This window comes from Echeneis naucrates, chromosome 10, assembly GCF_900963305.1.
Source record: "Echeneis naucrates chromosome 10, fEcheNa1.1, whole genome shotgun sequence".
In the NCBI taxonomy this organism is placed as follows: domain Eukaryota; kingdom Metazoa; phylum Chordata; class Actinopteri; order Carangiformes; family Echeneidae; genus Echeneis; species Echeneis naucrates.
The window spans coordinates 707,373-836,669 of record NC_042520.1 but is presented as its reverse complement, the minus strand read 5'-3'; the positions used below and the strand labels follow the sequence as shown (position 1 = coordinate 836,669).

At 45.5% G+C, this 129,297-nt stretch overlaps 6 protein-coding genes and 1 non-coding gene across 22 annotated transcripts in view; 3 read left to right on the top strand and 4 right to left on the bottom strand.

The window, feature by feature from the left end:
* Positions 1-28: 28 nt before the first annotated feature.
* LOC115050247 (ras GTPase-activating protein-binding protein 1) lies at positions 29-5,916 on the bottom strand. Its single transcript, XM_075353374.1, is given in 18 exon segments — positions 29-361; positions 363-402; positions 487-509; positions 511-602; positions 698-734; positions 736-815; positions 940-1,057; positions 1,137-1,241; positions 1,326-1,382; positions 1,384-1,445; positions 1,448-1,541; positions 1,544-1,574; positions 1,660-1,753; positions 2,121-2,211; positions 2,296-2,469; positions 2,941-3,022; positions 3,118-3,234; positions 5,793-5,916. Coding segments are annotated over 17 exon segments (1,494 nt in total). The 5' UTR covers positions 3,213-3,234; positions 5,793-5,916; the 3' UTR covers positions 29-142.
* A 2,229-nt stretch (positions 5,917-8,145) lies between these two features.
* On the bottom strand, positions 8,146-20,175 carry sparc (secreted protein, acidic, cysteine-rich (osteonectin)). 5 transcript variants are annotated; one of them, XM_029513078.1, is made up of 10 exons: positions 20,082-20,175; positions 15,027-15,092; positions 14,567-14,620; positions 12,066-12,150; positions 10,791-10,912; positions 10,487-10,607; positions 9,411-9,544; positions 9,143-9,291; positions 8,875-9,023; positions 8,146-8,751 (listed from the first exon to the last, which is right to left on the bottom strand). In XM_029513078.1, the coding sequence occupies exons 2-10, from the start codon at positions 15,081-15,083 to the stop codon at positions 8,723-8,725; spliced, it is 900 nt and encodes a 299-aa protein (XP_029368938.1). In that variant the 5' UTR covers positions 15,084-15,092; positions 20,082-20,175; the 3' UTR covers positions 8,146-8,722. The 5 variants fall into 5 exon arrangements, with proteins under 5 accessions (XP_029368938.1, XP_029368937.1, XP_029368939.1 ...); XM_029513077.1 differs by having other exon boundaries at positions 12,066-12,153; positions 20,082-20,174; XM_029513079.1 differs by lacking the exon at positions 20,082-20,175 and having other exon boundaries at positions 12,066-12,153; positions 14,576-14,620.
* Positions 20,176-28,438: 8,263 nt separating this feature from the next.
* Positions 28,439-28,511, bottom strand: trnav-uac (transfer RNA valine (anticodon UAC)). Its single transcript has one exon. It is a non-coding gene; the product is annotated as a tRNA-Val (tRNA).
* A 1,177-nt stretch (positions 28,512-29,688) lies between these two features.
* Positions 29,689-45,312, top strand: dgkq (diacylglycerol kinase theta). The gene is made up of 22 exons (XM_029513066.1): positions 29,689-29,914; positions 33,079-33,158; positions 34,279-34,378; positions 34,740-34,825; positions 34,970-35,095; positions 35,250-35,403; positions 36,242-36,310; positions 36,386-36,486; positions 36,977-37,197; positions 37,282-37,372; positions 37,444-37,495; positions 37,635-37,696; positions 37,787-37,937; positions 38,060-38,098; positions 38,201-38,316; positions 38,394-38,545; positions 38,736-38,884; positions 38,962-39,140; positions 39,229-39,329; positions 39,546-39,804; positions 39,888-40,040; positions 40,399-45,312. Exons 1-22 carry the CDS (start codon positions 29,689-29,691, stop codon positions 40,498-40,500), a joined length of 2,769 nt encoding a protein of 922 aa, XP_029368926.1. The 3' UTR covers positions 40,501-45,312.
* Positions 45,313-47,133: 1,821 nt separating this feature from the next.
* On the top strand, positions 47,134-67,329 carry nfkb1 (nuclear factor of kappa light polypeptide gene enhancer in B-cells 1). 2 transcript variants are annotated; one of them, XM_029513064.1, is made up of 24 exons: positions 47,135-47,663; positions 49,195-49,235; positions 49,779-49,854; positions 52,202-52,242; positions 53,308-53,406; positions 57,766-57,917; positions 58,455-58,618; positions 58,714-58,872; positions 62,457-62,561; positions 62,928-63,019; positions 63,094-63,232; positions 63,380-63,517; positions 63,605-63,763; positions 63,855-64,013; positions 64,088-64,214; positions 64,302-64,416; positions 64,533-64,734; positions 64,824-64,993; positions 65,090-65,192; positions 65,278-65,402; positions 65,588-65,657; positions 65,784-65,947; positions 66,498-66,624; positions 66,708-67,329. In XM_029513064.1, exons 2-24 carry the CDS (start codon positions 49,200-49,202, stop codon positions 66,800-66,802), a joined length of 2,817 nt encoding a protein of 938 aa, XP_029368924.1. In that variant the 5' UTR covers positions 47,135-47,663; positions 49,195-49,199; the 3' UTR covers positions 66,803-67,329. The 2 variants fall into 2 exon arrangements, with proteins under 2 accessions (XP_029368925.1, XP_029368924.1); XM_029513065.1 differs by lacking the exons at positions 65,784-65,947; positions 66,498-66,624; positions 66,708-67,329 and having other exon boundaries at positions 47,134-47,663; positions 65,521-65,657.
* A 251-nt stretch (positions 67,330-67,580) lies between these two features.
* On the bottom strand, positions 67,581-74,396 carry LOC115050254 (ubiquitin-conjugating enzyme E2 2-like). Of its 3 annotated transcripts, XM_029513085.1 has the most exons (9): positions 74,033-74,396; positions 71,469-71,534; positions 70,279-70,342; positions 70,152-70,183; positions 69,918-69,995; positions 69,400-69,505; positions 69,003-69,096; positions 68,653-68,703; positions 67,581-68,160 (listed from the first exon to the last, which is right to left on the bottom strand). In XM_029513085.1, coding segments are annotated over exons 3-8 (360 nt in total). In that variant the 5' UTR covers positions 70,280-70,342; positions 71,469-71,534; positions 74,033-74,396; the 3' UTR covers positions 67,581-68,160; positions 68,653-68,654. The 3 variants fall into 3 exon arrangements, with proteins under 3 accessions (XP_029368945.1, XP_029368943.1, XP_029368944.1); XM_029513083.1 differs by lacking the exon at positions 71,469-71,534 and having other exon boundaries at positions 74,033-74,395; XM_029513084.1 differs by lacking the exons at positions 68,653-68,703; positions 71,469-71,534 and having other exon boundaries at positions 74,033-74,386.
* An 11,331-nt stretch (positions 74,397-85,727) lies between these two features.
* LOC115050246 (transcription factor COE3) overlaps positions 85,728-129,297 on the top strand; it is a 98,908-nt gene continuing 55,338 nt past the window's right edge. For 8 of the 9 annotated variants that reach the window (XM_029513067.1, XM_029513069.1, XM_029513073.1 and 5 more), the window contains exons 1-6: positions 85,728-86,256; positions 97,573-97,729; positions 99,945-100,008; positions 101,766-101,821; positions 106,650-106,723; positions 111,267-111,335. In XM_029513067.1, the coding sequence (XP_029368927.1) occupies positions 86,123-86,256; positions 97,573-97,729; positions 99,945-100,008; positions 101,766-101,821; positions 106,650-106,723; positions 111,267-111,335 (554 nt within the window). In that variant the 5' untranslated portion in view covers positions 85,728-86,122. The remainder of the gene's footprint in view (positions 86,257-97,572; positions 97,730-99,944; positions 100,009-101,765; positions 101,822-106,649; positions 106,724-111,266; positions 111,336-129,297) is intronic. The other variant, XM_029513074.1, reaches the window with a different exon arrangement.

Genomic DNA, 129,297 nt, shown 5'->3' with positions numbered 1-129,297 from the left:
GATTATTTGCTCCTGACGGGGTTTTATATATACATTGTTGGTTGGTTTTCTTTTTTCTAATGTGGTTCCTGCTGCAGTGAAATCAAAGATTGCTCTCGTTGCTGCAGACAGTAATCTAACTCAGGTTTGGAGCAGCACGTCCTCACTGGCGCTGGGGCAGAGTAGCGCCCATCGCTGGCCCGGCGCCGGCCGCCCAGAAACCGAAGCTGGGTTTCTGTGCCATGCCTCCTCGGTTGGGGGGGGGGCCTCGGGGGCATCCGCCACCATCCCACTCGCTCCTGGGGGCCGCCGGGGGCCGCCGGGACCCCGGGGGCCTCACGTCCCGCCTGTCGCCCTCCCTGGCCGACCGGGTCTTCTTCTCCGTCCACGTTCAGACGGACGTCTCCTCTGAACTTGATGGGGCTGAGAAGATGAGAACAGAAAACCATCCAGTGCAGCTGAACCTCAACAACGTAACCTGATAAAACACCACAGAGGAAGAGTGACCTCACCCTGTTGCTGAGGATCTTCTTGTACAGGATCAGAGTCGTCAAACACCACAAAGCCAAAGTTGGGCAGCTTCCCTCCGCTGTTGATCCTCAGCTCCAGGACTGTACCCTACTCTGTGAGGGGGGGGTTATATTCATGTTTTAAAAACAATCAGTTTGGAAATGTTTATGATTAATAAAGTTTATGGTCGATATTAAATCCAGCTCACGTTCAAAGAACTCCTTCAGCTCGGTCTTGTCCACGTCAGTGGGGGACGTTGCCCACGAACAGCTGGTGGGCAGTACGGGTATCGATCGCCCTGCGCCCTCATGACTCGCCCTGCTCGCCTTTCTCGCACTGAAACGCAAACAGCCTGGTCTCTGTCTGTATTCCACTATAATCAGCTGCTTCTGAATGGTGTGGAACATTCAGAAAAGAGCTTGAGAGTTCTTGATCTGTTGGTCTGCGTACCTGGTCTGGGCCCTCTGTGGACCGGCGGAGGACCTCCGGGCCTCTGTTCCCTCGGTCTCTGGTCTCTCTGTGGTCTCTGTGTTGCTGTCTGGGACTCGGACTTCACCTCTGCTCTGGGCTGAAACAAACAACGCTCTTATAAGGCATCATGATGTGGACTGTGAGGAGGTCTGATGTGAGCAGGATCTGAAACGTACTGGTGCTGTGGGGGCGGCTTTGACGACATGTGGAGAGATTCCTGAGACGGGACGGCCCCCGCTGGGGGGGAGGTTCTTACTGGTGACGGACGCCCAGGAGAATGGCTGCAGGAAGAGAGGAGGACGAGTGTTCAAGGACCAGTTTTCATGCAGATCTCACACTCAGGCCCCATCCGGGATCACACCTACCCTGTTTTTCTTCTGGGCGGCTGGGGCGGGCTCGGCTGGAACAGAGGCTGGTTCTGTAGGTCGGTGGGGCGGGGGTGGGGCTTTGTCTGTCCTGGTCTTCGGCTGTGTGCGTCTCTGTTGCGTCTCCAGCATCGTCTCTGACTTCAGTTCTGCAACTGCAGGCTCCACCTCCTTCTCCACCTCGGGCTCCGGCTCAGGACTCACAGCCGCCGCCTCCCCTCCTCGTCACCAGGAACAGCCGGCTCGGAGCTACGAGGGAGGAAAGCAGGACAGTTAGAGTCGGTCTGGCGTCTCTGGGGAGGCAGACTGTGTGCGTTTGAGTCCTGATGTGTACCAGGCTGCTGGGTCGTAGAAGGGAGCAGACTCCTCCGGGGCAACGTCAGGGGAGGGGACCCTCTCCTCGATTTCCTCCACCTCGTCCTCAGACTCTGATGTCACATAAACGAGTTTCGTGAATATCACGTCTGTTTCCCAACAGTCCCAGCACGACGAGCCCCACAAAACCAGATCTGACTATCAACATCCAACCTGATTAAAATGGCCCCAATTTAAGTTCACACTGATGATGTCAGACTGCTCAGAGGAGTTAGAGCGTCTCATCACATTATTTCTCCAGCACCAGAGAAAAACCTGTACATCTGAGGATCTTTATCTGTTGTTCAGAGGGGGAACTTTAAACAGTAAAAGCAAAAAATCCAACAGAGTAAAGAAGCTAAACGCCAGAATCTGAAGGCAGCAGGAAAACGGGGAGAGAACATAATTTAGATTGAAAAAGAAAGATGGAAGCTTTCTCACCCTCTGGAGGCTCAGAGTCAGAGTCGCCAAACACTTCGTCCTGGTAACGGAACACGTCGTTGTGGACATAGAATTTGTTTGCTACGGTGCCCTGGAGGGGAGACAAAACGACTTGTAGTGGAAACAAAGAAATGATCATCATCATCCTCACGTTTGACCAATGAAGACCACAAACCTCCGGCGCCAGAACAAAGGTCTGCATGAACTTCCTCATGGGTTGCATGTTGTTGGACAGCTCACCCATCACCTGAACCACCACGCCCTCATTCAGGGTGGCATGGGCGTCCACGTGCCTGATCTTGGTGTGACAATCACGGAAACTCAAAGCCATCACTCTCTTATGGATTTCCTGATAAAAAGACGAGGGGGGGGGGGTGTTAGGAAATGAGCCTGGATCCGAGGAGAGAAACATTTTCACTTCCTGACGATCCCTTTGCATCAATTTGAGGTTTTCTGCATATTCAGATTCTATAATGAACTGTTTGTGTGATTATTATTGCAGTCACGTCCTCCACTACCCGGAGGTTTATTACCTGACATGAACAAAAATACCAGATAATCAGAGCCACATGAAGGCTTTTCTATTTTTCATCACTTTGTGTTTTTCATTTTTAAAAATGTCATGTCTGTAATGAGGATAGTAGCACAGAAAATGAAAAAAAAAAAAAAAAACAAACATTCATCCTAAGGTGTCCAAGAAATTCATTTTTGTCTTTTTAAAGTTCTTCAGAGCAGAGAGCAAACATCCCCAGCTTTGATTCTGTTTCCTCTGTCTGTTAAAGTCTTATTTCTTCAGTTATCGGGCATGAACCAGACTTACAGATTGTCCATAAACAGCCTCCACCGGTTTGCCGTTGCTGTCCAGGCCGCCGTGAACGTAGGACGAGTTCTTCCCATAAAACCTGAGTAGACAGTGAGGCTTCATTTGTTGGACACACCCCACACATCATTACAACTGAATACACAATCACTGATGGGTGACGAGCGACGGCCGTACCTGTGCAGGTAGTCGGGGGCCTGGTTCAGGAGTGTGTAATACTGTCGGACAAACTCTCGCCCGACCAGCTGGGCACTTGGCTTCTCCATCACCATTTCTTTGGTCAACTGGAAATCTCTGCAGAAACAACCAAAGGAAACTGATGACTGAGGGATCTGTCAGCAGTTAGTGTTGGATTTTAGGGAGCAAAAAGGAGGGCCCAGATCCAGACATTCATCAGGACGTCTGTCTTTCCCTCCATAACGTTCAATATTGGGTTAATATTACACATCAGGACAGCATACAGACTCCTCTCCAACGTCATAATGTCCATACAGACGGGCTTTAGCTTTATTGTCACCTGTATTCAAGTAATTAAGAATGAATAAAGTTTAATATCATTTGTAGATTTTCCCCCCTAAAACAGAAATGTATTTTATATTGATGTTCATAAATAAATGCTAAATTCAAACTACAACAGGAAGAGAACATCACTGCATTCATACATCAGGTGGCGGATTACATGATGCTATAACAGTCATAACCGAGGAGCAGCTGCCTTTGTGCGTCTTTGTCGTCATGCGTGTCACTCCCTCCCACCACCTCCGACTGCAGACCCATGTGAGGTCAGCATTTAAATCCAGTTAGCTGAAAACACAACTTCCAAACTCACAGCACACTACCAAGAACACTACCACAAGATCCAGCTCCTGTTTCATTACAGCCTCATTCTGAAAATCTGTTTTTTTGCCTGGTCCCGTGTTGAAGAGCCGACAGCATGAAATGTTTGATCTACAAAACGGACTCGTTTCTAATGAATGTTAATTGCCCCCCATCTGGGTGCACCGACATGAAAGCCCCCGCTCTGGGCGCAGAAAACAACTCCAGGCATTTGCTGTTTGTGTTCACAGCAGATGAAATGTGAAATTGTACATCACTGGACTCAAATGTCACTCCAACAACAACTCCTCAGCATCCTTTCCTCTTTTTACATCATTTCATGGCTGGGGGGCAGATGGGCAAACCATCCAGCATTTTAGCATTAAAGCATTAAAGTTTCATCATATTATCTACAAGTTTTATTCCAGAAATGGAGGCAACTGATATCTGACTACTGGTGATCTTGAGAGGTCTTTCAGATCTGTATTGTGTTTTTCTAGTTTATAATCACATTTAAAATGCAATTTTTTTGGTGATTAAAGATATCATTTTGTAAATACGGACATGTAGCAGCATTTTTAGAGCAGTGAGCCTGAACACTAGTTCCTGCTGTGATGGTATTTACTCCATGTTAAGAATCATGATTAGTAAATATAGATCAGACAGCAGAATAAATCACATCGCACAGAGGACTTGGGGGCTTTAAGACGACCTTTGTCCATCAGTCAAACCTACGGCAGACTAAACATTTGTGTAATTCTCTGAAAGGCACTGCAGCTAAAAAAACGGCACGGTTCTTAGAAACACCACTGAGTTTCGTGCTTTAGTCATTAAAGGTACAAGCTGCTCTACTGAAATCTGTACGGCTTTATCCGTGTTGCCTTCGTCCTCAGCTGTGATGGAGAGCTGTGGTCCGTCTTCCCATCAGATATCAGTCACCAAGAAGCGTGCACACACTGATCTGCTGGAGCAAACGAGGACACGGGAGAAGAATGTGGTTTCTGCTGCAGTGGACGCTCCTCCATGTGAGAGCAGTTCCACAACAGCAGAAGGTCTGAGCATGCTCAGACAGACACACATTCTTCACCACTTCCTGTACGTTTCAGCACTGAAATTAATGGATCGTCTCATGTTGGTTATCACCAAATGTGAGTTCATCATCAGGACTGATGTGGTCTCCAGTGATCAGAGAGCAGCTCTGACAGCCGGTAACGGACCGCCTGCCCCACCTGCTGTTCCGGATCAGCCCGGATCGGCCCACATCAGGCCGGTTTCGGGCCTCAGAGATCCGGGTCTGGGCTGATAAAGGACGGATGTGCAGGCAGCATGGCAGGCGGACAAAGGCCACGCTGCCGCCGGCCGGCCTGCGGGCTCCGGGGAGGCCGGGGGGGCTTCCAGATATAACCTGGGCTCAAATGGCAGCCGGGCTGGACCCCCACGGACAGCTGGGCCACCTCTCGGCCCCAAACTGGGACAGATCCAGAACTCCGAGGCTGCGTCCACAAACACGTGTCCCGGCCGGTGCCCCGCAGCTTCCCCCGGTCCTCCGGCCGAAACGAAGCCGTTAGTCTTCACTAACTTATAAAAAGACGACCGGGGAGAGAGAGGGGTCTACCGGGGAGGGCTGCTAAAACAAAGGGGGCTTCAGGAGGGGGGGGCACGACTGAATGAGCTGGAAGAGGGGTACACGGCGGCGCCGGCTATTTCCCGGAGAGCTAATGCGAAACAAGGCAGCACTGAGGTCGGTGTAAATCGGACCTTTCAGCCCAGAAACATCGCCTCCACCCCCCGGAGCTCGTTCTAAATCGAATCTAATTTAATGTAATTTAATTCACACCACCAACGTCCCGGAAATCCGGCAGACACCGGCCGATGACCGCGTTGCTGCCGGCAGGAGCTAACAGCGCTAACGGCTAACCGCCGGGACGTAGACGGAGCCGCCAGGAGCTACCCGGTTAATCCACCGAGCGCCGTAAATGACGGATTAAAAGTCTCCGTTGCAAAATGGCGGTAGCCGCCCGGACGGAGGAACCTACCGGCGGGTCGGTGAGCTGAAAGCGGGACGGCTGGCTCGGATCTTCGGCTCTTCGGGTCTCCTCGACGGCCTCAGAGCAGAGCGGCACAACGTGCGGACTGCCCGGGTACCGGTTTCAGCCCGAGCCCCCGACCCCGGACCCCGCCCCCTGCACGGTGAACAGCCAATCACATCCCAGCCCCGTCTGTCGTCCTCCAATGGTCTGACTCTACTGCGGGTGCTCCTGCCTCTCAGCCAATCCCGAGGCGCGCAGCCTCAACGGGACAACCAATGGCGTCACAGAGAAACGCGGAGATGCATTCGTTTCAACCACATGGCGTCTGCCGTCTTTTCCGGTGCGGTGCACCGGAAGCTCCTCCCCGCCAGGGGGCGACAAAACTGCACTGAACTGATTTATGGCGCAACCCAAACCGTGTTGCTGCTGTTCGACAGCTGATGAAAACGGTGTGAGCAGCTTGTTGAAACACATCCGCTGATAAATATCAGCATTGTGCATTTGTCTTCAGCATATTCATTCGTTTTGTTCAGTTATTGTCTTTGTCTGGCGTCTCCTGCACTTTATTTTGGAAAATTCAATACAAAATGTTGAAGTAACAGTAAAAATAATGTTTAAATTTAAGCACAGATTGAAGGCTGATTCAAAGCGTCACTATCAGGAGGTTCGAGGTGCAAACCTACGAGTTTCCTTTTTAATGCTTCTGGCTTGAACACCATGTACATGTAAAAACCTGCCACTCAGCACTGAAGGGCCTTGATGCTTCATTCTATCTGCTGACCTCCAGGCTGATGGAGCTGATGGAGCTGACTGCTGGTGTGAAGTTCAGTTTCTTCCCGTCTAGTAATTAACACAAAAACCACCCTATAAAAAACAGAGGTGGGACCTTAAGAGCCCCTCTGGATTAAATAAACCACGACACCTTTGTGCTTTAATGTTGAATATTCAATTTCATTAAATCACCTCAAATCATCAGATAGACTGCAACTGTGAGGCATTCAGGGCCTGTAAGAGGAGTGGAGGCTGGGAACCTTTTTCTCTCATTGCCTGATTTAATATTGGAAAATTTTCCAATTTAAGAAAGTATATTAATTTGTGAAACTTTCTGGTTTATTGTGGTGCTTCTTAGACGGAAATTAACGTCAGACCTACACCCTCCCATTCTTCACCTTCTTCTCTTCTTCTCTCAGCCACAGTGTCAGAGGGAGGAGGATGGAACCAGAGTTGGGAGCTCCCGGCTCAGAGGAAGGAGGGCTTTGTGAACGAGCCTGCAGCCTGGATGAGCCGGTGGGGATGGTAACAAGGTGCTCCGGTACTCCCGTCTCCCAGGGGACCATGAAGCAGCTGAGCTGACAGCCAAGTCTGATAAGCTCACACTATTCAGACATTGTGCAAATTACATTTTCAATTTCTAATAACTTTATATTTATATTTAAAGCATTTAAATTCTTCACTGTTTGACCATTAAGAATCTTTGTACCAATTGAATGTGGAGGATTTCCAGTTAGAAATCGACTTCAGGCCACAAAGGTCGTGGAATTCTGACTCAATCCCAAATCATCTGTTCACTATGTAATAACCCCCCAGTCCTACTTCGTTCATCCCTTTGTGTTTTTCAGTTTTAAAAAACTCTCCTCCTATTCAGATTCATCTGATTATGTCTGATCAGTTCAGACTGAATGTTTCCTTCTTCTCCAAAGAAAAGTTCCTCTCATGTATTTGTCTGATCAGGAGATCTGCTCAGTAATGATGAAACATCAGCTCCAAATATCTGACTGTCTTTATTCTGTCAACACAATAAACTCAGGACTGATCCAGAGACTCTGATTTGCTGTGACATCACCCACCGGAGCCAATGGGAGCGTCCGACAGAGAGACGTGACTGCAGACTTCTGACAAATAAGCACTTTGTTCTGCATTTGTTAGGATGGCTTGAGTTCCATTTTTCCTAAACGTGTTGAATTTCTGAGTTTGAGATTTTTTTTAAAGAGTTCTGCTCGTCAGATTTGGTTGAACCTCAAAGTTCTTGGAATAAATGAGAAAAAGACCAAACCTGAGGCGGAGGAAGAAAAAGCTGATCTTATTAAGTGAGGCCTGAGCAGAATTACTGCTGCACAAAGACCACATTCAGACTCACAGACGACGCAACAACTGAAATCTAACACTCAAATCTGCTCTGATCATCTCAGGACAAACCGCTCAGCAAACAAACGCAGATATGAACGCATGCAGGAGATTTCCACATCTTTTCATAGTTTTTTATTCATGGAAAGAGTTCGCTCGTGCTCTCAGTGTCAGTAGAAACATGTTCATCGTCAGAAAAACTCTCAGCCTGCGAGATTTTCCCCTCATTTCAACATCCAGACAAAATTATAATCCTCTTTATTGCTTGAAAATATCAGTACACACCTGTCCTGGTGCATGGAAAATAAAAACGGGTTAAAGCAGTAGTCAAAAGATCAAAACAAACAAAAAAAACAACACGACAAAAAGTAAAACTGAGCCCACCACCAAGAAGAGTGCAAAAACTAAACAGCTGTTTCGGAGAAAGCAAGCCGAGGGAGCATTTATTTAGAAAGTTTATTTTTGACTTTACAGTTTGTCTCCTCCAGATATTGATTTCAAATTGATCCAATCAAACCCTGAACAGATGGTAGCATCTATAGAATATTGTCAACAACATACATTTACATCAGAGGTCTTTAGTTTCCTTTACTGGGAGAACACCGTGTTAGTACAGACTGTGCACATCTCTCTTTTATAATCTTTTTTTTAGTGGTATAGGTAGAAAGGTCATTATTAAAAAACAAAACAAAACAAAAACAAATAAAAAAGAATTTGCAATTAGCACCGTTACTGTGATTTTTTTTTTAACTTAGCGATCAGCACCTCGTCCTGTTAGCAGTGACTCGGAGTTGTCATCATGCTGCTGAGTCTTAGATGATGAGGTCTTTGTCCACATCCTCTGCAAACACAAAGACACACAACATTCATTGTATTGTCATCATGTTATTTACAGCAGCACAATAATCAAAACAATGTGTAGCATCACTTCCTGCTTTGGTTTGGCGATGTCACTGATACTCACGCTCCTTGATGCCGAAGCAGGCGGCCCACTCTTCCAGGACGATGTATTTGTCATTGTCAGCGTCGCACTTCTCAAAGAAGCGGGTGGTGCAATGCTCCATGGGAATGAGGGGGGCGCGGAGAGGAGCCAACTCAGTGTGGGTCAGGTACCTGGTGGGACGCACAACACAGCACAATCACACACTGTCCAGCCCCCCTCACAGATCATCATCCATCATCTTCCTCTCCCGTTTCCTGTGAAGGAGTTTGGACTTTTTTTTCAGACCTACCCGTCGGCGGGATGCTGGTCGAGCTGTCCGAACTGCCAGTGGACGGGGAAGACGTACATGTTGTAGTTCTTCTCGAAGTCGTGAGCCAGCAGGTCCAGAGAGTGTTCGCCAGCCTGGAGCCTCTTCTCGTTCTCGTAGATCTTCTTCACCTGCAGATCGAACAGACCGTTTAAAGTCACCTTTAAGATTTGTGCCCAAGAATCAGCCTGAAGGAGCTTCTTCTTCTGCAGCTGTTCTTATTCTATGAAACGTCTCCTGAACGACTGACCCTGAGCTTCTGTTTCTCCGTCAGCAGGTTGTTGTCCTGGTCGCGCTCGTACAGAGTCACCAGGACGTTCTTCAGCCAGTCCCTCATACGCAGGGGGAACTCATTCAGCTCGTTGTCCAGACAGTCCTCGATGACTGGAGAGAGATCATCAGCAGAAGAGTTACCGTTTTATAAGGTTTGTGATTTCATCCCTGTTCTTTAAAGCACAAGGCTGAACTTCAGCACTGACTTCACTTTACAGTCTCAGAGACCAGGTCCAAAATTTAAAAGAGCTTTCCAGTCAGATCAATAACTAACATCACACACTCATCTGTGTGGTGTCCTCCCCTCAGATCACCTGGATCTCCACTTGAACCCTCAGATCCTGGACCACGTGCTCACATGACTCAGGCCTGTGTGATGTTGCCATGCTCAGTTAGAACAGAAGAAGAAATACAGCCTGCGTGTCTGGACCGATCCTCCTATCCATCAACTGAACTCAGACCAGCTCAGCTTATTGTCCAGCTAAGTCCCAGATCCGCCTGATCCCTCAGACAGAACGCAGATGAACCGAGGAGGAAGAAAAACACCACATTCCAGCTGAGATGATGGAATCAGTTCAGTGACTCATCTCCCTCATAGTTCAGATCTACAGCTGGAGGATCAGATCGACGGAAACAAACAGGAAGTTTTTACTGTCGTCTGATTTAATGTTGAGCTCAGACACAACTGATCCGAAAAGTGAACTCAGTGCTGGAGAGCATGCATTGTCTAAAAATAGGTCAGACTGCATTGAAGTCTGTATTTAAGGAAATGTCCCTCCTCCTCCCTTATATTGAAGTCTATGGGAAAATGTCCAACTGACAAATCACAAATTGGAGGCGTCAGAACAGCAGCTCACAAAATAAAGAAACTACATCATAATAGATCGTTAGAGACTTTGGAGCAGTTTTTCTTCATGAAAAATAATTTTTTTTGTGTGAGAGCCTCTGAGGCCAGCACTCCGCTGGAACTGGTGACAGTTTCAGTAAGTAATTCAGGACTCAAGACGACTCAGAGCCTCAGAGACAGACACACAGGAAAATGCGAGCGCTCACATTTGCAGGGTCCGATGTAGTCCAGGTGCAGCTTGTGGCCCTTCTTGGTTCCCTCCAGGGTGCACTTGGTGGCAAAGAAGTGGCAGGAGGTGTCGTAGGTCTTGTTGTCAGTGCCACAAACCTGAGAAGGAAGAAACAGACTGAGTATTAATGGTTAATATGAATGAGTGGATAACCTGCTGTGCTGATTAACAAACAAGGATGAATAAATACACACAGGAGGTTTAACTGAATGAGATATGTTTAAAGTTTAATGTTTAATGAGCTCATGTGTGAGGACAGCGCTGGTCTGACTTGGACTCACATGCTCGAACTCTCCCTCGGCGGCGGGGCAGGTGGAGGGGTCCTGGCAGACACACATGGGGGTGTTGCTCTCATCGACCTCACACACTTTGCCCTTCTTGCAGTGGTGGTTCAGGCAGGGATCTGAGAGGAAACAGAGTCAGTGAGGGAAGCAGTGACTCCAGCGGATCGGTCCAGACACAAACACCTTCCAGTCCTCTGCTGCACATTTAGACATGAAAGGTTTAACAGGGAAATGACGGCATGACTGGGTGAACAGGAAAACTGTCGTGTGAATTCAGCCTCTGTGAGCTGCACACACACTGAACACGAAACAGAAGGTCCAGAATTAATATTTATGAAAAAACATTTAAAAAACACAACCACATCAAACCTGCAGCTTCTTATATGGCAGCCAGAAAATATCTGTGTCTGATCATAGACATGAATGTGTTGTACTCATTAATGTTCCAGATTTATCCATTTGTTCACCTCAGGATAAAATTCTCTGATAAAATATTTCTTTATTTCTTTCCCTTTTTGGGATTCCTATTAGGGTTCATTCTCTCTGTATCTGTATACGCTTTATATAATTTGTTTGCAGTTATTATTTTTAACAGTCTGTACATTTTATCGTCTCCTGTTTTAGACCTTGACTTGAAGGAGAGCTTGTGTCTGTTGCACCATCAGCACATTGGACTGGAGCTAATGGGCAGAACTCAGGCAGAACAAAGTGTCTGCTCCAGTTCGTACAGTTTGTACAGTCTCTGCAGCAGTGTGTTTTCCTGTTGGCACTGAGCTGCCTCTTAAAGCCACAGAGAACCTGTAATTACAGCTGTCTGAGGATTGATGCAGCTCTGCACGAGACGCAGCTAATGCACGCCATCGCACACACAGTGGACACACTTCTCATGAGTTTCTAGGGTTTGATCAACTTTTAATTCCTTAAATATTGGAAATCAAAGTACAGTTCACAAGAACACAGTAACCACCTTTGCTAAGTTTTATCTTTTACTTTCATGTGCAGATGAAGCAAAAAAGCTTTCACATTGACTGGCAAACGTTTTAAATCTAATGGTCTGCTCCAAAATTAACGTTTTCACCACAGCATTAAAGCAGGATGTGAAACTAAAGGATTAAATATACCGGTGGCACAATGTGGTGACCATTAAATGCTGGGTGGAAGACTTTTAGCTGTAATCCAGGTTTGGCTCCGACTAGTTCTGGTTAAGTTTCCAGATTGATGTAAAAATCACCATAAACGAAAAGACCAAAACATTTGTGTTTGTGAACTCACTCTCAGCAACATCGTCGTCGATAACCTCGATGGCCTCATCAAACTCTCCGACCTCAACCTGCACTGGGTTTGCCCCAACCTCAGGCTCCTGGGGAACATCAGAGGTCAAAGGTCAGACTGTGAGCAGCTACAAGATACAAGGTAAGGAAACACACTGATTTCTATCTGATTAGATAAAGCTCTTCTGAATTTGTGTGAGTGGTGAATGATTTTCGTGCAACTTTGTCTACTTCTGCTCGAGGTCCACTGAGACCAAACCACTTAAATATCTCTGGTTTTCCTTGTTGAGACGTCACCACTAAAGATGGTTCCTCCCTGAGCAGCAAGACCATAATATCCAACAACAACAAGCTGGGTCCACATGCGGTGAGGCCACTAAAAACGTAATGGATTCCTGACGGGCTGGCGAGCTGAGTGAGTGGCTAAAATTAACAGCTGTGGGATCTCTGGTCCCGCTGGACCACTGGAGCAGGAAATGATTAAATGAAAAAAAAAAAAAAAAAAGACATTCACAGACTAATTCCACAGGCCCTGTACCAGGATATTTATGTAGCTTGGTGTTGTTTGTAGTTGGTTTATGGGGGATATTGTACTGTGTTAAAAATATTTGTAATTATTATTTTAGCTTTTCTCTGCAAGACAAAATCATTGAGAGAAATTGATTTAATGGGTGTTTTTTTGAGCGTGTTTGTTGGGAAGGTTTATTGGAAGGCTTCAGACATTTCTAATGGATTTCAGAGGAATCTAGGCAGATTTAATTCATTACTGGTCTAACCCAAATCTGGGATTTCCACCGCTGACAGATCTAACTGTGAGAGAACCTTTGAGGCAGCCACGAAAAGGAATACTGTAGATTTTATGCATCACATACACATTTAATGTTTTGTGCATAGTGGAAATCAAACAACTGAAATCTAAAGGGCTGACTTTGTCTAATGTATTCACATTGTCCTGCTAGTTTTACTAAAGTCAGATAAATGTAGTGGAGTAAAAAATTGGGGTGGGACTCTCTGGTTCCCTTGTGATTCAATTCAATTACGATTCAGGGCTCTGATTCCATGATGAAACAATTATGGACCCATCAAAGTTTTAAATGTATTTTAAATCCCCTTCACCAACCTGCCAAGGAACTACAAACTGAAACTAGCTTTGGTCTTAATCCATCATGTCCATCATACCAACATTCATTAAAGTGCTGTCCCTTCTTTCACACTGTGACTATTTGCTAAAATAATAAATAAAATAAAGAGTAAAAAAATCCTTTGGAATGGAAATATAAAGAATAAGTACCCAAAAACTGCATATAAATACAAAACTAACATGTTTAAATCAGCTAAAAGAAGTACTGATCCTTCAGTGTACTTTGAGTTTCACATTGTTCACTGGCCCAGCAGGTATTTAGAAGCTAATGTGAGAATAAACAAACAACCCAGACCCACAAAAGACTGTCAGTGATAAAGAAAAACTTCTTTCTGTCAACCTTTAGTCCCCCGCTGTTCTTTTAATTTGGTAATCAAACGGAAGTGAAAGGCCGCCATTAGCTAGCCAGCGGTTAGCCGCGCTGTAGGCTAATCTTAGGAGCTGGCAAGCGTCCAGCCGTTGCTACTTGATACGGCTAAATGCAGAAACTCGGACGGTGAAAGTTGTAATTGCCGGGCCATACAGCTGAATTCAGTCACAGTTAATTCGTGACACACCTGAGCAGAAATGCCGGGCAGGTGCCGGATGAAAGCAGCTAGCAGAGACGTTGGGCTAGCGTTAAAGCTAACAGATGGTACTGTCCACGGCGGGGGTGTCTGAATGTGTACACAAGACTTTACTTCTTCTACCCGGCACCAACACACGAAACATCAAGTGATATTTATTATCTGTGTTAAAAAGGTATATAAACAACCGGACCCCCCTCAAACCGATAATTTCCCCTCCTATGGGCGGTGGCTCCTTTCCCATTACCCCCCGTGTCGTTACTGGAGCGGTCCCGTCCTCACTGTGGAGGCTGAAACAGGAAGCGTCTGTTCGCAGAATGAGAAACACTGAAGCGGTCTGAGCTGTTCAGCTGTGGACGTTCACACACAAATCACTAGAACAAATCCAGCTGAACTTCCTTGGCTGCAGAGTCCAAAACCCACAAAAAGCCCCATCACGGATCAGATCAGGTCTCTGAGCAGCTGCAGCCAAGACCAGAGCACAAGGATTTATTTGGCTCCGGGTTCCCACAGAGACCGCTGGAGCCCCGATGAAAACTGTGCAGAATTTAAGGGATATTGCCATTTCAGTACAACTTGAGTCTTGGGCATGCATTACAATTTGATTGCACAAAAAGCTGTACACCGACAGCTGGGGAGAAGCAAAAAACAAAAATATTCTAGAGAGAGCTCAGAAAAACGGACGCAACCTCTTGAATAAGGTCAGAGGGTAAACTCAGTCTGCAGACAAAGCTCTCTGAAGGGAATCAGTTTTTTGGTGTATTTCACTTAAACAGGGTGAACATCTGGACTGACCTCAACAACTGGCTCCTCAGTCACTGGCTCTTCCACGATGAGCTCGTCCTCAGTCTGGACACACACACACGTTAAACCATTATCACTCTTGCATGTGAACACTTGACTAAAGGAATTCAGAAGCAGATGATCTCACACATATGTGCATCCACCCAATCGCACACTGAAAAAACACGCACAGCTGTCAAACACTCACACACTGCTATGGTGTATTCTCACAGGGGCTTTAGGAACACAAACATTTGGTCCACATAAATTGCCTTGTGAACACACAATTATCATGCACAGACAGACAGACAGACACACACACACACACACACACACACACACACACACACAAAAAGGTGCACATGGTAACACACACAGGAAAGGAAAACATAAAAAAAAAAAAAAGGGAACATGCTCATAATGACAAAAGTGGACCACACAGACAGACAAACAGACACACAGTATAACTTACAGGAGCAGCCATGGCGTGGCCAGCCAGACACAGGAGGAAAACGATCCACACCCTCATCTTCAAAGTCTGTGGAAACAAACAGGTGACCAGGTGAGCGAACCACGGGACGTTGGAAGAACTTCCAGTCAGGATTATCTCGAGTCAGACTCATCATTCAATATCATTACAACACTTGTTTGAAGTCACACAGTCCTGTGAAATAAAGAAAAATGAATAAAAACAGCAACAGAGTGAGACATTGTTCTTTGTCACGAGGAATCAACTTCCTGTATTTTTTTTTACTCAGGCTCTTTTTGTCATTAAAGTTTTTTTATTTATTCATACACACATAAACACACAAACAACAAACACTGATAAAGTCAACAGACAGTATATCCAGCATACAACCATATATACAAAGGCCTCCTGCAAATCAACATTTCCTTTTTTGATACATCCACAATATACATTCAGCACCATGTCTTCAAAATTTTCCTGATGTCCTATCTCCAAAAAAAAAAAAAAAAAAAACACTTTCCAAGGCCCTCCTAAAATGTTTCTCTTTGTTGTTAATTCTAGCCAACATGTAATCAGGCTGTTTTTAATAAAAATGATTAAAGTCCACTATTGAGGTTCACACCTTGGTCTTTGAATGCCAGTCACGATTATCTCTGTGATGGAAATTCACAACAATCAGGATTTTGCAGGATTTGTCGATGAGGTCTAAACAACAGCTGCTCTGGTCTCCATCATGAAGACAACAGGAGCATCTGGGCACAACACGTCCTGCTGCTCCGTCTGCACACAGAAGGACGACCTCCAGCTTCTCAAATAAAACCTCCTGTTATGCTCAGTTTGCTGCATCAAACTGTCTGTGGCTGTTTGTGGTGTCACTGAATAAACTCTCCCAGAAGAACATCTCAGCAGCTTGGAGGGATTTTCTCCCACAGAAAACAGAAGCTGATTGGACACAGAACTGTGACTGACCATTACTTCAGTTTCTAATATGGAAATTTCAGCTTTTATTAGTAAAGGCATTCAACAACTTCCCATTTTACGAAGCCCCCTATCTGTCTGCCTCTGTATTCTAAGTGTCTGAGCTTCCAATGTTGTAGCCTTGATATAAAACTGCATCTCTTCCTTCATCATGTCTCATCTAAAGGGCTAAATAAGGGCTCCTTTGTCTGGTAATGGAGCGTGACACTGCTTGGTCTTCGTCCCTCGCTTTCAATTAGTTATCTCCCCCTTCCACTTCCATGATGTCAGCTGTTTCACCCAAACATCCAGAAAACAGCCGCTATCCCTGTCGACATCAGCAGACACATGGTGCATCAGGGTGCTGTAGGTTCAAGTGTCTGTAAACATCAAAGTTCTGCCGCTTTATGTCATTCTTAGAATTTTTTTATTTTTTTGAGGGGGGGGGGGGGCTGGAAATGCTTCATGCAAGAATGTGGATACAGTATGAGTGCAGCGCTGCAGCAGATCAGCGACGAATAGTGAGATTTACAAAGCAGAGCTGCGCATAGTTTGAATTCCTGCACTTCGGATTAGAGGGCAGCAGGTTCAAACCAACTAAAGGTTGAGAGGGATGTTAAACTTGATCAGCTGACATTTCAGGGCAGCAGAGCTTCACAACAATGAATAAGGTGACGTGTTTAAACACATGCAGAAAAAAGGGCGAAGTTAGCATCCATCCACAGAGAAGTGAAGGGTGTTAACACGCTGTTTGACAAACAGCGTTCTGTCATTGGACGACAATAAAAAAATTTGTTTAGTGTTTAACTTTACGCAGATTGCTGCTTCTTCTTCTTGTCACGCTCAGATGGTTTGACATTTACTTTTCTTGTATGAGATGTAGCGTTCTTTCCCTCCTCAGAACAGGTCGCTGCATGTTTCACCATCAGATAAAAATGCCTCCATTCCCTGCAGCCATGTTTGCTCAAATAGTGATGTTTATTTGTATGAAGAATTTACTGAATCCGTCACACGAGCATCCAACATTTAACATCTCGTGCCTGACACAGAATTTCTTATATCTGTTTTTTTTAAATAATAATCCAGTATTCATTATTTGGTTGTACTGTATTTAAGTGTAAGTCTATGGTGTTTGAGGAGAGACAAACCTTGGGCCTCTGTACATTCGACAGAAGGTGGCAGATTTTATAGGAAGTGAATTATCTGTAAACTGGTGTGAGAATAAACACTCTTGAGGCTCTTGAATAAATCTGGAGAATAAAACTAAACCTCAGCATGAACCTTTGTCATCTTCCAGTTTCCTGCAGACTGAAGCAGGACTTTTACAATGGAGGTCAGTGTTTGTGAAGGTCTGAGGAGTCCTTGGGCTCGGATGTGGAAAAATACAGCGAGTCTGGCAAAGGTGACGCCTCCAAACAACCTGTACACAAGGAAACTTCTCTGTAGCTTTAAAAAAGTTGAGCTAAAAAAAAAAGCAGGGGTGTGGAGGGGGTGGTTTTATACTGACGGGAAATTTAGTGAAAAGAAGCCCTGACACGTGTTTAAGTGGCGCTAGACGTGATCGCAAATGAGAGAAAATAAAAGCCAGGCCTCGTCTCCAGAAAAGGTCGATGTTTGGTTTGGAGGGACACGGCGTCCTCGTTCGAAAAGTTCACTTCACCGTGTTCCTGTTTGGTCAGAGAGAGAGAGATCCGGCGGGAAGGACAAGGCCGGACGGGTGAACTGACGCAACAGCTACACAAATTATTTTATTTGGAAAGCTGCTCTCATAATCAAACAGGGTGGAGGCTAAAAGGGAAAGTTGGGGCTCATGAAGGCGGCCTTTCTCCCTCAGAGATTTAATTTGGGAGGTTAGTTAGGTCAGTGAAGGTAAACTCACTACGGCGGAAAACAACCTGGACTGAGACGTCTGCTCACGTCTTTCTCTGACTGTTTGATTTTTTAGAGAAATTCTCTCTTCTTCTCCTCTGTGACATAACAGACTGGAATAACAACCTGCAGCAAACAGGAAGGACGGACAAACAGCAGAGACATGCAAAGCAAAGAAACAAATATTGAGACACAGCTGCTGAATGAACAGTGATTTCCTGTCTGGACCGAGAATCACCTCATCTGATCCAAAAGTCAATTTTTATGAAAGAATCTAAATGTGTCCAACTAAAACCTTGTTCACCATTTCAAGAACCATGAAAAGACTGAATTCTTCTCTGGGAACTACCAACCAGTTAACCACATCAGTCCATAAGCAAGACCAGGACCAGAATCAGAAACCTGAATTTCCTCTCTCTCATTGTCTGGCTCACCATCCGCCTCTCTTTCCTGATTGATGAGGCATCTTAATAATTGCTGAATAATTTTGTCTTGTTAGTTTGTTGGTTAAATGGACTGATGGGCATTGTCCTGTTGATTTACAGGAAGTTTCAAAATAAAAGCAGGTACCAGGTTTAATCTCTGGCCTAATTCAGACTATTGGTCAAAGTTTGAGTTAGGACTGAACTGTTTGTCTTTTTATATTTCATATGCCCTAATTTCTCCTTTTCTTTGTATTGCTTCTCATCCCATTTCTCTTTGTTTTTAATCCTTAATTGTTTTATCTTGTTTCTTTATTGGTTTCCTCTCACTCTTCGCTGGCATTAAACTCCAGGTTTTTCTTCATGAAAAACCCCAAACAGCAGCACAAACCTTCCTTCCTGTGGGAGATTAAGGCTTTTCTCATAGTTGCCAAGTTGGCCTGATATTTCCCAGAATCCTCAGCTCCTCCTCCTCCTCCTCCTCCTCCCCCCTTGTGGCTCAGACCTGCCACCTCAACAATCAGACTGAGACTCTGAGTCTCCACCTTAGTCTCATGTTGTCTGCAGAGAAACACCTGGACTCAGTTAGACAGGTGAGACCGACAACAAGCACCTGATGGTGTCTGCCTTTTTTACTATGATGAAAATCTTTTAAAGTAAGGGTTATAAAGTTAAAGGTCTCCTCTGTTCTAAATAAACTAATAATGAAACCGCCACTCCACTGCAGATTTAAAGTCAGAGACATCAGAGACTTGAACTTTTTAATGGTTTGGAAAAAAAAGACCAAACTAGGTTTATTTGGGGCATTAAGTTCTCTGTTCTCCTGTTTATTTCACATTAAACCTGCTGCAGGTCCAGCCCAGGTGATGAGGTCTGGATCATCCCAGTTCAGCCCAGAGGGCTGCAGACCTGGATTCATGGAGGAGGAAGGCGTCTCCTCCAGCTCTTTTTTCTTTTTCTCTTTTTCTCTCTCTCTCTCTCTCAGAGTGACGACCTCGACACTTGAAGGCGTCCGATTTAACCCGCTGAGCGTTTTTAAACAGCTGGCCACCAGTCACCATGACAATCCACATTCTTGTACAGGGGAGTAATTGGAGAGGCAGGGGGTCACAAAGGGGATGGAGACGGACAAACATTCCCAGTCCTCTGTCTGTCCCACCCTCCATTACTCTTCCTCTCCTTTCTTTTTCTTTCTCTCCAGAACTCAGAACTTTTACAAAAGTGGAATTATCCAAAAACACAAAGCTGTACTTTCAACCGATTAACCATAACAATAAGTCAAACAGAATCACTTCATTAAATCTATAATGAATCCCCCCTACCCAATAAGAAGCCCAAACCCACAGTGCACCTCCTCCACCATCCTCCCCCCTCCTCCCTCTGTTGCCGATGTGGCACACAATACCTCCACAGAGAATGAGAACTCATAATCAGCCTGTTTACCTGCAGGCAGTGATTTTCCTGGCAGCTGTTTGCAGTAATGACAAAGCATCTTTCAAGCCCTACTCACTGCCTTTAAACCTTTTAGACTGGAGTTTCAGACACATTCATGAGAAAGTTTACGTTGTAAAGCAGTAGGTAATTCACAATAATAGGACTCTTTGATAAGTTTTCCTAAACCTGTAGATTTAGTTTGATTTATTGCAACAAATTGAATAAGTTTTCAGTATTTAAAAAATTTCGTTTCTGCAAAAGTTTGGCTCCATTTTTTTGTGTGTGTAGCTATGTCCTCTTCATAATGAAGTCCAACATCTTCTGTGTTTAAGGTCACATGATAACAGACAAAAAAGCATCAGGAGACTTTTCTTACCGTCAGCTTTGCAGAGCAGGAACACCAGGAGAGAAGTCAGCTGTGTGCAGGCCCGGGACGATCTAACTGCCTCACCACTTCACACAGAAGACATTTCCAGGGGGACGTCCCAGTTAGGACGCACACACCCCCCCCTCTGTCTCCCCCCTTCCAATCTTCCCATTACACCGTGTTCCTGCCCAGGCAGGCGGAGCTTAACGCTAAGTCCCTGCTCCCACAGACCCGGTCTGAACTGGAAGAGACAGCTTGTTTGTTGATGAAGGGCTGAAGAGTCACCACGTGTCCAGAGCTGGACCAACTGCTGATGTTAAACCTAAATGAATCCAAAACCAGTCAATTATAAACACAACAGGATATTAATACCAACTAAAGGAAATATGAAAATATAGTTAATTTATTCCCATTGCACAGAAACAGGAAAGCTGCATTATTATGTTTGATCAAATCAGATGGTGAGGAAGTTGAAGAATCAGAAACATAGATCTTTTATAAACCTTTACGAGCCGCATTGAAGTCTTTTGTGTTTTCTTTGTTCTTCTTTAAAAATGCCCGATATTTTAGAGTCAGCTCAACTTCAGCTGATAAGAAGAACAAACTAAAAACACACACAGAATGTTTCATGGAAACAATACAAAAATGTTAAAGAATTTATTTACCTCATTAAGCCCCAAGTTTAAGATGACGTCACCTCACCTGAACAAGTAAAAGCAACATGATGCTATTAAAGAAGAGGCTGCTCTTCATTTGGCTTCACGAGGGTTTTAGTTGTGTCTATCTTCAGGGTCTTTGATGTTTGCCTCGGAGAGGTCAGAGGTCAAGCTCAGACAGACACAGCAGCAGTCAACCATGGTGTTCCTGCAGTAAAGAGAACACGTCAAATGACAGATCAGCTGAATCTGGTACCTGGGTCGGACACAAACGTGATCTGGACTGTGTCCGTGTGGAGTTTTTATATGTTTGTGCTCTTTATCCAACGTTCAGTCACCTGTCATGTCAGACCACATGATGGAGGATCACAGCACTGAATGACTGATGTCAGGTCAACTCTCTGAGGACTTGGCCTTGATTCAGGAACCAGGACAGTCCTGCTAGACTCTGGACCATGAGCCAGGACTTCACTGAGCTGAAGGAAAGAGATAACAGGGTTGTATAGCTGGATCCATCCTTCTCCTTATAAGAACTAGAAGTCAGCTGACGTACAGCTGAATGTTCAGCGACCAGCAGCTTCACAGGTCCAGACACACCTGAGGCCTCATCACGGAAGTTACCTGGCTATGCTAACGCTAGCCATCAGCTGCCCTCACGACCTGGCTGTGAGTATTCAACGTTTCTCCTGAAATTCTAACAAAAAACACCTCCAGGCCAAAACCTGGCATCTTTCAGATAGCTAACGTTTTTAGCTTAAGCCAATGGAGTTCAACATGGCGATAATTAGCATCGCGGCTACGGGACATCTGACGCAGTTATACAGTTAGCCAATCGGCTAATATTCATTGTTAGCGTAAGATTAGCGATATCGTCCCATTAACATCACATCTAAGAACAGATGGGTCCAAATAAACAGCCAAATTTATCTTCTTTAAATTGAATAAGCTATACAGTCCAGGCACAACTTGACTGCTAACGCTAGCTAACACAGTTCCCCTGCTAGCGTCGTCAGCTAGCCTCAGTAACTCGACAGGCCTTTATCGGTAGTTTCCTCCTGATTCCTGCAGAAGAAGCTCCTGTTGGACTTCAGGTGGACATTTCAAGGAGAACTCAGCTCCTGCTGATCAGACTGATTTAATGTTGGTCCTCCCAAAAACATGGTTGGGCATCCTCACCATCCATATGCAGACCTAAACCGAGACCTGGACCAGGATCTGGGTGGAGGACTGATCAACGAAGACTCCAACTGGTGGGTCCTGGTGGTCCAACAGATCCATCATACACGGGTCTGAGGTTTTCACTTTTAACCTTCAAACCTTCAGCCCTCGAGCTATCACGTGAGGCATCCTTGGCCCACGGTGAAGGTCCAGGCCTGGACCTCATGTGGGCCTGTGGATCCATGATGGAGTGTGTGAGCTGTTGTATTGTCTCAATGTTACTCACAACCATCTGACTTCCTGTCAGTGATTCAGGTCCGCAGGGGAAACTCGGCGCCATCCCACCTGCTGATGGCACACAGACAGAAGCAGCAGAGCTCAGTGTCAGTTCCCACTGAGCTGATGTGAAAAACAGCTGGATGGGAGGGAAAAACGCTGCTATGCAACGTGGCGTTTTCCATTCTGCCTGGAAGCCACAGTCCAGCTGAAGACGAGGAGAAAGGGAGGAAGGCGGTGAGGTCATACCTCATTTATTCTCTCCTTCACCCGCCTGCTTCTCTCCTCAGCTCAGCTCTTTGACCCCGCCCCCTCCTGTAAACGTGGCAGTGTTCTCTGTTTGACTCAACATGTTTTATAGACGATGAAAATCTACAGCTGCAATTATACTGAATTTTTTTTTCAGTTGCTGCTAAATTATCCTTCTGCAGGTTCAACCACGTCCAGATACGACAGTCACACAATCACTGCACTGATCACACACACGTCTCAGCGCCACGTCACATACTCAACCTGAAAAAGCATTTGACTTGAAAAGGGAAAAACCCTCAGCTCATTTCTGAAGCTCTAAATGCTTCCTACACATTTCTCATCTGAAAATGGGTCATTTGTTGAGACAACCACTTTGAAAACTTCACTGATTGCCTAATTGATTTGAGCTGGATGCACAAAACAATTGATTTCTTGGCCAAATGAACGATAATTGTAAATTATGGGATGTTGTTACACTGAGATTCTCTGGCATTACATAATTTAGGATTTATGCAAACCAAATGGACAACTGCTGTGCACCTTAAACCTTCAGTCTGTTTACTGACCTTCTGGGGACGACTCACTGACCGTAAAAGAAGTCAGACTGTATTGAAGTCTATAGGAAAATGTCCTTCCTCCTTCAGCTTGTGGGGAGCTGATGTTCGCCAGCATGTCAATCACACACCTCATGCCTCACCCACCTGTCAGTCAAAGAGGCTACACCCCCAACTTGCCATCACTTTAACCTTAACAGGAAACAGTCGTGTTCTCCAAATTCTCTCAGTTGTCATGAAGGAGGAACTGATCTCCAGAGACCAGAGTAGTCCTAGACTGGAAACATGTGGACATTTAACATTGGAGTCTATGGGAGTGACTCACTGCTGGATCCAGACTCTAGTGGTCTCTAGAGGATTTGCAGATCCTGTAACAGAGAACAAGAGAAGAGAAATTTATGGACTTTAAATTTAAAGTCAGTAATAACTTTTATGATGTTTTTCTTTCAGTTTCAGTTAAAGCTGCTGTGAAGTCTTTTTTTTGGGTTTAATTGTTTCACTGCTCGACAGATCAGAGAAATCAACACTTACACCTTGAATTATTTTCATACGGGCAAAAAAAGGAAAATCCCCTTATACAGACCCATAATTAGTGTCTGTGAGTTTATACTTCAGTATGTGTTGCTGTTATGTGACGAGGAGGAGTGAAGGCAAAACATCCATCAAAGTGAAAAGGCTCCCTGTCCCTCGGTGTACAGTAGCAATCATTTGAAGAGCTGCTGTGACTTTATGGAGGAAATAGTGGTTAAAAAAAGAGCTTTGATGTTTGTTACTGGGTTTAAATACTCAGCCCAAACCTCTGCTGCCTTCATCCTTCATCCTCCTCCTCCTACTCTCTTATTTATGTTCAGCTGAGTCTGAGAAGTGAACTGATACTGACCACATTCACAGAAAAGGGATTCATATTTAGATTAAACAATCTTTAGATGACTCACTTATTCCCAACATACTACAATGTCTAAGTATAAATCCTTTTCATATGTTGGTGGTTTTAATGAATGCTGCTGAAGATATTTTTAATATCTGTTCAGATTTTACTGTGAATATTTCATAGAGGATGTTTACATGATGACAACTTCACCCCCTGTAAACCTCCAAAGGAAGCTGAAGGGACTCATTTGAACAAACAGAATGGAAATAAAAGCGTTTGACACTTTGGGCTGAATGACTGAGACGTGACTGAGTGAGCTGTTTGTGTGGTCCAGGGAAGTCTGCGATTCAGTCAAACCCTGATGGAGGGTTACAAGCTGTAATCAGACTGGATCAGAGTCACCGACGGACTGCCAGGATCACCGTCCAGGTTAAAAGGGTCCCACAAATCCCACGACAGGACATATTTACCAAAGAGCAGATGGACCTGGACTTTGGTTCAGACCAATAGATTCACCAAATCACCAAAAGTTTACTTTTCTTCATAATCAGACTAGCTCTTAAATGGAGTTTGGGTCAGACGTCCTGCAGAGACTTTGTCCAGATGTTCGTCTTCATGTCTCATAATTGATCAGGACACGAATCAGGACTCCTTTAAATACAAAAATCAGTTTCTGCTTCAAATCGTCATAATGTTGATTTTAAAAAACACTGTCACATCCACGGTGAAGCGGCTGTGACTCGGACACACACACACCCTTCAGGGACTGGAGTGCAGTACACAGTTCTTTCAGCTCATAAAAATGAAGGACAGAACTGGTCTAATGCCAGTCACATTGTATTGAAGTCTACAGGAAAATGTCGTTATTCCTCACCTGATTTTCCAGCTCAGTTAACACTATATTGTTTTCAGCTGGTTTTATGTTTATCTGAGATGACAGTTGTTTTCATTAATCAATCGACACATGTAAAGTTTAGTTCTGTAGTTTTGATATTAATTGTGATCTATTTTAACACCTCTTAAAATGAAGTTTTTTCAGATTTGTCTTGTCCTAATGTGGAAGTTTTGTGAGGTTTTCTAATTAGGGCTCTTGTCGTGGTGATGACTGAGCAGGTAGTTAGTGAAAGGATTTTGGCTTTTGCTTCAGGTGTGTTCCTTTTTCCTTGTCACCTAACGGTCCGAACTGTGTGTCATGAGTCCCTGGTGTGTAAGTGCAGTAAATAACTGTGGTTAGGTTACTGTTTGAATTCCAGTCTTTACCGTCTTGGTAGTTATTCCTTTTGCTGGTCACTTTGTCTTTTGAGTCCGACCTCAGACTTGATCTCAGCTTTATACCTCAGAAACCGACTCTGCATTGGCTGCTGCTTCCACTCAGATCCAGCTTCAGGTTCACACTTGCTTTTTGCTTATTCAGCAGAAAACTCTGGATTGCTATCTGAGCTTTCAATCTGTTCAGAAAACACACAGAGGTTTGATGGGAGACAGGTGCCGACAGCTAACGGGCTCCTGAATGTTTGTCGTATTCGGCAGATTCAGAGTTTGTCGTGATGATGCAGCATCAGCCCAGAGCCACAGATGACTACAGGAATTCATCTTCTGTGGTGGTGAAATCAGATAAAACCAGATACATGTTCCTGCTCATGCGACTCTGAGTCTCTGTTCTCATCTTCTCCATCTATTTCCCTCCGTGTCTCTGAACATTTCATGGATCTCTGCAACTTTAACGGGTGAAGGTAAGATCAGTGTTGAGGTCTAGATGAACCCGTATCACATTCCGATCTGATCTGGGTCATGGTCTTCGTTTTTTCAGTTTAGGAACACAAATCAAAACTGGAATCGTCAAAACAAGGCAGCTGTGTGGAGCAATAGCAAATGCCACACAGCTCAGTGTTGTTGCCGACATTCACGTTCCTGCAGAGATGGACTGAAAGAAGTATTGTGTGAGTCTGCTGTTGCCGACCTATTCATTGGCATTTTGGCAAATGATAAATTACAGGCCAAAAGCTTCTAAAGAGCAGTTCACAAACTGATGGGGGACCCTTTAAGACTGATCGGGGACTATAACAGAATCTCCTTCGTGTCTTTATCAACTGACCTTAAACTAAAGGGAAAATGGAAATATTAAAGAGTGACATTTAAGGGAGTTTTCATTCAGAGGTTAGGGTTAGACAGAACATTCCTCAGGTTTTCATTTCCAGATCAAAGCTCAAGGAGACCCATCTTTAAAAACCTGGCCTGGACACCAGGAACTGCTGTGGTCTCATGTTGTCTCATGTCTTTCAATACTCAGCACGTCCCATATCTGTGTTTTATAACCTAATCAAAGATTTAATATTTTTCTCGATGTGGCTCATTTGATGTACCTGTCCAGGTTTTAATTGCCAGGTGCCATTTTTCACCTGCTGAGGATGATGCCTTGTTCAAAGGCCAGCACTGAAGTAAACCAGCTGCTCTGAGAAGAAGAATTAATGGGCCGATGTTTGTGGTGGTGAGAGCGTAACATGAGGAATCCAGGATGTGGGGGGGCCGACCCTGTTATCTGTGGAGTTTGTGTTCGACACAATGAGTCTCTGTTGGTCTGAGTGACTGGTTCAGATGGAGGGGGCCTGCGAGGGACGGCTGCCCTCTACAGCGCCTGATGGCCTGTACTCCCATGACGCCAACAAAAAGTTTATTTCATGGAAGTTTAGTTTTGCTGGGCATTTGTTTATTTATCTGCACCAACAGTAGTCCAGATGTGGAAGTAAGACATATATGCCGGATTTGGGCCGAAGAACCAGGAATAAACTGGAAAACAGGCTGCGGTCGGAGTCCGGGCTCAGTTAATAATGTTGCAGCAAGTCTGCATCACCTCTGGAAATCTCTAACCTAAGCAGTTATTGGTGCACAGTATAAAGATGCTAATATCAACAAAGACAGAGATGTTCAGAGTTCAGAATGTCAACAACCAGGAGCCCAAGGCCTCAATTCTGTAAATAAAACAAGAGCCTCCTCCTACTTGGACCAAAGTTTATTCCCAGGACTGCAAGTCCAGATAGAGAACAACAACAGGAGGCACCATCACTGGTCAAGGCTAGATTACCAGCTGGAGTGAGTGAGAAAAGCCACCATGTTGTATTTTATCAAACATTATCTGCTTGTATTTGTTTCTGTCAAGAGAAAAACCTCAGATGCGTTTGTGTCAGACAGAAATGACTGAGTAGAAACAGCCGCTGGCATCAATCCACATTAAACAGCAACACGACTGGTTGGTCTGTGAGGAAATGAAAGCTGACAAGCTCTGACGACTCTTAAGGCCCCCAGAGGTTAATCCGATTCCTCCGCATGCCTGAAACTGCAGTTTGACCTGGATGTTTGATGCTGTCCATGGCCAGGACCAGGACCAGAGAGGAAGGTTCTCATCATCACCTCAGGTATCTCAGACTGAGCATCCGGACAGTCACTGAACACAGAGAAGTCTTTGTTCCTGAGCAGACGCTCTCTTCTCACTTTGTTTTCATGGCTCCAGTTCACAGCAGACAGGAGATCAGATGCAGTAAAATGACGCTGTTCGTAACTGTGAAAGGTGCAAATGAGCAGAAAATATGTTTGAAAAAAATATGGAAGTGTTTTTAGCTCTGAAGACCAGTGCCCCAAACTTCAAAAGTTTGACTTTGTCTTGTGTCCGTCCTGCTTTGCCTATTTTCATTTGAATTAAAGCAAGTTTGGAGGAGGAGTTTCTTCAGGAGAAGCAGGAAAAAGGAGGGGCCTAATCAGTGACATCAGGGATGGAGTCCAGGTGCTTTAGGTGTCGCAAAGAAACATAGAAATGTGTTTTAAGAAGGAGTTCAGACAGCACAGATCTGGTCAGCCTGAGTTTTTACCAGACAACCTCCTGCAGGTTCAAACCCAGAGAACTGTTCTCGGATGGAACTGGGCCGCTTCAAGCATTGAAGTTTGTCATTTGACTGAAGATTAAACCGATCACCTCTAACTCCTTTTTACTTTGTTTACTGTCGGGGAGATTGTCAGAAAAAAACAGAAGTTGGAGCTGAAAGATCAGGAAAGAAAAGCGGCTGAGATCTGAAGCTACAGCGCCACCTGGTGGCCCATTTTTCCATCATCAGACTAAGCTGGCGGCAGTTCCAGTGGAATCTGGTCATTTTGGATCCTTTCTTTAATAAAAAAACAATTATTCTCCGTTTATTGAGATGTTCATGAAATACAGTGTTGATTATACACTTTGGTTTCAGTTTGATGTTTTTAACGTTGTTTTGCTCGTTTTTCTATGAAGCCAATCTAAAATCACATGATCACTGACAGGTCATTATTACTTTTTCTCTTTACCAGTGAAAATCTGTGATTTGTTTTTGTTGCATTTTTACGTTTTCTCTCCAGAACTGAGTCATTTCTACACAAACAATGTTTTCAGGTGGAATGAATCTTCTGTCATAGAGGGTTGTGGGTTCGATCCTGAGCATGGAGTTGTTGTTCTGTGTTCTGGCCTCGGTTCCCTCCAGGTTCTGCATCACTGGGTTACTCAGTGAGGAAAATTACCCATAAAACCTTTCTTTATTGCCTTCCGGCCACCATAAATCAAACCTTGCGAGTCCAAAGAGCTGGTTCCACTGGGGCTCGAACCCAGGACCTTCTGCGTGTAAAGCAGACGTGATGACCACTACACTATGGAACCACAGTCCACACTGCGGCCCCTCAGTGAGCCAGGCAGGGGACACAGTGTGTGTGTGTGTGTGTGTGTGTGTGTGTGTGTGTGTGTGTGTGTGTGTGTGTGTGTGTGTGTGTGTGTGTGTGTGTGTGTGTGTGTGTGTGTGTGTGTGGGGGGGGGGTGTGTGTGTGTCATGTCTTTATTAATGCTTTTCATTCATTGAAAACAAACAATGGCCCAAATGAAAGAACCCGGAACCTGAATCACTAATTAACGAGGACAGGGCGTTAGCGTTAGCATTAGCTTTGTGTCCCGGCCCAAAGTGGAGAACCTCTGCACCCAAGAACCCGAACTCCAGATGATCTGGACTTCAGCTGAAGGAAAGAAGAAGAAACTCAGCGCAGTGTTAATAAAATGAGGAAAAACAGAACAACAAAGTACCAGAGAAGGAAGGAAGGAGGAAGCAACTGAGGAAACGAGGAAACGAGGGAACGAGGAAACGTGACTCGGATTTGTTTGGCACCGGAGGAGGAGGGCGGGAGCGGGATGGAGCGGAAGAAGGAACCGGAATGAAAGCGGCCGGAGTCACACTTGTCGGTGGAGGCTCACCTCCAGCCCTGACGGCGGCCTCCGGACGGCTCCCCGCCCGCCTTCTGCTGCGTTAGTTCCGGCTGCGGAGCTGGTCGTAAGATCGGCCCCGTTTCACCGACTTCACGCTGCTGCTGTCCGGCATTTCATCGGTTATTCATTCTCTGTTCATCCAGATTTTCCCGGCGGGAACTCCGGGAATCTCGCGGCGGACGGCGGCTCCGTCCCCGGGCAGCGCCGCTGGGCGGCACCGCTGTCTCCGGCCGGCGGGCGGACTCGGAGCTCAGCCACGAAAAGGTTCGAAGGATCCGGACGTCTCGCTTTGGACCTCCTGTGTTTGAGGTGGAGGAGTCACAGTATTTCAGTGGGATATTTAGTAAAACCGGGAGCTCTGTGAGTTCCGCCGGGCGGCACCGCTGGGCGGCACCGCTGGATCCGGCCGGTGGGATGAGTCCTGTTCGGTGGTTAACGTCACATTTAGCACAAAAGTGATCCGGGTCGGATCAGGACGTCGCGGTGGCCGGTGAGCTTCGGCTCAGCAGCGGGGGAGGAATGTTCTGTAGAAGCGCTTCTCCTCAGCAGTGAGCCGGCCCTCAGCGAGTTCGTGTGGGGAGACATGGCCGACTCCGGCCGAGCCAGACCGGCGGACTCGGACGGCCCGGACGGCCGGACCGGCAGCCCGGCGACAGTGAGGAAGAGGACTCAGCAGTCCCCGGGCCTCCGGGCCAGGTACCAGAGCTCAGCACCGGGACACTGCTTCAAGAGAGTCACCCTGACCAAACCCACCTTCTGCCACAGCTGCAGCGACTTCATCTGGGGGCTGATCGGCTTCCTGTGTGAAGGTAAGCTGGGCCTGGGCCTGGGTCTGGGCCTGGGTCTGAGTCTGGGCCTGGGTCTGAGTCTGAGTCTGGGTCTGAGTCTGAGTCTGAGTCTGAGTCTGGGTCTGAGTCTGAGTCTGAGTCTGAGTCTGGGTCTGGGTCTGAGTCTGGGCCTGGGCCTGGGCCTGGGCCTGGGCCTGAGTCTGAGTCTGGGTCTGGGCCTGGGCCTGGGTCTGAGTCTGAGTCTGGGCCTGGGCCTGGGCCTGAGTCTGAGTCTGAGTCTGAGTCTGGGTCTGGGTCTGGGCCTGGGTCTGGGTCTGAGTCTGAGTCTGAGTCTGGGTCTGAGTCTGAGTCTGGGTCTGGGTCTGGGTCTGAGTCTGGGTCTGGGTCTGAGTCTGAGTCTGAGTCTGAGTCTGGGTCTGGGTCTGGGCCTGGGCCTGGGCCTGAGTCTGGGTCTGGGTCTGGGCCTGGGCCTGGGCCTGGGCCTGGGCCTGGGTCTGGGCCTGGGCCTGGGCCTGGGTCTGAGTCTGGGTCTGGAGGGAATCCTGTCAGTGAGCCTGAAACCCGTATCTTGAGTTTGGCTCTGCAGCAGGTGACCTCTCAGGGTGTGTTTGGTTCGGGGACAAGAGGCTCATTGTTTTTTACTGAGCAGCTCTGGCACAGGTAACTGAAGGTTCTTCTCACATGCGGACCTGATCAGACCAGGTCTGGACTGATCTGGTCTGATCAGGTCCTGCAGACCTGGATTCAAACAGATCGGGCTCAGATGATCAAATGTGTTATTGTTGAGATGATCCTGAATTCAGGAGTTTCCTCTCCAGCACAGTCATGAATTCAACAGGCAAACTGACGGACACACACACCAATCTGCCTGGTAACGTGTGTGTGTGTGTGTGTGTTTGTTGAGGTGTCGTGTCTGTTGCACAGTCAAAGCTGCAGTCAAGTCGTGATTTACTTCCTCTGGTTGGCATGGCAACAGGAGACTGGCAGGGATGCTCTCATATTGGAGGAAAGTGTGCGTATGTGTTTGTGAGATGTGACCATCATCATAATCATCCTCACGTGCAGCAGATGCATTAAAAGCCGCGGCAGGAACACAACAATGGCTCAGATGGATTACGTAATGTTGCTTCTTGGATTAACACAAACCTGTGATGTCACCAAAGTTGCAGCATCCGTTTGTGAATATTTCCCACCCTGAAAAGACACCAGGCCTCGTTATTCATCTGTCTCTTAGTCCACAATGGACATGACAGGAGGATTCTGGATTATGTAGTCCACCTGGTGTGTCAGCAGTGTGTGTGTGTGTGTGTGATCACATCTACATCACTTCTAGTCCTGAAGTCCAAGTCCGTAATCGTCCTTCAGTCCATCAGAGCAGGGACGTCCTTCTGTTGTCAGGAAGTCACTGAAGACTGATGTCTTTCAGAGAAAAGCTGCTGATGGACCAGAAACCAGGAGAGCGGCACAATAAATCAGAATATAACATCACAATGTGGCCAAATGCATCAAACAAACCAGTTTTTATTTTAGGTGATTTTATTTTGCATTTTGTTCTTGATTGCTTGCTGTACAGAGACAGGAAGTGACAAGCAGGATGCATTTTGGCCACATGTTGACCACCTGAACAACAAGTCACTCACAGAGTTTCAGTTGTTCACTGTTGTGTGTTCTTATCAGCAAAAGTGTTGTGGTGCTGCACAAACACTCTGATCCAGACTGAAGGAACTCAGCTGTTTGATGTGAAACCATCAAACATAAAATCTTCATTTTTATATCTTATTGACCTTTACAACTGAAACCTCAAAATCGTGCTGACATTTGTGATTATCATTGTATGTCGTGCAGCTCCAGTCTAAACTGTCATTTTATGTGACCACATGAACTCACTTTCATTAGCAATTGCAGTTATTCTATCTTCAGTATAAAAATCAGTACTCTTGCAGCTCTACTGTCCCGTCCCGCTGTGAGATCAGACTGATTTTAGTTTTAATTGTCCTTTCTCCATTTTATTTTCACTAAGAAAAGTGATGAAGATGTGCAGACCGGAGCGTCTCGTTGCAGCTCATGTGAGAGTGTTTGTGATTTCTGTCATATTTTGAATAATTCTGTAACTCCACTTTAAATTAGGGTGTTTGTGGAGGAAGAGGAAACACTCAGTGTGAGGAAACACTCAGCTGCATCAGTGGTTTTCAGTTACTGCCATTATCTGAGGTGTGAATGGTGTGTTTGTGCGCCTGGACAGGAAAAACCTGCCTGATCTGCTTGGCTGTCAGTTTAAGATGATGCTCTGACTGCTTTTCTGCAGCAGACATCCTCCTTCAAGACTCAAGTTGGGTCTTAAATCCTGTTTTATTTATTTGGGGATTTTATTTATTCAAATCTCAACATGCTCATGCAGCATTTTGGACCGTTTTATCTGAATGCTGCGGTTTCCTCCTTTTGTTCTGATCAGCATAAAGACATTCTTGAAATAAATAACAGCAGCAAAAAGACACAAACGACTTCCTTTCTCGAATGACCACTCTGTGTCTGTGTGACCTTGTCCTCCTCCTCCTCCTCTACTCCACTCAGCTTTGTTATAAACTTCCATGAAGTTCAGTTTTTATTCAAATTGCTACTCAGCTGCTGATTCAGCTGTGTAATCCGGCTGTCAGATTTGAGTAATAAACTGTGATCACAGCAAATGACAAACCACAAATACTACATTTATAGTCATACAAAATATTTTCTTCGTAGTGTTAAGGCACTGCATAAACAACAGCCTACTTCAATAAAATGGAGGCTAATTTTGGATGATTTATATTTTAAATCAGCTTTATGTTGTTGACATTTTACTTGTTTTCACATTCACCATCTTAGCTAATGTAACATCTGCAAAAAGACAGTTAGCTGTTTTTATCTTTGACGGACTCTTTGTGTGTCTGGAAAACTTAAATATTTTTATTTATATTGTGTTGTTTTCGTGCTGGTCCATGTTATTGGTTAATGGCACAAATTTTCTTGTATATTTTGAAAAGTGGTGATATATTTATATATATTATATATATATTTTTTATTTTAACTTTAAGTTAGTCTGAAGACAAACTCTGACTGTTATAATAATTAAAACAATAATAAGAATGATGCCTATAAGGAAGAAGAATATGCTGGTGTCTTACTCAGTCGACTCTGTCCTTTCTCCTCAGTGTGTAACCTGATGTGCCACGAAAAATGCCTGAAGACGTTGCGATCTGTCTGTTCCTGCATGATGCCGTCAGCGGTCCGGGTGAGTGACACACAGCTGAAATTCCACTCACAGCTCGACATGGTGTTTATTGATCAGCAAGCACTCTGATCACTGAGCCTGACTAACTGCTGCATCGATCAATAAACCGGCAATAAACAGCAGACAAGCAGAGAGAACTACAGCCAGGAAGCTGCGACCAAATCAGCTTTAGCTGAGGTAGACTGCTGGAGAACCAGGACTCATGGACACAGGAGGGAGAGCTCACACTCTCCTGTGATGAAGTGGTGATTTTACTCTCATTCAGGCCGCAGACTGTAAGTAAAGATGGATGCCATGATGGCGCCCTCCGGGTTCTGGTCCACCAACGCTATCTCGACAGCATCTTTTAAGACTGTAAACTCATCAGGAAAACATTTACTGAGGAGAGGGAGGGACATTTTCCCATAGACTTCATTACAACCTCACTTTTTTATACATCATTCTGTTATGTGTATTTTGCTATTGATGTTTTTTGGGAGACATTCATAAATAAATATGACCAAACATTCGACACCAACTGCACTACAGAGGACAGATGTCATTTGTGTGTGTCCTTGTGTGTGCGCTCCATGTTGCCTTTACATCCTGATGTGTTATGGTGAAATGCAGCTGCAGGCCCCCTGCGTCTAGAGGCCCCCGGGCCCCCAGTCCTCAGCCCCTGATGTTAACATGACGCGTTATGTAAGGTGTCATGCTGTGTCAGTAAAGGTTTGTGTTGTTCTTCATGTTTGAGGTTTAAACTGAAGAGAGCAGAAACGAGTGACAGGAAATCTCCAGCTGCTGCTGTTGTGGTTGAACTGAGACACATTTACAATAGAAGGACACTTTATTCACCCTGTCCCCCTCTCAATTCCTTCCTCTACTCCCTGTGGATCACACCTCTTTGGTTCCTACTTGTTGTTTTTATCAAAGAACAAGAGGAAGTGGTTCTGTTGGGGATCTGTTTTCAGCAGCGGATGTACTGTCACATCTTGCTGCAACATTTAACAAACAGTTTATCTTGCAGTCATGTGATGTGTGTGCACATGGTGTTGGTGTGTGTGTGTGTAGTGATTGTGTTGTTTCGTTGTTAATTTTGTTATAATTTCAGTTGTGTTGACTTGTGTGTTGCCCCCTTCAGGTGCCGGTAGCTCACTGCTTTGGTCCAGCTGGTCAGAAGAAACGCTTCTGCTGCGTCTGCAGGAAACAAACGGAGGGAAACACAGCGCTGCGGTGTGAAGGTCAGACCAGGCCCATCTTAGACCGTCTTAGACTGGTTTGACACTTTAGACCACGTCGACAGTTAGACCAGCACTTTGAGCAGTCAGGCCACTTAGTTCTCGAATATGTGACGTAACAGTGTCCCAGTTCTGAGGCCACATCTTTTAAAGGCGGCCTTTAAAGTACACAACAGGTTGAACATTTTTTTGGTACTTTATTTTGAAGGGCAGTGAGATTTATTTATTTTTTAAATCTATAAATCCAAACAGAAAACTGGCTGAAACTGAATCTGAGTGACCTTTGACCTCACATTCCTGACATGAGCTCTGATTCGGATTACAGGTCACTAATATGCTGTGTGTGTGTGTGTGTGCGTGTTAGTGTGTGAGCTGCATGTCCATGCCGACTGCGCCGCCTTTTGCTGTGCTGACTGTCGCTCTTGTCACCTGGACACAACTCTGGAGCAGGTGAGATCCAGCTGCTCCAGAAACAACTCGTATCATCACTTCATGAATTGTTTGTTTGTGCAGTGTCAGCTGCACAAAGAGCTGAAGTCACTTTTGTGTTCAGTTCCCAATACGACCCAAAGGATGTACTTTCTGTCGCTCCAGGATATGTTTCCCCACCACTGGAGGGAGGGGAACCTGCCGTCAGCCGCCAAGTGTGAAGTGTGCCGGCGCTCCTGCAGCTCATCTGACATCCTGACGGGAATGAGGTGTGAGTGGTGTGGCATCACGGTGAGAGCCAATCAAATCTCAGCTACTTCAGCTTCACTGAAACTTTATCCACCTGGGTGATGCGTTCACTGGCTTGTTCATTACGCCACTGTGAGCAAACTCGGTGTGTTCTATTTAGATCGGTGTGTCCACAGTGTGTGTGTATCATCCACAGAGCCATGCGGCGTGCTACCTCAGCTTGCCACCAGAGTGCATCCTGGGACGTCTGCGCTGCATGCTGCTGCATCCAGCCTGTGTCCAACTCGACTCCAGAAACTTCAGCAAGATGCATTGTTACCGCATCGCAGAGAGCTGCAGCCAAGAACTGGGTACACATACACACACAGTGAAGGACTCCCCACGACTAAAACCTGAACCTTCAAACAGGAACCTGAAGGTCTGAGGACAAAATGTCCTTTTGAAGGTCTATAACTCACAATGGCCCTCACAAAGATAGAAGAACAAGGACTCGCACACACGCACACACACAGCTTCAGACCACATCCCGTCACACGATGCGACTGAGAAACGTTGTTTTCATTTCCTGAAACTGCTTTGAAACAAAACATGACGTAGAAGATGAAGAAAATTTGAGTTTCTGCAGTTTTGAAAAAGATTTGAAATGCCATCTTTCATCCTTTTGTCGCCACAAGAAGTGAATAGAAAAACAGAAACTCAGATACGACCGTGAGCTGCTGCCTCCAGAGTCAGTTATTATTATTGTTGATGTTTTCATGGATGAGTGACTCATTCATTCATTCATGATTCAGATATTACAAAGTAAAAGTCCTTTTAAAACAATAATAATAATTTATCATAACAGTTAAATGTCTCGTAAACAAGAACTATAAAAATAGGTTTTATATCAGATGATCAAACATTCATCTCAATTCTTTAACCAGACTAATGCAGCAGGAGAAGAAGAGTTATGTGGAAAATAGCAACACAAACAACATAAACAATTCAACACAACACAGAATGAACACCTGGTATTTAAAGAGTTAAAGGCCCACTTTTATATGAAGCATCATTTTACTGAGGACAGAGGTCCACTGTTAGACCGTATGGACCTTTAAACCTGCCTTTATTTTTCAGCATGAACGCCTCCAGGCTGCAGCGATCTGACTGACGGACCGTTTCTCTCTGACTGTTTTGTGTCATTCTTAGATAACTCAGATGAAGTTGAGCCGTCTGCTGCTGCCTCTAAAGACGGTCCTCCGGCAGCTCCAGAATCAGGTCAGTTCACCCGCTGATAGGTGTGTGAGCTTGTTTTAACGCAGAACTGGACATTGTGTGTGTGTTGATTGGCAGGTAAACAGCCTCTCAAGGTGTTTGACGGTGATGATGCAGTGAAGCGTAGCTGCTTCCGGCCGGTTTCCATCTTTCGATCCATGAATAATGAAGACGTGGTGGTGAGTTCTTTGTACTGCCGCTTGTCGTCACGTTATCATTATCACTGCTACTTTATATTTTTCTTGTACTTCTATTCCTTGTTTCTTTTCTTGTATTTTTTATACCCGTAGTTGCTACTGTAACAAAGAATTTGCCGTATGTGGGATAAATAAACTACTATCTTACAAATAACACAACATAAACACACCTGGCGACCCCTTCAAAATAAAAGCGCGTCGTTATGATTCTGTAAAAGCAGTTTACACAGAATGACTTAAACTGTCACAGCAGCTAAATGAAAGTTAACAACCAAACTCATCAATCAAACTTTGAATGAAGACAGAAAATATTCTAATTGTAATTGTATTTTAAGACAAAATGACATGAGACAGCTTCAGGTAAAGATAGAAATTACAATTAATAGCATGTGCAGTCTGAAAATATGACAGGAACCTTGACTGATAGTAAGGAGCCTTGGGCTGATGCTGCAGTACCTGTGTGCTCCTGCAGGAGGCGGCGCTCAGGGCTTTCTACCTCCCAGGTGACCCTCAGGACTTCGAGCTGCATGAGGTCGGCAGTCTGCAGCATCTCCACAGCGACGACATCCTGAACCGGAATGGTGGCCAACAGATGGACAACAGGATTTCTCTGAGGGAGGGGGGCGACGCCTGGGTGCTGAGGGCCAAGCCCCGGGACGCTGACATCATCAAGGTGTACGCCGGCTGGCGCGGGTGAGGCATGCTGGGAGGTGGAGGTGGAGGTCCAGGTGATGCTGGTTGTCGTGTTAACCTTCTGACCTGGTGGTGTGTTTTCAGGTCGGGGGCTGCTTCTGTCTGTGTCTCCATCTGTAAGAGCAGCACGGCGGCGTCTGTCCTCACTGAGGTCCTCAGTCAGCTGGGCAGACGGGTAAGAACCAGGAAGAGTGGGAACACATCAGGTGTAGACCAGTGACCTTTAACCCTGTGTGTGTGTTTCAGGGGGACGTGTCCAACTTCAGCCTGATGGAGATCTGCATGAGCAGCAAACAAGGTGAGCACCACAGAAGACCAGCTGGCCAAACTCATCCTCGTCTTCATCCTCCCGCTCATCTTCCTCCTCAGTGTGTCTGTCCTGGTTGTTGTTGTGCTGTGCGAGGTCAAAGGTCATGACCATTCTGTGTGTCCTTCAGTGCAGAGACAGATTCTGACGCCGCAGGAGAAACTTCTGGACAAACTGCAGGAGATCAGGAAGGTGAGGTCACGTGACCACATCTGTTGTGTGTGTGTGTCTGTTGTGTGCCCGTTGTCATCACCTATCCCTCTGCTGTGCGTCCTTTCCCAGCTGTCCTTGCGGCAGATGAACCAGACACGGTTCTACGTGGTGGAGAACAGGAAGCAGATGGTCCAGGTGAGCCTGCTGATTGGAGGACTGCCCCCCCTGCTGACCAAGGAGGACTACGTCCAGCTGGTCCAGAGTCACCTGACCACCAAGAGTGAGTCTGAGTCCAGAACGTTATCAGCTGTAGTGTTTATGTTGATCCAGGTCCTCCATGAAGTAGGATTATCACTTTTATTTAAGTCTTTGGTTCAGCCCCCCCACCCTCTGTCTTTTCAGGTCACCTGGTCACCATCCAGCACTTTTATCCCAGTCAAGGTGAGGCAGTTGTCATGGAAACCCCCTCCATCCATCTGTAATTTTTCAGCTATTTGTTTCAGGCCATAAAGAGGGAGTGTGTGTGTCTGTGTGTGTCTTCAGGGGCGGTGGTGTTGCAGATCTCATGTTTCTCTGAGGCAGAAAGGATCTTCATGTTGGCGAAGGACACGTCCATTGGGGGGAAGACGCTCACGTCCCTCGTCATCCCAGAGATCAAGGTAACACACACAATGCATCATGGGACTTCCTCTGCTTCGTTTCTTCTTCACTGACTGCCGTTGTCACTGTCTCTCAGGTCGACGGTCTGGGAGGAGACGTCCGTCCCCTGCTGGTCTTCGTCAACCAGAAGAGCGGCGGTCTGAAGGGCCGTGAGCTGCTCTACAGCTTCAGGAAGCTCTTGAACCCCCACCAGGTCTTTGACATTTCCAACGGCGGTCCGCTGGCCGGGTGAGAGTGGCGGTCCAATCAGAGCAGAGGATAACTGACGGACATGTTTTGTTCTATCTGGAGATAAGCTGATGTTTTTTTTTGTCTTTGGGTTATTTTGTTTTGTTAAAGAAACAAAAACAAAGATAATTCCGTAATGTCTGTTATAGAACCTTTGGAACATCGAAGTGTTTCTTCTTCTGTGGTGCAGCCTCCACACCTTCAGGCAGGTTCCCAGGTTTCGGGTGCTGGTCTGTGGCGGTGACGGGACGGTGGGCTGGGTGCTGGGAGTCCTGGAGGCCGTCCGGCACAAACTGGTCTGCCGAGAGCCGCCCATCGGGATCGTACCTCTGGGAACAGGTCAGACCTTTGCTGCCAGACTTGTCCCTTCATTCTTAAGACCAGATCCCCTGAAGTCCTCTGGCCTCTCTTGTCAGGTAATGATTTGGCTCGTATCCTGCGCTGGGGGCCGGGCTACAGCAGCGAGGACCCCTACCACATCCTGGTCTCCGTGGACGAAGCAGATGAGGTTCTGATGGACAGATGGACCATCCTGCTGGATGCCCAGGACATGTCTGAGGACGGGAAGGACAACGGTTTCCTGGAGCCGCCTAAGGTCGGGTCCCAGTCCAGCTGGACCAAGTCGTTCTGCACTACAGAAAAGGTCACATAGTCTCACTATGATCCATCTGTTTCCGTCTCAGATCGTTCAGATGAACAACTACTTTGGTTTGGGCATCGACGCCGAAGTCAGTCTGGACTTCCACCTGGCCCGGGAGGACGAACCTGATAAATTCACCAGCAGGTGCCTCACTGTAGTCGACATCAGTATCTTACTGTAGGGTGATGTCAGCTGTCAGACTTTGACTTTAAATTTTGTGAGTTTTTATCTCCTAAGGCAACAAATCAAGTATCCATAAAGGAAGAGTCATACACAGACATCAATAAATACAGACATGAATGAGTAAAATAACTGTAGGAATACAGAATTTGTGGTATTCAGTCTGATATCCCCCCGTAGGTTCCATAACAAAAGGGTGTACGTGAAGGTTGGCCTGCAGAAGATCAGTTACACCAGGAGCCTCCACAAAGAGCTGCAGCTCCAGGTGGACACTCAGAATGTCCCCCTGCCCAACATCGAGGGGCTGATCTTCCTCAACATCCCCAGCTGGGGATCGGGGGCCGACCTCTGGGGGTCCGAGGTCGACGGTCGCTACGGGAAACCGAGCATCGATGATGGTTTGCTGGAGGTGGTCGGGGTCACTGGGGTTGTTCACATGGTGAGACATTTTTGTTTATTTGTTGTACTTCAGTTGCAGGTTGAACTTGATTGGTTTACCGGAGGTTTCCACCGTTGACACAGGGCCAAGTTCAGAGCGGGTTTCGATCTGGGATCCGGATTGCTCAAGGGAACTACATCAGGCTGACCGTAAGTGAACCCATACCTGTCCAGGTGGACGGGGAGCCGTGGATCCAACCGCCAGGACACATCATCATCTCTGCTGCAGGACCGAAGGTATGTTTGGACTCAGGTCTTCACGCCGTCAGGATCATTTAGATCAACGATGGTGGTTTTTTCAGTGGTCCATATGAACTCCTGTTCATTCTGAACATTAGACCCCTCACCTGGATCTGGGTGTAATGTGTTCACCTGCAGCTTGTAATCTGTGTTACAGTCTTTCTTGGCCAGTACGTTATAATACAATAGTTAGGTATACTCTGTAAATCTCTACTTGAACACGTTTTTGTTTTCTTCTGTTTATACCTGTTTGGAGTTTAGTTTGATAAATTCTGTAGTTTGGTTTAATTGGTGTCGACCTGCAGTTTTGCTGTTTTCTCTTAGTTTGGATTATTGTATGTGTTCCCGTCTGAAGGTCCGAATGCTGAGGAAGTCCAAGCAGAAGCAGAGGAAGTCATCGGCTGGCGTGAAGGAGGGACGTTCGGAGAGTCCATCCTCCAGAGACGGAGGAAACTAAGCGACTCCCCTGAACATTTTCATCCTGCTGTTCACCTGCTTCCTGAGAAGCCGTTTGGTTTCTAGCAACCCGCTGGGATTTCTGCCATGATGATGAGCTGCAGGTTGACCTGAAGTCTGAAGGCCCGCCTCCTTCAGTCTGAGTCCAGTGGGAGGAAGACCAGGATCGCCTCATGGTGGTCCCAGCTGGGATCACATCTCCATCCTGCTGATTAGACACTTACCAGTAACACGATTCACAACAACCACAGTTAATATTTAACACCTAAAATTTACCTTTTTTCTTTTACTTTAAATGCAACATACTAAGTATCTAATGCATTAATTATAGAATATCTTTCAAGACTGGGAAAGACATGGTGTTGAATTTTTGACAATTTCCCAGAGTGGATAAGCTTCAGAGTCGAACAAAAAGTATTTAACAGAAGTTACTAAATTTCTATCCAGACTTGACTGTATTTGTACAGGAAGCATCAATGTCACTAGATATGTTGTAAAAAATTTAGTTATGAAGCAACGAGCAGCTAGTGAATCATTATGACCTCGTTGTTGGTCATTTTGTTCTCGGAAAATATGACAAAACCGTGAAGCACTCCTGAAGGGACAGACAGCCATCTTGTTTCTTCTTCTTCTTCTGGTGTGAAATCATTCGGTAGCTTTAGCTTGACAAGAGTAAGATGGTGTTGAACGTGTAAAATCAAACAGGAAAGCGATTCTCTGAAACTGCCGTGACGACGCTGCAGCGTCTGCGTGCAACTGAAAATTCCACGTGTCAAGAGATTTAATTAAAAACTTTCATTTGGAAAGAGTCTGGACTATGAGCTACAAAGCACAGTTTGTATTTTAGCACATTGCTCGTGTTAATACTTGGACTTAAAAAAGCTTTTACTGGCAACAACACTGACTGTGATGAGGATATATAAACGTATGAGATTTGTACATACATGGAGTGTATAGGTATCTCTTGCTGTTAATGCTGGATCACCAAATGAGTTTGGCCTTAAATCCTCACATAGTATTAAAAATATGAACTTGTCCAAAGTAGATTTGTTTGCTCCAGCTCTAGATTTTAGACGTAGACATAAATACATTTTATGTCTATGCAGTGTTGTGACAGTAGAAGACGTCTCCTCTTGACCATCAGAGAAACTGCTGTAGCTTTACACTGCGACTTCAGGATGCTAACACCTTAATGCTTTTCTTGCTGTCTTTCCTGACAGCAGTCTGCTTTTTTTTGTGTTGATGAATCTTAAGTGCATTTTGTAGAATCAGTGATGAAAACGTGTTTGAAGGGATGGCTGTGTCCAGACAAATATTTTCTCACTACCAGAATAAGCTGATATAAAGTAACGTTAAAGGAAATAAAATGTTAAATAAGATCGGCAGCACGGCTCAAAACTAGCCAGAAAAGGAGCAGCAGCCAATTAGCAACTAGCTTTATAGGCTGGTTAATGCTAGCATGCTGGCTAGCGTTCTGAAAGAAAATTTAAATAAAAATTAAATGAAGGAAAAGAGCCGATGAAGTGATTAAATGTCACACTGGAAATTAAATAGAAAACTAGCTACATTACCAAGATAGTAGCCTTGCTAGCAAACCAACTAAGAATTAAAGTTAAAACTCTTTTAATTTTGGATAAAAAAAAAAACCTTGTTCTCTGTGTTGTATCAGTTACTGTCAGCAGCTAAAAAACAAGCATAAGTAAATTAGCATCACTAGCTAGGTCAGATAAAACACAACTATTAAAGGACACAAAGTTAAACTCAGTATCTGCGATCTTTTGTGTGAAAAGTCAAATTTTTGCCCAATGTATTGAATTTAAAGTCACAAAACCTATTTGAATCTTAAATCGATGATATGTTTTGTAGTCTTAATATATTACAATAAGATGATACGAGTTCGGCTGCTTATTTTAAGGAAAATTAATTCTTGAATTTTTGTCAAAAATGACCACAAACCTTTAAATTTGGATGAGTTGCGTGAAAAATTGTTGCTGTGTTTGTTCACGCGTCCAAATTTCTGAGAACTGAGCTGCGATTTCCCTCCTTTTGAACTCCCAAATAACGAGCTTCCTCTCCGATCCGATGACTTCGTCCACATTCCCAGCCTGTAAAGAAGCAGGAGCGACCTGATGCTAAGGATCAGCTCCTGCTGTAGCCACAGCAGCGTTCCTGCTCTAATATTTAGATTTTTGGTGCTTGACTTTAGATCCCTGTTTTCATTCAAAGCTCCAAACTGGAGTTCAGAGATGTTTTATAGGAGGGAGCTCTTTTTTCTGATCAATATTATATCGATCTTTGATGGGAGTGATGGTCTTTGAACGAACGGGGGTCTGATCCATCAGTGGCATTAACTGTTAGTTTGAATTGACTGCATTGAAGCTGAGTAGTTTTTAACAGGTATCGGTTACCATCACTGTGTTTTATTAATCCTGGTTATGATGTGCTGTAGTTCTGCCTCCATGTGAAGCTGCGTTCATTTTCATATTGCTCTCACAGCAGCCAGCCAGTGTCTGCTGCTGAACTGCTAACTGCTGTTCATTTTCCAAATCAGCCTTCATCTACCTTTCATTGCATCCAATAATTTTAGATCACTTCTGTAAAAATCATCAGAGAACTAATCCGTGTTCAGTTGACACACACAAAGTTCGAACAGAAATGAACAACAGTATAAAAATACAACATAAACAATATCAATTTAAATGGAAGGAGCAGATAAAAGTTCAAACGAGTTTTCAGTGTTTTCTTAAAGCCAGTATCAGTTTGATCTGATCCGTGAGGTCACCCTGTTCGGATTTCAGTCCACTAACTGTTGACTGTCTTATTGTCAGGGTTACGGTCATGTCCACAACATTCAGTGCCTCATAGGTAATAAGTCAAACTTGTCTGACTCCTTCTGACTGTTTATCCGTCCGTTCTCATCCTCCATCTTTGATAGTGACGTCCAGAGTCACGTCTCTACGTCGGTCGCTCCTATTGGCTCTGAACATTAAAAAAAAAAAAAAAAAAAATTATGAGAAAAAAAGGTCTGAAAAGAAACAAACAGTTCAGGACATGGACGTGATGGGCTGGCTTATTTATTAATGATTATTTTTTTCTAATTTTCTAATTTCCTGTTTTCCCTGGCTAATTTTCCTCTTATTTTGAAAGGAATGCATCCAAATCTTTTTTTTCCTGCTGAAATGTGTTTGTTTTTATGGGAGACAAACAGTTAACAAACAACAAATGGATGATACTGCAAACGTCTTCAAGATTAATGAAATATAGATTTTTCCTTGAATGATTGATTTATTTTTCTCAGTTTATTTCTTTTTGCGCAGAAGACAGAAACATCTCTTCTCTTCGTTGACAGTTGACTGTGAGGGATTCAGGAAGTTGTAAAAAAATGGGAAGTTAGCTGTGATTTGTAGGATTTTAAAGTTGTGGCAGTTGCAGCAGCTGATAAAATAACGACAGGCCTTTGAAGCAGAGTGTGGTTAAGTTGGATCAGCTGAGTCTTCTCCTGCTGCTAAGGACCACATTCAACAAAGTTTTATTTGTATTTGATGTGTAAACTGGAAGTTAATGTCGTTCACGCTGAGCGCTGATCTTCGTTTTGATGAAATATTAACAGTTTTAAGTGACTTTAGCTCTTCTGCTGTCTGATAGACCTCAGGCCACATGCTGGTCTTTCTTATGGCTCAGTTCTGGCCCACAAACGGAGTCCAGCCAGATATGGGCCAGATATGGGCCGACTGAGGCCGCAGTCTGAGTGCTTTTTATGATGTTTATTCCTTTGTCTTTTCTTCAGATGGAAAGACTTAAGATTTCAGCCATAACTAATAATCACTTTCATTATTGATCATTATAAAGTTTATAGTGATGGATGTCTGTCAGCCGATAATCAGTAATTCATTTGTAATTTAAAAAACACAAAAAACATAAATCTGTTATTTATTTCAAAAAACATAAAAAATAAACTATTTCAAAGTTTTTCCCTTTTTTTTATTAGAAATTAAGAGTTTATTGAGCAGATTACTGGATGAGATTCTGATTGGAAGGAGAATTACACTTTTTCATGATTTTGGAGATAATTTTAAAAAATATTTATTTTATTTTAAATAACTAATAATTTTCTCATCCTGAGAGATTTCTATTAGATTATTATAAATAGTTTGATAACATAAATAATCACTAATCAATCAATCCCATTTGGACATTTTGGTGGTTTTTATCTTGAGTTTCATATTTTGTCATCAATGCCACAAACCACCTTCATGTTCTGTTGAAACGTTTCGGTTTTTTAAATCTCCATCATGTCCATCGTGCCTGTAGCGTCTCTGACTTACCTGTCAGTGTTAAGCCCCGCCCACCAGGTGCAACCACGTGACGTTTTGGTGTAGTGCCTCATCAAAACACTCCGACACCCTCAGTACTCTGTGTGTTCATGTGCTTCCTGCTGGTGCAGTAGTGTATTCACCTGTAATGTGCTAAGCTAACATGCTAAGCTAATGTGCCTCCAGGTGTCATTTCCATGTGTTTTTGTTCAGGTGCAGTTTCAACCTGAGCTTTACTGAATAGATGAAATGTATATTTTTGCAGAAATCAGTTTTTTGTTTTGTTTTTATTTTTAGCTTTCACTGTAAAGTTTTAACTGTAAATTGCACTAATTGTTTTACAAATGCTCTTAGCTGTGACATTCAGGATTATTAATGTAATAACTAAACATATCGTACATATATATATATATATATGTGTGTGTGTGTGTGTGTGTGTGTGTGTGTTTAAATAACGGTTCTTACATGTCACAATAAACTAAAGACCATCTAAGACATGACACTCAGGTTTGTGTGACTTTTTATTTTGTCTTTGTTTCCTAAATTTGTGTTTTGCGTTTCTCAGCCAGCAGTAGCAGCAGGAAGTTCATAAGATCCTAAAGGATCAGGAAGAAACCAGCAGCTGGTCCTTCAGGGTTTCAGGAGGCCAGGTTCTCTCTGGACTGATGAGTCTTCAGGAGATTCTTGCAGAAAAGGGACGTCTCTGATGGACCTCAGCAGCTGGTTCACCACCAGGACCAAAGACCAGAGCAGTCTGGGCTGAGATGGTAGTGACAGACCACATTCAGGGATCATAGATGAAGATGATCCAGACCAAGACAACTCTGAAGGAGGATTTGAGAGTGACATGCGGTCTGCTGGACTCTGCACCACCAAAGGAAGACCTGCCAGAAGAAGTTTAAAGATGGAGAGACCCAAGACCTGCACCAGGAGCTGGATGGAGGACTGAGTCAGATCAGACCCGACTCCCTTAATGTTGTTCATAGCAAAGAGACGTAAATGTTGAGAATGCACCTCATGCTGATCCTGACTTTGACCCTAACTGCCTCTTGCAGACCTGCAGAAACTCTCCACAACTGGATCCCGATCCAGATCCTAATCCTGCAGAGATGAGAGATCAGCATCAGTTCCTTTTAGTTGAGTGATGGAGAGAAGAAGGTGGACCAGACTCCATCCTGGAAACCAGATCTGGGGCTGGGAGAGGACAGTAAGTCTGGTCTGGATCCAGACTCCCCTGGACCCTCACGGGATCAGCAGGTCACAATCCACAACGACAGTTGTTCTGGTGGACCTGAGTTTCAGAGGTCTGGGCCCACCTCAGGGTTTGAGGACCTGTGGTGTCCCGTGTAGGACCAGTAGGGGGCAGAAGATCTCCTGCTGGAGAGGAGGTGCCCCTCTGCCCCCCCCCCCCCCCCCCCCCCCCAAAAGACAGACGTGAGCTTTATTATCATGAAGAAAGATTAAATCGTTTTAACCAAAGTTTTATTTAAGGAAATATAAAATACTGACCCTCATTGTGCTTATGAGAAAAGGAAGACAGACTCATTAAATAATTAAAGATTTTAATCAACAGATCAGTTCAATATTCATTCATTTTTATTTAAATATCACAAAATGGCAAAAAAAGAAACAGAATTTTAAAAAATGGCATTACAAATAAAAAAGTAGTGAAAAGAGGAAAAATGAAAATATTTATAGACAGTGAAAGAAAACATTAAGCATCGACAAAATTGATTGTGATTTGTTAATTTTTTGCAGCTCATATAAAAAATGACTTTGGAGCTGAGTCGTGCCATTTCAAAAAAAAAAAAAAAGAAAAAAAAAAGAGGGACAGTCTTGATTATAAATATTGTTATTACGTCAGGATGGTGAGATAAATATAATTTCTCGCAATTTATAGTTTTTCACTTTGAATATTTACTATTTAATTGAAATGCGAATCTTTTTTAGAAGTTTGACTTTGTGAATTCTATTAGAAACGTTTATTTCACAGTTTATAACACTCAAATGTAACTGGCCTGTTTATGTCATCATTAGATCTTTTAAACCATTTTCATTTATCACTGAATTATTTTTACTGTTTAATTGAATGTTTAGAACTTTTTGGATTTGACCGTACTGCTTTTTTTTTGCTTTTTTTTGTCTTGAACTTTTAATTTTTCAAAAGAATACTGACCTTTTTGTCATATTTTGACTGGTCGTTAATATTTTCCCGTCTCACCTGCTTCTGTTTCTGGCACCGCCCGGCTTCCGTACGTTCACCTCTTGTTTTGAGCGCTTCGGAGAGAGCCTTCGGGTTTCGTCTCTCCTCGGCTACATTCGGCTCCTCTCGGCTGGATTCGGACGTCAGGGGGAAATTCCAGCAGGGAAGGAAATGAGAGTTGTGAGAGCCGAAGCTGCCTTCTGATCCGGACTCAGCCCGCTTTCTGACCGGACTACGTTCCGGACTCAGCCCGCTCTCTGACCGGACTCCGTTCCGGACTCAGCCCGCTCTCTGACCGGACTCAGTTCCGGACTGAACCCGCTCTCTGACAGGACTCAGTTCCGGACTCAGCCCGCTCTCTGACCGGACTCAGTTCCAGACTCAGCCCGCTTTCTGATCCGGACTCAGCCCCCTCTCTGACCGGACTCAGCTCCGGACTCAACCCGCTCTCTGATCCGGACTCAGCCCCCTCTCTGACGGGATTAAATCCATTTTCCTGACTCGGATTAGATTCATTCTGTCTTTCGGGACGCGCTCTTTTCGCGTCATGACGCACTCCGGTTAAACTCTGATGGACCTGCTGGTTCCGCTCGGACATGGACTGAGGAGCTGAAGCGAACCGGACTCTTCACCTGACGAGCTACCCAGGTGAGACCCCCTCTCCTCCCCGAACACCTGGAGCGGACGGCTCACTTCCTTGTTAGCCAGGTGACGGAGTCGCACCGAAGTCCGTTTCATAAACGGGAACTTACGGTTTTATCTCGCTCAGCAAATGTTTGTAAAATCTGACGTTAGCGGTGATGGAGCGTTTTAAATCGGAGGACGCTGCTGATTAATTCGGCTGAGGAACTCCAGCATTTGGGCCGGACCGTAGTCGGCGCTCCGCCGGCCGCTCTGAGCGGACCAACCGGAGGAAAGGCTCAAACTTTTATCCGTGATTATCTTTCAGGAGGGTTTTATTTCCGCTGGGCGCCATCAGACTCTGAAATGGGCAGATTTGTATTCTGTAGCTCAAGGACTTTGGGTCAACCCTGACCAACTTTTAAATCGGCCATTTCTGAGCGGAGTTTGGTGCTGGGGTTAGCTCCCGGTTAGCACGGACCGGTTAGCGGGCTGAGGCTTTGAGGACGGCCGGGGACATGGAGCCAACAAGCGGACACGGACCGCCACGGTGTCCGGGCTGCGGACCCGCTGGCCGGTAACGGCAGCTGGAAACGGCCGCTTCAGCTCCAGAATCGCCCGAAACGGTCCGGCCGAGCTAACCGTTAGCCACGGAGCTAACTCCAGGCGCGCTCACCGCTGCGGGAACGCGCGACGCCAAACAGCAACAAGTACGAGGGATCAGAAATCAATAGTCAATGTTTACATTGATAATAATGTTTTTAATAGATTAAAATTGGCCAAAATTATGTTTATAATTACTTCATTAATTTGTAGTACGATATCATTATATAGGTATCAATAATCCTAACAAAATTTCTATTTCTTCTCTTATATAACTGTGAAGAAGTGTTTATATATAATGTATAATATTGGAAGCATCATTACTTCATTCGACTTTTACATTCAAATCAAATTAAACTTTATTCATCTAGTGTCACATCATAACGAAGTCTTTACATAGAGAGCAGATTGACACCCAACTCTTACAAATAATTTTTTTTTCTATCTAGACTATAACTCTGAAGTCTGTACGTATTTCTATTGTTTTTCCTTTTCCTGTTTCTACTCTGAAGCAGGTGTAACAGACCAGATTTCTCCCCAAGGTTCAATAAAATATTTCTGATTGTGATTTAGGAGCTGAGCGCCCCCAGCTTAATTCGACACAGATTCATTGATTTGTTGATTAACAGAGAATGAATCTGCTTCCATTTTCTCCAGGGTGAACATTTGTTGATTTTCCAGTTTGAATGTACAGTTTGAGTGTACTTGACTCCAGAGAATCAGCAGACCTTTTCTTTGTTTTTGGACTTTTTACTCACTGACCAGGTCGAGAAAACTGTCAGACATTTTGGTAATGATAACAAATTAGTTTAGATGAGGGTCAGAGGTCAGAGGATACTGGACCAGTCAGAGACACATTTCTAACAAAAGTCTTGCTTATAAACAGCGCAGACTCTCAGACTCGTCCATCACTGTGTGTTGTTTCTAACGGCTGTGTCGTGTTTGCTCTTTGCAGACATCATGGCTGGAGAAGACCACTACCTTCCAGCCAACCAGGTAAACCCTCCTCTCTCTTTTTCAGTGTCTGCTGAGTTTAGCTGTTTACTGTTGCATCAGGAGACAATGTTGCACAACAGCATGAACTTTACGGTAAAAACACAAACATTGTGTATAGACCGATAATACACCTGGACCTGGACTCTGGTGGGAAGATGGCAGTTTGAAATAAAACATGATGTTCATTTTATTAAAGTAAAAATGTAAATTTAGAGGAAAATAGACCAAAGGGGGATGAATTAGAGAACGGGGCTACTGTGTGTGTCCTGCAGCTGATCAGGAGTTCTGCTCAGTAATGATGAAAAATCAGCTCCAAATATCTGATTTTATTTATTCTGAGTTAGGGTCCTCACTGAGATCACAAACATACAGAATTACTTATTCTAACAACTCAGGAGTGTCTGAGGGACTGAGACCTCTGAGGTCCAGGTCCAGATTGGGCCATCTGACATATGAAATGTTTGATAAATTGCTGATCTTTATTTGGAGAATAGATTTGTAGTCTCAGAGGTTTCTGATGGCAGCTTTGGCTCTTTCCTGCAGATTTTGGACATGATGGACTCAGGGTGGGAGTTTCCACCTTTTTCTGTGATGCCGCAGACCCCGTCCCTGAGGACAGGTGAGAGTTTGTCTTCATGTGCCCCGGTCTCTTTGTGCCTGTGGACATTTTTAATGCTGATCTGCTGATCAGTTTAGCACAGTCCTTATTTTCGGCTTCCTGGGAAGAAACTGGCACAACTGCAAAGTTACTGATTAACATCGAGCTGAACAGGTTTCTGTTGGACCTGCAGACACAGTTAGACCACCTGGCTAGGTCAGTTTTTCTTTTTATTATTATATTTATAAAATGTTTTTACCAGATTTGCTTAAATTTGTTTGAGCTGAAACGATCTATGAAACTGGAACACCGGAGCTCATTTAGAGCAGGCCACACCCCCCTCCTCACCCGTCTCTCTCTTTGTTTCTATTCAGGTGTGTTCAATGTTTTTGTTTGTAAAAGACAGAAAAGGTCTAAATTAGCTCAGGTGTTGTTTATCTCACAACCAATCAGAGCTTGAGTCCACGTTGTGGTCTGATGCTGATTGGAGCCTTCTCCAGCGATGCAGGTGTTTGATCAGTGGAAGAGTGAAAACATCAGCAGCTGAAGTTTGTGTTTTAAGAAAACGAATGTAGATATTTATAGAAATGAAATGTGCCGAAGTTAAAGTGAAAGAGGAGTTTTGTGACGTGGCAGCAGTGTCAGCCATCTGTGGCGAGCAGGGGGCTGCGTCTCCGCTCTCACTTCCCCGTTCGTGTCCACGTGTGGTAGATCTGGGATGGAGTCTGACTGAGACGTTGAACACGAGGGGGAAATGATCTACTCTGCTCATTTACATGTCAGTTACACATGTAGTTCATCTGTAGCAACACAACAAGCATGCATCACACCTGGTCACATCTGCTCACACCTGTTAGCCACACCTGGTCATTGGTCAGGGGTCTTTATGGAAAGGTGTCACTCAGCTTTTTAGTTTCATATCCTAGTCGCCCTTTTGTGCGTCTTTTGTGAAGTTGTGTGCCTTTTTCGGCGTTTTGTGTCTTTTCTGTTATCGTCTCTCTTTGTTCTTGTTTTGTCTCTTTGTTGTCATTCTGTATCCCTGTATGTCTTGTGTCTCTTTTTGCCAAAGCTTTGTGTCTCTTTATCGTCATTTTGCACATTTGCTGTTGTTTTGTGTCTCATTGTTGCTCTACGTCTTGTTTTGATTGTTTTGTGTCTCTTTTGTTTTTGTTGTTTCCTGTTTTGTTCTCATTTTTTGCCTCTTTGTCGATTTTATATTTTTGTTCTCTCTGTTGTTTGTGTCGCCTTGCTGTGTGCTGTTTATTTTCTGTGATGTTCAGTCTGTGAATCACAAGTTCTGTCAGTTGTTCTTATGAGGTTCTCTGATGTCTGAACTTCCTGTCTGGTCCTGTACCTGATTTATTTGATCTATTTAGCACATGTAAAAAAGATAAAACAAAGATACATATAAAACAAAGATTGAACTATAGAATACATCCAAGGAAACCAAAAGAACCATACAACATAAACAAAATGAGCAACTTGGAGGATTAATTTGATGAATGTTGATTAAAACAAATTTTAGAAGTAGAGTGAATGTTGGTGACGATCCTCACCGCTCATTTTTACAGCCAAAGAATCAGTTTCACGTCACTTTGGTGAGGTCGGGTCCAGCCCCCGGACCTGTGTAGACCTGTTCAGTGGTCCATCTTTGGTCACAGGCCTTTGTGTTGCGTGTCTTTGTCGCCACATCTGATGGTGACTAATGATGATGGTGACGGCGATGATGATCAAAAGTGTTTGACTGTCGTTGAGCCGTGCTGAAAGGTGAACAGGAAGTGGCTTCAGGAGGCAGGAAGCTGCGCTGCCAGACGAACCAGGCAGTGAGCGTTACCGTAAGGCGAGTTTACCACAGTATGTGTCAAAGTTGTGTGTTCTCGTGCAAACAGACACACAATTCGCTGTTCACGAAGATTGAAAGCAGAGACTGCTAGCCTCAGGACATCTGACAGTCATCAACAGAAGTTCCTTCTCCCTGGATGGAGGCCTCATTAGCATTTATACAAGCAGGCAGCTCAGGCTCCGAAGTTATTATTGATTAGCGATACTCCGATACCGATACTGACACTGAGCTGATGCTGCACTCATATACTTGTACTAAACGCGATACCACTTCAGTCTTCTTATTTGACATCTTATGAATTGTTGTATCAAACTGAGAAGAAAATAAAATCTATTTTCCAATGCAGCTGCATCTTTTAGCCTAATAGGTATTTTTGTGGTACTCAGTATCACAAGCACACATGAAAACACTTGTGCTTGTTGTGAAAAAAATAGTTTTGGTGCATTCTTATTAGGGTTTATAAAGGATTGATTTTCTGTAGATTAGCTGCTCAGACTCACTCACTTTGTGTGTCTGCTGTTTCAGCGGACGGACCGTTCCTGCAGATCCTGGAGCAGCCAAAGCAGGTAAGGCTCACCTGACCTCCACCTGTCTCCCAGCTCGTGGTCGTGACGTCATCACTGGTGCCATCTACTGAGCGTACTTCCATCTTTTTACTTGATCACAGTTGCATAAGCATCCGGCTGTGAAACTAATTCATAATCAGTAAATTACTTTGTCGTCTTCAGCCGTACACATCAGCTCAACATCTGATTCTGTCTGATCAGTTCAGAAAACAAGAACTAACTAAAGACTTACTGAATGTTTCCTTCTTTTCTACAGCTGATCTGAAGTTTCTATCTTTATCTGATCAGGAGTTCTGCTCATTCTTTGAAGCCGTAATGATGAAAAATGTGCTTTATTTTTAGTTCCCTTTTGTGAACTAAATAAACTGAAAAACAGAAGAGCCTTAATGTGGCTCTAAAGAGCTTGATGACATTTTGTACATTAGAAAAAACTAAATGAAGCTCATAATCATAATAATAATAATAATATAACAATAATATAATAATGTTTACGCCTCAGTTACTTGCTCATTGACTTTTGAAGCCAGTGAAACTGATGCCACCTTCATTTGTCATCACATTAGAAAGTTGAAATGCTGTGAAAGGTGTTGAGGACAGACTGGTTTCAGTCGCCTGTCGTCATGGTTTCACAGAGAGGGAAGTAGATGCCAACTTCCTGTGTAAAGTTAAACAAGGAGCCGTTAAATCTGACACCAAAATCTTCACAACCAACACCAGTTAGGTTAATCGGAGTTAACTATTGAAGCTCTGACCTGTTGGTCTCCGCAGCCGGCTGCCTAACAGCAATTGAAGAGACGAAGGCAAAACGTCTGAACGAGAAAGACACACAGCAAGAACAAAAACCAAGTTCAGTTAGAGTTCGCTAACAGTTAGCTGCTGAGCTAAATGCCTCCGACTGTCAGCCTGTTAACTCTCAAACACTGACAGCACAAAGACCAGGTGAATTAAACACACTCAGGTGATGGAAAATGTGTAACTGTGCACATGTTCATACAAGACGACAACACACTGGTGAAACAGCTGCCCGTTGCCCGTTCCATCACTCTGTCTCTCTCTGTCCTCCAGCGGGGGTTCAGGTTCAGATATGGCTGTGAGGGTCCGTCTCACGGCGGCCTGCCTGGAGCTTCCAGCGAGAAGAACAGGAAGACCTACCCCACCATCAAGGTAACGCTTCCTGTCTGGTTTGCCCACAGATGCAGGTCTGATGTGTGGATCAGGTCTTGGGGGTCGGCCTCGGTCCTCAAGGTTAAAAATAACATCCAGGAAGTGACACAATCCATTTTCTGCACAAAGTGAAATGAGAGCAGTGCGGTCAGTGTTTGTCTGCAGGAACATGGAGGAAATAAAACCCAGAGCCTCCTGCAGCCCCAAGGACAGTCAGCTGATTCTGTTGTTGTTGGGGTCATAGGTCAGAGATTTTAAAAAGAAAAACAAGAAATAGATGCTCAAAATTAATCAGTAAAAAAAAACAAAACTTTTTATTCATAGCTAATAATAGCATTAGCACGATTAGCTTTTTACTCACTAGTATTGAAATTAGCACGCTAACCAGCTGGCCAGACCCCATTTAGTCAGGGCTAACCCCCCCCCAGGTGCTAACAGCCCATCTGCTAAAGTTAGCACTCTGAACAGTGAGCACTGGGCCATCTTGAAGTTAGCATGCTAACCATCTAGCCACAGCCCGTCTACTGAAGTGTGCTGGTCTGATCAGGGTCAGGTAGACCAGGGTTTGAGTTTGGATCGGTCCTCGTCTGCAGGTCGACTATGGGCCTCGGCTGGCCTGGTCTCTGTCTGACCCATTAGAGTCAAACAGGAGCTGAAGTTTCCTGTCGTGTTGTTTCTGTTGATGTTTAGTTTAGAGTCTAAAGCTCCCACATGTTCTGACCAAACCAGGGGCAGATGGGAAATCCCCAGATTCCTCCTGCAGTCTCACTCTGAGCCTCCACTTCACTGACTTCACTACACAGACACACAAGATCTGAGCAACGTGATCCCGGTTTTAGACAAGTCCCGACAACAGTTCAGCTTTACATTTCAACCACACAGGACAGACAGCAGGTCCAGGTTTATCATGAACTCTGACCTGGATGACGGCTGCTGTGAAAATTTTGGATTTAGAAATTGAATTTAGAAATGGATTTAGAAAAATTTGTGTCTTTGGAGAAGGTGGAGCTGCCAAGTGAAGACAAACTTCTTCAGTAAACCCAAACATTCTGCCACAGGTTTCAGGGACTTTCCAGAAGAAAAGATGACTTCAATTGAGGGAAAATTGGGGAAATTCTTGTTTGGTTATTTATTATTTAGTTCCAGAGGGGTCAGTAAACAGCTGTTAATGCTAACGCTGGATATGAAGCGAAGACTAAACTTGCCTGTCCTGCTTTTGTGATGAATGAAAATCAATTTTATTCTTTAACTTCCACCGCCGATGCTCCTCTCGGGCACTGAAGTTCAGCGTGGGCATTTTTCCCTGCCCTAACTCAGGTTGTGCCAAATTTCTGGATTGGAAAAAAATTGCATTTATATGACGTAAAGAGAAGGTTGAGCGGCCATGTTAGAGTAACATCGACATGTTTATGTGGGATGCTGTATGTGTAATGGATGAGATGAAATCACCAAGCCATGCCAGGAAATTTTCCTGTGTGTGTCTGTTTTGTCTGTGGGTTGTGTACATGTTGTTGGTGTGTTTGCATGTTGGGTGGGAAAACCCCCTGATGCTGATCTAGTAGAGCCGGTGGAACGATGAAGCATCTTGACTCACCAATCTTCTCTGTGAGGGCATCTTTATCAGAAATATATGATCTAATTTTTAAAATGATAACCATAACAGTCAAAGTTTAGTCCCATGAATCACCACAACAGGGACTTTTATCTGTAACAGCAAAGTTCTACAAGGTGGTAGAAAATGAGATTTTCACTTGAACAGAAGGATTTCTGATAACGCTTCTATTTTTAGAAGTAAAATTCTGCCCTTCATCTTTTTTGGAAATAAATTTGTAATTTGAGAGCAAGAAACAGCAGTGTAAACCTTTTGATTCTTGTCTGTCTGTCAGACCACCTCATGGCTCATCTGTCAGAACAGTCCACCTTCAGTTGGACCTCTCAGACCGAGCACCTCCAAATCTGTTTCTCTTCATCTCTGACACCAGCCCTGACCTCAAGAAACCAGGTTTTAATGTTTGAGGACAAGCTTTCCTCTGCCTTTCTCTGACCACGTTCCTGACCTGACTCCTGGTCCAGGTCGTGGGTGTCTCTTGCCTTGTCTTCTGCAGACCTCCACTCTGAGCCATTGGCTCGGCCTCAGTCATTAAGCTCTTTCAATGTGATCTGTCCTCACCACCTGAGTCCAGACTGTTCTGGTCTTCAGTTCAGATGATAACCAGCTCCAAAGCAGGGATGTCTCATTTTCTTCAAGAAGCTCCTGAAGACTCTTCTCTTCCAGATCTGAAAACGTGTTCACACCTGAGCTTCATGCAGGTCTGAACAGGGTCCATTACTCAGCAGGACCTGGTCCTGGTGGGAGAGGTGGGAGAGGTGAGACGTGAACAGATTTCTGGTTGTTTGTAGGAGAAGAGATTTTTTTGTATCTTCCTGGTTAATTTCTGAAAACTCATAAAGAAAATTGACCCTTTTTGCTGTTTGATGTTCGTGCAGACTTGAATCCAGAAGTGTTCGACATGTCTTCTGTCAGTGAAATAGTAAATTGAGGAGACGTTGGACATGTTTGAGGCCTTGTCTGTGGAATTTTCTGCAGAATTCAGTTTGCGTTTTGGGGTAAAGAAACTTCAGATGAGTTTCTGCTGGTCTAGTCTTGTCCAGACTTATTCTACACACACCTCCTCTGGGTTTCATGTCTGTTGGGAATTTCCTCCTGTAACACCCACATGAAATTACAACGAAGTGGAGTTGCGTCACAAACAGGAAAGGTGTGCGGTTTAAGGACGGAGATGAAAGCTCGACATCCAGAGGTGTAACATCTGCGTTGGCGCCCAGAAACAGCTTTAACTCTTTACTGAGACATGACAACCAAAAGTCAGGCTGCCTGAAGCCACAAAGGAAGAACTGAGCAAGAAAGAAGAACTTAAAGAAGAACCAGATGATCCTTGACTCAGCTGTTAATCGTTTTCTCAGTGAACTGAAGATTTGTTCTGTCTGTAAAGATCCAGAGAAAATACTGCGATGGATCATCTTTTGATGCCTCATGTCGTGTTCACATCAAAACACATCACTCTGTTAGATGCGTCCAGAGAATAGACCGGGTCGTCTTAACGAACCATCTGCTGAGCAGCTAAAGTTTTAATATGAACATTCAGATGAAGTTACAGAATGTTTTTGGTCTTTGTTGTTGTGATGTTTGAGAAAAGATGAAAATCAAAGATTGAAAGTTGAACCAGGACTAGACTGGTTCCTGTCTGTCCACACTTCAGGCCCTCGTCTGTATTTTTGTGTTACTTCTCTTTCTGTTGTCACACGTTGGATGTTTTCTGAAAAAAGTTGTGAAATTTGGTGTCCATTTCGATTGAAATGCAGTCCCAACCAGCCAAGGTGCTGAGGAAGCCATCGGTTACATCACAATCACAACCTGCAGTGCCAAAGTCACAGGTGGATGGCTCCGCCCCCTGTGAACACCTGTCCTTCGGGATCAGGCTGCTCAGTCAGACCGTGTCAGTGTCTCACATGGTCTCAGATCACTCTGCAGATATTTACTGTGAAGCAGAAAACCATCACGCTCTGTGTTTCTAGGAACCTGCTGTGTTGATCAGCCGGTGGCACCGGGAGGAGGAAGAAGAGGAGGAGGAAGTGGGCTCAGGTTTATTTACTGCTGCAGAGCAACGTTCCTGCAGTCATACGCACACCGCAGAAACAGGAACAGTGTTTTTTTCAATCTAATTTCCTTTATGCAAATGAAACGATCAGATTACATAAACCGTAAACATTTACCCACCGCATGTGACTGAAAAGCAGCCTGTGAAATAAAGAAATAAAGCCAGTAGAAAATATTTTCATGTTAAATGATATAATTAAAGTTTATTTAGTTGAAAGTGAAATTTCAGTGAACTTGAATGAAATGAACGAAAAATTAAACAGTTTTTTCAACATTTATGTTGATCACAACAAGGAAGAAATAAGAATCATCTTATTAATCTGTTTCCTGGAACTGGACATGGACAGGAAGGTGACGGTTATTGGTTACCATGGTAACTGATATTCTCAGGTCATCTTCTTCACAGCCTGCGCCCTGATCCCGGTCCATGACCTGGTCTTGGGTTTTAGGTGTGACGCAGATAAGTGACTCATCTGTAGCTGGAGAAAATGTTGGGGAACCTCAGAGATCAGAACTCAGACTCAAAGTTCTCATCTTTTCTGAGTTTGAGTCATCTGAGGAACCAGTTCCAGACCAGGACCCCCTTCTGCCTTCGTTTGAGGAACGTGACGGACTGACAGTCGTCCGGCTCTGATCCCAAACCCTTACATGAGTCTAATCAAAGTGGACCCTGCTTGACGGAGGTTCTTCCTGTGTTCCAGATCTGTAACTACCAGGGTCCGGCCCGGGTGGTGGTCCAGCTGGTGACGGCGCTGACCTCCATCCCTCAGCTCCACGCTCACAGCCTGGTGGGAAAACAGTGTGACAAAGGGATCTGCATCGCAGACCTGCAGCCCAAAGACTCCAGCATCAGGTCTGCAGGACACACACACTGCCACACACACACTGCCACACACACACTGTCACACACACACTGCCACACACACACTGTCACACACACACACACACAGCCACACACACACACTATCACACACACACACACTATCACACACACACACTGCCACACAAACACACACACACACACACACACAGCCACACACACACACTATCACACACACACACTATCACACACACACACTGCCACACACACACACACACTGCCACACACACACACACACAGCCACACACACACACTATCACACACACACACTGCCACACACACACACACAGCCACACACACACACACACACACACAGCCACACACACTGTCACACACACACACACACACACACACACACACACACACACTGCCACACACACACACACACACACACAGCCACACACACTGTCACACACACACACACACACACACACACACACACTGTCACACACACACACAGCCACACACACACTCATATGCACACACTAACAGCACCCCCCCCCCCCCCAGTTTTCCGAACCTCGGGATCCTCCACGTGACGAAGAAGAATGTGGCGAAGACTCTGGAGGAGAGGATGATCGAGGCCATCAGGATGGGATACAACTGTGGCGTCTCCATCCACCCCGACATCGACGCCATACAGGGCGAAGTCCGGGTCCCACGAGACCTCCACGGTCAGTCCCCCAATCCGGGTCTGGACTCAGGACTCACATTAAACCTTCGCTCCTGTTGTTGTCAGATGATCTTATTGTGTTGTGTTGTGTTACAGAGCACCACCGCAGTTTGATAAGCAGCGCGGCGTCCGTCCAGGCCAAAGAGATGGACCTGAGCGTGGTGCGGCTCATGTTCACGGCGTTCCTCCCCGACAGCGACGGCGGTTTCTCCCGACGCCTGGAGCCCATCGTGTCTGAACCGATCTACGACAGCAGTGAGTTGAAGCGCACAAAACACACACCACACCTGAAAACGAGGACGATGATGGACTGCCATTATCCTCTTTCACCTGTTAGTGTCCCCCCTCTCCCAGCTGTCTCACCTCTGTCAGCTGTCTCACCTCTGTCAGCTGTCCCCCCTCTCCCAGCTGTCTCACCTCTGTCAGCTGTCCTCACCTCTGTCACCTGTCCCCCCTCTCCCAGCTGTCTCACCTCTGTCACCTGTCTCCCCTCTCCCAGCTGTCTCACCTCTGTCACCTGTCCCCCCTCTCCCAGCTGTCTCACCTCTGTCAGCTGTCTCACCTCTGTCACCTGTCCCCCCTCTCCCAGCTGTCTCACCTCTGTCACCTGTCTCCCCTCTCCCAGCTGTCTCACCTCTGTCACCTGTCCCCCCTCTCCCAGCTGTCTCACCTCTCCCACCTGTCCCCCTGTCTCACCTCTCTCACCTCTCTCTCCTCTCCCACCTCTTTCACCTCTCTTTCCTCTCCTCCCTCTCTCACCTCTCCCACCTGTCTCACCTCTCCCACCTCTCCCCCCTGTCTCACCTCTCTCACCTCTCTCTCCTCTCCTCCCTCTCTCACCTCTCTTTCCTCTCCTCCCTCTCTCACCTCTCTCACCTCTCCCACCTCTCCCACCTCTCCCCCCTGTCTCACCTCTCCCACCTCTCTCTCCTCTCCCACCTCTCCCCCGTCTCACCTCTCCCACCTCTCCCACCGCTCCCCCCTGTCTCACCTCTCCCACCTCTCCCACCTCTCCCACCTCTCCCCCCTGTCTCACCTCTCCCACCTCTCCGCCCTCTCTCACCTCTCTCACCTCTCTCTCCTCTCTCACCTCTCTCTCCTCTCTCTCCTCTCCCACCTCTCTCACCTCTCTCTCCTCTCCCACCTCTCCCACCTGTCTCACCTCTCTCACCTCTCTCTCCTCTCCCACCTCTCCCACCTCTCCCCCCTGTCTCACCTCTCTCTACTCTCCCACCTCTCTCACCTCTCTCTCCTCTCCCACCTCTCCCCCCTGTCTCACCTCTCTCACCTCTCTCACCTCTCTCACCTCTCTCTCCTCTCTCACCTCTCTCTCCTCTCTCTCCTCTCCCACCTCTCTCACCTCTCTCTCCTCTCCCACCTCTCCCACCTGTCTCACCTCTCTCACCTCTCTCTCCTCTCCCACCTCTCCCACCTCTCCCCCCTGTCTCACCTCTCTCTACTCTCCCACCTCTCTCACCTCTCTCTCCTCTCCCACCTCTCCCCCCTGTCTCACCTCTCTCTCCTCTCCCACCTCTCCCACCTCTCCCACCTCTCTCACCTCTGTCACCTGTCTCACCTCTGTCAGCTGTCTCACCTCTGTCACCTGTCTCACCTCTGTCAGCTGTCTCACCTCTGTCACCTGTCCCCCCTCTCCCAGCTGTCTCACCTCTGTCAGCTGTCTCACCTCTGTCACCTGTCTCCCCTCTCCCAGCTGTCTCACCTCTGTCACCTGTCCCCCCTCTCCCAGCTGTCTCACCTCTGTCACCTGTCCCCCCTCTCCCAGCTGTCTCACCTCTGTCACCTGTCTCCCCTCTCCCAGCTGTCTCACCTCTGTCACCTGTCCCCCCTCTCCCAGCTGTCTCACCTCTCCCACCTGTCCCCCCACTCCCAGCTGTCTCACCTCTCCCACCTCTCCCCCCGTCTCAGCTGTCTCACCTCTCCCACCTCTCCCCCCGTCTCACCTCTCTCACCTCTCCCACCTCTCCCCCTGTCTCACCTCTCCCACCTCTCCCCCCTGTCTCACCTCTCTCTACTCTCCCACCTCTCCCCCCTGTCTCACCTCTCTCACCTCTCTCTCCTCTCTTCCCTCTCCCACCTCTCCCACCTGTCTCACCTCTCTCACCTCTCTCTCCTCTCCCACCTCTCCCCCCTGTCTCACCTCTCTCTACTCTCCCACCTCTCTCACCTCTCTCTCCTCTCCCACCTCTCCCCCCTGTCTCACCTCTCTCTCCTCTCCCACCTCTCCCACCTCTCCCACCTCTCTCACCTCTGTCACCTGTCTCCCCTCTCCCAGCTGTCTCACCTCTGTCACCTGTCCCCCCTCTCCCAGCTGTCTCACCTCTCCCACCTGTCCCCCCACTCCCAGCTGTCTCACCTCTCCCACCTCTCCCCCCGTCTCAGCTGTCTCACCTCTCCCACCTCTCCCCCCGTCTCACCTCTCTCACCTCTCCCACCTCTCCCCCTGTCTCACCTCTCCCACCTCTCCCCCCTGTCTCACCTCTCTCTACTCTCCCACCTCTCCCCCGTCTCACCTCTCTCACCTCTCTCTCCTCTCTTCCCTCTCTCACCTCTCTCTCCTCTCTTCCCTCTCTCACCTCTCTCACCTCTCCCACCTCTCCTACCTCTCTCTCCTCTCCCACCTCTCTCACCTCTCTCACCTCTCCCACCTCTCCTACCTCTCTCTCCTCTCCTCCCTCTCTCTCCTCTCCCACCTCTCCCCCCTGTCTCACCTCTCTCACCTCTCTCTCCTCTCCTCCCTCTCTCACCTCTCTCTCCTCTCCTCCCTCTCCCACCTCTCTCTCCTCTCTCACCTCTCCCACCTCTCCCACCTCTCCCACCTCTCCTACCTCTCCCACCTCTCTCTCCTCTCCCACCTCTCTCTCCTCTCTCTCCTCTCTCACCTCTCCCACCTCTCTCTCCTCTCCCACCTCTCTCTCCTCTCTCTCCTCTCTCACCTCTCCCACCTCTCTCTCCTCTCCCACCTCTCTCTCCTCTCTCTCCTCTCTCACCTCTCCCACCTCTCTCTCCTCTCTCTCCTCTCCTACCTCTCCCACCTCTCTCTCCTCTCTCACCTCTCTCACCTCTCCCATCTCTCCCATCTCTCTCTCCTCTCTTCCCTCTCTCATCTCTCTCTCCTCTCCTCCCTCTCTCACCTCTCTCTCCTCTCTCTCCTCTCTCACCTCTCCCACCTCTCCCACCTCTCTCACCTCTCCCACCTCTCTCACCTCTCTCACCTCTCTCACCTCTCCCACCTCTCCCCAAGTCTCACCTCTCTCTCCTCTCCCACCTCTCCTCCCTCTCTCACCTCTCCCACCTCTCCCCAAGTCTCACCTCTCTCTCCTCTCCTCCCTCTCTCACCTCTCCCACCTCTCCCACCTCTCTCCCCCCGTCTCACCTCTCTCACCTCTCTCTCCTCTCTCACCTCTCTCACCTCTCCCCCCTGTCTCACCTCTCTCACCTCTCTTTCCTCTCCTCCCTCTCCCACCTCTCTCACCTCTCCGCCCTCTCCCACCTCTCTCACCTCTCCCCCCTGTAGAAACCACCATGATGACAGACTGCTTTCATTTCCTGTCAGAACAGTTTCATGGCTTTCAGTTTCCCAACACAAGGACTCACCATTCCCGACTCGGGAACTCAGCAACAACCCGCAGCTGAGGAAGCGTTAAATGTGTGCATCAACTTTTCTGATTTTGAGTGAGAAACTAAAAATTCCTGCAGCTTCTCCATCACCTGAACGTGCCTCAGCTCTGATGCTGATTATGGATGATTATTATTTATTGATCTGCAGAAGAACAGTGATGATCGTTAACAGTCTCTAAAAATCACCTTCTGTCCCTCAGAGGCTCCGAACGCCTCCAACCTGAAGATCGTCAGGATGGACCGGACCGCCGGGTGTGTGACCGGAGGGGAGGAGGTCTACCTGCTCTGCGACAAAGTTCAGAAAGGTGAGCTGGGCCAGGCCAGGCCAGGCCAGACCGAGTCCAGAGGGGGTTTTTATTTATTCTCATAAAACCCCTCAACACTCTGACTCATTCCAAGTCATCCACTGATCAGCCGCTCTGAGCTCCCAGGAGGGTTTCAGTTTTCAAACCTGAAACCCTCAGTGTGGAAGACCAGCTTCCTCAGACGTCTGTAGTTCTGAAGTGGATCTGACTCAGACCTCTGAAGGTTTTCCTGGAGCAGGTTTCAGTTCTGGGGAAATCCCCCTCTGATATGTGATAAGTAACTTATTCAGGACAAAGATTCAGATGAGACTTGATGACTCAGGTCTGGGTTTACCTGATCTCGCTGTAAACCTGTGTTGTGTGCAGATGATATCCAGGTTCGGTTCTATGAGGAGGACGACTCCGGTCTGACCTGGGAGGCTCTGGGTGACTTCTCCCCCACCGACGTCCACAGACAGGTGAGGAACTGTCCGCCTGGTTTAGACGGTGCAGGTAAAGATGTTTCCATGGTAACGCCCTCTCTCGCCACCAGTTTGCCATCGTTTTCAAGACTCCAAAGTACCGAGACCAGAACCTGCAGAAGCCGACATCCGTGTTCGTGCAGCTGAAGAGAAAGTCCGACAACGAGACCAGCGAGCCCAAACCCTTCACCTACCACCCTCAGATCATAGGTGGGTCCAGTGGCTCCACCCACACTGACATTAAATGCCCCTTGATTGGACGACCGTCTCCAGGCCTCACTAGCTGTGAGACTAATCACATGAAGAGATCTGAACCAGAACCAGAACCTGAACCTTGTATTGTACCTGTGTGCTCAGACAAAGAGGAGGTGCAGAGGAAGAGGCAGAAGACGCTGCCCAACTTCCATGACTTCAGTGGCCATGGAGGGGGAGGAGGTCTGTACCGAGGAGGAGGAGGTCCAGCTGCAGGAGGCGGTCCTGGCTCTGCAGGAGGAGGTACCATCAGGGGGCGGGGTTTTACAACACACCCAGAAAGTTATTTTTTACTGACCATGGATGGGGTGCGTCTGATTCGTCCTCCAGGTTACTTCCATGGTTTTAGCACCTATAACTATGGAGGAGGAGGAGGAGGAGGAGGAGGAGGAGGAGCAGCAGGAGGAGGAGGAGGAGGGGGAGGGGGCTTCCCAACAGGATACTCAGCTGGTCTGCGAGGAGGAGGAGTCGGCGGCGGCATCAAACACGGTGAGAAATGACTCGTTCTGACTGATGACAGTGGAAGGTGGACGTGAGCTTTGTGTCTCCGGTCTGATGGACCTGATGATTCCTGTTAAAGCCTCTCAGGATGACGAGGGCAGAGACGACAGCGACGCTGATGATGACTCGGGCTCCGGGGCCGTCCTGCCGGATTCAGAGAAGATGAAACGCTCTGAGGACGAGGAGAAGGCGGAGGACCGAGGGGTCAGCCTGGATCCAGAACCAACACCAGAACCAGGTACAGATCCAGGTCCAGAACTGAGGTTCTGCTGCTGCATTGAATTCAGACTCTGACCGCCTGTTCTGATGCAGGTGAACCATCGTGTCATGTGACCCGGCAGCTGGAGGCTCTGTTCCAGTACTCTGTGACGGGAGACTCCGCCTACCTGCTGGCTCCACAGCGCCCCCTGATGGACGCACAGGACGAAGATGGAGACACGTCAGTGCTCATTAACACGCTTCAGTGGCTCTACAGTTTGAGGTTGTTCTTAATCACCTGATCTTCTGGTTCTGGTTTTCCTCTCAGAGGGCTCCATCTGGCCGTCCTCCACAACCAGCAGGAGGCGCTGAAGAGTCTGACTCAGGTGGTCTCTGCTCTGCCTGGACAGGAAGTTCTCAACATGAGGAACCACCTGTACCAGGTAACTGACCAATGACGGTCCACTTCATTGGACTGAAGGAGTTAGGGGTGAAGGGAGGCAGGAAACAGGGGCGTGGCCAGTAGGGTACTAGTGACTCCACCCCTTCTGGTTCCCAGACTCCTTTGCACCTGGCAGTGATCACCCAACAGAAAGAGGCGGTGGAGGCGCTGCTATTGGCTGGAGCCGACCCAACGCTGATCGATCGTCATGGCAACACAGCGCTGCACCTGGCGTCACAACAGGAAGGAGGATGGATGGTCCAATGTCTCCTCCAACACAAACACATGAGACAACTGTTGGAGCACAGCAACACAGCAGGTACACAACAGACACACAACACACACAACAGGTACACAGACAGAGGAATGTTTGACAGTATGTCCCCTCCTCTGTTTCCATGGTTACAGGTCTGTGTGCGATCCACCTGGCCGTCTTGGCCAATCAGCTGTCCTCTCTCAGGGAGCTCCTGGAGGGTGGGGCCAACGTGGAGGCTCAAGAGCGCAGCTGTGGACGGACGGCACTCCATCTCGCCACCGAGACCGACAATGTGTCGCTTGCCGGCTGCCTGCTGCTGGAGGTACGACACCCAATCAGAGCGAAGCGTGCGGATGATTGATATTTTCAGTCGACACCCACCTGTTGGTCTCATGTTGTGTGATGTTTTTGTTGCCAGGGAAACGCCAAGGTGGACTGCTGCACCTTCAATGGCTCCACCCCCCTCCACATAGCTGCAGGGAGGGGCTCCGCCAAGCTCACCGCTCTGCTGATGGCTGCAGGTAGGTGTGACGACGTCACTGTGACATCACACACAGACCAACACCGTCCAGGTGCGACGTGGTCGTCTTGTTCTTCTGTTAACAGGTGCAGATCCTCACAAGGAGAACTTTGAGCCGCTGTTCTTCAGGGAGGACTGCTGTGAGGAAGAGGAGGAAGACGAAGGCTACATCCCGGGAACGACCCCGCTCAGCATGGCCACCACCACACAGGTATACCGGCAGTCTTCACCTGGTTACCTGTTTATATTTATTTTTGTCTGTTTATGTTCCTTTTAGCCAGGAAACAGTTTGTGACCTGGCTGGAGTGACTTACTCTGTGACATCACAGATGGGCGTGGCCTCCAGGTGACCACTGGGGGGCGGAACTGATCACATGGTGCTGACTCTGTTTTCAGGTGCTGGAGCTCCTGAACGGTAAAGACTACAAACCCCAGAGTCCTCTCAGAGTCCTCAGCCCCCCCCAAGGTGAGCACCAACCCACAGGAGTACACAAAGTACACAACTGAAGTACATAAAGTTGACTATACAAATTACAACATCCAAAAAGTGTAAGAAGTACACACTGACGTGTGTGTTTGTGTGTTTCTGTAGGTGACCTGGTGAGTCTGGATGTGGAGGTGAAGCAGGATGTGTGTCGGGCCCTGGAGAGTGAAGGATGCTGGGAAAGTCTGTCTCACAGTCTGGGTCTGGGGATCCTCAACACGGCCTTCAGACTGAGCCTCTCCCCCGCCAAGACACTGCTGGACAGCTACGAGGTCTCTGTCTCACACACACAAAGAAACAAACAAACACAAACAAACAAACAAACAAACAAATACACACACAAACAAACAAACAAACACACAAACAAACAAACAAATACACAAACACACAAACAAATACACACACAAACACAAACAAATACACACACAAACAAACAAACAAATACACACACAAATACACACACAAACAAACAAACAAACACACAAACAAATACACAAACACACAAACAAATACACACACAAACAAACAAACAAATACACACACAAACACAAACAAATACACACACAAACAAACAAACAAATACACACACAAACAAACAAACAAACACACAAACAAACAAATACACACACAAATAAACAAACAAATACACACACAAACAAACAAACAAACAAACAAATACACACACAAACAAACAAACAAATACACACACAAACAAACAAACAAACACACACACAAACACAAACACAAACAAACAAACAAACAAACACACACACACACACACAGCCTGCCCCACTTTGACCCATGCTGGTTCTGGTCCTGCAGGTCTCAGGGGGGACGGTCTCGGACCTGCTGACTGGTCTCAGATTGGTTGGGGACTGCAGAGCGCTGAGCGTCCTGGAGGAGGCGCTGCAACACTCTGACGAAACGCTGTTGACCAACGAGGAAACTGGTGAGCCAATCATATTTTTCCTTCTTTGCTCGGTGACCTCTGACCTTTAGGCCCGCCCACTGAGCTGTGGTTTGTCTCCACAGGCGACGCCCCGGGTGCTCGGGTCCAGGACCTGAAGGTGGACGTTCGGATCGACAGCGGGGTCTGTGACAGCGGGGTGGAGCTCTCCACGGCGTAGCCACACAAGCGTCGTCATTTCTGGGCTGAAAGCTTCCGACTGGCTGTTTTAACTGAAGTGTGAAGAGTCCGACGTCCATCAGCCCACACTACACTCCAGCTGTTCAACCAAAGAATGCACATCTGGTTCTGCCGCTTAAAGCTAGAATCCACCAGACCTCCAAACCCGACTCCAGGTGATCCGGTTTCTGAGCCTGGTTCTGGATCAGAAAGACGAGTGGTGTCTGAGGGAGGCGGAGCTTTTCATACCAATGATTGTAAACAGATAAATCCTCCAACGTACAAACTCTTCACATGTTTTGTCTGTTTAGTGTTTTTTAATTTTAAAGGCCCAGCTTCTTCTCTGATTGATTATGATGCAGCCCAAGGCATTGTGGGACATGTAGTCCAGAACTGAGGCATTTGTGTGTTCTTGTGTGAATCTGAAGCTTATTTCTTACCGAGCAAATGATATTTATGTCTCCATCAGCACTGTACAGTTCATCAGCTCTGGACTGTTGTTTTTTAAATAAAGTTTGGTTTTTTATACATTGGTTTGTTCATTTACAAATTTAAAAACCAAAAACTAAGTTAGATTTTTATCCTGCAGTGACCAATAAAATAAGAGGATGTAGAATCTGAGGCTGATGTAATGACCTTCAAGTTCAAAAATTTAATAGTTCAAAATAGAAGTCCTCTAAAACCCACAAAGCCTCGTTGAGGAGGAAGACTATGAGCTGTGACTGAAAGCTTTCACGTAATACAAAGTTCAAAACAAACAGCGCGACACAAAATTGCAATTTGTTCAACTTTATTGAGAAAAAAAAAGAGGACAGAGCTATTAGTTGATCGATCAGCCGTCGAGAGCTCGAGTTTCATCTTCAGTGCAAAAAGAGGAGAGTGGAGGATGATGGATGAACTAACGGCTCGTCTCAAAAAACAAAAATACACAACAAAACAAACCCAAAGAAAAGCTGAGGTGGAGACTCTGTTCTCAGCAGCACTGGAACCCATCACTAACATGCATTAAATTATTATTTTATTATTATTATATATTCATTTTCTCCTGCAGCTTTATTTATGGTAGCAGGTCTCTCTCCAGGCGGGAAGTCCGCTCTGGATTCTGGTTTTTGTTTTGCGGTTGGCACATTCACAGCTCAGAGTCCTTCAGCCCTTCAGACCAAAAAAAGGGCAGTCAGGGATTTAAAAAGCGTTAAAATTGAAGATGAGGAGAAAACAACGTGAACAAATTGCTGTTATTTTCTGATGGGAGGGGGTGTGGCCACATGAGGAAATCAAACAGTTTATTCCAGCAGTGAGGAAGAGGAGGAAGATCACATGGCATATTTCTGGGTCCAGTCCTGAGCTGTCTTGTTGTACCTGCAGATAAAGAAACACACACACACACACACACACACACACACAGGTGAGAATCATCAGGTGGAAACTTCCTGAGGGACGATGCCATGCACACACAGACTCACACACAGACCAGGCCACAAGTTTATGGACAGTCCCAAATGTCCTGCAGATGTTTTAACCTGAGCGGAGAACATAAAGATCAGATTTAATGTTTCTGACTCTGGTTCTCTTCTGCGGGGCCTTCAGGTTCCCCAGGATAAGACTGCTCTCCTGGGGGTCTCCAGCTGAGTGGAACTTCAGGTTAGGTTCTACTCTAAACCAGGACCAGACCTGGAGACCTGGTGTGTTTGAGGAACCAGGGTTCTCCAGGTGTTCTCTGGGGAACGGGGCCGGGCAGCGCCTCATGCAGGTGACACACGGAGCAGCAGCGTTGCATTTGCAGCCATGCTTTGCGTGGACGTGCTTCAGGTTCCACATGGCGGCTCAGGGAGAACCTGAGCAGGTTCTTACCCTCACAGCATGGCATACTTCTCTGTCCACTCCCTGGCTAGTCTGTTATACCTGAGACCAACGAGCAGGACACCCCTATTAGAACCCTGAGACAGGGACAGGGACGTGCTGGTCCACGTCTGAGCCCAGAACACATCAGACCATTTGGTCTGACAGTTTGACAGAAAGTCTGAGTGCGGAGCTTTCCCTTCTTTTGTTCTGATGGACCCCCATTAAAAATGTTGGTTTGTGTTCGTCATCACATCTTCGGTCTGTCTGACTTGTGGGATTAAATTAGTTTAAGTGGTTTTTACTCGCTAACATCAGTCTGATCTGGGAACATCTGAACCCCCCCCAGCGTGTGAACTCACCTAACAGGGTCTGTTTTGTAGATGCGGGCGATCTCTGGCACTAACGGGTCGTCAGGATTTGGGTCACATAACAGAGAACAAATGGACAAAAGGACTGCGGAGAGAAGACAGCCAGTCAGAAACATGGACGGGGGGACAGCAGTGTCAGGACAGACTACTGACACCCGTCAGGTAGAATCAACAAACCAACAGCTCGAACTTTAAATTTCAGCTATAAATAAACCTAAAATCAAAGCTGGCTAAAGGCTGACTCGTGCTCAGTGGCTCTGCCCACTCACACCATTACAAAACTTTAAACACATCTAGCACCTACACTGAGCAGGAAGCAGAGAAACTCCCAAAGAGTCTTCAAAATAAAATGGTCAGGAGAGACGAAACCGTCAGCGCCGTCTCTTACCTTTAGAGATAGTTAATGCTGGAGACCACTGTGATCTTAATATATCCAGGCAGATGCTGCCGTTACTGTTAATATTTGGGTGATAAATTCTGGTTGTGAAGGCGACCTGATGGACAAGAACAGAAACAGTCTGTGAGCTCAGAGACGACACAAAGAAACTGACATTTGAGTGGAAACAAACAGCTTGACATTTTAAATGTGCTGAAACATTTCCAGGTTCCTTTTGTCCCCCATCATCCCTGAGCCAGCTAAAACTACAACAAACATGGCCGACGTGCTCACGTCTGTTTACCTGTTGTTTTATTTGGCAGAAACGTGAATTTAAAGGTTTGAGGCAGATGTTATTATGTGATGCTAAATCTCAGAGAGAATCAGTATCAGGCCCGTGAGGAGACCAGGACTGGGACAGACCAGAACCACCTGGTCCCAGGATCGAGTGTTCAAACTGCACTTGATGTGAAAACGGTCACAGGTCACATAAGCCTGAACACATCGCCTCAGATGAGGCATTCACTGACCTTGGGTGGTTTGAAGGGATAATCTGTAGGGAAATGAATAGTCAGGAAAAAGACTCCGCCCTGGTAGGGACTGTCAGGCTGCAGGAGGAAGACAGAGGACACACACACAGCTCCTGTTATAACAACAATAATCAGGGACACACATGTTACAAACCCGATTACACAACCAATGAAATGACTGTTACTGTGAGATGTCTGTGTGATCATGGCTGACAGCGGCGGGTTGATACTCACTGGGCCCATTATAGTCGCCTGCCAGTGAAACACTGAGGGAGAGGAAACACACAGGAAGCCAATGAAACGCACTTCCTGCATCAGGACAACAACACACTGAATACAAAGAAGGCTGATGCTAACTCACTGTCTTCACCGACGGGTCCGGCCGAGCACTGAGCCGGAGGATCTCTGGACAGGTCGGTCAGCTCCTACAGGGGGTGGACGAGACGGAGGGGGGGGGTCACAACCACCTCATCAACCAAACCACACAATGAGACAAACAGAAAGACGACTTCCTGTTTGTCATTTCAACCAGTGAAGACGAAGTTTGATACTAAAACAAGATTCAAGTTAAAACTTTCATTTTATCTGGTAACCCTAACCCTGTTTGTTCTGCATTTTGTTTCCTGTGTTCGTTCTCTAACCCTAACCCTCTCTCGGGGCAGTGAAGCGGTTTGTATTCAATCGTGTTAAGGGTCCATCTAAACATTCATTTTCAACCATTTGACTCTGTTAAACTTCGGAATCATGATATCACACTCCCAGCTGTTAGGTTGACATCAATCATTTCTTTGGTCAAGAAGGCGATGAGGGTAACGTGGTCGTCATGGAAACAGGTCTGATTCTTCTGTCAGACGCCGCATAATCAACCTCCAACTGTCGGTCCAACACAAAGGAGGAGAAGAAGAAAAGATGGTGGCAGAATCGAGGTGGACCAGGATTAGGACTCCACAGAGAGCGAGAGAAGGAAGTGAGACGGGTTTAGAGAAGTGGTTTGTGTAAGAAAAGCAAATCTGTGTTGAAATGATGACGGCAGATGGTTGATCCGCCTCAGTGGGGTTAGGGACCTTCAGCTCACACTTCCTCAGAGAAGATGTCTAATTTTACCAGGTTTTACTTTGAAAGGACATCTCGTCTACACTCAGAAACTGTTGCCAAACAATCTTCATGAACTGATCTGATTGGCCACACTCCTGTCACATGACATTCCCAGAAGCAAGCGATCGTTAGGCCGGCAAAGAAATCCCTACCATGTCTTTTCTCATCAGCTTCCTGTTTATACCAGTCTGTTACTATGGATACAGATTATTTCAAAGATGGAGGGAAAACAGAAGGAATAGTATTGTTTGATTTTAAAATGAAAACGTGATGATGTTGGGTAAATAAATCCATTGATTTATTAGTATAGTATAAAAAAATTTTAGTTTACTTTTCCAATTAATGGGCTCATTGATTATTGACGAACTGATCAGGTGGTTCAGAGGAGAGCTGTGGCTCCAACAAACCGGACAGAGTGAGACATCTTCTCTGTCAGCTGCTGATCTTTATTCATACCTGATCAATAATTCAGACTGATGACTTCATCATTTTCAGCCTGGATCTTCATTTTCTGGGTCGAAGCTGATGAGAAATGATGGCATCACATTTAGAGCTGAATAAAATTTAACTCAAATATTGAAGTCAAACGAAACAATGAAAAGTGGTTTAAAAAATGACTCATGAACAAAAAGCCCACAGTGTAAATGCTCCAAACATCAGGTTCTTGAAAAGCTTCAGATAGAAGCTTCAAATCAACTCCAGAACTCCATAAAATCTCATCGTGTGTTAGTTAGTTCTTGGTTTCTGAGATTCTCTCCCAGATTACAGAGAGCAGAGTCTGAAGTGATCAGACAGAATCAGATGAGGAGACTTCTTGAAAAGGTCAAACACAAAGTGATGAAAAAACCCCAAAAGAGCCCATTTCATTATCAATGATCCCTTTAGAGCAACAGTCAGTCTTTTCTATTTTTTCATCATTCCTGCTACAACAGCTGCCCCCTATTTTCCAGCCAGTCTATACGATCAATGAATGCTTATAAAATAAAAAAAATATATATATGAAAATAACAGATTGATGGCTCTATATTCTCTTTGTTTAGTCACCTTGATATTTTGGACCTTTTTGACCAAATAAACGGATTGGAAAAACATTCAGGAGAACAATTAGAAATGAAGAACCACAGAGACATTTATATTGAAAACCAAACAACACAGTGAATTCTGATCTTCAGTGTGAATGCTGCATTAAATTCAGTATTGATGTGTAAGCAGCAGGGTCTATTTTTACTGCTTGAGTCGTGCGGACAGCCAAGTCCCCAGGCCAGATCGGGATATAACTGGGGGGATTGTATTTCCAGCCTGCAGGCCGCCCTGAAGCCAAACTGGCCGTGTGTGTTGGTATGTGACATCTAGGCAGCTCATCTTTCAGGTCTGACTGAAAAACCTTCTACTTCGAGAGCCGCTCAGGAATTCAGCTGGACAGACGGCGTTCTGCTGCAAAAGCTCAGAGTCTGACTGTTGTCGTTTCACCCATTTACCAAAAATTTAAAATAAAACTGGACACATGGAGGCTCCACTGCCTCTTGATAATGCTTTCTGTCAGACACAAGTCTGAATGAAAACGGATTAGTTTTCATTCAGAAAATGTGTCATTATAACTGAGCCAGCACCTCAGCTATTTTTACACGACTGTATCCTATCATTATTATTATTACTACTGCTGGTTTTAGACTTGTCCCTTCCATTCTGAGTAAAGTCCAACAAAAATAATCTTGTGACTTGAAAACATTCAGGAAGGCAAAGAAACTGTCGTGACAGCAAAGTGAGCCGTGAACACATTAGTGTTGGAGAGAGACGCTCTGACACATTCAATCTTCCCAACAGAGCAGCAGAAACAGGTGAGTTCAATCACACACTGATCAGATGATGGCTATTTTAATGCCAACTGATTGATCCTTCGATCAGCAGCGAGTAGTTAATCAGTCGGGCTCTAAAATACACCCTGACAGGACAACAATGGTATTAATATTTAATAATAATAATAATAATAATAATAATAATAATAATAATAATAATAATAAGAGTGTTTGAAGGAAGCAACCGGACTTCTTTATCTTAAGAAGTCTGGTTGCTTCCTACCAAACACTCCATGATGCTTTCATTATTGAATGTATTCAGACAAAATGACAGACTGATAAAATAGCTGACACGTTAGCCAGTCAAACTGCACCAAGTCCTGGCTGCGCTCTGAGGGGGATTATTGGGTTTATTTATGCAGACATGGCCTGCTAATTTTGTTTTAATTTAGATTTTTAATGTTTGTGTGAGAACAACAAGCAAACTGGGGCCAACTTAATAAACTCCAGCTGAGCATTTCTGCAGGAATCATCAAATGAAAGACTTTTAAAATCCCCCTGAGGCTGACACCTAAAACCTGACGCCCATATGGATGACTGCAGCGCTCCGATATGATGTTTGTTCAGAAAAACAACAAAAACCACAACACAATGATTACACACAACTGGAGCCCCGATGGGACCAACAGCTCACATCCCAGCAGGAAACAGATGGATGAACTCAATGAACATCAATTTCTTGTATTTTCCCTGAAAAGTGACTTCAGTCCTCTCAGTCCAAATGAGCTGCAGACAGATCTTCTGTCGGACCTCTGCTTCAGAGCCCGACATGTCTGAGATCAGCACAAAGGACAGATAACAACAACAACAGTGAATAAAGTGAGGCAGAAAGAGGAAGTTCAGCCTCAGGGGCTGACAGGAAGTGTGTGTCCGCCTCTGGCTGCAGCTATTTTATTAAAACACTACATCAGAGCTAAAGGCCTGAAGCTAACGTCAAAGCTACAGCACCAACCATTGTCCGATCTGTCTAAAACCTGGACCTGAATGCCAACACGACCCCAGCACCCATTTTTAAATGTCTCCATCAGCTGAAAGCGAACATCAGTCATCAGTCAGCAAACGATCTTCTGTCCGGTTCGGCAGCTAGCTAGTGCGCTAACTCAAACGGCAGCTAGCGCTAAATGTATTCCAGACTAACCGGTGTGGGGGGCGGAGGTGTCTTACCTTAGAAATCCGTTTTAAAGCCATCGTGTCTGATGAAGGGACTGACTGTCGAGGTGGAGGAGGAGGAGAAGAGGGAGGAGGAGGAGGGCAGGCCGGCTAGCTGACGCTAACTCACTAGCATCTAGGACTTTGCTAGCTGTAGCGGAGCTAAGCTAGCTCAGTGAGCTAACACCAATGGACCTCCTTGGTCTTCCCGGAGCTTCGCCTCTTTTTTCCGCCGAGCTCAGATCAGTCTGGACCGACTCGGAGCCGCTTCAGCCCGGATTCAGGCTGACAGGCGAATACCGGACCGACCGACGGCTCAAAATGTCCTCCGTCCCGCACAGCTGTCCGCTCCGGCAGCAGGAGGGCTCACTCCGCCTTAGATCCGGGACACCGGAGAACCGGACCGGGGTTATTTTAGTACAACTGCAACACGGAAAATATTCGCATTTATATGATTTACTTCCACAGACAGTAACAAAATTAAGACTTTCTACAAAAACAGAACTTCCGGTTCAACAGCAACGCGTTTTAGGGTACATTTATTATGTAATACTGATTAAGTTTATTTATGACCTCTGATCTCTGATCAACACTGAATTAATAATAATAAACGAATTTGAACTGTCTGTCGGTCTGTCGGTCACACATAGACACACGTTGGGAGGGTTAGGGTTAGGGCATTCTGGGTGCAGCTCTCCACTAAGACCACAAACCTTCATTTAAATATTTAAATACTGCTGTCTCCACCTGCTGCACCTGTTTTCATTTACGCTTATTCTTAATAGGTCACCCGCAAAACACACAGCACTGCACTGTAGAACCCTTTACGTGGGATAAATTAGTAAATCAGGCCCTGAGTGTGTGATTATGCTGTATTATTCTACTTTATAGAAACGTACTGCAGAAGAACCAGAATAGCTGTGTCCGTGTTATCCGTGCGCAATTACGCATCCATGTCAAAGAGCAGGGCCTCACACCCCCCACACACAGAGCATCAACGGAGGGAAGTCACATTTCACAGCCTACTCTCAGAGACAAAAACCTGAATACAACGAAACTACTTATATCAGAGTGAATGAACCAGTCCAACACAAGAAAATTGCACACACACTGCAACATGAACAACTTTCACTTACCGAAGAAAAATCCTACTACGATAATAAAATATAGGCTAGTAGAATCCATCCACCTATTGACCTGCACTTTGTTTTTTCCTCCTTTGTATGTACATTTACATTTTTGCTCACTCAGATTATACAAACGGCAAACAACTGCTCATCATTGTGAACTCTTATGTCTGCACTCACTGTCAGTCCTGCTGCTGCTGGGCCGCGTCCAAAAGCTGGTCCAAGGGATCCAGATCTGGTATGCTTTCGATGGCATGAGAGGGTTTTTATAGTTTATATTCAGGCTCCCTGAATATTAAAGTTTAAAGCGGCACCACAGAAATAACCTGAACCCAAATAAGCCCGAGTTTCAAGTTAAATTCACTTTGCTTTATCTGAATGAAAGTTTGACTCAGTGGTGTAGTCAACATGATACGCTATGAGACGCCGTATTCCGCCCTCGAAGAGTTCAGTGATTTCTGTATACCTTCTTAGAAATGCTCGATGATCCGCAACATCAATTTGTGTTGCACCTTTTACGCTTCGCCCTTTCTGTGTTACTCACTTTTGGCCGTCTAGGGCTTCCGTCGCCTGTGGCCAGTGACCTGTTGCTAAGCAACAGCAACACACTTGTTCGGCTCCGACAAAGCCCGCGAAATTATTCGTTTCTCAGAAGAACAGCCAGGTGAGGCGGCTGACCGGAAGAAGGTGACCGAGAACGAGCCAGGTGAGGCGGCTGACCGGAAGAAGGTGACCGAGAACGAGCCAGGTGAAGCGGCTGACCGGAAGAAGGTGACCGAGAACGAGCCAGGTGAAGCGGCTGACCGGAAGAAGGTGACCGAGAACGAGCCAGGTGAGGCGGCTGACCGGAAGAAGGTGACCGAGAACGAGCCAGGTGAGGCGGCTGACCGGAAGAAGGTGACCGAGAACGAGCCAGGTGAAGCGGCTGACCGGAAGAAGGTGACCGAGAACAGCCAGGTGAGGCGGCTGACCGGAAGAAGGTGACCGAGAACGAGCCAGGTGAGGCGGCTGACCGGAAGAAGGTGACGGAGAACAGCCAGGTGAGGCGGCTGACCGGAAGAAGGTGACCGAGAACGAGCCCGGCGCTGCCGCTAAGTTAGCCGGTGAGTGAAGTTAGCATGGTTAGCTGTAGCAGGTGGTTGGTTAGCAGCAGCTACCTGACCAACGTTACCATGGTGACCGATGGAACTGTGTGTTCGTGCCCGGACTCAACAGTGTGCCCACTACACAAAAGTAGACTCACAAAGCTGTACTTATGAAACACATTAGTAGGGGTGGGAATCTTTTACTATCTCAGGATCCGATCTGTAGGTTTGAAGGGAAACAGTGCTGTTAATGAGTTCCTCATTTTACAAACCTTGCACACTGTGAAGTTCATGTTAAGCTAATGTCAGTAAGTAGGGCCCTATAAAATCCGCCATCACGGAAAAACACAGAATAACACGGAACTGGCCGGCATTTTACACCAACGTTCTTTTGGAATAAAAATGAATGAATTAACGATTAAATAAATAAACAGTTCAATTCCCAGTGGGGGCACCTGAATATGCTTAGATTAACTGGAGACGAGTAATGGACTGGGCTACAGCAAGGAACGGCGCACCCCCATCTCCTAGACCAGAGACAGGACCCCTCCAGAGACTAGACCAGAGACAAGACCAGAGACAGGACCTCTACAGAGAGTAGACCAGACTAGACCGGAGACAGGACCTCTCCAGAGAGTAGAGACTAGACCAGAGACAGGACCTCTACAGAGAGTAGACCAGACTAGACCAGACACAGGACCTCTACAGAGAGTAGACCAGACTAGACCGGAGACAGGACCCCTCCAGAGACTAGACCGGAGACAAGACCTCTACAGAGACCAGACCGGAGACAGGACCTCTCCAGAGACTAGACCAGACTAGACCAGAGACAGGACCCCTCCAGAGACTAGACCGGAGACAAGACCTCTACAGAGACCAGACCGGAGACAGGACCTCTACAGAGACCAGACCAGAGACAGGACCTCTACAGAGAGTAGACCAGACTAGACCGGAGACAGGACCTCTCCAGAGAGTAGACTGGAGACAGGACCTCTACAGAGAGTAGACTGGAGACAGGACCTCTACAGAGAGTAGACCAGACTAGACCGGAGACAGGACCTCTACAGAGACTAGACCAGAGACAAGACCAGAGACAGGACCTCTACAGAGAGTAGACCGGAGACAGGACCCCTCCAGGGAGTAGACCAGAGACAGGACCTCTACAGAGAGTAGACTGGAGACAGGACCCCTCCAGGGAGTAGACCAGAGACAGGACCTCTACAGAGAGTAGACCGGAGACAGGACCTCTCCAGAGACAAGACCAGAGACAGGACCTCTACAGAGAGTAGACCGGAGACAGGACCCCTCCAGGGAGTAGACCAGAGACAGGACCTCTACAGAGAGTAGACCGGAGACAGGACCTCTCCAGAGAGTAGACTGGAGACAGGACCTCTACAGAGAGTAGACTGGAGACAGGACCTCTCCAGAGAGTAGACTGGAGACAGGACCTCTACAGAGAGTAGACCAGACTAGACCGGAGACAGGACCTCTACAGAGAGTAGACCAGAGACAAGACCAGAGACAGGACCTCTACAGAGAGTAGACCGGAGACAGGACCCCTCCAGGGAGTAGACCAGAGACAAGACCAGAGACAGGACCTCTACAGAGACCAGACCGGAGACAGGACCTCTCCAGAGAGTAGAGACTAGACCAGAGACAGGACCTCTACAGAGAGTAGACCAGATTAGACCAGACACAGGACCTCTACAGAGAGTAGACCAGACTAGACCGGAGACAGGACCCCTCCAGAGACTAGACCGGAGACAAGACCTCTACAGAGACCAGACTGGAGACAGGACCTCTCCAGAGACTAGACCAGACTAGACCAGAGACAGGACCCCTCCAGAGACTAGACCGGAGACAAGACCTCTACAGAGACCAGACCGGAGACAGGACCTCTACAGAGACCAGACCAGAGACAGGACCTCTACAGAGAGTAGACCAGACTAGACCGGAGACAGGACCTCTCCAGAGAGTAGACTGGAGACAGGACCTCTACAGAGAGTAGACCAGACTAGACCGGAGACAGGACCTCTACAGAGAGTAGACCAGACTAGACCGGAGACAGGACCTCTACAGAGACCAGACCAGAGACAGGACCTCTCCAGAGAGTAGACCGGAGACAGGACCTCTCCAGAGAGTAGACCGGAGACAGGACCTCTACAGAGAGTAGACCAGACTAGACCGGAGACAGGACCCCTCCAGAGACTAGACCGGAGACAGGACCTCTCCAGAGAGTAGACCGGAGACAGGACCTCTCCAGAGAGTAGACCGGAGACAGGACTTCTACAGAGAGTAGACCAGACTAGACCGGAGACAGGACCCCTCCAGAGACTAGACCGGAGACAGGACCTCTCCAGAGAGTAGACCGGAGACAGGACCTCTCCAGAGAGTAGACCGGAGTGAGGACCTCAATATATCAATATATTCTCTTTAGTCAGAAGGGAACAAGGGAACAGTTTCTAACAGTGTTAACCCTTTGCTATCCTTTAACAAAATTATAAAAATGTATGAATATCATTATTTTGAACCATTAAAAATGCAAGAAAGCCAAAAAAAAAAAAAAAAAACTAAACCAAGCTTAAACACAGTTGCTACGGATGCAATTATGACAAAAAGACTAGTGCTTTTACTGTTCATTTGGAATTTGGCATTGTTCACATTTTCATTGACATCAGCACCACAATATTTATACAGATTTCACAATTAAAAACAGAACAACCTGCTGTATCCAAATCATCTTCCTTTGTGCAACCCTTTACTTAAAGCTCGACACTCAGACTGCACACTCTGTGTGTCATTTTCTTTGGCTATCTCATGAGCATTTTCTGCAGTGCATTGACAGTGTTTTTGAGCTCACCTGGATAGCTCGGGTTTAGAGCATAGATGAGGCCAAATAAGAGGGCACATCCATGTGCAATTGATGGCAGCTCATTAAGCACCTCCACACCTTCAATAATGATGCCTACGTCACATGGTGGCCTTAACGGATCCTCCTCCTCTCTGGCGATAAACACTGCCATAGTACAATGTCAAATTGTCCAATGTCCATTTTTGTCTTCAGCCGCTATTTCCAGCCGTAGCACCCATTGTAAGAACCGGGCTCAAAGAGGCATGGATGCTTCTTAATAAGTGCTTCAGCTACATCGCTAAAATCAGCAACTGTTGGGTACGGTTGGTACTTGTAAATCTCTTCAGCTACCTTTCTCAACATGTCTGATACTGTTTTGGAACTTGGTGTCAGTGGTCTCTTGGAGGACCTATACTCTGCATTTCCCTTTTCCAACTGGAGCTCGGTGTCGTAGGAGAATATTGGTATGGGAAATTCTCTTGGCCACATCCGTGTTCTTGTTGAGAGAGAGCTGGAGGGTGATGACAGGAGTTCTGTGTCACCAGTTTCCGTGGACACCAAATCATCACAGACAGGGATGGTTTGGCTATCTTCAGTTAGGGGAATTACCTTAATAGTTGCCAAATCTTCAAGTTCAGAATACGACACAGATTTCACTTGTTCACGACCATAATTAGTCAAAATGAATCTTTGTCTTCAATGAGGACGGGTTTTCCTCCATTATTACAGTTTCCTCCTTGTTTTGGTGCTTACCTCGCATGCATATGTTCCAGAAACAGCTCCGTGGTGACGTCAGGACGTCCCGCATACAAAATGGAGGCAGACAGCCTGCAGATTTGTTTTATTTTTTTTAATCGATTTTGGGACATTTTAAATTGATGAGATGAATGAGAATCGCGATTCTTATATGAATCCTTTTTTTTTTTTTTTTTCTGGCACACCCCTACATATTAGTATTTTATTTTATCTGTCTTTGAAATCCAAGACCCAAAACTATAATCTCACCAAGTTGCATAAACTGAAGATGTGAAATTAAGAAGGTGAAGAATATCAGCAATTAGGAAGCACAAGTTCCTGTTGAGTCACATGTTTCCACCATAAAATAGGTTCATGGTTGTTATTTGATGTAAATCTTGCTTCATGAATTTCCTTCTTTGGTATTAAAACTGAGCCGAAAGTAGAGTAAAGTGCACAGTTTGCACACTGAAGGTCTCTGGTGGACTTTGCAGGTCTGGTTCTAGTCTTCCTAAATAGGAAATGGTCAATTCTTTTCCCTCCTGTCTCTATCGATGACGTTCTCAGGCAGGAGAAGGAGCAGTCGGATTGAAATTGATGTTCAAATTGATTCATTCGTTCATCTTCTTCCTCTGATCTGTTTCTGGGTCACGGGGGGTTCTGGAGCCAATCCCAGCTCACCCTGGACAGACCGACAACCACTCAGACCTACAGACAGTTTAGAGTCACCAGTGAACCCAAACAGGACGTCTTTGGAATCGAACCAGGATCTCCTTGTTGTGGGGAGCAGAATAGAACTTTAGTGTTTAGATATATTTTATTTTATTTTAGTACTTATGTTTAAACCTTACTAATATATTTTATACTTTTATATTTTCCTACTTCTCTAAGACTTTTGAATGGGAGCATATGTAACTGAAAGCAATGAATGTGACTATATTTCTAAATCAGTATGTGAATGGATGTTTTCCCCACTAGATGGAGACATTTACCTTCACTTGTCTGATCGTCCTGTTTTCTTCTTTCAGTTAAATTCACTAATGTATAAAAATGTGACTTCAGTTTATTTCAGTGTGAACGGGACTTAAACGACTTACAGACTCTAAAGACTAAAAGTCTTCAGGTTTAGAGCTGGCTGGTTCTTAGTGTTTCACCTGTTTTCTGTCCTCAGACTGAAGTTTTAGGTGCAAACTTGTTTTGGAGCTGCACACTTTATTAAAGTGTCTTTATGTTTAATCTGCAGTTATTCTGAGAATTGAAACATAAGAGGCAGCATGAATGAATTAATGAACTGATGATTATTTCACCCTGCAGCAGCAGCAGCTGCAGATCTGCTGGTTGAGTTGTGGAAGTCACTGATGTATTCAGACGGACTCTGCTTCCTGGTTAGTGTTGAGCGTCTGGGTGCAGTTAATGGTGTTTTAGGATATTTAGGAGTGTTGGGGGGCAGCTCTGGGGTTAAATGCCCCTCAGATGGTGAAAGTGGGGCCGTGACCCCTCCCAGCAGGAGGTCTGCAGGCTGCAGGATCCTCTGATCCTTCAAGCCGTGGTTCAACATTGCAAGATAAAAAGAAGGATTTGTTCGGATTCTCACATTTCTGTTGGGAGAAAGAGTGTGTGTGTTTTCCATTAAACAGTTTTATTAGTTTTTTTAAAGAAGACTTTGTGTGGTCTTGTGAGCTGAGCTCTGAATCTGCTGCTGCGGCTGGAAAAAGTTCAGTCCAGTAAAATCAGTTCAGAATCGTTCATTTGTATATTTTATCAGATCAGAAACAAAAAATGTAGAAGAAGTCGAGTATCTCACATTTAGATACGAGATACAACGGTTGAAACCAGCTCAACAAAGAAGCCCTGACTTTAACCCATTACCCCACAGGAAGAGTCTCCTCCTCCATCAGCTGTGATGGTTAAACAGAATCAGCTGATCTGACTCCTTCTGTGTGCTGATCTTCTCGTTCTCAGATGTAAAAACGTTCTGCCTCAGTTACTCTGTACCACCAAATGTAGATTAATTCGCCTCTGAAAGTAGTTCCCAACAAAGTGACAGTTTCCTGTGACATAAAAGTGTCAGCTTCACATGAAGGATCTGTTCAGTTCATGACTTCAGCTAAAGAAAAATTAGATCCAGTTCTTTGCAGGTCAGTGATTTTCATTAAAGGAGCTTCAGCTAAATTTAAGGTTTTTTTTTGTTTGTTTGTTTTTTTTTTTTGCCAAGATTTTTTATTGAACAAACCTGTCAAGATTTAATTACAGTTAAATTAATTGTAATAATTAAGAAAATAAACAAACATAATGGAGAATAATAAACAAATACTAAATGCCCGTGTTTGGCATATATATATTTATAAAATAAATTAGAAGGAATAACCCTGTTAGAAATCTGGACATAAATATCCAATTTATATAGCTTATGATATCATGTTACTAAAATAATATCCATTCCATGTTATGAACAGTAGAATCCAAACATCTGAGACACAGTTAATTAAAACTTGTAGAATATATATACTATCTATATATTTATTATATGATATAATTAAAATTTGAAATATATATCCTTTCCAAAAAGATAATAACTTGTAATGATCATCATGTAGATATTTAAAAAATATTTACATGTAATTTATATATGACTTATATTTCTTATATCTCATCTGGAGGATTTTTATATATATGATATTAGTTTCCTCATCACTTTAATAAAAGCAGGTATTTGTTCTGTTTTATTTAGAATTCAGAACGCATTTGTTTGTTTACCACTGACTTCCTGTACCGATTAATCATTGTTATCAAACGTGGAGCTGAATTTATCATATTAGTCATCAATTAATTTATCAATAAATTAGGAAGCATTTTGAGAATTGATCAATAATTAAAGCAATAAAAAAAATCTTTTCCCAGCATCTAAATTGAGTATATTCAGGTTTTTTTTGAAATATCAGACAATCATTACTGTTCTTGTGATTAACTGATGAGTTAGTGGGAAACAATGACAAGAATTGTCATTTTTATATTGAATGTGTGTATTTTTAAAATGACCATCCCAGTTCCTGCAGTGTTGCAGGCTCCGGTCCAGTCCACTGGGGGGCGTCCTGCGCCTGCAGCCTTATTGGATTCATCTCCAGCAGCAGTTGGAGAACAAAGTACCATCTGTGTTTCAGCGGCGACAGATTCTCCAGTTTATTACCAGAGCAGAAGAATTAATAAAGTCATTAAGACAAAGTGGGAGATATATTAGAAAATACAGGTCGATCTGGATCAGGAGAGTCCGTCAGCTGGGTCTTTAATCCTGCAGCGTCACGTTTTCCTGAAAGAATCTTTTTTTTATTTTTTATTTTTTTTAAGAGCTGAACCATTTTCAGGTGCTGGACTCTGAGCAGCCGTTCTTCAGCCTGGCAGCAGTTTTTAGACCCTCAGGAGGCCGTGTGGCTGAGGAGGGCTGAAGGGCACCTGGGGGGGTTCTAGGTTTCTTCTTGAGGCAGTTCCAGGAGTCCTTGGGGGAGCTCCGATAATACTCAAGGAGTTCCAGGTGCGCCAGAGGAGGTTTGGTGGCATCCCGGAGGCGTAATCCTGGTTTGCCAGGGCATCCGAGGAAATTCCAGGGATGGTTAAGGGATCCCTAGAGGGGGCGGTGTCATGTTCTGCAGCAGGTTCCACTTTAATGGGGGAGTGTTCAATGAGATTAAGGCCTTCTAAACAAGGTTCTGGAGATTCTTCAGAGCCTTTAGGGGATCAGGTGGAGAACTCTCAGAGGGTTCAAGGTGCTCTTTACTGCTGAGGTCTTTAATGGACTCCAGGGCCTTGAAATTTCAAGGGCGTTCAAAAGGTTTGATGATGTAAGGCACTCCGGTTCTGGAGGGTTCTAGTTGATCCAGAGGAGGTTTAGGAAACTTTAAGGGCCCTGGTTTGGGCTCTGAAGACTTCAGAGGAAGTTCCAGGACTGTTTCAGGAGTCCTTTGGTTAATTCCAAAGCGTCAGGTGGACATTCAAGGAGGTTCTTCAATTCTTTGAGGGTCTCTTGGGGATCTAAAGATGGATCAAGGCATATCAGAGTGCTTCTTAATTGTTTTCATGGGTGTTACAGGAAGTTTCTGCGGTTCTTAAAGGATTTGGCATTCCAGGAGCTCCCAGGTGTAATTCCAGGCAGCTCCAGTCTTTTTGTGCCTTTACAGCATTTCAGAGTGATCGGTTCATTTTCCAGGAGTCCTGGAGGATAAAGGGAATAAAGGGAGGCTCAATGGCCTCTTAGAGAGGTGTGAGGGAATGTGACTGAGCTCCAGGAATTATTCATTATTCAAGAATTATTCAAGGAGAATCCAGGAATAATCGAGTCCAGGTTCCAGGACCTTGTGACGGCTGGTTACAGACATGAAGGGAGAATCGAAAGTGACACAACAGAAATCTGAAACAGAAAAATTTTTTTTTTAGTCAGAGAAAGTTGTTGTAATCAGCCTAAATCAGCCTAATCAGTCTACCTAAAAAATGATCAAAGACAATGAGAATGAAAGTATTTCATTTTTACCCATCAGACAGATTCCAGCTGTTAATTCTCTCTTTCACATTATTCCCCAAAAGATAAAAAATAAAATTCCTGATGATTATTTTGACGGGCCGGAGAGCGTGCAGGAGCCTGTTGCCGGCTGGTTTCTTCATCTTCATCTTCCTCTTCATCGCACAACATGTTTGGAGCGTCTCATTGACTTTTTCTCTTCCCGCACAGAAATATTTTTCCAGGCTTTCCAGACGTTTCTGTTTCCCTGGAGGAAAAGCAGCGGCTAAAGGAGGATAAATATTTAATCAGCGCTGCTCTGGAGTTTTTGCTTAATTAGAGGAATTCTGCTCCCGCCACGAGAATGAACAGAACTGACTGCTGGAGATGTCAGAGCCCAAAAAACATCAAGAGTGATGATCAGAGAGCTTATTATTATTATTATTATTATTATTATTATTATTATTATTATTATTATTATTATTATTATTATTATTATTAAGTTAAGTATTAAGTTTCATTTAGGGCTGAAATTAAAAACATTTTATAGAGGTGTGAAATAAAAACAGTTTCACTGAAAGGAAGATTATTAGCGGCTCTGGTGTGTGCGCGCACGCACGCACGCGCCATATATCCGTGTGTTTAAAAAAAAAAAAAAAAAAAAAAGCAAATTGGTGCCAAATTTACGCGCGGCTCGTGTCAGTCAGCCTGAACGCAGGATGACAGGAGGGATTATTCCGGATGAAACCGGAAGTGGGTCCTGATTCTGACTGGCTCGTGTGTCTGGTCTCTGGTCTGGGCCTCCAGCGGGGGGCTGACAGCGTGTCGCCGGCTGGTGACAGCTGATTGACGGCCGCTGGGAGGACGAACCACCGAGTCAGTTTTTGGTTTAATGTACACAGACCAGTACCAGGACCAGGACGGGTCTTGATCCGGTCCACCTCATTAACTGTCTTCACTTTAAAAACTTTAAACCGTCCAAACGTCTTTTTTTTTTTTTTTTTTTTTAAACAGTGCGCGCGGCCGAACACGCGGAAACCCTAATTTGGCGAAACTGTGACGTAACGCGCCGCCTCGGCCAATCAGGCGCCAGAGGCGCGACCAGTATTCAAATGAGCTGCCCTTATTTGGTGCCGCCCCGCCCCCTCCGGCTCCACGCCGGTCCCCCGGGGGTCCCGGAGCCGAGGACCCCGGGAGAAGGAGCCCTCCGCCGGGACAGAGGAGTCATAAAGAGCCGGGGAGGGAGGGGAAGAGATTTCTCGCTGCCCAATCCCCCAGCTCCCCCGGGACAGCAGCCTTCCGCGGTCCGTCCCTCCCTCTTGTTTGCTAATCATTTCATTTTACTCCTTTTTGAAGCAGTGGCTTGTTTTTTTTATCCCACTTTTCATTTTTCCACAATCCGCGGCTGCTCGCCTCCCTCTGATCCCCGGCTCTCCCGGCTCTCCCCGCTCCGTCCTCCCGGCGTCAGGCGCTCCGGATCCGGCTCCTCTGAGATGCTCTCCCCGCTCCACGCTCCTCTCTCCGCCCTCTTTTAACTTCACACAGACGCTGCCGTGAGCTGGGCTGGGATCTAAAACAAGCCCGAAGAAGCCCAGAGGGATCCGGGCTCTTCTCTGGATCAGGACCCGGTACTTTGGGGAAGCTCGCTGCCCCCCACCCCTCCTCCTCCTCCCCTCCTTCCTCCTCCTCATCGCGCCTCTTCCCTCCACCTTAATCCAGGTGGTCCTTTGGCTTTTTTGACTGGCTGGTACAGGGAGGATTATTCTTCTTCTTCTTTCTTCTTTCTGGTGAAGACAAAGCTCCCAGAAGGACACTTTGATGTTCTCCATCCAGGACAGCCTCCCCCGGGGGGCCCTGACCATGAAGGAGGAGCCGCTCCCCACCGGCATGACCCCGGTCCGCTCCTGGATGCAGGGCGCAGGGATTTTGGACGCCAACACAGCGGCCCAGAGGTAAAACCATCTCCCCGAAAACCGAGCAGCTTCTGCCTCTGTGCGCTCCGGTGAATGTCCGGACCGCGTCCTGCAGGATTCAGGTCCAGATCAGTCTGCAGAGCCAGAAAGCAGAAAACAGCGAGTTAAAGCAAAGTTGAGTTCGGCCACATGAGCTCCTGCTGCAGCTCAGGTAGTTAGTTTCTGCAGAAAATGAGACATGAAGCGGGCAGAGCAGAGTTTGATCAAAATCAGGTGAAAGTTTCAGGCACACTAAAGTCAGCTGGGGACTCACAGTCCGGGTTTCCTCCGATTATTGATCCGAACTGACTTGATCGGGATTCAGAACAATTAAAGGCTTTATGAACCAATAAGAATAAAATAAAGCTCAGGAGCAGCAGCAGGTGAAATGTCTGCGGACGGAGCTGGATGTTCAAGCGCGGAGCGGCGGTCCGTCACCCCGCCTCCCTCCTCTTCCGCGGCGGACTCGGCTCCTCCGGCCGCCTAGTGCGAGCGGAGCCCCGAGCCGAAACGCCGTCCCGCATACTGAGAGTCCGCAGAAGGATAAAGTCCATCTGCAATCACGCAGATTCGTCCCGCAAACGAAGCTTCGCTCAGACGGACGCGGTGCGTGTTTTGCTCCGGCGCGCAAAAGGCGCGGAGCCGCTTCACGGAAACATTTCAGATCTTATTCAGAAGAAAATCCGAAGAATCAACTGATGATTCTTTGATTAAAGCACACAGAGTTTTCCTCTGAGCTGAAATGATATAGACTGGACTTTATTATTGAACCAAACTGAATTAAAACTAAATTTAACAGTTTAAATGAAAATAAGTTTTAATCTGAAGTCATTCACTTCACCACAGGCCGAGTTTTAGTCCGCGTTTTAAAGCCTCACGCGGGAAATAATTATTATCAAACTAAATCCTTTTGGAGAATCTGGATTTTAATTTAAATTAAATATAATTACAAATAAAAGTTTTGAAACCTAAGAAAATTTATTCTCCGTCTTTAATCTGCAGGTTTCTTTGGTAAAATGTGACTTTCCGCTCCATCCAGCAGAAATTTGACCGTTTGCTCAAACAGATCAATGCAGATTTAAATCACCTGAACCAGCAGAGTCCAGCAGCCCCAGCAGACCTGGTCCTCCTCAGACCGGATCACGGCTCCTCCAGTTAGGAAAAAAAAAAAGAATAAAACTAACAAAATTAAATTTAAAAAATCATCTTGAAAAAAACAAAAAGAGCCGGATCTAAAAATGTGTGAAATTGATAAGGTGAAGGCTTTAAATCTGATTCAAGTGGCTACAGGAAATAAAACAAAATCTAAATCAGGTCGTGATTATTTTCACTGTCGATCAGTCAGACAATTATTTCCTCAGTTCACTCTGCGGAAAGTCAGTAAAGAGAAGATGTCCCTCACTGTTTGCCATAGTCCAAACTCACGTTATAAACAGAAAACAAACAGCTCCACTCAGATAAATAAAAACGCAGCTGAATAATAATAACAATAATAATAATAATAATAATAATAATAATAATAATAATAATAATAATACTATATAATAATATATAATAATATATAATAATAATAATAAATTGTTGTGAATGAGTGAATAAAAACTGTTTAAATGGTTCATCAGCTTATTAAAGCTGAGACCAGGATCTGGATCTGGTCTCCAATCTGGAGGTTTGCAGGTGTGTTGAAAGACCATGTTCCAGGATCTGGACAGGAACTGCCACAGCAGGATCCAGTCCTCATATGTGGACCAGGATCTGCACGGTCTGATCCTGTTCTCAGGTCCAGCTTCTTCCAGAAGAGGACGAGGGATAATGAAACCTTCATCCTCCCTGACTGTGTGTGTGTTTAAAATACAGAATCACAATTTAAGAAATCAGGATGAATAATCTGGAGCAGCTGAGTCTGTTAGGGCCGCTCCAACAAGGGGAAGAGGAAGGTGAGGATGATGAGGACGGACTGAGTGGTGTGAAGGAGGAAGTGACTGATTTAAAAGACAGAAGTGAAGATGTTGGATTGATGGATGAAGACTTTATGTAACATGGCAGATTATGGTGGTTCTGTCTGCTGGTTAGTTCTGAGGAGATCAGACTGCAGTTTCAGTTTAAGGGAAAAAGGGAAAGTAAAAAAAAAAAAAAAGTGGAAATTAATTGAGAATCAGAGGCTTTTAATCTGGCGGGAAAAACCTGGTTCTGGAGGTTCATGTTGAGGAAACTGGACCAGAGTCAGTTTTATGAACACACCTCAAAACCACATCGCAGAAAGATTTACAGTCCGGAGTCGGGTTCAGATGGAGGAGGATCCAACAGCTTCACAGATGTCACACACACACACACACACACACTAAAACAGACACACAACTGTCAGCAGTGAGTTAATGAAAAACACAAAGTCTCTGTCAGCGCTGAGAAAAATCTGTTCAAGCATCAGCACGACAAACCATCTGAAACTTACACAGAATATCAAATACTTGAAAGGGCAGAATTCAGAGACAAATATTAAAGAAGAGGGATCTGAAAATAGACTACATCAAGATGATCATCAATTATTCATTTTATAATAATAATAATTATTATTATTATTATTAACAGAGACATGAAATAAAAGCTCAACTCAACATCTGGACAGCGATGTGTGTGTGAGAGAGACAAACCTCTGGGGTTCCAGTTGTTGATCGGTGATTGTTTCCTGATCGGATCCAGTTGATTGATTTCCCCGTCAGGTTTTTGAAGAAAGTTAAGATGTCACAAACAAATACAATTAACAGATAAAGAGAAAATAACAAGTGTAATGGAGCACGCACACACAAACACACACTCTCGGCCCTGAAGGACCTCTGGGTGCAGCAGCAGGACCTGATGGAGGTTTGGTCTCCACCTTCAGCTCTTTAATGAACCTGATGTTTCCCGTTGGAAGCAAATCAACACAAACTGAAATCAGAAAAAACCTTAAACTGACAGACGAAACTTTTCTGACACAAGAACTGAAGCTTTAATTTCATCTAAATAAAAACTAAAACTTCTTGATTTGATAGCAGCATCTTATAAAAAACATCGCAAACACGTGCAAAATCCTAAAAAAAAAAAAAATTAGGTCGGAAAACACAAACAATGAATTTCTATCTTTGTTTATTCTTATTAATTCTGCCTAAAATCCCCTTTAATGCACTGTGAAGTTTAAAATCTGAATATGAAGAAGAATTCAAGGTGTGTTTAAGAGCTTCATTTACTTAAATCAGGTGTTTTTCAGGAGCTTTTATTCATGTGAAGTCTGTTTCAGTGTTTTTATTCATTTAATGTGCGCGATCAAGACCTTTATTCATTTTTAGTGAATGTTTGGTAGTTTTTTCATTTATTGTTCATGGTTCTGGTGTTTGTTCTTTTTAAATAAGAAATAATAAGAGTTTTTTTGCTCCTGTCTTCAGTTTAATGTTGCTTTCATAGATCTGAGGATGATTTTTCACTGCTGAAAATCTTTTCACTGACTGTTTAAGGCTTTATCTATGTGAAGTGTGTTTAGGAGTTTTTTAAGGGGCGACAGTCAGTTTTTGTGTTTCCATCAATTCCTTGATTCTCGTTGTTGAGATGAAACTCTGAGTGAGTGTTTAAGGTTTCTCAGTCATTTGAAGTGTGTTTTATAGTAGGAGTTTCATCCTGCCGTTGTCAAATTGATTCTCTGTTTCACTGGAGACACATCAGTTTAACGTCCTTCATCACTGAAGAAAATCTGATAATGGAGTGTTTAAGGGGTTTTATTGATTTTGAGTGTGTGTTTAAGGAGTTTTTATTAATGTAAAGTGTGTGTTTAAGGGAAGATAATTAGAATTTCTGTGCTGCCGTCGTCACTTTGATTCCTTCTGGTTCCTGTTGAGACGTTGCAAATGTTTGGATCATTCATCAATAATGAAACTCTGATGTGTTTGTTGTTGTTGTAGAACATGGTCTGCTGAAGTGTGTCTGTGTCACAGAAACATCAGAGAGTCTTGCTTTTACTCTTTTTCTCAAGTTTTGTTGTGAAAAAAAGTGATTTCTCAGAAGAAGCTGCAAGTTTTTGTGGAGCGTGAGGTCAGAGGTCAAGGGTCAGGGGTCAGGGGTCAGAGATCAGGGCCCTGCTGCAGGATGTGTCTCACACCAGCAGCATTTGTTGTTTTACTTTGAAGGGGACAGGACATTTGCGTGGTAGTCACCTTGTGCATTAGAACACCAGCGAGAACATGGTGGACTCGGCCCGTCCGGCCTTGTCATGTGATCTCGTGTCGCAGAGAAAGCGTTGAACGTGTTGCCGTGTAGCAGCGCAGCAGTGCAGCGGCCATGCTTCCTCCTTGCTGACTCATTTTAACTTAAAATCATTTTGTTGCTTCGATCCCAGTTTGCTGGCGGACAGGAAGTGACGTGTTGTTTTATTTCAGACTTTATTTTGTGGCGGGAGGTTCAGATGTGACCCCCACCGCCCCCGGTCTTGACCTTCCTGCCTACCTCACTCTGATACTGTCAAAATAAACCTTATCTGTGATCCCAACCGTGAAGTCACAACTTCCAAACTGAACACAGACCAGTTTGCCTTCAAAACAAAACTTGTTTGTTCCGTCTGTTTCATCCTTCATCAGAGAGTTGGTGTGTGTGTGTGTGATTTCCCTCGACCCTTCCTGACACTGCTGCTGTGGAGGAAGAAAAAAGAGCGATTTCAGTGAGTGATCCCGTGTTCTCCGCCTTATCTCTGTCCTCTGGGGTTAGGGGGGGGGCACTGTTATGAACTCCAGGTTCTAAGCCTCATTTGGGGGACGGGGGGGTCGTTCAGGTAGTGTTTGGATGGGGTGAGTAATCGTCGACCGGGGGATTCTCCACTTGGTTGGCGGTGCCATCCATCATGAACTCAATCATGGGGTGTGTGGCGTTCGGCTCGGCGGCCCCCCGGTGGGGCAGGTGGGAGGGTTGTTGGGGGCGGGGGGGATGTCCCAATTTGTACGCAGAGACAGATCAGTGGAGTCTGGCAGTGATGGAGCTCGGCACTGAGAGACTTTTTATCACAGAGCTGTAACTCAGGGCGGCGGCGGGATGATGGAGAGGTCAACCGAGTCCTCAACTCCTTGCTGCTGTCTCTCCTTGTGCTCTCTCTTTTTCTCCACCGGGGGGGTGCACTTCTTTCTGCATTTGCATGTGCCAACACCCCCTCCCCCTTCATGTACACACCATTAAACCCTCCTGAACGCCACCTTCAAAAACATGTTAGATAATTAAACAGCCGGCAGATGCCACGTCAGCCTTGTTACTGTAAATCCTCCCCGACACGTCGTCCTCGTCGTCCTCGCCGTGGAAGTGAAGTCGACTCGTGTTAAATAAACCGACGACACTTGAATGCAGCGGTTCTTTGTCTCCTCATGGCCTCTGATGAGATTCAGCCGCCGCATGAGAACTGAAGCACTGATGCACAAATAAAGCTGCAAACAATTAACCCGAGAGTGGCAGCAGGTGACCAGTGTGTGTGTGTGTGTGTGTGGGAAACAGCTGACTAAAGGAAACACACAGCTGTGTTACTGCGACTCCTCATCCATCCGGTGAGCAGAGATGTAAAAAATTCAAACAAGCAAACAGGAAGAACTTGAAAGTGGTGAAAAATGCCTTTGAGTCCAAACTGAATCGATTCTCACTGAAACGCTTTAGATTCTTTTTTCACCTGCAGATGAAGCTCATTTTCTGCCATCATCAACGCAGCGCACAGCTGAGAGTCAGTGAACTGAATCTGCTCGTTTTTCTGGTGAGAACAGCTTCATTCACCAAACTCTGTTTCAAAACCAGCCTGTCAAGGACTTTCTGTGCTCACTTTATTCCTCTAAATTTATCACCCTGTCTGTGTTTTTCCTGAGCCTATGAACGCACCGTGTCACACCTTGGGATTAAGTTTTAATCCACCAAAGTTATTTTTACAGTTTTCAACGACGCCTTGCATGCTGTTTTCTGTTTTTCTAATAATTTTTCAAATAACAAAAAATAACTGGGCGTCAGCAGACCATGAATGCAGCACGTCAAAAAGAAACGTTAAATAAACACTCTGGAATTAAACTGCTGGTGTGACGTGTTGGAACAGTTTCATTCACCAAACTCTATTTAACATTTAATGTTTTTGTATTGTATCCTTTCCCACCGAGAAACGTCCCTTTACACCACCAGATCACTAATAATAAAAAGAATTATATATTCCACCGTATTTTTCAACCATTCAGAATTGTCTTGTGCTCAATTTTCTTTCTCATAATTTTGTGAATAAGAGAAAATATCTGGATGTCACGAAGATCTTTCACACTGCCAGAAAATATTTTTTTACTGAAAGAGTTTTCGATTTGATGACAAACATCCAGGAATTAAACTTCTACTGTAATGTGTTGAAACAGGTTAATTCAACAAACTCCATTTAAAAAAACAGGGATTAAAAATTTGGTTTTGTTTATAAATTCCCGTTACATTGCTTAAGAATGCACCAAATTGAAAAAGATTTATTAATGCATGAAAAGACCAAAAGGAATCTGAACAAACTGTTAAGTTAATCCACCAAACTCCATTTTAAAAATGAAGCGTTTTATATTTTAGGCACACATTAATTTCCTTTTTGGTCTTTTCTTATTTTCTTAATGGAACAAATATAGAAGCAAAATAAAAAGAGAGTCCAGATTAATCAGATTACATTACTGAACCATTAAAACTGAACCAGTGAAGCCTGAGCAGCAGCCGACTCTCCCTGTTCCTCCCTGTGAGTTCGATATTACAGCGTGCTGTAACGGCGTTCTGCTGTCGACGCAGGAACTGCAGCAGTTGCCCAGTTGGTTATTTCGGTGTTATTAATATTAATGTGTGTATTAGATGAGTCTTGTTAGTTTTGTCGAGCTGAAGGTGAAGCTGCAGAACAAACAGCTGCAGGTTGGAGTTTGACGTCCTTGAAACCTCGTCTGCTTTTACACTTAGATGCATTTTCACACATTGAACACCTCACAGAACGTACTAATTAGCACACATACTGCTCTCACACACACACTCGGTCAGGAGTGTGTGAGTGTGTGCAGAAGCCCCTCAGTCTAAAGACTAATTTGTTGGTAATTGCAGCATGACAGGAGCAGCCATTCCAGCACCGAGCCACTGTTTCCCCGAGCCAGTCGCCCTAATTAGGAATGACACACACTATTAAGGTGCACAAATGGAAATCAGTCAGCAGGCGTTTCCTCCCCAACGGCGCCGCCGCCATCGACAAACCCACAGCGGACAGAAAAAAAAACCCTCCCACAATGCTTTTCTGACGGAGTCACCATCCTGAAGTCGACACTGTTTGTTTGATCCTGCAAGAAAGAAAGTTTGACTGAAGCTGAGAATTATGGGTAATGTGATCTGATTACCTGTAGTTAATTAACCACATGTAACTTTATTAGAGGAACACAGAACACAGAACACTGGTCCTTTTTTCTACAGAGTTTGGTTGTTTCTGACACGTTAAATGAGTTCAGGGTAACGAGGAGTTTTCCTGGAGGACAGTTTGATCGGCTGAAGTTGTTCCTGATTGATGAAGAACGATCGATCAGTGTGTTTCACTGTTTTCTTTGTGAAGAACAAACTCTCATCGATAAATCTTTGCAGCTCCAGATTTGGTTTATCGAAGAAATTCACAGCAACGTAATGACAACAGACACACATCCACACACACACAGCTGTCCTGTCTCAACATGTTTCAGTGTCAACTCATTAGTTATTATGTTATGGTTAATAGGAGGCAACTAAACTTCTGTGTGTGTGTGTGACCGACTGTTAGCATCAGTCAGTATTAGCTTCTGTCGACTCTGATTTGAATTCTGCTCAGATTCAAATTTAGACTCAAGCCACAACCTCAAGTTGTGTGTGTGTGTCTGTCTGTCTTTGTAGCTACATGTCTGTGTGTCCCACTGAATCAGATTTAAACATCCACAGTTTATTTGATTAACATCCTGGCACCCATCCAGACTTAGTGTGTGTGTGTGTGTATGCATGAGCACTGTATGGCTCATTAGTCCAGAGTGTGTGTGTGTGTGTGTGTGTGTGTGTGAGAGAGGTAGCAGGCCACACTGGTTAAAGACTCAAACAGACGTTGCACTCCATCTCCTCCTTGATTAATGTCATGGTGTGTGTGTGTGTGTGTGTGAGAGAGAGAGAGAGAGAACATCCATCTCTCTATCAGCTCAATTTCTACTGTTTTTCTAAGTGAAGCCTGGTTCTGGGTCTGTGGGTCCGTATCAGTCCAGTCCAGTTGCAGACAGAGAGACAGTTTGGACCAATCAGATCGTTGATCCTGTCTTTTTGTTCAGGTGTGGTTTTAAACTCACTCCGTCTTCTCCTCCTGTGAACAGATGGGGTCAGATCAGGTCCCAGATCCTGCCTGAGTCCAGATCCAGATCTCAGAGGTCGATAAAGTCTCATTTATTGAGACGGATCAGACGAATGTGAGCTTTAACTGAACTGGTTTTTTATTCCAACGACCTGCTGCTCAGTTCCATCGATCCACAGAGAAGCTGCTGCTCTGGAGTCTGCCTTCTCTGTTATTAAAATATTGACCATTAACTATTGAAGATAAAGATTAGATGTTTAGAATCAAAGTCTGGACCAACAGTTGGACCAGCAGAACCAGAGAAAGACCAGGTTCTGTACCGGATCACTGGCTGGGTCTCCTTCAGTCCCAGAAGAGGGAAGATGAACCTCAGAGGTTTTATTGCAATATTCAGGCGGTGAATTTATTCAGTGTGTATGTGTGTGTGTGTGGATATGAACTGACTGCTGTCTTGCTCAGTAATTGTTTGCCGAGCGCTCTACACGACTCCTGCTGACCTTTAATTTCAGGCTTTGCGGTGGAAACGTGCGGCCGCGGCCCTCGTTTGCCTCACCGTGTTTGTTCTGTGTGTGTGTGTTTTATTTTTAACCTCTCTGGCTGTTGGCGTGTGATTTACACTCTGGGCATGTTCGAGCGAGCCGTGTGCCATCGATACTGTTTTTATTACACCTTGTGCCAAGTGCTAACAGCCGGATATGAGCCGCAGCGACGAGTGGATGCAGCTGCAATTAGCATAATTGAAATAATAATAATGCTAACGAGCTTTCTGAGTGGAGGCAGAGCAGAGAGGAGAGGATGAGCGGCGGCGGCTTCGTCGCCGGGGCGATCGGCTGCAGAGTATTGTGTGTAATTGGAATAATGGGCTGTTTTAGTGGTGAAAGTGATGCTTTCATGGCGTTCAGGATGAACCAGGTGCCAAACTCATCGTTCATCTCGCCCTTCTTTTGTTTTGATTAAATTTAAATCCTAAATCACTCTCAGGTCTGTCGTCATCATGTTTTTACGATTAAAAACTAAGAAATCTGAGCTTTGGGGCGCAGCGCAGTGATCCTGACATGAAACTGATGTTTCAGCAAAACACAACCAAAAGAAAACACCAACAAGAAAGCAGTGAATATGTCGGATCGGCCACAGATGTTTCACAGATGTGAAAGTCTGACAGACGCAACTCTGCATTTATTCAGTTGGTGTTGAACAAACAGGTCCAGTGTTCCCGATCTTTTAGCTCCTTGATTGGTCTCCACCACCTTCTAACTCGGTTATCACTCAAAACAAACAAAAAACAAGAAACTGCAAAAAAACCCAGGATTTAACAGGGCTGCCACAAACTGTTTATAGACCTGGACCTGGACTTTGGTCTGACAAGCCTTACATCTTAATCCTGACCATTGGGGCGACTCTATTGGCTGTAATATAAGTCAGATTGTATTGTAGTCTATGGGATCAGCTACTCTCTGATGGTAAACAGAATCAGCTGATCTGGATCAGTCCGACTCTCTGACTCCTTCTGTGTGTTTATCCGTCCGTTCTCATCCTCCATCTTTGATAGTGACGTCCAGAGTCACATCTCTACGTCGGACGCTCCTATTGGCTCAGGTGGCTGATGTCACAGCCAATCAGAGAGTCTCTGGATCAGTCCTGTATGTTTCTGAGTTTATTATGTTGACAGAATAAAGTCAATCAGATATTTTGAGCTGATTTTTCATCATTACTGAGCAGAACTCCTGATCAGATAAAGACAGAAACGACCCAAACACGAGAGGAAGGAAACATTCAGAGTTAGTTCCTGTTTTCTGATCCCAGAGAAGAGAGTCTGAACTGATCAGACGACTTCATAAAGAAAAACGGTGATGTGGTTTTAAAAAAGTTGACAGTTTAATGTGAAGCTTGTTCCACCTCTGGCATCATGAATTAAGAGTTTTGTTTTGTTTTGTTTTTTTTAACAGGAAATCAGTGAAAATATCAGTAAGAGTGTGTTGCGTTGTGCTGTTGTGCTTTCGTTCCTAACCTGACCCACACACCTGAGCGGCCGTCTTCCTCCTCCTCCTCCTCCTCCACAGACTCTTGACTCCATCATCCACTCGGCCAAACGCCGCGAGTTGGAAGAATTAGCTTTCAACAAACTGGCCTACAAATGAGGCATTAAGCATTGGTAATGGTGGTGCAGAAAGGTCACGGCTGTATTAATCTGCTGTCTGGGGAAAACACCCCTGAGCGGGAAACACGGAGGCCGAGAGAGAGCGGGCCAGCTTCCAAAAACAAACCCTGAGCATGAATAAATATTTGTCTATGCCCCGGCGATCATATTGATCATAAAGTGTTTTAGGAAACAAAACGAGCAGGGAAATGAGATTGATGTAAAAATATTCGGCTCTTGTTTTGAGCGTTTCCCCTTCGGACTCTTTGAGGCTCTCCGAGCTGAGAGCAGAGGTCGCTTCCTGCAGGAGCATCGATTTTTATCTCAGGATCAACATGGATTTTTATCCACTTTGCCTAAAATCAGGAGCCGACATCCTCTCAGTAATGTTTTTCTTTTCACACATTCATTTCAGAGCTGTTTTATATTTCTGTATTTCTCATTCAGACTACTCATCATACGATGACTTCTAAATCAACTAATTTATACTCATTTATAAAAAAACGATTTAGAAAATGTTATAAATTAAATTGAACAATTCTTTTTTTCCTTACATTTTCTTTACGTTTACATTTTCCCAATTTTTTGAATAAATAATTAAGTCTGGCTGTTTTTTCAAACACAAATAAAAGTTCATTCAAATCAGAATTTAAAATAATCTGAACTGATTCTCTGATTATTTCTGTCTTTGCATTATTGTAAATGTGTGTAAATAATTTTCCCAAATGAAAAGTCTTTTATTTCAGGGTTTTTCTAGCATCCAGATGTCAGTGTGTGTCGTTATTTCACTGTCTGGTTGTAAATGTGCGATGGGTGTCTGACCCCCCTGTCTGTGTTTCAGCGGCGTGGGTTTGGCCCGAGCTCACTTCGAGAAGCAGCCGCCGTCCAACCTGAGGAAGTCCAACTTCTTCCACTTCGTGCTGGCATTGTACGACCGGCAGGGTCAGCCTGTGGAGATCGAGAGGACTTCCTACGTGGACTTTGTGGAGAAAGACAAGGTGACGTGGCTCCTTTGTTTCCTGTCAACACCTCAGTGAGACTGTGGGTTCTGGTCTGTGCCGGACCTGGACTGAGTCTAAATGTGGTGAAAGCTCCGATCAGATCTGTATCAGAAGTTCATATTGATATTGGTGACCAAGAACCGAACAAAGAGGCAGAAGATCAGGAACCTTTTTATCATTATCTTAATTTAGAGGAGAGATCAGGTCAACGGGGAAGAACCAGAAATGTTTTAAATATAAGTTGAGTACAGGTTTTCTCAAAATGAAATGTACATTTTGCTGTAAGAGAGAAAAAGGAAAGAGAATTCACAGCCGTGTGCTTTCACTCAGAAAGAGTATCAGTTCAGCGTCCCAAATCTTATCAAACGCTCCTTCTCCGTCTCTGTTCTAAAATCTCAGTCTCGCCAGGTGACGAGTGTTCGCGTCCAACTCTAAGAAGTTTTCTGTGCAATTACCGTTCCAAACAAGGCGGCCATTTTTCCATATTTACTGGCAGCAGATAAAGAGCTGGTTGCTCTTAAAATCGCTATTAGTGGATCTGATTCCCAAAGCTTCACAAAAGAAAAAGAAAAAGTCTGGAAAAAGCTTTTCCAATCCTGGATTCACACCAGTTGGATCCAGGAATATTTTTTTGCTTTGCCTCAGTAGGAAATCATTTTTGAATATTGATCGGACCGAAATCTCAGTTTATTCAGTTTGCTCCAGATTATAAATTATAAATATTTTTCACTATTTTACAGTTCAGTTTTCATAATTATCTTTGTGTTAACAATTTCAGTTCTTCCTTCTTTTACTGCGTTGGTTTGTCTTTTGATGATTTCTTTTTCCTTCTTGCTGGTTTTTTGCACTGAAACACTAAATCTTATTTTCTGTATAATATAAAACCAAGGAGACGATAAGCCAGGTTCAGGTTCTGGTTCTGATTCTCAAGGAAGAACAAGATTAGGTTAAGACCGAAATAATAGAGCAGGATTAATCTGCCGATGAAAGGATTTCCTTCTTTTTGGAAGTGTATTTATTTATCTTTTTCAAAGGTTCATGTTGTCAGTAGGAACCAATGAACTGAGACATGGGGGGTTGTTTAGGGACGGACCAATTTCAGCAGAGTTCCTGTATTTGAAGTAGTTTTCCCCTGAATGTTATTAATGATATGAATAAAAACATCCAGGCAGGTTTGAGCGAGTTTGTTCTGTGATCAGCTGCCAGCTGGCACCGAGCCCCGCCCCCCTCGCCTCCCTTCACTCCGCCCACTCACTCACCTCACCTCTGCTTTGACCTCTAGTCTCTCGCCCCAGTACCCCCCAACACAGAGATACACACACACACACACACACACTGGGACTGAGCCAACACTAGAAGGCTCAGTTGGCACTAGCTGATGAACCAACAGAGAGAGAGAGCAGATTCAGATATTTCCCGTCTCGTGTCTTTTCTGGCTGTGATTCGTTCATTCGTCCTCTGGTCACCACGGTTACTGGTCCCCGTGAGCGACGGAGGACGGAGCTGCAGTTTGATGGCACGTCAGCTGATGAAGACAAAACAGGAGCTTTCAGTCTTTATCAATGAGTGAGAAACACAGAGACAGAATGAAGAGAGATAGACGGACAACAATAATAAAATAATCATTCTTTTATTATAAGAACAATAATACAGATCATATAAAGCGAGCCATTAAACAGAATACTTTATGAAAACAGGTCGTCCATGTTGAAGGCCAAGGAAACAAATAAAATCATCAGTTAAAATGTAACAACTATAATTTCTTTTCAGAGCACAAAGAGATTTAATTTAAAAATCAAGAATAAGACTGAAAGTTAAAATAATAGTGAATCATTGTATATTAATAGTGAGATTTTGATCTTCTGTTTCACAATGTGCTTGAATTTTGGCTTTCAAAGCTTGAAAGCCAGACTGTTTCAATATTGTTCTAGTTCTTTTATTTTTGGTCTCGTGCTTCATTTGCACACTTACTGGTTACAGAGATCGATAAAAGACGACATGCTAAAACAATAAATAAAGTGACAGTGTCAATTGACTCCAGAAGAACCAGACAGTTTTATCATCAGTTTGGATTTTTCTTTGATTCTAGATTTCATATTTTGGGTCAGCTGGTGCTGGACGTCTCTTAGGAGGTTTAATGTTTGATGCTCCTTCACACTGACATGTGGAGTAAAATGGGATTTGTGTGTCTGTTTGTGTTTCTCTGTGACAGGAATACAACGGAGAGAAGACCAACAATGGAATCCACTACAGGCTACAACTCCTCTACAGCAACGGTGAGACGACAACAGACACGCACTGTTTCTGACATGTTTCATTAAGCTTCCTCATTTTTTACCCCATTTCAGACCATGATCACGATCCAGATCAGATCCTCGTCAGGTTTTAAGAAAATATCAGTTATTCTAGTATTTTTCAGCCCACAGGAAGTGACCCCTCCTCTATCAGCTGCTCTCTGATGGTTAAACAGAATCAGCTGATCAGATCTGGATCAGTCTGACTCTCTGACTCCTTCTGTGCGTTTATCCCTCCGTTCTCATCCTCCATCTTTGATAGTGACGTCCAGAGTCACGTCTCTACGTCGGGCGCTCCTATTGGCTCAGCTGGGTGATGTCACAGCCAATCAGAGTGTCTTTGGATCAGTTTATTGTATTGACAGAATAAAGAGCTGATTTTTCATCGTTACTGAGCAGAACTCCTGATCAGATAAAGACAGAAACAACCCAAACACATGAGAGGAACTTTTCTGTGGAGAAGAAGGAAACATTCAGAGTGTGTTTGTAGTTAGTTCTGGTTTTGTCTCTATGAGTCAGACAGAATCAGCTGGTTACAGTTTTACAGTGAAAACTTTAATTTTGCTCTCAGAGGATTCAAAATAGCATCATATTTTCACCTTTGGGACGCACTGCTTTTGTAGCTTTGCTTCATGTGACAATAGTTTATCAAAAGTCACATGACTGGACTTGGTTTAAATGAACTGCTCAGGAGAGGGAGGGGGCAGAGGGGCGCACATCTGGAATATCTGACAGCTAACCAGAGCTGAACTCTGGTTTGTCCATTGGGGTAGGGGGTGGAGGGATGTTCGGCTGATTCGAAACACACAGCTTGGCTTCGTGCTGGCACGAGTCCAGACCTGCAGGAGGACGGAGGACTTAATGCTGCAGACCCCTGCAGAAGGCCCAGATAAAGTGGGACATAAAAGAGCGTTTTCTTCCAAAGGGGGATAAATCACTCTAATATGGGTCGGCGTCGTCGGATTAGCATCGTACGGAGGTAATTGACCTCATCTGCAACCGGGACGGATAGCCGCCATTTAGTCTGCAGACTGCTCAGCCGAACGAGGAGTGAATCATGCCAATTAGAAAGCAGAGGAAGCTGCGAGCAAACGGCCTGAAACCCCCCCCCCCCCCTCCCCAAAAACAAAAAAACAAAAATCAAAAACAAAACACACAGCATCCAATACAATTAGAGCTACTCCACCGCTAACAGGTGCTCCCTGCAATTTCCTCCACCCCATGTCGTGTCTGTGTCACATTTCTGCTCGGATGCATAGCTAATAAAAGACAAGCTATCCTGATTGATATTTAATTTGTTGGGGAATGAGAGTTCCTTGTTATCCTTGAGGAAAAAGGCAGTGGGGGGGCGAAGGAGCATGCCGCAGTTAAAGGCGGCCTGGCCTATAAATAATAAACAGCTCTGGAGCTGCGCTAATGTTTGTTTTTGCTGTGGGGGGGTTAGCATAGCCGGGACGACACGACAAGAGCTACAGAAAACATAAATATACTAATGGGACATAAATAATAACAGAATTCATTTACAACACATTATTAGGAAACAGGTCTTCTGTTGTGTGTGAGGGGGGGACTTCCTTTTTTTGCATACTGAGCTCAAATTAGCATAACATGCTAATACATGTATATATGTAGGTGTCGTCAGCTCAGACTTACAGATAATTATCACCGTAATTCTTCTGTGTGTGTGCTCATCACTGTTTGTTACAGTCATGTGACATTTGTGTGTTTGTGTCTTTCAGGCATCAGGACAGAACAGGATCTCTATGTTCGGCTGATTGACTCCATGACCAAACAGGTGAGAACACATACATAGAAATAGCGGACTCACTCAGGACCTGAGATTTTGTTTTGTGGCCTCCTTTGGAAGATAAATGCTGATCTCAAGCCACACACACACACACACACATATATATATAAATACATGTACAGGCCCCCAGACAACCACACACACAGGGGCCCCATATTATGCAAACATGCTAACATCTGGAGCAGTTTTTCGGGGTGCCCTGCTCAAGTGCACCTCGGTAGTGCCGAGGTGGACTGGCACCTCTCCATCCACCAGTCTGCACTCCGTATTTCATTGTCCAAGCTGAGACGTGAACCGGTGACGGTTCACAAACCAAGTCTCACTGAGTCACTGAAGTGATGTTCATATCACTAAGCTTCAGCAGCAAAGTCTACCCAAGTAGATCAAGTCCAGAGGAGACTGAGAGCAGGTCGAACTGTACAACCCTCTTCCCTTCAGGTATGACTGCGCTCTAACGTAGTGCTCTGTAGACCAGGACCCTCAGACCACTTCTGGTTCTAGATCTCCTTATTAAAACACAAGCTTCTGTTTTAAATCTGTTGTTTTGGAGGAGCTTTGGCTCCTTTAAAGCAGAACAAATCGTAATAATACTCAGGTCCTGGTTTTTTGTGGTCTGTTCCCGTTTCAGACCTTCTCACCTTAAAACCTCCTGGTGAACTTCCACCCTCCTCCTCTCTTTCTTACTTTGCTCACCCTGAGCAGCCCTGATTTGTTTTCCTGTCTGGCCCTGGAGCTCGGTCCTTAACGGACTGCAGATCCTCCCCGTCCTCCTCCTTTCCGGTTCTCGCTCACTCAGAACCCCCCTGAGGGATTTCAACCCGTGAACATTTCTCTGCCAAGAAAAACTCCTCAAATATTTCCAGAATCCAGCTCCACATCCCCATGTTCCTCACACCTGAAGTATTATTCTGGGAGGTTTGGGATCTGAAACACTTTTGCAGTTTTCATAAATTTTAAAACAAACAAAAATCTTAGAAAGTTTCAGAAAATGAAAATGCGAAATAAACATCCAAGAATGTTTTTAATGAAGTTATCTGGTTTTCAGCGAGAATTATCCGTTTTCTTTGTGCTGTTTCAGCTCAGATGTTAAAATACTGCAGAAAGAAAACCGTCAAAACTACAAATCTAAGTATTGATCCTCAGACTGGAATCCCTAATCAGAAGAGAATAGACTCCTCATTTGATGAATATTAAAAATGAAAAAAGACCAAACTTGGATTAAATGCAGTTTTGTTGTGTAAAAGAAGTTTAAAGGGCAGAATCCATCGATCGGAGGAGGAGCTGAACAGTTGACTGATCAGGGTGATCAATACATCTGATGGTAAATGAATGTGTGAATATGCATTTGCTGAGTGATGCTAAGCTAACAACATTATTTACATTTGTGTTGTCCAACATGAAGACTTCAATTAATTCTAATTACGAGCATAAATAATTTTAAATTATATAATTATTTAATTATATAATTATTTAATTATATAATTATTATAAATTTTTTACATTTATTCAACACTTTCTTTGTTGACTTTAATTTGTTAAGCTTTAAAAAATAATCTTGTTTCTGAACAAGTTTTTTTTTTGAGTTAATATGATCAGGTGTTATTGTTTTCTGTTAATCTGCAAACTAATAAATTAAATTAAAGCTGATTTAATGTACACGAGACAAAGAAGTAGGAATTGTGGAATGTTAAAATATAATATCTGTATAAAGAGTTATGACATTTAATTCCTTCTGTCAGTAAATTCTTTTTTTGGTTCAACTCTGACTTCACACAGAATGACTGTGACAGATTTTAACGAGACCAGGACTCCAAAGAGACCTGGTCTGGACTGCGGGCTTTTGACGATTTTGTTTATTTTTCATCTCGTAGAGTTCAGATCAACTCAGTCCCTGAACCTGAACCAAAAACTAAACCAGTTCCTCAAACCTGATTCACCTTCATCCTCCAGTTTTACCCCCCCCCCCCCCCCCCCCCCCCCCCCCGACTGGTTTGGCATGTCACCGATCGATGTACCAAGCGACTCTCTGACAAAGCGTCAGCCGTGGAAACCGATCAATAGGCCCTAATGTGGCACAGCGACGGCACACTGGAGACAATAATCCTGACACCTCCTCCTCCGTGACCCCCCAACACACACACACACTCACACTCCTTAACCTTCACCTTCCACTACATGACACCTGATTGGTGGACAGTCAGACCTGACAGACTGGTCGGCTGGGGGCCCCACAGATCAATAGGACCCCGTTGAGGGCCCATTAGGGGCCTGAATTCACACAGATGAGACTGAAGGGTGACGGAGCCTCCTGTGGACTTCGAACAGTGTCATGCCAGATGACGACCGCGACAGAAATATCATATATGATGTAAATACTGTATAAAATATCATTTTAGACTTTTAGTTTATTATATTAACACAGAGGAAAGATAGAAAATGTAATTATTAATTCACATACGGCTGTTTTATTTATCAAATGAACTTAGTTAAAATCAGTTTCTTGCCAGGACAAGGACAGAGGACACATCCTCGTCATGACGACGCTCCCCATTTTTCAAAATGTCCTCACATAGCCTGGCTTTAAAAGAAGTACCCACAGAAACATAAAAACACACTAACATTAACCCACAAATAAGTGTGAAAGTGGACACACACACAGATTGTTGCATCAGGAATTATGATGTATAAATATTGACCAGTTGGAGAGGGAAGGTGAGAGTGAGTGTGTGTGTATGTGTAGATGTGTGTGTGCGTCCCTGATGCAATCCTCATCCCTCCTGGTCAAACTGGAGCATTTTAATCCAGAGGAACAGAGCCAGGATCGGGATCAATAATGCAGAAGTGGTCGTTATCCTAAAAGTATTGTCCCCCAGGGGTGTGTGTGTGTGTGTGTGTGTGTGTGTGTGTGTGTGCAGGATGGAGGTCTGTTTTGACTATAAAGGTGGATGAGGTAGTGGTAGGTCATCGCAGGAAAGGGGGGAGGAAGAAATGGGGGAGGACGCACACGCACATGCTCTTACTGGAGTTCATTTACAACCACCAGGGTATTACCACACACACACCTCCCACCTCTCAGCGGTCATCCGTCATCCGGACGCTGACATGACAGCTCAGTGGGGGTGAAGGGGGGGAGGAGGGGTGAGGAGGAGAGGGGGGCGGTGGGGGGGGGCATCCTGGGGCGCTGCCCGCCATCTGGCAGGGGATTCTGGGAAGGCTGAAGGAGGCCGAGACCACCAAAAGGGAGGTGGTGGGATGTTCAGAGCTGCCATTCTCTGTGAACTGGGCAGGAAGTGTTAGGAGACCATGTTTGACAAAATAAGAGCCCCACCTTTACATGCCAGCCAATCAGGCGCCTTGTTAGCTCTGGTTCATCAATCAACCTGCTCCCATTCAAAACAGCACAACTGGGTCACCTGGTTCCCAGTTAGAGCTCTGACCAACATGTGGAAAGAAAACTGGTTTATATCTGGAGTTAACTGGTTTATCTCTGGAGTTAACTGGTTCATATCTGGAGTTAACTGGTTTATATCTGGAGTTAACTGGTTTATCTCTGGAGTTAACTTGTTTATATCTGAAGTTAACTGGTTCATATCTGGAGTTAACTGGTTTATAGCTGGAGTTAACTGGTTTATCTCTGGAGTTAACTTGTTTATCTCTGGAGTTAACTGGTTCATATCTGGAGTTAACTGGTTCATATCTGGAGTTAACTGGTTTATAGCTGGAGTTAACTGGTTTATCCCTGAAGTTAACTGGTTTATCTCTGGAGTTAACTGGTTCATATCTGGAGTTAACTGGTTTATAGCTGGAGTTAACTGGTTTATCCCTGAAGTTAACTGGTTTATCTCTGGAGTTAACTGGTTCATATCTGGAGTTAACTGGTTTATAGCTGGAGTTAACTGGTTTATCTCTGGAGTTAACTTGTTTATCTCTGGAGTTAACTGGTTCATATCTGGAGTTAACTGGTTCATATCTGGAGTTAACTGGTTTATAGCTGGAGTTAACTGGTTTATCCCTGAAGTTAACTGGTTTATCTCTGGAATTAACTGGTTTATATCTGAAGTTAACTGGTTTATAGCTGGAGTTAACTGGTTTATCTCTGGAGTTAACTGGTTCATATCTGGAGTTAACTGGTTTTTGCTGACGTTAACTGGTTTATCTCTGGAGTTAACTGGTTTATCTCTGAAGTTAACTGGTTCATATCTGTAGTTAACTGGTTTATAGCTGACGTTAACTGGTTTATCTCTGGAGTTAACTTATTTATAGCTGACGTTAACTGGTTTATCTCTGGAGTTAACTGGTTTATCTCTGAAGTTAACTGGTTCATATCTGGAGTTAACTGGTTTATAGCTGACGTTAACTGGTTTATCTCTGGAGTTAACTGGTTTATAGCTGACGTTAACTGGTTTATATCTGGAGTTAACTGGTTTACATCTGGAGCTAAGTGGATTATATATGTGTTCAAATGTAAACTTATCGCAGTTCAGACCTTTGAACCTGTTTAAACAACAGGACCAGTTAGAGATAAACCAGGTCACTGGACATTCATTCCAGTTTACATAACCAGTTACTTAACTGATTTAAATCTGAAACGAACTGGGTAATTAGCGAGTAATTAGCAGGTTTGTGTGAATTATCCTAATGTGGTTAATATGTAAACTAGTCTTGTGTGTGAGCAGCTGATTAATCTGGAGAGTTAACTGGTCCAAATGTCCAAACAGGAAACTGGATTGAAAGTCTTAAACCATGCTGCAGCTAACTGGAACTGTAGAATCTGGAGGGCCATTGAACTCACCATCTCCTGTTTCTGTCTCTGCAGCCGATCCTGTACGAAGGTCAGGACAAGAACCCGGAGATGTGTCGCGTCCTCCTCACCCATGAGATCATGTGCAGGTAAACCAGACGGCAGAACCTGCAGTTTTTTTATTCACAGTATTCAAACATATCTGTCCGTTCAGTTCATTTTTCCATTTATATCATCTTGATACTTCCTTATTTTACTTCCTTACTTTATTTTTGTCTGTATTTTAATTCAGCCTTAAACACCGCTTGACTGATTGTATTGAAGTTTATGGGAAAGTGGCCTGACTGACTGTCATCCAATCAGATTGCATAATCTGAGCTAACTTCGCCACCTTCTCCTCAAAATATGGTTTCTTCTGGTTTCATACAGCCGAAATGGCCGACAGACATACTACACATTCAAATGACGGTTCACAAACTGATGGCTGATGTCACGCTTCCCCATCATGTGGACCAATCAGGATCCGATTTCTGTTGGTCTGCCATGTTTGAGGAAACTAAATAACTTGAATGTGTTTCTGCTCATTATTGTTGTTGTTTTGTTATTTTGGTTCTATTTGTGTGTTTCCTGTCTTCTTCACTGTCTGTTGTTACAGACAGAGGTGTTTTAGGTGTTTTTTACTGTTTGCTGAGACAGGATCCAACACTGAGCATCCAAATCCAAAATTCACACACGTTACCATGACAACACTTGTGTGTTTGTTGGCTTGTATGACTGTTCTGTGTGTGTGTGTGTGTGTGTGTAAGAGAGAAAAAAGAGCAGCTGCTGGTTTTCTGTTCATCACACCAATCAACACGTCGGCTGCCCTGCATGTCTCTGCCATCGTCGGAGAGTTGATGGTTTTACTGGTTCAGGCTGAGGAGTGAGGAAGAGGAGTGATGGATAAAGGATAAAAATAGGACACACACACTTGTATATATGTACAAACACTTGTGTGTGTGTGTGTGTGTGTCCTATTTTTACATTTTTCAGTGAGCTGGTCCAGATGTGGGCTTATCTGTAAAGTGGTGTGGAGCTGCAGGAAACTGACTGATGGCTGTCGTGTTCGGTTTTACTGGTATACTGATCGGTGAGCTGGTTTAAAGTTTGAACCAGCTCTGACGTAGTGACCTCTGCTCCTCTTCATCCAAACACCAGCGTCGGGCTCATTTCCCCCTGTGAGGATCCTCTGATATGAGCTTCATTTCCATAATGACGGCGGCTGTCTGTGTCTCGGAGCTTCAGTCATTATGTGATTGAGTGCGATTATTAAGCAGCTTCCCCTGATGGATGCTGTGTTTCCATTCGTTAATGAGTGAAGGATCAGAGAGCAGCTAACTGTTTCCATGCCCCCCCCTCCCAGGTGAGGTCATCTTCACGGGCGTCCCTGTTGGTTTCAGACCTGGATCAGGCCCCACCTTTGGGTGTGTCCCCTGTCAGACTGTACAGGTGGAGGCAGACCCAGTTAATCCTCCACAGGGACGATCCAGATCAAGTCAGGACTGAAAAAAAAAAATTAAAAATAAAAATAATCCAATGGCTGATAATGTGATTTTAGAGTGAACCTTTTTTTTTATTAATTTTGCAGATTGCAATTAGTCAGATCTGTTTTTATGCGACATCACAGCTCTCAAAAGCTCATAGTTTCCTGATGTCAGCTGTTCATACGGAATTAGTTCACTTGTTGTTGTTGTTGTTAGTCAGTGAGTTTTATTTCGCTGTGTGTGTCTGTCCGTCTGTCTGTCTGTGTGTGAAAAGCCTTGATGTAATTTTGTTCTGATTTGATTTGATTTTATTTGATATAATTTATAATGACATTTGACACTATGACCATGTTTAAACTCCTCTTCAACTTCCTGTTTACCTGCAACAGGCTGATTCTTACCTGAATCATCACAAACACACAGTGTGTGTGTGTGTGTGTGTGTCTCAGCTGTGACCTCTCCATTGTATCACTGTGGCATATTAACCATTTTTAAATAGGACTGTGTCTCTTTCCAAAACTACCAATCATAACCCAGTGAGCAGGCGCGGCGGCGGCAGCCAGGTTGGCACGCCGGCGTTGCCAGTGGGCTCCCGGAGGCCGGCCAGCTCCGGGCCACTCGCCTGGCCTGGCCTCGCTGCCGCCACGCTCCCTGCTGGCTGCCAGGCTCGGGGCGATGCTGGGAAAAGCCTGCTGCCACGCTTGCCGTGAGGGGGCGACGGCCAGGCCTGGTTGCTGGGAGGCTGGAACCCCCATTGCCGCCGCCGATGCGTTCCAGGCCTTCGGGTAATTACAGCGCTTGCTCTTTGAAAGCGAGCCCTGCGCTGCCGGCCCATCCTGATTGGTGTTATCTGGACGCTGTGATCCGAGTGCTGGCCTCTGACGTCGAGCTTCATCATCCTTGGGGAGCCTTTGAAGGGCTCTGCGTTTATTTTGTGTGTGTGTGTGTGTGTGTGTGAGAGAGAGAGACAGTGCCGACGTGCCCGAACAAACCGTCTCTTTGTGCTTTAAGTAGATTCCACTTGTGGCGGCGTCTGAAGTGGCTGCTGAGCGGTGAGGAGGAGCAGCCAGCGGTAATGATGCTTGTGTGGCTGGCCGAAGCTCGGCGGCCAAACTGGCTCCTGTGGCTGAATTATTTTTGGGGTGTGTAAGCGTGTGTGTGTGTGTGTGTGTGTGTGTCTGCACAGCGACCTGAGGAGTCTCTGTTGCGGCAGGGAGGGATGAACTCTGCCAAAATGAGTGACAATGGCAACACACGCACACACACAGTTTGTTTTTGCCAGTTTTTAGCCACAGACACACACACACACACACTGAGGGCTTCACACTCCCTCTCAGGTCTGTGTGTTGCTGCTCTCAGTCATTAGCCGGCCGTGGTGTTAGCCTGTTTGCGGCCCGGGGGGAAACGTCATTAAGGCGATATTGTGGACGCTCAGCCAAGGTTTGTTTTCGTCTTTGGAAAGGGGCCCCGGGTCCCTGGGGGGGCCCCGGCAGTGCTCCTGGGGTCCAGTTTGTTTATAACACTTCTTTGGCAGTTTGGAGGAGGTTGTCACCACAGCAGCACCAGTGGGTTTCCAATGCTAATTGGTCTCCTGGAACTTTCACTAATGGTTCCAAGTAGCTGGGGGAATAAATTATTGTGGCGCATTCGACAGCAACAGTCACACACACACATCCATACAGAGACAGAGAGACGGCGGGTACACAAACACGGCGCTTAGTTTATGATTTTTCTGTACTTACAGATCAAACGGCGTGATAAATGATTCATAACGCGTCTCATTTGGCATTCGCTGCCTCGATTTGACGCTTGTTTGTCAAATTGCAATTTGATTCAGGACAGCATGGGGCCAACGCAGGAGTGTAATTGGACGTTGCAGGTCATGTGCAATATGATTAATTTTTAAGAATTACCGGAAGATATGTTAATGGCCCTCACAGCGATGACAGAGAGGAGGTGGAGTCGTCGTGCAGCGGCTCGTCAGGAGATTATCGGCCGGAGATGAGACGTTCACTGACGCTGCCGTTGTTGGATTCATGATGGATGATCACGTCTGTCAGATTCTCAGACAGCTCAACGCTCGCTGATGTTCAGTTATAAATTCATCCTGACAAATTTCCTACATCTCTGTCTCATTGGAAGAAAAAAAAAGAAGCTTTGATGTTTCCTCAGAGGCTGAACGAGTTCCACTTCCTGTTCAGATAATTTAAAGATGCTCCGTTTATTCAGAGCTCTCAGAGCCACATTAAGGTGTCTCTGCTGTCCTGATGAAGTTATCAAAATGTCTCCACGTATTCACAATCAGCTCACGCTGCTGTCTGGCTGTCCTGCCTCAGCGAAATGGATTCTTTCATCACAAACAAAACTTCACTTTATTTGGTAAAAAACGGAATCAGTTGATTAATCAGTGATCAATAATCCGTTGATCAGGATGAATTTATAGACACGTCTCCCCCGTCTCCCCCGTCTCCCCTGTCTGTCTCTGATGGATATTAATGTGCGTTATTTAGCCCGCTGCTGTTGACATGCCATGCTGACCTCTCGCCACCTGAGGGCTGGCTTGGCTCTGCCCCCCCCACTTCCTGCGGATGCCTCCACAGACCAGGGCTCAGCCTCCGGTTGTCAGCTTTGGTGTGACCTGTAAGCTGGTGAATGAAGCGCTCACCGGCCGGTTTGCCCTCTGGCTACCTGGACGGCTGTTTGGCGAACAGCCGTCCGTTTGGCTGGTTGGTTGTCAGGGGCGACGACACCGACGGGAGGATGTGGGGGGATCCACAGCGACGCCTGTATCACTGGGCTTCAGCCAACTGTTAGTGACCTTGGTCTGGACTCCACCCAGCTGGACACGGTGTGTGTGTGTGTGTGTGTGTGTGTCGAGCTGAAATAAAGCGGAGTTCCAAAATAAAAGTTGTCATTATAGGGATATAGTTTTATTTCCAGGAAACTTTGTTCAAAATGAAGCCACCATTTCTGTCTGATGTAGTTTTTTCTGTTTTTTGATGTCTGATGTTTGGTGACGCTTCCCACTTCTCACTCGTTTTTTTTTATACTGTAGCCAACAAACAGTCAGGGTCGACTTTGTGACATCACTTCCTCGTTGTCTGGCTCTCATAACTCTGTCCACCTGTCCTTTGTCTCATGTCTAACATAGATTCTTTTCCTCCTCCAGTCGGTGTTGTGACAAGAAGAGCTGTGGAAACCGCAACGAGACGCCCTCCGACCCCGTCATCATTGACAGGTAAGAGCTCACCTGGTGGCCTCTTCTTGCCGCTCTTTGATATTGTGCTGCGTTCAGGTTCACCGGCTCAGTTCACATCAGGCGGCTTTGGGCTCATGCTTAACAGGAATATATTTGACTTCCTGTCTGTGACGTTTTGAGTCAACTGAGAGCAACACTGATTGTGTTGAGCTAAATGTTGTTGTTGTTGTTGAAGGCTCCCTGGTCTAGTTCAGTGAACATAGCAGGAACAATGGGCTGTGTTTTATTTACTGCTTCTTGTCTTCATCTTCAGCTGCTGGGTTAATCTAAACTAAAGAGCCACTTATGATATTTTTTCCTCAATTTTAGTTCAGCTTTCATTGACAAAGGTTAATTTAGGAGCGTTTGACTGAACGGACACTTGCAGACTTTTCTTGGAGAAAAAGATTCCTGCGTGGTAAACTTTATTCATTAATGAAGACCATGAAATCTGGCTGAAAGCGCCAAGTAGTACTTGAGTCAACATTTTTTCAACTCCATTTACTAAGTGCCTATTGATCAGGTCACATGGTCGTCATCACAGTCATCGTCTGGATACCTGGACGTTTTCTCGTTAGATTCAAAAGTCAATTTTTCTGCGTTCAAGTGCACTCAGACATTTTGGAACCTTTTTTAATCAGATGAATAATAAACAAAAAAAGATAGAAAATGATCAACTTTGGGTTTTTTATTGACCTTCAACCTTAAAATCGTCACGTTGGGTCGAAACTCAGCTCTCTGGGACTTTTGAGTTTTCAGGAGGTTTAAATCATCCGAGCTCGCTGATGTCATCTCCGTTCAAACACACTGTCAGACATTTTTGTTTCTTCCTTATTCTGTTTTGTGGCTTCTCACTTCTTTCTCACGTCTCACTTCTGACATGAAGCTCGACTGTGTGAACTGTGTAATTAACACATCATGGAAAAATATCGTTTACCAGCAGCACGATCCGATCAGGCTGACTGTTGTTCCCCTCATCTTTGTCCTAAAGGAACATCAGGCTCGGTGGAAGAGCCTGCAGGCAAAACTCTGGGAAAACCAAAGGAGCCCTCAGATCTGAATCTCTTTTCACCAATCAGATTTTTTATTCACTTTTTTAAACATCATATTTTATTTTAATTTAGTTTGTTTTATTGTTGCAAATTTCACTTCTTTGTCTGAAATCAATGAAAACAGGTGAGCAAAATATCTCCCAAATAACTTTCGATGATTTTATTACTTGCAGTAAATCTGACTGATCAGCTGATCAGTTCCTGTCTCAGTGATGTCATCATGATGTCACTGTTTCACTTCGATACTTCCAGGGTTCGCTGAACTTCAGGAGACAATTCCTTCATTTATTTTTCATCCAGTGACACAAACAAACAAACACACAGACACACAACCCGCCGCCCTCATCCCTCAGCGTGCATTTTTAAACAGCAGCCAATCACAAACTTCGGCATCACAATTCCTCATTAGCATTCAACATTCTCGCCATCCAATCCTCCGCCCCCAACATCCTCGGAGTCGGCGGCTGTCTGTCACAACGCCCGGCTGTGATTGGTCAGGTCACAGTGGTGGGAGCCAATGACCTTAGAGGAGGTCGGGGGGGGGCTTGGACTTTGGCCAACACACACACACACGTTCATATGTGTTGAAATGGAGCACATCATTGTGTTTGCACACATACACACATGGAAACACACACACACTGTGATGTGTCCTCTCACCTCAGTGTGTGTTTGTGTGTGTGTGTGTTTGATGGGTGTTTGAGGTTTTGTCACCTCAACATGTTTCTGTCACACATAAGATGAACTTCATACAGACACGCACACACACAGATTGCAGGATCGATCTCCAGTATGTGGACTGGACAGTCTCAGGTGGACCAGACGTTGGGATTTGTTGACCAGTCAGTCCAGGTCCACCAGGTCCATCAGAACCATCACAACCTGATTTTCCTCAGTGGGACTCAGGCAGCCAATTAGGGAGTTGTGTAGTTGTGTAGTTATTCTGTGACGCTGGCTTTCTGTCCTCGTTGTTTCTCTTTAATTAGAACACAACAGGACACTGAGACTAGTCCACTAAGGACAAACAGACACACACACGGTGACAGGGACACACATATATGTTGTGTTGGTGATTTACTGCAGCTCCGCTTGTTTCTCTGCATTTTAGCTCCTGTTAAGAAATGTAGGCTTTATGGGACACACACACAACAATAGACTGCGGGCGTGTGTGTGTGTGTGTGTTTTAGTGTGTTTAGTGACCCATCATGCAAATGATGTCGCTCAGTAGCTACAGTAAAGCGGTTTAATGTTGTAAATTCACGTCTCACTGAAGTAAATCAAACTGACAAACACACACACACACGTATGCTCTTCCACTTCCTGGTTTTCCTCCCTGCAGACAGCAGCAATTTGTCTGCTGGTCAAGATGTGATGTTGCTCCCCTGTCGCACCTCCTGATGGTGTCATGATACTTTGGGTTGGGGGGGCTGATTCATGCTGATTTTGGTTTTTGTTGGTTTTTGTATCCCTGATGGAGAACCTTTGCCTGTCAGGTTGTTAATTAACTGGAGAGTCACATGGCATGTCATGATGATGTAATGTTTGACCATTTGGTGGCTTTTCAGTCAGATCACATATTCTTCATCAGCAAGTACGTTCAGATCTGCAGCCTTAAACCTGAAACTACTGCCTGTATGTGTGTGTGTGTGAATATAAATGTGTGGCGATGTTCCTCTCAGAGGTCGCTTTGTTTCCGCCGTTTGCCGGTTAATGGCCGAAATCCTGCCGAGGCAGCAGAACGCGGCGCTGACGGATCGCCGTAACACCGCTGTTATTACACGCTAATATTGCAATTAGATGGGTGGCCAAGTTGTCCGAGTGGGGCAATAAATTGCCACAGAGTGTCAGAGCATACGAGGAGGCCGAGCTCTAATTACCCAGAACACACCTCTTCATCGCTGCTGCCACTTCCCTCTACCTCCTCCAGCCTCTGCTGTGCGACCATCACCTTCTGCTTTAATGGGAAGGCCTTACATGGAGGTGGTGACCCCCCCACAGCACACACACATAGTTCAACACTTGTTCCTCTAACCCCATTTGCAGCTTTGATGTCATCTGTAGAAAGGAGGGCTTGGAGTGATGGAGGTCGACCTTTGACCTCCCACTTACCCCTCTGCCTCTAAGCCCCTCCCACTGATGAGCACGAGCTGAAACATGAGGGTGCCCGTCGCTCTGCATTCAAACAGAAAATCACAGGCGAGGTTAAAAAACAGGCGGCTTTTATTTTTTAAGTGCTTCCTGTTTGGAGAATTAATCATCATTTGCACGAAGAAGCTCCTGCGCAGCGTCTTTGTCTCACAGTTAAGATGCTTTATTGTCTCCGGGGAGCCGAAATGCCAGCGAGGCGTCAGCAGACAGAGAGGAAGGTCTGATTTAAAGAGACGCTTCAGCAGGAAACAGCTCAGGATTTTAGATCAAACAGCCCCAAGAGAGGGAGTGGAGTGGGGGGGGGGCGGCTGTGTTCATGTTTATTGGTTCATTCAGTTTGTTTCTTTTATTTTTTTGTGGGTTACAATATTTCTGTCGTTTTTCATTCTGCCTGAATCATTAAAATCAGTTTATGCTGCGTTCTACCTGAACTCTGGGTCTCTACTTGCTGGAAAAAGAGGTTAGATTGTATTGAAGTCTATGGGAAAATGTCCCTCCTCAGTAAACATTTTTGTCTCTAATTTCTTTAACATAAGGATAATGTTCATTTTGAATTATATACAGCGTGGCAAAAAAACAAAACAAGATGGCTGAAGGACAAACTTCCATATAGAAGACTTCAAAATGCCAGATGGATGACATCAGGGAGACAGAGAAGCTATGCTTCCTACCAGATAACCTGCCAGGTTTTGAAACTACAAACCTCCAGCTTTGTTGAACTACACTTCCCAGGTTCCTGTTTCTGTCATTTCCTGCTTCCTGGTCTGTGATCATACAAGTTGCCATTTAAAAACAAGGAACTGCGACCTGTTATCATCTTCCTGTCAAAGCCAGTCTTCAAAATAAAACGGTACCAGTTTCAACCTCACCCCATTTTACCCATGATGCATTGCCCCTTCGGGTCCTCTCCATAAAGCCCCATTAACACGTCATTGGCTCTTCAGTTTCCTTCAATAACAGACATCAACATGAAACCATGTCGCAGCAGTTGACCCTCAACCTTAACTCAAATTACCCAGAAACCCCTGCGGCAGTATCCTGAACCCCTCTCTCTGACCTACCCCTCCATCTCTGTCTCGCGCTCTCTCCCCTTTCAATTTTAGCCTCGCCTACCCAGTAATGTCCTGTTTTTATTGTAAATCTATACTCTTAATCTGGCCGGCTCCAATGGGCCTCGCTCACCCAATCAATACCCTCCGATTGCTGGGAAGGGTCCGCAGGGGCAGATAACCCCCCCACTGCCCACCAATACCCCCACCCCCTGTGGAGTTAACTCTCCAAGGGCTCCATCACGCACTAGAATTACAGCTTCACATCGGCCATTTTGAGAGCGTGAAGCTCTGTGATTGGATGTATTGATGGTGAAATGCACCCTGGGAGTTGTACTCTTTTATTTTAGTTCTATAGATGTGTCCAGCCTTTAATGGATGATAGATTTGACTTTTCATTGTGTATCAATCAAGCCTCCGAGGAAAATGTATCCCATGATTCATCACATGGCGGTGAAGAATTCAACAACACAGACAGCACATCTTCTTCACGATGCTCAGTGAGCAGGGCTTTGTGATGTCACAGAAAGGGCGGGACCAGACGTCTTACCTCTGGACTTGACTGACAGCTGCGTTCTCATCTCTGTCTCTGTCAATTCAAGATTTTTGTCAAGTTCGATCACATGACAGGGAGTGATCAACTGATGGTGACAACATGTCACCTGAACAATGGCGTTCAGGTGACATGCGATCGAGGGAGGAGCTGACAAGAGTTCCCCTCAACAGATTAGGCGAGTGTGTCGTGGTGTTGTCACGTTGTGAGTCTGAGGTTTGACTTTGTGTGTGTGTGAAATATAGATGGAGACACACACACGCTGGTTTATGAGTGATGATCTCTGACTTCCTGTTTCTCTTCCAGAGCTGCTGAAACTCTCCGATCAGCATCAATCAGTCCTGATCAATCTGCTCATTGATCCTCCTGTTTGTTTTTATTCAGTGTTTCAGCGAGTTCTTCCTGTGCTGCTTTCTGGGCTGCTAACGGAGGGAAACAGAGGTCAGAGGTCAAGTATCAGTCCTGTTTTTGGAATTGTGTTTACTTTATGTGACCAAGAAGAAGAACAAGAATAGCACAGAGGAATGACTCACAGTGTGTGTGTGTGTGTGTGTTGTGATCTGACTGACCCCTCACCCTGTTTGCCAGAAACTGTCGTCTCTAGAAAAACAGCAGCATCAGTCGTTTGTTTGTATTGAGGAGGAGAACTCCTCCGGGGTGGGGGGGCAGTTTCTATGTCGTGTGTGCTGGTTTGAGAACCTGTCTGGGTGTCACTCCTGTGTACTCACGGTTCTCTAGGGTTCTCCAAGGGTCCCCAGGGGCCCCCAAGGGCCGCCAGGCACTTGGATCTTTGTCCGGTTTGATGTGATCCAGGTTGAAGTGTGCTTGGCCCAGGATGAGTCCCTGAGGAGGCGGGGTTGGCGGTGGGGGCGACAGGGTGGATGTTAGGGCTTAGACCGAGACCTGAACCAGTCCCAGATTCACAGTCTCCAGGACCAGGACCAGGACGAGAACCAGAACTAAGTCCATCACCTCTCCATCTCCTCTTCCTGGTCCGATCTCAGGGTTCAGACCTTCAGGCTTCCTGTTGACTCCTAATTGGATGAGGGACTGAAGGCCAGATGTGATTACATCACCACCTGCAGCTTCGTTAGCTGCCTCAGTGTCAACATCCAGCTGTGCACAGCTGGACCCCCCACGCCCCCCAACATCCCACAGCACCGGGGATCATGGGAACCCCACCCCCCATCTATCCTCTCTTTCCTTCCCAAATCCCCCTCCCAGCATGCACCTCACCCCCTCAAGGCATATCACCTTGTTAATTTCACTACACACACACTCTCTCTCTCTCACACAGCTTAGGAATTTTCACACACACACACACACACTGATGCAGACAAATACACATGTGATCATGCACATGTGTAAATACAGACACACACACACATTGCGATGTCCTTAATGCCCCCCCCCCCCCCGAGTGTTCGGTGTGAGAGAAAAGTTATCGATCTCTGTTCAGTGATCCTCATATTGACATCCAACATCAGCACCAACTGCTGCTGCGTTCACAGAGGGAGGGGGAGCAGGTGGGGGGTAACCTGCTGGTGTAAATACCCCCCCGGTGTATTGCGGGTGGTAACTCCATCTCTCTCTTTTTATTTCATTTCTCATATTTTCTCTTTCAGGCTCCGCCCAGTCGGACTCACCTCCCACACTGATAGTAACTGGCCCCCAAAGGGGCCCCCAGCTGTGGAGGGATCCCTGCCCTGATGGGGGGGTAGCTTGGTCCTGACTGGGGGGGTGGAGTGGAAGAGTTGTTGGCCAGAGTTGTTTGTATTCAACATCAACTATCCTCTGATTACGCACATCTCTCTCTCTTTCTGCCACTCAGTTTCAAGCTCGCTCACCCTCTTCCTCCTGTTAATCACTCAAGTGTTTTCCCAATTAAGGATGCACTGATAACCTTCCATCGCACACACACACAGCAGTGGTTTAATCAGGAATATGAGTGCAGTGTGGCTAATTAAGGACGACCATCCGTGGGTTCCTGCCTCACAAGCAGCTGTGGGGGAGGGGAGTGTGCATGTGTGTGTGTGTGTTTGTGTGCTTTCAATCATGTTAGCATGTTAGCATACGTAGCTTTCGTTCTTCTGCTGCTGTCAGAGGACGATCATCATTGGGGGTGGGGGGGGTCACAGTCGTCTGGATCCCCCTTTAAATAGTTTTACACTGAATCTCAAGCCTTTATTTTGTGTCTGTGTGTGTGTGTGTAGGGGAGGTGGGGGGGGGGACTGCTGCAGTACAATCACTGAGATGTGGAACCAGGTGTTTTTAAATCGATTAAGGAGCTGAAGAGCTTTGTCCGACAGGAGGAGGAGATTATTGAACCAAGTCCAGTTTGGGTCCTCTGATTGGCTGACGTACCTGTCAATCAAGCAGACAGGCTCCCAAAGATGAGTAAGTTTTAATGTCGGCATTAAAAAGATGAGGACACTTTCCGTCCCACATGAGGACCAGCCCTGCACAGAGTAATGGGTAGTTTTTAAAGGGCAGTGATGGAAACTTTAAGTGTGAAATGTGAAGTCAGAGAAAAGCCATTCATTCCGTCTGATCGATCATCAATGGATTAGTTGATTAATCTGGATTGTCTGAATTAATCAATCAATATAGTCATTAATAATAATAAACAATTACATAAATTCAATATAATATATATTGTAATATATAGTTCAATATAATGCAGTTCATTTTACCATAAAAACAATGAAGTAACTGATGAGTGTGTCGGTTATATTCACAGTGAATGAAAAGATCTTTTTTCACATTTAACCGAAAAACCCAAAAACACAACCCGAAGCAGCAGAGTAAATAAATAAACAACACTGTGTGTGTGTGTGTGTGAAAAGTGTAATGTGAGGCGGGCAGGTCCAGACAGGACGACAGCAGGAAGAGAGACGGAGGGGGGAGGTGTAGACAGACAGGTGGGGGTGGGGGGGTGAGAATGAGACAGTTGTGGGGGAGACAGCAGAAGAGAGGGGGAGGGCAGATTAAGAGGGTATTGATTTCTATATAAAGATGGAGGGATGTGATATGGGGGAGCTGGGGGGGGTAACGAAGGGTCAAGTTACATAAAGACCAAAGCACCCGTATGTCCCTGTTTATCTGGAGTTTGACTCAAAGACTGAAGTCACGGACTCAGAAGGACAGGAAGTGAACACCTGAATCACATTCGACCTGTCACCTGTTCACATTAAAGGACTAGTTTAAGGACTAGTTGAGCATTCTGCCCTTGTTAGTTTCTGTTTATGGTCTAAATCACAGTTTGTTACACTTCAGGAACATTGTGTTTGTTACTTGAACTGAGACATGAATACACATCACACTGAACCACTGTGATAACAAAACACACACGCACACACACGCTCTCTCAGCAGCCGCTTTAATGCATGACAGAGTGTGTTTCTACCTGGAGCCGTGTAATCCCTTCACACCACAGCAGGCGTCCATCACCCTCACCTCCACACAGCCAGGATCAGCTGTGTGTGTGTGAACGCAGCACGCCGGGGGAGGAGGCAGTGTCATCCATATTTGATTTCTCTCCAACGATGAAGCTGAGTCTTCTTCTTCTGTTGTAAAGTTGGCACTGGTTGAGTCTGAACTCACGGGTCATCTGTCAGCAGGTCACCACGGCGTCATCGTCACATTCTGTTGCCTGGCAACCTTTAGTGGTCGTAGGGATCATGACAAATTCAGGTTCAGGCTCTGGTGATGTCTGATGATGGACAGGTTCAGTCCACAGGTTCTTTGGGTTCTCCAGGTGAACTGATATTCAGGTAGCATCAACATCTCCTGAAACTAATGCTGTGACCTGATTGGTCAGTTCAACTCTGACACCCCATGTAACAGGAAGTAGAGACGTGAACAGAAGACAGGACAAAACAAACATGGAGGGAAAGCTCAGCTTCAACAGACCCGTGTAGGATTCAACACACAAATGTATCCAGACACACAACTTTACCTGCATTTCTCTGCACAAAATGTTGCCAAACAAGCAGCTCCACCATTTTTTTCTGTTAAAGCGTGAAAACAATCGAGCAGCTGAGCTGCATCTCACTGCCACAGACACACACAAACACACACACACACACACACACTGCAGCTCACTCACCCACAACACAAATCAATACCAATTTATAATTCAGGATTGCTGGAGTTTGGGTTTTAGGGCGGCCTGGCTTCCAGCCTTCATAAATATTACAGTGTTATTGACTTGATCTCAATGAATTGGAGATTTTCTTCTTCTGCTGTTTTTTCTCTTCTTCGTTGCCCCCCCCCCACATCCCCCCCCCCTCCTTCTTGGTGTTTCTGAGGGATAAAATCTTCTTTATTCATTCTCTTTGAGTTGGAGATGAGTCGACTAACAGGAGATAATGTGATGGCTAATCGCCAACAGACAAGCTCAGACCCCCCGACACACACACACACACACTGTCCTAACACACGCACACACACAGTCCTAACACACACACACACAGTCCTAACTAACACACACACACACACACACAGTCCTAACTAACACACGTACACACACACACTGTCCTAACACGCACACACACACACTGCCCTAACACACACACACATGCACACTGTCTTAAAACACACACACACACACTGTCCTAACACACGCACACACACACACACACACACACACACGACAGAAAAGCAATCAGGTCAATTTAGTCCCGTTTGGTTGATGGAAACATTCCTACAGACTGAAAATACTCAAACACAATAATGATATATTTTATTTTATTGTATTTTTTGATGTAATGTGAGGACAGGATTTACCCAGGACACCCCCCCACACACACACACACTCACACACACACACACCAATACAGTAAAGATGGACGTATTGATTTTCCTCCTGACCGCCAGCACAGTTTTCCTTTTTTTTCTCTCAGCTGATCCTTCTGTTGACAGACAAATGACAGAGTGTGTGTGTGTGTGTGTGTGTGTGTGTGTGTGTATATGTGTGTGTGTTTTGCTGCTTGAACCATCTCAGTTCATGAAATGTGTCAAATCAATGGAGAACTTTCTAAATAGAAGCATAATTTAGGGCAACACTTATTTTGAAAAGCCAGAGATTGACGATAAAATGTGCAGATGATCGATCAGATGATCTTTAGTGATCCATGAAGGGAGGTGGAGTAACACCAACAGGATCCTGATCCTGATCGGTATCATTTGTGCTCTGATCTGATTCAGTTCATTTACTCTTCTTCTTCACTGCTCCAAAACTGTAGTCAGTCCACGAAGCTACCCCTGATCACTGTTTCAGAAGAAGAGTGGAATTCTGGAGTGTAACAGCTTTAATATAGATAGGGCCCTCCCCCCACCTCCACCAGAGGGTCTGGACCGGGTCAGGCCGGTCCTGGTCCTGGTCCTGGTCCTGGGGGTCTGGCCTTTTGGCTGATGACGGCTCATCTTCGGCAGATAATCATGACTGAAATATTGAAGCAGCAACGTTCTGGAAGCAGCGAGCTGAAAGTTGGCAGAGTGATGCAGGGGGTGAGGAGGGGGAAAGAGGGGGGAGTTCATCCTCTGCCTGCCTGCAGTCGTCTTCCTTCAGCCCCCCAGTAAAAACCCCTCTTAGTGGGTAGTGCCATCTGGCCGGGGCCCCTGGCGGAGGCGTAACGGGGCCCAAAAAACTCGGGGTCGCGATGCTTTACTGCCCAAGCCTGCCGCCTGCAGATGGCAGCGGGCGTGCTGCTGGAAAACGCCAAGGTCGAGGCGGCATGTGGCGCCATGGGGGGGGGGGGGGGCTGTGGCTAAATGGCAGGGGGGAGGAGGGGAGGGGGCACCACTGGAGCCATAGCAACATCAGGGCTGTGCTATGCTACATTAAAGAGCAGCGCTAGCTCGCCATATGGGAGAGCTACTACTATCAAAGCTAATAGCTATGTTAGCTTAATGTGCACACACACACACACACACACACACACACACAAACACACACACACACACAGAAAACATTTCATGAAAACACACACAAATAAAGTTTGTTTGGTATCAGCCTGAGCTGTGTGTGTGTGTATGCACACACACACACACCCCGAGGTGGCAGCTGGTGGAGTGAAAGGCCTCCCAGTACAAAGGAATTTAATAAGAGAACAGCTGAAAGGGCGAGAGACAGAGGGGGGGGGGAGTGGGAGAGAGAGAGGGGGAGAGAGGGAGAGAGATGGAGAGAGAGGGAGGGGGTGGGAGAGAGAGAGGAGAGAGAGAGGGAGGGAGGGGGAGGGGAGTGGGAGAGAGAGAGAGGGGAGAGAGAGAGAGGGAGAGGGACGGGGTGGGAGAGAGGGAGAGAGAAGGGGAGAGAGGGAGGAGTTGGGAGAGAGAGAGGGAGGGGGGGTGGGAGAGAGAGAGAGAGAAGGGGAGAGGGGGGGGGGGTGGGAGAGAGTGAGAGAGTAGGGGAGAGAGGGAGGGGGTGGGAGAGAGAGAGGGAGAGGGAGGGGGTGGGAGAGGGGGACAGCGACAGGTTGTGTCTCTCTCTGTGTTTAATCTTTATTGACATCGGTGTTGACGACATAAACAATGTCCTTCAAATCAGGGAACAGTGTCCGACCTCTGACCTCTGACCTCTGACTGTCAGGGTTACAGTCCAGTCAAGCTGAGCCTGACTGAACCTGCAGATGATGCTCAGGGCTGAACAGCCTCTCTCTCTGTCTCTCACTCTATCTCACTCTCTCCCTCACCCCCCCCCCCCCCCTCTCCCCTTCTCTCTCTCTCTCTCCCACCCCCCCCTCCCTCTCTCTCTCCCAACTCCTCCCTCTCTCCCCTTCTGCCTGCAGCTGAAGATGAGACTGAAAATTAATTTGGGGGGTTTCATTAGATTCACTTTTTGGCCCATTTCCCCAGGTTCAGTTCCTGAGCACACACACTCTACACACACAACTTTACACACAGTACTCTACACTCTGTCCATTTCAGCTCTGGGATGGAGGGAATGATGATGAGGAAAGAAAGCTGAATTATGAAAACAGAAAGGTGGTGTGTGTGTGTGTGTGTGTGTGTGTGTGTGTGTTTTAATGATCAGTGGGATGCCCGGAGGGCTCATCACTGCGTCTCCACACACACTCAGAGATTCACCTGGATGGTGTTCAGGTGTGTTGGTTCAGTCACTTCAGGGACCGCGGCCGGTGTGGGACATCAGAATTCTCCATGTACTGGCTGTTTTTTTACTTCAGAAATGTTTAAAGAAGAGCTGATGTTCCTCCTCATCTTCGTCTATGGTTATTGTCTGCTGGTCCAGTTTCTGTCTGATGGTCCAGTTTCTGTCTGATGATCCAGGTTTCTGTCTGCTGGTCCAGTTTGTGTTTGATGGTCCAGTTTCTGTCTGCTGGTCCAGTTTCTGTCTGCTGGTCCAGTTTCTGTCGGATGGTCCAGTTTCTGTCTGCTGGTCCAGTTTCTGTCTGATGGTCCAGTTTCTGTCTGATGGTCCAGTTTCTGTTTGATGATCCAGGTTTCTGTCTGATGGTCCAGTTTCTGTTTGATGGTTCACTTTCTGTTTGATGGTCCAGTTTCTGTCTGATGGTTCAGTTTCTGTCTGATCGTCTAAATTTCTAATTGATGGTCCAGTTTCTGTTTGATGGTTCAGTTTCTGTCTGATGGTTCAGTTTCTGTTTGATGGTCCAGTTTCTGTCTGATGGTCCAGTTTCTGTCTGATGGTTCAGTTTCTGTTTGATGGTCCAGTTTCTGTCTGATGGTTCAGTTTCTGTCTGATCGTCTAGATTTCTAATTGATGGTCCAGTTTCTGTCTGATGGTCCAGTTTCTGTCTGATAGTCCAGTTTCTGTCTGATGGTCCAGTTTCTGTCTGATGGTCCAGTTTGTGTTTGATGGTCCAGTTTCTGTCTGATCGTCTAGATTTCTAATTGATGGTCCAGTTTCTGTTTGATGGTTCAGTTTCTGTCTGATGGTTCAGTTTCTGTTTGATGGTCCAGTTTCTGTCTGATGGTCCAGTTTCTGTCTGATGGTCCAGTTTCTGTCTGATGGTTCAGTTTCTGTTTGATGGTCCAGTTTCTGTCTGATGGTTCAGTTTCTGTCTGATCGTCTAGATTTCTAATTGATGGTCCAGTTTCTGTCTGATGGTCCAGTTTCTGTCTGATGGTTCAGTTTCTGTCTGATAGTCCAGTTTCTGTCTGATGGTCCAGTTTCTGTCTGATGGTCCAGTTTGTGTTTGATGGTCCAGTTTCTGTTTGATGGTCCAGTTTCTGTCTGCTGGTCCAGTTTCTGTTTGATGGTTCAGTTTCTGTCTGATCGTCTAGATTTCTAATTGATGGTCCAGTTTCTGTCTGATGGTCCAGTTTCTGTTTGATGGTTCAGTTTCTGTCTGATGGTCCAGTTTCTGTCTGATGGTCCAGTTTCTGTTTGATGATCCAGGTTTCTGTCTGATGGTCCAGTTTCTGTTTGATGGTTCACTTTCTGTTTGATGGTCCAGTTTCTGTCTGATGGTTCAGTTTCTGTCTGATCGTCTAAATTTCTAATTGATGGTCCAGTTTCTGTTTGATGGTTCAGTTTCTGTCTGATGGTTCAGTTTCTGTTTGATGGTCCAGTTTCTGTCTGATGGTCCAGTTTCTGTCTGATGGTTCAGTTTCTGTTTGATGGTCCAGTTTCTGTCTGATGGTTCAGTTTCTGTCTGATCGTCTAGATTTCTAATTGATGGTCCAGTTTCTGTCTGATGGTCCAGTTTCTGTCTGATAGTCCAGTTTCTGTCTGATGGTCCAGTTTCTGTCTGATGGTCCAGTTTGTGTTTGATGGTCCAGTTTCTGTCTGATCGTCTAGATTTCTAATTGATGGTCCAGTTTCTGTTTGATGGTTCAGTTTCTGTTTGATGGTTCACTTTCTGTTTGATGGTCCAGTTTCTGTCTGATGGTTCAGTTTCTGTCTGATCGTCTAGATTTCTAATTGATGGTCCAGTTTCTGTCTGATGGTCCAGTTTCTGTCTGATGGTTCAGTTTCTGTCTGATGGTTCAGTTTCTGTTTGATGGTTCAGTTTCTGTCTGATGGTTCAGTTTCTGTTTGATGGTCCAGTTTCTGTTTGATGGTCCAGTTTCTGTCTGATGGTTCAGTTTCTGTTTGATGGTTCAGTTTCTGTCTGATGGTCCAGTTTCTGTCTGATGGTTCAGTTTCTGTCTGATCGTCTAGATTTCTAATTGATGGTTCAGTTTCTGTTTGATGGTTCAGTTTCTGTCTGATGGTCCAGTTTCTGTCTGATGGTCCAGTTTCTGTTTGATGGTCCAGTTTCTGTTTGATGGTCCAATTTCTGTCTGATGGTTCAGTTTCTGTCTGCTGGTCCAGTTTCTGTTTGATGGTTCAGTTTCTGTCTGATGGTCCAGTTTCTGTCTGATCGTCTAGATTTCTAATTGATGGTCCAGTTTCTGTCTGATGGTCCAGTTTCTGTTTGATGGTTCAGTTTCTGTCTGATGGTCCAGTTTCTGTTTGATGGTTCAGTTTCTGTTTGATGGTTCAGTTTCTGTCTCATGGTCCAGTTTCTGTTTGATGGTTCACTTTCTGTTTGATGGTCCAGTTTCTGTCTGATGGTTCAGTTTCTGTCTGATCGTCTAGATTTCTAATTGATGGTCCAGTTTCTGTCTGATGGTCCAGTTTCTGTTTGATGGTTCAGTTTCTGTCTGATGGTCCAGTTTCTGTCTGATGGTTCAGTTTCTGTCTGATGGTTCAGTTTCTGTCTGATCGTCTAGATTTCTAATTGATGGTCCAGTTTCTGTTTGATGGTTCAGTTTCTGTTTGATGGTTCAGTTTCTGTCTGATGGTCCAGTTTCTGTTTGATGGTTCACTTTCTGTTTGATGGTCCAGTTTCTGTCTGATGGTTCAGTTTCTGTCTGATCGTCTAGATTTCTAATTGATGGTCCAGTTTCTGTCTGATGGTCCAGTTTCTGTCTGATGGTTCAGTTTCTGTCTGATGGTTCAGTTTCTGTTTGATGGTTCAGTTTCTGTCTGATGGTTCAGTTTCTGTTTGATGGTCCAGTTTCTGTTTGATGGTCCAGTTTCTGTCTGATGGTTCAGTTTCTGTTTGATGGTTCAGTTTCTGTCTGATGGTCCAGTTTCTGTCTGATGGTTCAGTTTCTGTCTGATCGTCTAGATTTCTAATTGATGGTTCAGTTTCTGTCTGATGGTTCAGTTTCTGTCTGATGGTCCAGTTTCTGTTTGATGGTTCACTTTCTGTTTGATGGTCCAGTTTCTGTTTGATGGTCCAGTTTCTGTCTGATGGTCCAGTTTCTGTCTGATGGTCCAGGTCCAGGTCTTCTGACCCTCCCCACTCTCTCAGATCTGTGTCTCCTGGTCTTGGTCTAATCTCAGCTGCTGTCACTTGGTCTCAGTTTCTTCTTCACTGAATTTATTTTTTGAAGACTCCTTGCCGCCTCCTGGCTCGTGGCGCTGCCTCGCTCTCGGACTCTCACCTCCTCAGGTAAATTGAGTTTTCAAGGTGAATGTCCCATTACAGGAGAAGGTTGACAAATTAATTTGGTGGGCGCCTTGTTGCATTGTGGGTAGCGATAGTGACCGGCCTGTCAATTTGAGAAATGAGGTGCAGCTCTGCAGCCAGATGGGACAGAAATTGAACAGCACATTAGCTAATTACTTATGCAAATCACCGCCAGTTGCTGCACCTTAACTTAAGCGGGCGGGATGACACTCGGGGAGGCCAGCGAGGAGTTTTACCTAACGGTAATCCAGACGTAGCCCCCCCAAACAAATCCCCAAACAGCCCTTCACCTGAAAACCTGCAGCCGAGCAGAAAATAGATCCGAGCGTGTGAAACAAACATCGACTGGTCTCAGAGAAAAAATCTAAATAACAAAAAATGAGGGAAGTTTATTTATTCTGGAAGTTTCACAGTAAAAATCAAAGCAGAAACAAATTCACAGATTCAGTCTTCAGCAACATCGTCAGTTTGGACACGGGGACATGAAGAAAAGTTCCTGTTCCTGACTCTGGTGGCCCCTGGTGGCCTCAAGGGTCCCGAACATTTCAAGCTCAGGCAGTAGATCAGTTCTGTTTCAGATGGATCGATCAGCTCTGGAATAGGGTCCAGGTCAGACCAGGACCAGTTCACAGTGTGGGTCTGTGGTTTTAAATGAAGCATCACATCTGCACACACACAAACAGCCTCCATTACTTTGTTAAGATTCCTTTATTGACCATCAGGAGCCTCCCATGAAGCTGATCCCCTCCCATCTGCAGCTAAATCCCTCCATCTTCCTCCTCTGTCTACTCCGTTTTCTTCCTCTTCTTCCTCCTCCTCTTCCTCTTCATCCCTTCCCAGTGTTGCGGCCGCAGCCTCGGTGGCCAGGTGTTCATTTAACGCCTAACGGCAGCTTGGTAAGGATGCCCCTGAGTCCGCTTCACGCCACCGCCAGCCGAGCGAAGACTCTGCTCTGCCAAAACTCCCCTCTCCCCCATAAACCCCCGTTACACCCCCCCACACCCCTTCCTCCTTCCTCCCTCCATCTTCCTTTCTTTCCTCTGTTCCCTCCTTCCATTGTTTGAACTGTGGCGTGCGTTAACCTCGGCGCTGATCTCATCTCCGTCCTCTGTCGGTGATAAACTCTGCAGACGTCCAGCAGCTGGACACTAAAGGCTCCTTTACAGCAGGACGGGACATATGGGAGCCCGGCTGGGACATATTTCCTTTACATGCGCGAGCGGTTTCTGTCGTATCAGGAGAATTTTAAATCAGACTGACCACAGAAAGAGAGAATTCTGCAGGTTCTGGTTGTTTAGAGAATCAGGCGTTGTCGTGTTAACAAGAGAGGACAGGTAGGGTGAACGAGCCGGACTCTACAACAGATTTCACCTGAGCCAGAGAAGGTCAAAGGTCAGGACAGTTCAGACGGTCCTGTATGTGTCAGTTTATGTCATCACCTTAAACAGACAAAGCTCCGCCCCTCTCTGTGTCAGGGGTGATATTATGGTGTGGATCAGCCCTGACATGGGGCTCTTATTTTCTGTCTTGGAGATGTGAGGCTGTGAGACCCAGAGGAACTCTTCCTGTGATGAGCTGCTGTGATGTTGGGTGATGTTTCCTGATTGTTGAGACTTTAAAAGGAAAAAACAGAAAACAACGAAACAACAAATAATCAAGTTAACATAATAATGACATAAATTCACATGAACTGGACATAATCATTAAATACACAAAGTAACTACCATAGGACACCAACAACAAAGTGAAACAGTGAGAGGTTACAGTAGGTGAAGTGGGGGGGGGGGGGGGGGGGGGGGTCTCTCCCAGCATGCACGGCGTTCCTTCTCTGGGCTTTACAGCCTGGCTTAGGGTTTTGTACGTGGACGGTCTTCCTAATCGTACCTAGCTAATCCGACCTGTCAAAACCAATCCAGATGCTCAAATCAAAGATCCAACACCTCCCTCCCTCCCCCTGCATGCTGCATGGTCACTCTTTAATTAGCTCATACCAGGCCCTGCCAGAGGATGCTGGGGAAAAGATGGAGCGAGCGCTGCAGCTCCTCGTTCCTCTGGAGGCTCAATGTCCGTTAAAATCGAGCCGAGCCGGGGGCGTCGGGCCACCTAGTTCGACAGCTGAGAGTGTGTGTGTGTGCAGGTGTGCGTACAGGAAGTGAGAATGATAGACTCAACTGTGTGTGTGTGAGTGTGAGAGAGAGAAAGTACAAGCATTGATCCATCGATCGGTGTCGGTGTGGCCCCCCGAGCGCCGGCAGGCTTAACTGTTATTACTGCAGTGGCTGTTTAGCCGTCAGTCATTAATTAATGCACTTCTCACTGTTAGCTCTCTCCACCTGTCATTCACACACACACAGTGTTTGATTCCTGCTTGTTGACGGTAATGAAGTGTGAGCTGTCGGTCGGAGCCCAAGGGTCAGTCTGCAACCTCACACATCACCTGTCTGTCTCACCTGAGATCAGAAAATGTGTGTATTTGCTCATCAGTCGGACGGTTTTTATTCATTGTTCATTATAATAATAACAACATTTATCAGCTGGTCTGGAAAAACAGGTCACCTGGTTGAGGTCCTGGATCTGGTTGGACCAGGTCCAGGTGAAGTCCTGCAGGGCTCAGACTGTTTCTCTGCAGTAAATCAGCAGCTTCCTGTTTGGAGGATCCACTTCAGACGAGGCTGCGTTCACAAGCTCTGTGTTCGACTCTGCTTTACATAACAA

What these genes read in the sequence shown, in the direction of transcription:
- nfkb1 (XM_029513064.1), top strand. Translation starts at nt 49,200, where the DNA reads ATGGCTGGAGAAGACCACTACCTTCCAGCCAACCAG. An exon ending in TCCTGGAGCAGCCAAAGCAG is followed by an intron (nt 52,243 to 53,307) that starts GTAAGGCTCACC and finishes TCTGTCCTCCAG; the next exon opens with CGGGGGTTCAGGTTCAGATA. An exon ending in GGAGCACAGCAACACAGCAG is followed by an intron (nt 64,735 to 64,823) that starts GTACACAACAGA and finishes CCATGGTTACAG; the next exon opens with GTCTGTGTGCGATCCACCTG.
- dgkq (XM_029513066.1), top strand. Translation starts at nt 29,689, where the DNA reads ATGGCCGACTCCGGCCGAGCCAGACCGGCGGACTCGGACGGCCCGGAC. An exon ending in GTGTACGCCGGCTGGCGCGG is followed by an intron (nt 37,198 to 37,281) that starts GTGAGGCATGCT and finishes GTGTGTTTTCAG; the next exon opens with GTCGGGGGCTGCTTCTGTCT. An exon ending in TCACTGGGGTTGTTCACATG is followed by an intron (nt 39,805 to 39,887) that starts GTGAGACATTTT and finishes CCGTTGACACAG; the next exon opens with GGCCAAGTTCAGAGCGGGTT.
- LOC115050254 (XM_029513083.1), bottom strand. Translation starts at nt 74,056, where the DNA reads ATGGCTTTAAAACGGATTTCTAAG. An exon ending in CTTTAAAACGGATTTCTAAG is followed by an intron (nt 70,343 to 74,032) that starts GTAAGACACCTC and finishes CACCCCCTGTAG; the next exon opens with GAGCTGACCGACCTGTCCAG. An exon ending in TACAAAACAGACCCTGTTAG is followed by an intron (nt 68,704 to 69,002) that starts GTGAGTTCACAC and finishes CGTTGGTCTCAG; the next exon opens with GTATAACAGACTAGCCAGGG.
- sparc (XM_029513077.1), bottom strand. Translation starts at nt 15,083, where the DNA reads ATGAGGGTGTGGATCGTTTTCCTCCTGTGTCTGGCTGGCCACGCCATG. An exon ending in CCGAGGGAGAGTTCGAGCAT is followed by an intron (nt 10,608 to 10,790) that starts GTGAGTCCAAGT and finishes CTTCCTTCTCAG; the next exon opens with GTTTGTGGCACTGACAACAA. An exon ending in CTGCTTCGGCATCAAGGAGC is followed by an intron (nt 8,752 to 8,874) that starts GTGAGTATCAGT and finishes TTGTGTTTGCAG; the next exon opens with AGGATGTGGACAAAGACCTC.